The 143,481-nt window shown below is 51.5% G+C and overlaps 1 protein-coding gene across 1 annotated transcript; it reads right to left on the bottom strand.

Annotated features, from left to right (window-relative positions):
* Positions 1-10,507: 10,507 nt before the first annotated feature.
* On the bottom strand, positions 10,508-94,429 carry NKD1 (NKD inhibitor of WNT signaling pathway 1). Its single transcript, XM_057713573.1, has 10 exons — positions 94,191-94,429; positions 94,025-94,057; positions 93,213-93,346; positions 38,108-38,174; positions 23,226-23,332; positions 19,579-19,674; positions 14,655-14,802; positions 14,032-14,116; positions 12,569-12,696; positions 10,508-11,773 (listed from the first exon to the last, which is right to left on the bottom strand). Exons 1-10 carry the CDS (start codon positions 94,213-94,215, stop codon positions 11,178-11,180), a joined length of 1,419 nt encoding a protein of 472 aa, XP_057569556.1. The 5' UTR covers positions 94,216-94,429; the 3' UTR covers positions 10,508-11,177.
* Between the last annotated feature and the right edge of the window lie 49,052 nt (positions 94,430-143,481).

The raw sequence follows: 143,481 nt of genomic DNA on the forward strand, positions 1-143,481 counted from the left end.
CTTTACAAGCTCAAAAATTTGCATTTGTTTATGTTATAAAGATTAAAACCAGATGTAGTTTAAAAAAAAGACAGGCTTAGACGAATCACCTAGGGACAGAAAAGATATTGGGGTCAACCACAAGGACCAAAACACTCCCCCATCTTCCCTTCCAGACTGAATCTTCCACCATAGACGTGAAATACTGAAAAGACAGGGCTGGTTGACTCTGCGTGCCATTCATTCACTGATTTGTTCATTCAACAAGAGTATATTATTTACTACGTCCCTACCCTCGAGGAGCACACAGGCTACTTGCTGAGGGTAGAGGTTGGGGAGACAAGAAAGGCACAGAGGGCTGAGTGTGGTGGGGGCTGGGTGCCAGAGGCATAACCCAGGGATTCCCTGATTCAGCTGTTTCACCATCTGGAATCCCACCCCTCTACACCACCCCACCCCCATCATGCCTGCCCCATAGAGCTACTCTCCTCCAGGAAGACTTTCTTGATTTCTCCAGGCTTCCAGGCTCTATCCTGCCCTGAAGCCCCCTTGGACTTTGCATGGATCAGGCCTGGGCTGACACTGCTTTGATGGCTCTGAAGTGTCCTTGTGTCCGTTTGTCTCATCTTCCCCATTAAGAGTGAGGGCTCCCCAGGGCCAACCCACAGCCTAGGCCAACATACTTGGTCCCAGTCTCAGCTCCTCTACGTGCCTTGTGGCCTCCTCTTCCTCTCTTTATCTCCCCCATCAACTTCTTATTTCATAAAAATCAATTTCTGTCCTGTTTTTGCCATCTACATAAAAGACTGTGGCATCAATTAGCCTTCGTTCTCTCTCTCTCCATCTCTTTTTCTTCTTCCTCGTCTTTTTTGGAAACCTCTTTGTAGGGAAAATCTCATATTTCAGCAATTTGCATTATCCACACACTCAGCTTTGAAGTTCTAAGTTATGGTAAGAAAAGGACCCACTTATCTGCCCATAAAAAATGTTCAAAGCTTATAAATTCCCTGAAACAGATGTACATTATCATTGGATTTGCCTTTCTTTCTGCTAGAGCATGCCTAATAGAGTTTCGGCCGCCCCCTGGCCCCCTTCCCCCGCCCCTGTTAGCATCTTGTCTCCACAGAAGCCCGCTCCCCACTGGGCCAGACCGACTTCAAAGGTCCCAGGCTGTCTGTTAGAAGCAAAGCACAAAGTGGGAACATAGGGGCCTTTTAAATCCCCCACGTTTAAGTCAATATCGTGCCTCCCTTCTTCCCCCTCTTCTGGCAGAGGGACACAAGTCAGCCATTCCTTTCCTGCCTTCACGAGCGCCGGATCAGCGCTGACCAGAGAGAGGAAAGTGAGGCCTCCGTCTCTCTCTGTCTTTGCCCTCTTGTTCTCCCCAACTTTGCTCTTTGTTCCTTCTCGCACTTGTGATGTTGTTCGATGGCTGGGAAGGTAGTGTTGAACCCGGGTATAGACAAAAAAGTGGATCCCTAGCGCTGTTATAGGTGAGAAGGTCAGAAGCAGCTTGTAACCAACAGGCTGCCCTTGTGTCCCATGATGAGGGCTTCCCCTCCAGGCTACTGTTTCCAGTTCCTCCTCTACTAAGTGACCACATCCTGTGCCCCCCTGCCCACCCTCTATGGACCCTCCAACTTTTTGATGTTTTTTCAGGGTCATGAACAAACTCTCCACCATGGCCCCCCAGACCCTGCCCACCCTGGGTCACCCCCTTGCTGTCTGTGCTCAGCTGCTCTGGCCTCCATCCTTTTGTCCAATGTCCTACCCACTCTCCCACCTCAGGGCCTTTGCATGAGCTGTTTCCTCTAGCTTTTCACCTGGCTAATTCCTCCTCATCGTTGAGGTGTCCACTTAAATGTGGCTTCCTGGAGAGGCCCTCGACAAGCCCCAAACTCAATCAGGTCCCCTCTGTTATCCCCCACGTGTCTCCCCAGGAGTTATCACAGTTGATAACAACGTAATTGTGGTGTGACAGTTGTCTCCCTAGGAGACTGAAACCTCTGTGAAGGGAGGGAGGGAGGAGGCCTGTTTTATTTCGTGCTGAACATGGTCCTGACACGTAGCAGTTGATCCGTAAGTACTTGAGAATATGAATGGATAGAGGAATCTGGTGATGAACTTGAGACAGGCGTGGTCCAGGGGAAGGCCAGCTGGGCCCAAGAAGGACCTCTCTGAACAGTGAGGACCATGTTTGGGTCACCTTTTTCTCTGACAGTCTTGGTTTTGGCTACTCCCTGTCACCACAGGGTGGTCTGACCCCAGAGGCTGACCGGCAGTAACTAAATGACACAGCAAGACTGAGTGGGGTACTCAAACGCTAGATTCTTTCTCCACAACAAAAGAAGGAAGGAGGGAGGGAGACAGGCAGGAGGAAGGAATAAAAGGTCACATGGACCACACTAGAATATTCTGGTACTCTGGCTAGGAATTTCTGAACAAATCACAATCAGATGCTGCTTTTTGAGAATAGAGCCAGAGGAAATGGAGTCGAGTGACCTCTGTTAAGAGGGCCAAGTACCTCTCCATCAGAAGAGGATCTGGCCTGGGGACTGCGCTGCTCCAAGTCACCCAGAACCCGTGTCCCTGGTCTGTGCTGGGAGCCCAGCAGCTACGCCCAGGGATGCTCAGCTCCGTGCCACCCAGAACATGCCCCGCACATCCCCAGGCTTCAGTCTGTCCGAAGGCTGCTACCCCTCCCTGGAGGCAGAATCGGCACGTCCAGGAGCCTGAGCAGGACCCTCAGCTTGAGAGGGTGTGCCCAGCCCAGCTGTCCTTATGAACCCAATCAACAGAGATGTGTTGAGTGCCGAGAGCCGGCCATATGCAAGGTCTGGCTTGGGGCCGGGCGGGCAGGCCAGGAACGTGCTATCGTTCAGGCGCTCAGCAGATACTTAACAAGCACCTATCTTTGCTGGGCCTTTGGGATTACAAAATAATCTTTGGTGAACAAGATAGTGCTTTAGTGGAAACAGATGTTCACCAAATAATCAGAGGCACAAACAAGCTTATACGGTCGATCCTGATTATTCACAGATTCTTTATTTGTGCATTCGCCTCCTCACTAAAATTTATCTGTAACCTCAAAATCGATACGGCGCTTTCATGGTCACTTGCGGTCATGCGCAGAGCAGCGAAAAATGTGAGCCGCTGGACGTGCGTGTTCTCAGCCGATATCAAACAAGGCAACACTCTGCCTTTCCATTTCAGCTCTCATTTCCGCGGCGTATTCAGCGCCGCGCTTTTTGCAGTTTTGTGCTTTGTTAGCAGTGGCTGAAGGGCTGTCTAGTGTCCCTATGAGCAAGAAGGCTGTGATGTGCCTTACAGAGAAAATACGTGTGCTAGACAGGCTTCGTTCAGGCATGGGTTATGGTGGCTGGTGGCCACGATTTCCACGTGAACAAATTAACAATGTAGAACAAACCAGGTGTCTTTAAACAGAAACACACACAAAACGAGGTTATGTATGGATTGGTTGCCGGAAACCTTGCCATCAGAGGCTCACAGGAGCCTAACCCCATATTTCCCCTAAGACCAATGGCTAAATCAGTGCTGGCAAAAACTTTATAGAAAGTAAATACCGTGAGTAACAGGGCTCGGCTGTAATTACAAATGTGATCAAGTGCTGTGAATGAAGGGGACTGGCAGGGTACCCTGGAAGCACGGCAGCTTCTTGCTGCAGCTGGGGCCTCAGGCCAGCTCCCTGTCCTTCGCTTCACTCACATTTCCCTGGACGGGGCTGAGGTGATGGCAGAAGAGGGGTAGGGCGGGTCCTTGCTAATCTTTGTCAATACCCACGGGTTTCTGGCAAGAGAGGGTTGAGTGACGGACAGCTTGTCCCCACGGACAGGTGTCACGCTATGTTTAACCCCATCATACCTTAACCGTAACCTTGCTAAGTCATCTAGCTGAACGGTAACTCCGTTTCCTCCTTGGTTTCCTCACAAGGCTATTCTAAGGATGTCAGCATGTGTAGGCTGAGCATACAACGAACGCTCTGTAAGCGATAGATAGGGTGATTTCGACTCGCCTGCAGTCCTGGGGCTCAGGGCCTGGTCCCAGGGGTTGGGCCCAGATGCGGGCCCGTCGAGGACTGTTCCTGGGGCTCCCCCCTCCCCCCCCCCAGGGGGAAGGAGCTGCTGGGCGTGGCTTTGGAGTTGCCAGTCCCACCGCTGCCCCATCCTTTTAGGGTGCAGAGCTGCCCACCCAAGGCCCAGCTTGTCAGAGCCACAGTCAATCTCATTACGCACATTCGGGATTTAAGGCCTAGAGTGGGCTGGGGCTTGTCCAAGTTCACGCTGCAGGTCGGGTCTGGAAGGAATGGAGTGCACTCATCAAATATGGAAAGGAAAAGCAACAAAGCCGGTGGGCAGGTGGCACGCTGCAGCCACTGACCCGCAGGGGCTCTGCAGCTGGGGTGCGGGCGGGCAGCTTTCATCAGGCAGGACGGTACCTCCTTCCCCACAAGCCCTACGGGGTCCGATTCTCATAACAGTAGCTGCCACTTCCCGGAGGCCTACTCTGTGCCCAGCTCTGAGCTGAACGCTTCAGGCCCATCAGATCATTTAATCTGATCCTCACAACAGCCTAGTGAGCTGGCTCCTCTGATCAGCCCCATGTTGCAGAGAAGGAAACTGAGGCACAGAGAAGCTGGGTCATTTGTCCAAGGTGGCACAGCTAGGAAGTAGCAGGACCAGGACTCAATTCAGGTCTGCCTGAGTCCAATGTCCATGCTCTCAACCATGGGCTGTTCTGCCCATCTGAGCCGAGGCCCCAAGCCTGCATTCTGTGGTCTGGCTACTGGATCCGGTCACCTCCTCAAACTCCATCCACCACGCCAAAGTAGACCTGAGTAGGGGCTCGACAGGGCACCCGTAGGCTTGGTTCCCAAGCCCCGGTCTTTAGCACAGCAAAGCAGCACAGCTAGGTGGTTGCATGGAGCCCCCGTTCCCCAAGGCTGGCTTTGACCACCTGCACAAGTGTCTCCCCAGGGAGCAAGGGTCTCAGAGCAAAGCAGGAAGACTGGGAAGGGCCCACTGGCATTTTCCTAAAGAGCCAAGGGAGCAAGGAGAACACGTGGTCCCCACACCAGGGGTCACTGTGGACCCACCCTCATTGGAGAACAGGCCTTGAATCCCACTAAATCCAGCTCTTTGGTGCCTCTGATTTTATGAGGGGAGGGTTGTAGGTTATGGAGGGCCTGATGGCAGGGTAGCTAGGAAAAGAACTCAGCTCACACCCGGAGGGCTGTTACTAAAGTCTCCATCCCTGTTCTCTGGTGTGGTCATGGCCACTTTCTCCAACATCACCAGGCTCTTTGGAGGTTCCCATCGGGCAGGAACCTGGGGAGCTCTCTCTGCCTCCCTTATACCTCAGTGCACGTATTCCTTAAGCCCGGGCTGCTAGGCTCCCACCCTGCTTGTGCCAAGGCCCTAGGTTTCTCACACGGTGGTCTACGGGCTCAGCTGCAACATCATTTCCTGGGGTGGCAGCTTGTTAAAAGCACTGACTCCTGCTCCCACTACCAGCCCACATAATCTCGGTCTCTGGTGGTGGACCCGAGCCTCTGCATATAAAATGCTCCGTAGGAGATTCTTATGGCCCCTGATGTCAGGTATTGCCCTCAAAGGAGCCCTCTGAGGTCATCTGGGTTCTCAGCCCGGCCGCATGGGAGCTTGGGACATCTTGGTGCCCAGGGTAGGGAATCAGCACCATCAGAAATGGAGCCCGGGCAATGGTAGTTGTAAAATCTCCCCAGGTGATTCTGAAGCACTTATAGGATGAGAATGACTAGTCATGGGCATTCCATTCCGCTCACCCCCAGCCCCCACCCACAGGCTGCCCTATGCCAAAGTCAAGTCTGCAGGGTCTCCTGCTGAGGTAGAGACCCTCCTGTCTCTGCCAGGCTCCTGGACTGGATGCACCGCACTTCTACTTTATGGAGAGAAAGTGGAGGGGAGAGGAAAGCCCTGGGGCGTAGCCAGTGGGAGATGGGGAGTCTAGGCCAGCCTCTGCTATTTCCTCCCCTCCTGGGGTCGGTCACCGTCTGCTACTGGATGGGCCTCACTCCCATTCCTCCTTCACATGCTAAAGGAAGATGCTGGGTGCAGAAAGCCTTTGGCAGGAACATACATTAACCAGTAAAATTATTGAAGGGTGTGAGCCCCAGAGAAGAAGGGTCAGGTTCAGAGGTCAGCTGGCTTGGGAGAAGGTGACAGGACTAAGAACCAGACTAGAGCCCCAAACAAGAAGCATGACTGTAGGAAGTGATAAAGCTTTAATGATTGGCAAAGGGGGCTCTTGCACAGCGTTTAGGAGTCAATACACAGCGTTTAGGAGTCACTAAAGCACTTGACAGAACCACCTGCATTGGTTCTGCAAGACACAGCCATGCGCACATGGGGGGCAGGGGTGATGCTGGGGCTGCACCCAGGGGCCTTGGGCAGCCAAGGCAGGGGCTGGGAGGCTGGACACTGGGCTGAACTGGACAAGGGGCAAGGCTGCCTTGAGGTCTCTGGGGCCTGCACTCCCCGGTACGGACTGGTGAAGCCCTGCCTTCAGTGAGGAGGTGAGGGCGGTGCGGGTGGGGTGCCGCAGCCCGCAGGCACCTCGCTCAGCTCAGGGGTCCCCGTTCCTTCCCAGGAGTGCTGACAGGTCTCACAGAAGCCAGGTTGTGAGTGCAGGCAGCCTTCCCCTCCTCCTGCCACCTCCAAGGTTGCCTTCCCTCTGGCCCAGTAATGACTTGACATCTAAACACTGAGAAGAAAGTGGGGTGGGGGTGGGGGAGAGGAATAGAAACTCCTGTCGGCTGTTTCCTTTGCCAAAAAGTGTAATTGGCATGGCGGGCTGCGATGGGCACAGGCCCTGCCGGGCTCCCCGACCCCCGGCGCTCCCTGGGTGGTGAGAGCCTCAGCGCAGCTGGCTGCCTTAACCAGACAGCCTCAGTGCCCGTGCCAGACCCGCGGACCCAGGCGTCCTAGCGGCCAGCCAGTGCTCTGTGCATGTGTACGGAAGGCCGGCAGAGCCGCAAGTCAGGTCTCCAGATCCCAGGGGAGCCCCGGCACGCAGTGCTCAGGTCCTGGGCAAGCCCGAGCAGCTCCTCTGCAGTGGCTGTCAGATTTGCACACAAGACAAAACTCACCCCCCACCAGCCTGCAGGAAAATGTGCTCAAAACCTCACCAAGAGGCATGGCTGACCGTTTGTTCGTTCCTTTCTTTCCTTCTCTCCTTCCTTCCTTCCCTCCCTCCCTCCTTCCACCCTTCTTCCCTCTCCCCACCCCTTCCCTCTTTTCCTTTTCTCTCTCTTCTTCCTTCAACTTCCAATTACTTCGTACAACTTCTTTTAGAGCCCATTTACAATTGATCAACATTGAAATCGCACATGCTCTTGAACTCAGCTGTTCCACACCGGCACCCTGTTGCCAGCGCTCCGGCGGGTGGGCACCCAGATAAGCCGGGCGCAAGGATGTGCCGTGGCCTAGGAGGAGACGCACCTGCCCGCAGGAGGCGATGGGCAAGCCTGCAACTGCGCCTCGGACCAACACAGGGTCGAGCAGCTGCTAGGAGGGGGCAGAGCTCTGTGATGGACGCGGGAGCTCTCCAAATACATTAGGTCACAGAGAAAAAGGGCCTAAGTATGCATACTATGCTACTCCTTGGGTAAAAATAAAAGGGTGCGGTGGGAAGAGGATTAAGCAGTAACGGCAGTGTTTTCTTTCTTAAAAATAGATCTGAAATAAATATTGCAAAATGTCAGCATTTGTAAAACTGGGCTGGTGAGTTTCACAGTTCCTCTTACACAGTTTTCTATTTCAAACTTTGAAATATTTTTTAAAATAACAAAATCGGGGGTGGGGGAGAGGTGACTAGGCAGAGCATGGAGCATTTTCAGGGCCGTGAAAACTCTGGACGATAGTACAGTGATGAATACACATCATTATACATGTGTGCAAACCCAATGAATGTCCACCACCAAGAGTGAGCCCCAAGGTAAGCTGTGGCCTTTGGGGGATTATGATGTGTCCATACAGGGTGATCCTTGGTAAAGAATGTACTATCTGTTGAGTGATACTGATGACAGGGGAGGTGACGGATGCAGGGGCCAGAGGGTGTATGGGAAATCTCTGCACCTTCCTCTCAATTCTGTCGTCCATCTAAAACTGCTCTGAAAAAAAATAAAGCCTTTTTTAAAACAATGAACAGAATTTAAATGGGAAGATATCTCATATAAATGTATTTATTCTTATAAAAAATGGCAGTGACACTTTCACAGTGCTCCTGCAGGCCAGGCACTGTTGCAACTCACTGAACTCTCACAACCACCCTGTGGGGTAGGCTAGGTCTCTTACGATCCCCCTTTATAAAGGGGAAGCTGAGGTTTGAGAAGTGCACAGAGCTACTAAGGGTGGGAGTCGGGGTGTGAATGCAGGCAGCCGGACACCAGCATCTGTGCTCACACCACCTCACCACACCCAAAAGGCACCAGGAAGCTGGGGTCAGCGAAGTCAGAGGGATGTGTACGTCCTCCTGTACACCTTTGTGTACCACCTGAATATTCTACATGTGCATGTTACTATTTTTTTTAAGTTAGGTAAATTCCAGGTACCAAGAAATAACAGAACCCTGACAGGTGTGGGGCTGGGAGAGACAGCAGGGACCTCCTCTCAGAGGCTGAGGAAATGCTCCAAGGCCACCAGGCCACAGAGAGGCTCCCTGCGTGGACCCAATGCCTGGCTCGTTTCCATGGTTGCAGCAATTCTGGGCCTGGGGCGCCATGGCTCTTGTCCGCTCAGCACCCCTCCTCTTCCTTCTTCCAGCACAGACCCCACCCCCTCTCCATAGGTTGGACATGTGACTGTAGGTGGGCCACAGTGATTGGTCCAGGGATGGGTACTGGATCCAAGCCCAGCCAATCAGAATCCTTCCCTGGGCTTGTCCTGGTGGAAAATCCTTTTGCATGTGGTTGTGGGGCCCAGAGTGCCAGCAGCCCGCACACCTCGGCAAAGCATGTCGGGATAGAAGTATAAATCCAGAAAGGGAGCAACAAGAACCAGCGAGTCTCGGCTTCATTCACATCCTGTCATCTCAAAGCCAGGTCCCTCCCTGCCTTCCCGGGTTTGGTTACATTCCTGTCAGTTTGAGTTTGTTCCCGACTGACAGAAGCCCACAGCCCAAAACAAGGGGAGCCCAAATCCACTGGTTACAGGATCCTGGGAAAGACTAGACTCCCACCTCTGCCACCTGCTGTGTGGTCTCAAGAGAGTTACTCAACCTCTCTGAGCCTGTTGTCCTCCCTGAGCTTCCACTGGCTGCCTCAGGGCTGTCATAAGGATTAGCTGTACTAATCCAGTTCCAGGCACACCCGTAACTAATAAAATTAATCCAGCGACAACAACTCAGCATGCTATCTTCAAAAATAATTCCTTACCTACCACAGTCAACCAACACCACAGGCTCTGGAAAAGGGGGTGCCAGCTGGGAGATGAAGCAGCAGAAGGCAGGCAGCTGGGGCCACTTCTTCTTCCTGTGTCCCCTCAGATTCACCCTCCCCTCTCCTCTTCCCTGGAAGAATGCCCATGTGACCCCGATCAATATCTCCCTTGCTCCCGGTGGCTTCAGCCAAGGGGGCCTCAGCAGGATACAGGCGGGCAGGAGAGTGAGGTCAGGAAGTCATTTCCCTGGAGGGTCCCCACAGGCTGGCTGCAGCCTTCAAGTGAAGGTCACGGCTCCTTCCCCCACCCCTCCGTGTGCTGAGGATGACTCCCTCCCAACGCCCTCCCCTCCGGGGCTGGGAATGGCACCCACAGTGCCACTGCAGGATCTTTCACTCTTTCAGGAGGCTTTGCCCAGCCTTTGTAAATAGTCCCTTTATTCAACTCGCCCCATTACCCAATTAGAACGTCATCACTTTTTCACGGAGTCCCTGACTAGCTGGCAGGTGTCCTTTTCCCGGCCTCCCCGGGTCTCAATCAAACAAAACTGCTCTGCAGAGGGCACTGCTCCAGGGGCCCAACGCTGGCCACTGTCCCCCATTTCCCGCCACGTTTCTGTACTCCAACAGTCCTCTCCCAAATCTGCCAGATCCCAAACCTCGAGAAAGGATCCCTGATGAGAGGCAGGTGGCTGCTGGGATCTCATGAACAGTGGCCCCAACGGGAGGCATGCGGGGTCACATCTGGGCTCTGGATGTGTCTTGAGAAGCAAAGCACCAATTTCTGCACACCAGAAAAGGTACCTGAGAGCGTATATTTATAGAAAGATACATAGAAATGGACAGATGACATCTATCTACAGATACAGAAAGCTCTGTCAGAGAACCACATAGGTAGGTATATATTTGCCAATGGTAGGACACGAGGTTTCCACATTTTCTATCACAACCAACAACACACAATTGCCCGATCTTGGAAAACCACACTTGTTTATGCGGTTGGTTCCCTCTCCGGAGGTTTCCAAAACGAGAAGGCTGGTTTCAGGGGCAGTCTTTAAATACGTGTGTGTATCTTTCTAAAGAAGAGAGGAGGAGGAGAGAAAAAAGAGCAATGTATTTTCATGTTGCACATGGCAGAAATGATGGGGCTGGTTTGGGGCAGGGGCGTGATCCCACTGGAAAGGGCTGGAAGAGAACTCCAGAAAGGACAGCTAAGGTTTCTAGGTTGGGACGTAAAAACACAACAGCTGGGAAGGTCGCGCAGTCCGCTGAAATCCCTTGTAGCACATTACAATCAGTTAAGGGCAAAATAAAATCAGAATCATACTAAGAGGTAGCAGCTGTTTATCTTCTCAGAGATTTCGAGGATCTCTGGAAGCTGGGCCAGGTAAGGGTGTTCTCCTGGAAGAGACTGGGATGGGGCAGAGTTCTGGCCGAGGGCTCGCCCTGGGCTGGGAAGGGTGTAGGATGGCCTGCGTTGGCACCGCAGCTCCGGAGCCCCAGGGAGCCTCTGCCGCTACAGGCCACTTCCAAACCCAGAGTCGTTTCTTGGGTAAGTTACGCAGTCCCCACAACATATAAATAAAAGTTTAGTTCTGTGTTTCCATATATCTTCTACATGGAGGCTAGCTGAATATTAGTGGAGTAACAATAATTATTAATAAACAATAATCGTCATAATAACAATAATTAATAGAATAATAATGCCTTGGGGGCCGGGGGGAGGGGGGTCCTTCATATGGTGGGGGTGGGGCAGGCCGGGGCTCTATGTCTGGTAGAAGTGGTGGTAATGGTGGTGGTGCTCGTGGTGGTGGTGATGCTCGTGTCTCTGGACCGCCTGGCCGGCCTGGCTCTCGTACACCACCACGGCGGGCAGCTCCCTCACGTGGTCCCGCCCCACGACGGTGCCGCCCACGGCCAGCGGCGCCTGCAGGCCCCGGCACCCCTGCTGGCTCTCCTTGGCGCGGTGCTTGTGCTTCTTGTGCCCGAGGGGCGCCAGAGTGGGGAGGAGGGCCGGGCCGGCAGCCAGCTGGGCGGATGGGGACCCCGCAGGGACGGCGGGTCCCACGGGGGGGGGTTTGCTTCTTGCCCCTCTGGCCACGTGGCCCACACCCACGCTCTTGCCCTGGGCCCTGGGGGACCTCACAAAGTGCTTGCTCCCGTCCTGGGTGCCGCCCCGGAGCCGCTGCTGGACCTCCGAGACCTTGGCGAAAGGGGCGTCCAGAAAGTGGAAGGAGCCGGGGTCGGCGCCGGGGGGCCTTCGGTGTGGGACGTGGATGGCTTCTGGCTCGTGGGAGCGAGATCGAGTGGGGTTGGAGGCGCGGGGGGGCAGTTCTGACTTCTGGGCCACTGATGGGGAGCCTAGGAACCAATTCGACAGACGTTTGATGAGCACCTACTGTGTGCTGGTGTCGCAGGGTGCCCCAGGAACCACCCACGGCCCCGGTTCTCCCAGACTGATAGAGGCAGCTGTTCCTTATCAGAGCCGCCCCCTGCCCCACCCCCACCCTCCCCTTCCCTTCCTTGGAGGAAACTTTTTTGGAATGGAACTCTGCCATCTGCTAAGTGGGAAAAACTTTCTTTGTTAGGTCTTTAAAAATAATTAATTCTCCTTCTGAGAGCTTGGAAAGAGAGGAGACAGAGACACGGTTAACTGTCTAGGGTCACTGGAGCACGAAGGAAATCTACAAGCACGTTCTTTCACTTACAGAGGTGACCCAGAGAGGAATGAAACACAGGGGGAAGGGGAGAAGGGCGTTGAGGGGAGTGAAACTAAGTGGACTGTGTCTTCATCTATCTTAGCAAGCGCTAAGATATCAGGAGCTGAAAAAGACAGAGCAGTGTTTTGCTTAAAGAAGCCCAAGGTCCTCACTGGAAGAGAGGGGGTGGGTCGAGGGGCAGCACAGAACTGTTTTCATTGTATTATAAGCCCTCAGATAGCACTTGATCTTGTTCAACTTCGTGCATGTTTTACTTTAATAGTCTAAATGTTTTGAATGTCGTCTCCTCCAAGAAGACTCTGTAATCTGTCCGGTAAAAGCTATGCCTTCCCCCAGCCCAGGGGACCAGTGAACCCCCCGCCTAGCCCACTCGCCACCCAGCCACGCCCTCCCCTGGCCGCCCTGGCCGCCCTGGCCAGTAAAGGAGCTCCCTTACCAGGCCCAAACTGGGACGTGTAGTTTTCTATCCCGGCGAGATCTAAGTAGTGGTTTCTCCTCTCAATGTTCTCATCCACGCAATGGTGGTAGCAGCCGGACTGCTCCAGACGGCTGTCCCCCTGGAACCTGTCCGGGAAGGCAAGCGAGAGGGTGGGCCCTGGCCTCAAGGTGGGAGCGGTCCCGCGGGCTCCCAGGAAGCCACCAGGACAAGCCCTCCTGGACCCTCTGTTCATTTCCATCTGGGTTGGGAGCGGGGGGAGGGAGGGACCCCCTTGGCACTCTGTCCCTCCTTTTCCTCCCCTGCCGGGCCTCCCTGGGCCTGGATAGGGACTATACTTTGAACAGGCCCAAAGCAAAGGGGAGGGTAACTGGTCAAAACTTAAGGATGCTTCAGAGCCAGGCTTCGAACCACGTGTCCCCAGACGCCTGGCTCCCCAGGGGACAGGGAGACGAGACGCTGCCAAACCACCGGAGTCGAGGCCCGTAGACGCCATACCTGCCCAAAGCCCAGAATGGGCCTTCCCAGTGTGTGTGTAAGGCGAGGTACAGGGCGCAGGGGAGAGAGGTGACCTTTCTCCCACTGCAGGGTTCTGGGCTCCCCGCCCCTCCCCGTTAAGGGCCTCTGTGATCTGCCCACACTCCCGTGCCTCCTCCCTGCCCCCCCACATCTGTAGCCAGCCTGGGCGCCCCTGATTCCTAGCCCTCTCCCCACACCGTGCTGCTTGGACCACCTTTTCTCTTTCCCCTGTGCTAGTGCTTCTCAAATGGCAGTCACTTCCTCTCCATGTTCACAGTAGACACTGACACATCCTCACGCCTCCCACATTACTGTTACTTTATATTGCTGTTTACTCAGCACTTTTCTTTACCCAGTCTCTCTCTTTTCGTCCCTCCCTCTCTTCACGTCCCTCCCTCTCTTCACGTCCCTCCCTCTCTTCACGTCCTTCCTTGCAGTTACAGAAAAACAACAGGTGAAAGATAATTGCAGCCTTACAACTCCATATCCACAATTCTGAAATCCACAACGCCTGAAAACAAAGATTTTCCGTAACCCATTTGGCAGCCAAGCTTGCTCTAAACAGATGTGAAGGTAGCCGTACTCTTGATCTCACTTCACATGAATATTTATACGTGTCCCTGCAGAACTATCTAGGTACTAAGTCCTGGGGTGCCACTCAGATCCCAAATAGGACTACACTGGGAGCACCTTTCTAAAGTTCAACAAATGGCAAATTCCAAAACAAATCTGGCCCAGTGCATTTTGGATGAAGCAGTGTGGACCTACATTTAGCTATTTTGGAAAACTGAGTTTGATTTGTGAACCAGTCCTCTGAAATCACTGCCTCCCCAACCCCCCCAGGGAAGAATGTAGCCTGCAGCCTCCTGCTTGTAATCCCTTAGAGGCAGGTACACAGCTGGTGCTCACAAGCACTGGGCCGGCTCGACCCGTGTTCGCAGTACCTGAGGAGGGCCCGCTGCTTCTTCTCCCAGCTTCGCAGCTCCTCGGCGGGCTTGGTCTCCGTTCTGGGCCTGGCGCTCTGCAGATCTGAGTCCCGCCAGAAAAACATTTCAGTGAGCAACTTGTCCCTGTGCCCACCAGCTTCCCAGCCCTGCCCAGGCTGCTGGCACACAGCCCTTGAAAACTGGCCTGTGGCATCTTCGCGATGACTCTGTGGGATGGTTCTCCAAGCCAGCGCTAAATAGAGGGGTCTCACAGCTACCTGCCCCACCTAACTCCTCCCCCAGACTCACCTCCTTCCCAGACTCACCTCCTCCCCAGACTCCTTAGCTGCCTTCGAGGCCCCACCCATCCACACTCCCCACCACACACGCCTTCACCGCAGCTGCTTGCCACGCCCAGGCCCACCTCCAGCGCTTTGCTAAGGCAGGGCCTTCCACCTGGAATTCCTTCCCTATCCAAACCCTGCTTCTTCAAGGACCCGCTCAGATCCCACCTGTCCACAGAGCAGCTCGCAGGAAAGGCCCCAGGACTCCCTCCCACTCCTCCCAGGTGGGGCTCTGATCCTCCCTGAGAGCTGGGAGTCCACCGACCCCCCTGGCCGGCATGGCCCTCCAGCCCTCACCAGGGTGGTTGAGAAGGATGCCCTTCTTGCCCTGGCTCCCATCGGGGGCCACAGTGAGCTTCACCCGCAGTGTCTTGCTTGACGTCGGGGAGTGGTTGACAGAGGAATCGACCACCTCGTAGATAGTGTGCAGCAGACTGGTGATGTCCTGGACGGGGAGGGAAGCAGAGACCCACGTGCATTTAAGATACAGGAATCAGAGGGATGCTGAAATCCCTTCTCGGGAATCTGAAAGGCCAATACCTCCCTGGTTCCCCCAAAGCCCAGCCTTGAGGCAGAGGTTCACCTGGACGGAAAGCAAGAGTGAAGGAGAGAGAGGGTGAGTGACCTGAATGTGCAGGAAGGGCCATGGGCAGCAGGGCTCAGGGGCACCAGGGCCCTCAGAGGGACTGTGTGGAAGCCGCTTCAGAAAACTCCATCCCTCACGGGTGGAGAGTTGCCCTGGGAATGCTACGTCCCCCAGACTTCCAGGCTGTCCTGCAATCTTCAGCCATCTCCTAGGCACCAGAGAAAGCTCTTATGCTGGGCTCTGTCTAACAGGTAAACTTAGGCAGAGGTGACACCAAGCACTGCCATGGCCATGCAGGTAGGGGGATGGATGACCAGGATTGCTGGGGCCAACTGGGGTGCTGTCCCCACCCACAGGAGGTGGCAGCAACCCAGCTCAGCTGACTTGTCATGTGGCAATGCAGGCTGAGGGTCATCCCAGAGAAGGCAGAAATCCAAAATCTCTTGTTAAATCTTCAGCATCTTTCATAGTGATGATCAAAGGCAACTCATTTAATTTTTTTCAACTTATTCCCCAATGCCCCCAGCAACCCCCAGTTTATTGCTGTCTCTATGAATCTGACTACCTCTAGGTACCTCCTAGATAACCTCTAGAAATCATACAGTATCTGTCTTTTGTGACTGGCTTCTTTCACTTAGTGTAATGCCCTCAAGTTTCATCCCTGTTGTAGCATGCGTCAGAACTTCCTTCCTTTTTAAGGCTGAGTAATATTCCATTGTGTGGATATGCCACATTTTGCCTATCCATTCACCTATCAATGGACACTTGGGTTGCTTCCACCTCTTGGCTATTGTGAATGATGCTGCTGTGAACATCTAAGTATCTCTTAGAGAATCTGCTTTCACTTCCTTGGGGTATATACCCAGAAATGGAATTTCTGGGTCACATGGTAATTCTATATTCAATTTTTTGAGGAACCTCCATACTACTTTCTATAGTGGTTGAACCAATTTACAATCCCTTCAACAGTGCATAAGGGTTCCCTTTTCTCCACATCCTCACCAACACTTGTTTTTTTTGCCCTTTTGATAACAGCCATTCTGATAGGGTGAGGTACTATCTCATTGTGGTTTTGATCTGCATTTCCCTGATGATGAGTGACATTGAACATCTTTTCATGTGCTTACTGGCTATCTGTAGATCTTCTTTGAAGAAACGTCTAGTTAGTCTTTGCCCATTTTTTAATCGAGTTGTTTGTTCTGTTGTTGAGTTGTAGGAGCTCTTTATATATTCTGGATATTAATCCCTTCTCAGCCACTTGACTTGCAGATATTTTCTCCTATTCTGTAGGTTGCCTTTCACACTGCTGATTGTGTCCTTTGATGCACAGAAGTTTTTAATTTCAATGTAGTCCAATTCATCTATTTTTGCTTTTGCTGCCTGTGCTGGGCCAGAACATCTGGGGGCTAGACTGGGATGGTGGGGGCTGCCAGTGTGAAAGTTGGGCTCTGGCCACTCACTTGCTGGCTCGCTGGGGATCCCAGCTCTTTTGGCAAGGCCCACGGAGGGCGCCTCTTCCCCCTTCTCTTTCCCTTGAGCTGCTCTGAGCCACTGTGACTGCCCAGTCTCTCTCACCATCTTAGGTCCACCAACATCATCAACTAAGCATCACATAGCAGGCCTGGAGCCCTGGTGTGTGATCCCCAAGGGTCCTAGCTGATTCAGGGTCAAGGAACAAGTGTGCTTTGTCAATCCCAGCTGGAAAACCCCGTTGACTGCACAGGGTCCAGCACAGAGAGGAATAGGTGCCTGTAAATGTTGTACAAGTGAACACCTGAAGGATGAACAGGATCTTTCTTCTGAGTTGGGAAGCTGTAGGCTGTGGTTGCAGTGAAGTGGGAGCCCGTCTGCCCCAGCACACAGGCACATACGTGCTGACAGCCAGAGAGTGTGGAGGGGAACAGTATTTATAGCCAGATTTGAGGAGTGGCTTTGGGGCTAAAAATAGACCAGGGGAAACACCAGGCTGGGTCTTCCCTGGACTGGAAGTCAACCTCCTTGCTGCTTGGAGGGAGGAAGACATCAGGGAAGGCTCTCCCCGGGGCCGGGCTGGGGAACCCTCCTTGGAAATCCTCACTTCCTTAGGATTCCTCTTGTTAGCAAGAACGAAGAGTCAGAAAGCAGTGTCTGCCTGCGTGGTTTCTGTAAGGCCTCCGTGGTGGGGGGGCAAACCCTTTTACAGTCAGCTCCTGAGGCTCCCTTGGCCTCTTCTGAACTAGAAAGGAAGAGGACGACTACCAGGGGCTGAGTCTTCTTGGCCATGCATGTGTCAGAAGAGCGAAGAGGCCACCACACCCCTGAGGAGCCCAGCCTGGCAGCCCCCCTGAATTGCCACCCCAATTCAGTTCCCTTACCCAGGCCTCAAGCCTGCAATGTGCTCCCCTGTGAAGATGATGACTCCGTTCCCACACAGGCTGGGGAAGGGGTCGGGGTGCCAGGGGTGGGGGGTAACAGGGGCTCCTCACTCTGGAAAAACGATAGAGCCCCACATAAAACATCACAGCTGGAGGGCACTTAGGGGGTCTCACCTAAACCATCCCCCATCTCCCTGGGGACCCAAACCAGGAAGGGTCTCTGCTGCTTCCCAAACACCCAGGCCCCTCTGGGGACTTTGCCTCCCTAGAATCCATCCCCCCTTCCCCTGATAACAGCACTTTGATTTTATTTTGTAAGCCAAATCCACCTCCCCTTCCATTTTCCCCTCCCATGAGTTATGTGACTCGTGTCAAATAACTTTCCCCTGACTCCAGAATGAGCACATGGACCCAGAGTCGGCCATTAAAAAGCATCACAAACTTATGGCAAAAATGACTGGTTCAGGACCAGACATGTGACTCAATCAATGCCAGTGAGATTCAGTTCTGGAACTCCACTTGACATTCTGAATGTGGGGAGGGGGTGGGTTGCAGACAGCATAGGACATAGATTGAAACTATCAGTCATTATCTTGCTACTGCCAAGGGGAGAGCCTGCCTGATAATAAAGGAACACAGAGGAAAGAGAACCGTGAAGAACAGCTAGTCCTGAAGACACTGAGCTTCTGGATCCAGCCATGCCTGAAGTCAGTGCCCATGGACTGACATTTCAGTTACATGAGCCAGTATAGTCCTTTTTCTTTTCTTTCTTTTTTTTTCCTTCTTATGGTAGTTTGTGCTGGGATTCTGTCACTGATGCCCCCAAAGAGTCCTGAATGATTAAAATTCATTCACTCACAATTTCTTCCTCCAACCTGTTCTAACATCTCCTAAACTGCAGACTGAGGAAGAGGCCTTTTTTCACCCAGGTCTCCCCTCTGGCAGCTTTTCCTGCACTATCTACAGAGAAGAAAATACTGAGCCCTGAACCCAGACAGGCAGATAAGATAGCAAAGCTTCAATTCTCCCTGGGAACACCCTGAGGCCCTCACTTGCTGGGCGGGCAAGAGGTGGGCGTGGAGCCAGCCATGCTCATCTCAGACCTCTATGCAGATCTGTTACAGGTCGCACACCTGAACACCAGGGCCTCCTGGGGAGGGAGAAAGATGTCAGAGAGAAACAGGACAGAAAAGGCAGTAAGGGGGCAGGGGGATGATACCAAGGCCCAGGCAAAAGAGAAGCAGCAACAGTCAGCAATAATTCAGATCACATCACTCGCCAGCTGAAACCAGCCCTCCCCTGGCTTCCCATAACACCTGGAATGAAAGGCAGGTTGCTGGCTGGGGCCTCTGAAGCCCTGCATGGCCCGTCCTGCTGGCTCCTGGCTGCAGCCCTGTCTCTCCAGATAAGCAGCCACCATACCAGTCTCCTCTGGTCCCTTAAATACCCTGAGCGCTCTCACTCTCCCCAGCCCAGGGCCCTGCAACGGCTCTGCGCCCATGTCACCTCCTCCAGGAGGTTTCCCTGAACACTCCTGACCATCTCGGTCACACCACGCTGTTGATTTCCGTCACTGAACACGTCACAGCTTACAATGATCTCATGACTGTCTGGGCTCTGCCTCCCTCAGCAGACTGTCAGTGCTGCACGGCTGGAAACTGCGTCTGCGCTGTTCCCTACTGTGCAGCCAGCGCATAGGAGACGCACACAGTAGGGGCTCCATGTGCAGACCCAGGCATGGAGCAAGGCACGAGGAACCCAGGGAGGAAAGAGCTGTGGGGGAGGTTTGAGGGGAGAGAGACACAGGCTCGTGGGGGCAGGGTGAGGAGGAACAGGCTTGAAACAGAGCCGCCGGCGGGACCCTGCATGGGTGGAGGGAGGCACTGCCCGGCCTTGGTGTGCCCAGCCCACCCCAGCTCCTGGGCAGACTGGCCGAGGTGAGGAGTGGCCTGGGGTGATCTCAGAGCTCCGGGGCCAGAGAGAGAAGGAGGCAGGACAGGACCCAGCTGGGGCCCCGGTCCTCCTCTAGAGAGGCCTGGGCTCTGCGCCTGCCTCTTGTCGTTTCCCCAGGAGGAATGGTGCCTTGGCTGAGAGCAGCCTGGCGGCCCTTCCTCTCTGTCACCTCTCCCCACGCTAGGTCTCGGTAAGCTCCCAGCAGCCTCACTCCTGCCCTCCCCCCCTGCTCTTGGGAGAAGGAGATGGGGCGGCAGTGGCGGGCTCACGATGACCAGTCCTCTGCCCGAGGGCGCGGCCCGGCGGGAGGCCAGGCAGGTGCACTCACCTCGCGGGTGACCTTGCCGTTGTTGTCAAAGTCGTACAGGGTGAAGGTCCACTCCTGCCGGCTGTCCTCCTCCACAGACACGTCACACTGCAGCTCCTGGACGCAAACAGACAACACACAAATACGGCTGGTCACCCGGCGGCCGAACACCCAGAGGCCACGTCGTGGGGCTGCCACCTCCACACGGCCTCCCCAGACCCTGCGTGAAGAAAAGCGTGATGCCCAAGATGTGACGGCCCCAGGAGACAGACCAAGCCGGGCAGGGGAGCTCCAGCCTGGGGAGAGGTGCCTGAGAGTCTCTGGGTCTTCAAAGGCCAAGGAAACACGGGCGGGGGAGGGGGGGCGCTCTGGGGGGAGGCTTTGTGGCCTCAGGAAGAATGAGCTTGGACCCAGGGGTAGAAGCTGCTGGAAGACACGGGGGTAACTCAGGGATCTGTGATAAGACTCCCAGGGTGGCCACCTGACCTGGACGGCAGGACAGAAGGAGCATTAAGAGCTGGAGAGTCAGCCCAGGTGCCAGCCCGGGCTTGGCTCTCCATCGCTGCGTGAACTTGGGCATGGCCCTGCTCATCTCTGTGCCTCCGTTTCCCCTCATATGAATTATAGGAAACGACGGTATTGACCTCATAAGATTGTTGGGAATACTAACTGGCCTGTCCCACGTCCCCTCGCCTCCACCCCCACATCCCCCTGTGGCTGCGGTGGGCAGCTCCTGACCTCCCACCTCGAGCACCCGCTTCCCCGTCTGAGAGCAGCCTCAAGGAGTCAGGGATTGAATGTCCAGGGGCAATCTGAATAGGGAGGGGCCAAGTCGGGGGACACATCTGAGCACATTCGGAGTGGCTCTCCAAGGGGCCCCAGCGGACAGGCTGCCTGTGACCTGCTCATCGGCGCCCCTCCTTTCCCAGTCCCTGGGATCACCTCCCAAGTCCTGTCGCACGGTCTGCTTTGAGGGAACTGGAAACAAATGCATGAGCCACTTGGCACGGAGAAAACCCCAATTAATGGTGGTAGCTGCTATTGTCTTTGTTGGAATGATTAACATAGCGATGACGTCGTCATCATCGCTCCCACAACCCAAGGTGTCCAACCACAGGGAGTCGGAGCTGGCAAGCGGGGAGCTCCGTCACTGGCGGCCCATATGCAGGGGCTGGCAGGACACCAGACAGAGAGATCCAGAAAGGATGGCCGTTTGGGGAAAGAGAATCCACAAATGACCTTTAAGATCCGCAAGTTCTATGAAAACAAGCAAAGACACCCCCAGACCATCCTGTTCCACGCCTTGCCTCGGCCCACCTGTCCTTCTGCGTGAGGACAGGCTCAGCCCCACAGAGAGCCGGGAGTGAGCCCCAGCACGGCGCCCCTGCCCCTGGCTTCCGCAGCTCAGAGCCGGCTCCCTCCAGCAGTTCTCAGCAGCCCACGCTGAGTTCAAAGTCGGCCTTCCCTCTGTTGTGACATGCCCGTCTGATACCTGCCAAGTGCCCGCTCCGCTCTCCGAGGCACCGCGTCGTGCAGCACAGCACTCGCCCTGCACACACACCTGTACATGGGTGCACACTTGCGGGCACGCACACACACAGCATATACACACGCGCGCACACAACACGCACACACACCCCCACACGCACACCCACACCCGGACCCTCACATGTGCACACACACACACGCACGCACGTGAACACACACCCCCCACATGCACACGCATGCGCACACACATGCACACGCACACCCCCACACACATGCACACACACGCACGCGCACACATGTGCATACACGCACACACACGCGCACGGGCATACACACGCGCGCACACACACACACACACATACACACAGTGTTTACCTGACTCCCTCTCCCAGCCCCTCTGCTTGGCTTCAAAGACAGCTCAGGTTAGACGTTCAGAAGCACGGGCTAAGTAACTACCCCCACTTCCCGTGAGCCCTGTCACATGCGTCTTCTTGTCCCCCCACCCCCAGACCTCTCAAGTGAGCCCTCCTCGGGGACCACGGATGAGTCACAGGCATCAGCCAGCCCCACTCCGGAAGCCGACCCACTTGGACTTCCTGGGAAGAGGACCGGGTCTGGGCCTTCCCTCTGCCGCTGGGCTTGGTGCTGGCTTTGCCAAGCACCTGCAGAAGACACGCAGGGACCCGGGGTGGGGGCCCGGGGAAGAAGCTAGCAACCCCAGCTCCTCAACTAGACGCTGCCTGCCCCCCTCAGCTCCTGCATTCAGGGCCCTCAGCGACCTGCCTTCCCCTCTTTCCTGCCCCACCTCCCCCGCTCCCCGCACACCGCTGCCTGCCATTCCCACACAGCCCGCTGGCGCTGGCGAGCCTCCAGGCCTGTGCTCCTGCCCTTCCCTCCGCCCCCGAAGTGTCCTCCTGATCCCAAAGCCTACCCCGGGCATCACCTCTCCCTACTCCTGCTCCTGTGCCCAGAGGCTCAATGTAGACACTTGCATCCCCCAATCTCCGCCTGCAGACACTCCTCCTCCTCCGGGCACCACACAGAGTCTGGAACTGCCAAAAAAAACATGCCCATCGCTCTGCACCCCTCCGGCCTGACTTGGGTGACCTCCCTGACCCCCTCCACGCTCCCGGATCCCCATCAGATCACCGACGGTGCAGTTACTGGGCCTGGGTCACTCATCTGTCCCCCTCACCACACTGTGCTCTGTGAGGGCAGGAACCATGCCCGGTCCACTGCGGGGTTCCCTGGTACCAGCAGGTGTCAATCAACATTGGTTGGAAGGAAGAAGCAAAGTACTTATTCTGTATTGGACTCCCTTTTGAGCACATGGGATGCCTTAACTCATCATGCTTCCAGCATCCCAATAAGATAGATATCGTGACTGTTGCCATTTCACAGGGGAGGCGAGTGAGGCAACGGCAGAGCTGGAAACTGAACCCCCGTGTGCAGGCTCCAGAGCTGTGCCCTAGTGCTCTCATGCAGGAAACAGAAGAGGAGGGAGGGAGGGCAAAAGGAGGGCGGAGAGAAGCTGGTCAGCTCCCCGCAGGCAGGCCTGGGTCTCGCTCTCAGCACCTGGCCCTGTGCTTGGTACACGGAAGCTTAATATACGGTTTGGGGAGGCAGGACAAACTGTGCACTCTGGGAGGGCATGTCCCTTTCGGTGTTGACCACCTGAGTCCCAGACAGAGTCAGGGACATGCCCAAGGTCTCCTGGTCATCCACCCCACGTAAGAGCCCCCACGTGTTCCCCAGGACAGCTTCGGGAGCTGGAAGCAAAGATTTCTTTCACCAACGAGGAAACCGAGGCCCAGAAAGGAGGGAGGTCACCCAAGCAGTAACAGCATCACCAGGGCCAGGGTGCCATCTCCTCCTGTCCACTCTTCTGTCCTTACCCCAGGCCACCAGGCCACAGCCCGGGGCAACCTCTGGCTCCCGCTCCATGTTGGAGGCTAGGGGCCCGAGCTGAGAGGGGAGGGCAGCGGTGAGTCCCCATGGCCTCGGCATTGAACTGGGGCAGCCCCAGATGCGGCAGGAGGAACCCCTCCCAGAGGTTGGCTGTTCATGCACTAGGGGAGGTGCCATCACATCCGGACCGGCCTCAGCTTTCCCCTTCGAAAAGCAGCACTGAGAAGAGAAAACCCTTCTACCCAGGTCCAGCGCCAGGAAAGGAAACTTACTTCGAATTTCAGCTGCTTCTTGGAGCCCGGGCAGGATTCGCCTGTCTTCTCCATTCTCTTCTCATCTCCGCTGGCCAGCCCGTCCGTCTTCTCGGGAGGCAGGGCCACTGGGGGGAGGCAAGGGAGAAAGCGTGAGGAGGAGGGTCCCGAGCCTAGGCTGCGGGGCCACCACGCGCACGGTGGCTTTGTCCCGAGGATGTCCTCACCACGGCGCGGGGGCCCATCCTGCCCGGCCGGTTTGCTGCAGGCAAATCGCTCTGTCCTCTGTCCTCGTTAACGCCCACGGCTGTCCCGGGGGGACCCCCTCCCCAGGGTGCCTCCTCGCCGGCCGCTCAGGTCACCCCAGTGGGCCTCTCAGGCCTCTGTTCTCTGCAGCCCCGACAGGCAGCCTGAGGCCACCCAGGGCGATGTCGGGCAGGTGCGTGAGGGTAGAGAGGTGCTTTAGGAGCCCCCAGAGGGAGCCCTGGACCACGGCCACGCTCTGCAGTGTCTGCCTTCCATGAGGACACTGTGATGTTCTCAAAGATGCCACCTGCCTGGGCCCAGCACGTGGCACACCGGTGGGTGGTCAGGAACGGGGAGTTCACTGGGCAGGGGAAGGGCACGTGCGCGAGCACACAGACACACGCAGGCACGCGCACCACGGTGTCTGCAGGCGCCAGCTCACCCTGGGCCTCTCATTCGGCTTCTGCTCACCTGCAGGGTCCTCCCTCTGCCAAAGGTGCTGAGCAGAGGGTTCTACGGCCCTTGTGTGTCCTCCCAGGAGCAGTGGGAAGGTGGGCGTGAAAGCCTGAGGCTCGTGCACATCGTTTTCCCATGATCCCCCCCCAAGAGGAACCAGGAGGGCGGCACGGGGGAGCAGCCATCACCCCTGAGTGAGGACCCCGCCCACGAGGCCCCATCACATCTCAAACGTCCCACGAGACCCCTTCAGCCCCTTCTGTCTCTGTCTGATATAGGGGACTTGGGTTTGCTCAAGAATGTGCTTTCCAGAAGAGCCTCACGGCTCCTCTCTTTAGATTCCCTCCGCTGCCCTGGGGCAGTGATTCTGTCATCCTGTTTTATAGGGGAGCAAACGGAGCCTGGCTCCCACTCGAGGGACTGTCTGTCCCCTTATGCTTGAATGGGGGTGGCCCAGGAGGGCCATGGGAGCAGCTGACATGCCCGTGCAGTGGTCCCAACCATGGGTAGACTTTCTTGGGAAGTCAGGAGCCTGGAGAAAGGCGGCCACTGGGCCAGGAAACTAGGTGGGGGGCTTTGCCTCTCCCCCACCTTTGTCCCCCCACCACACTCACACACCCTCGCAGACCAGGACCCGGAGTGACTGCTGGGGAAGTGCCCCAGCTCTCCCGCTTCGCTCCGGCCCCGTGGGCCCAGCAGTTATCCAAAGCACTTCCCGTGGGGCCCTCACAGCTTGGTGGCCTCTGTGCGTGAAGATGAGGCAGTGACCTCACACAGCGCTGACTACACCGTTCATCAACTCACTCGGTCCTCACGGCAACCCTGTGAGGCAGTCACTCTTATCGGCTCCGCTTTCCAGATGGGAAAACTGAGGCACAGAGAGGCTAAGTGCTTTCCTAGTGAATGGCAGGGCCGGGGTTTGAACCCAAGCGGCCTGGCTCGTGCTCTCAACCACCCCGTGCCGTTCCTGGCTTGGATCAGGAGGTGTGGTGCCAGCACAGGGAGAGGTGAGTCTCTGCTTGGGTCCCGGTCCTCCCGACACTGTGTGTGGCCCTGGGCAGGTCACGTGACGTCTCTAGATGTCTCCGTTTCCCCAACTGTAAAATGGGGATGATCAGAGAATGCCTGTGGGGATTCGAGGAGCTATGACTGAAAGGGCTAAGAGCCCAGGGCTAGCACACAGGGTCCAGCCATTAGCACTAACAGCCTGGGGAAGGACGTCCCCGCACATTTAATCTTTTAGGGATCAGGAAGTGGGTACCTGAGGCTTTTGGATACAAACAGACACACAACAAAAGCATCCTATCAGCCCGGGTGGGGAGCAGGACAGGGAGGGGGGAGAAAAAGATACGGGTGCTCCAGTCACAGCCCAGACAGGCGGGGACAGGAAGGCCACGGCGGCCAATGACGGACCCGGCTGCCTCACCGCTCCCCTCTTGTCCGGGTCTGGGAGTCGCGGCAGCCATGCCCGGGTGTCCCCTTCCTTCTCTTCACACCCTGCGGGATGCAGGGATCCCCCAGCTCTCCATGCCCCCGCAGCAAAGCAGCAACTCCCTAGAGCTACTAGGGGCTCCGGCTAGAGACCCCGTCTCAGTCACGGACCCCAGCTCCTCCCTGGTGGTTTCACAGAATGAGGTCAGTGAGAATACACCGAAAAGATCTGGCTCCTCGGAGACCTCCAGGGTGGGGGCACTTGGCAACCTCCTCACTGGAGTGGTTGTCAGGGGAAGGTCACTGATGCTGGCCACTCCTGGGGTTGTAGATGAAACCAAGTCCAGCCCTCCCTGCTCCTCCAAAGCAAGCACCTCCAGGGCCAGGAGGCGTTCTGCTCTGGTGTGATGCCAAGCCCCAGGGAAGTCAGGTGGGAGATTGGCCAGTGACCCAAGGACAGCCAAGCATACAGCCTGAGCCACCGGACCCTTCCATCTCAAATCTATCGGTGCGCCGCTGGGCGAGAGCTGCCGCCATCTTGGGAAGAAGATAAAGAAAAAGAAGAACGAAAAACAAAGGCCAGCCCCATCTTCAAAGCTGCTGCCTCCCTCTGCAGAGGTCCTGGCTGGAGATGCAAGCCGGCCGGGCTTATCGAAACCAAACTTCAAGTTCAAAGGGAAGTTATCAGAAAACCACCTTCAGGTTCAATGTTGCCTTTCAAGTTCCACTTGATAAAAGCCAAAGAAAAGAAACCTCTGTCCCTGCTCTCTCCTTCTCCGGAGCACCCCTCCCCCTGACACCCAGACAGCCCGTCCTCCCTCAGGTCCTCCCCTCCTGCCTACCTTTCTCCTCTCCCCGGGGAGGAGGGGAACACCCCTCTCGATCCCTCATCCCCATCGTACGTCGACTCCAGAGACCAGGGCTTTGTCCTTTCTTCACCAGCGGGTCCCATCCTTCAGCGCACCCCAGCTCAGAAAACCACCTGGACACCCCCCGGGGCCCCTTCCCAGCATGGGGACAGACACAGGTGGGTAGCAGGACTGGGAGCCATCTGCCCTGGGGCCTGGGGGCCAGGGACAAGGACAGTCAGTGCCCCTTTGCCCCCAGCAAAGAAAGCCTTTGTCCCTTTCACTGTCCCCTGCCCAGTGGCCAGAAGAGGTGGCAGAAAATCAATCAGAAAGCCATGCAGACCCCAACGCCAGAGGCCCAGGCTGGGACTTGGGGGCCCTGCTTCTACCTCCACATACGAACCCTTTGAAACCACACGACATCAAACCGCCAGCCGCCCCAGCCACCCCTGTGCAGAACAAATTACCCTCCCCCACGCATCCATCCTCAGGCCCGTGGGCAGGTGGGAGAAGGGTGAATGGGGCACGCAGCAGGCTGCCCGGGTCCAATCGACTGAAGAAGAGAAGAACGGTACTTTTGTCAGGATGGGTTTTAGCACCAGAGCCTGAGCCCATTCCCTGTCTCCTACTCCTGTTCGGCCCAGCAGTCTTTTTCTTCCCAGAGGTGATCTTTCGTGGGGCATAGTTTCAGGGGGACTCTGATCACTCTTCAGTTGCAGCAGTAACAACACTGCTAATTTGAAAGCAGAAAAGAAAGCAGAGGAAGGGGCAGGAGAAAAAGGAAAGGAAGGGACAGAGTGAGGAGGAAGCAAAGCCTTTCACTTGCCTATGAAGTACCCTTGATGACCTACAGCAGGGGTTGGCAAACTGCAGCCTGTGAGCCAAAGCCAGCCCACTGCCTGTGTTTGTAAATAAAGTTTTACGGGGACACAGAGACGCTCACATCCATTGTCTGTGGCGAAGCAGAGTTGAGTAGCTGCAACAGACTCTAATGCCCACAAAGCCTAAAACATGTACTTCCCCGGCCCTTTACAGTAAAGCGTGTGGACTGCGCCTTAGGTAAGTGCAGCTCTGCACACCCATGAGGATACATCCTTGACAAGGCAGGGTGCAGGTTTTACCTGCTGCTCACCAGCTTGACTGGAAATCCTTGTGCAGTCCACAACCTGCCTAACCGTACACAGTAGCCATGGAAGAAAGAGAATGTCAACTCTGCTGTCTTAAAATCAAGTCTCAGCTCAAACAAGTCTGGGGCAGCATGTGGAGCTCCTTCTCTTTGGAAGCTGTTCCCTGTCCCTCCTCTCACCACGGCCACGGCCACGAGGAGCCAGCCGGCTGGCTGTGTTTACCAGATGATGTCTCTGTCCCACATTAGCTCCCAACCTGGCATCTCTCCACCCCCAGCAACTGCCAGATTAAATGCATTACTTGACCATCTTCACCCGGCTCCCTTTGATGTTCCCTTCTCAAGCTTCAAAATACCTTTTGGAGGGAGATCAGACAGCATTAAACAGAATTACTAATTAATTAAGCAAAGTTAAATTTTAAACACTGTTTGTTGTGTTAGCCAAAAGCCTGAACAGAACAGACTTTTTTCCTCCACTGAGATCAAAGACAGTCTCTTCCCTCTCCCCTCCCACAGTTTAAAACAAGGGGGGGAGGACGAGAGAGAGAAAGAAGAGAGTGCTTGAGTACCGGGAAGAGTAGGAAATACCTGAATGGGGGCAACCCTGATCATGGGTCCCCCACACCCACCCGTGGGCCCAGCGGGAGGCATCCGAGGCTTATTTGGGGCCTCACGCTGGGAGAGCCATGGTCACGTTCTCAGGACTGTTTAGCAGTGACCCAGGGAGCAGGATGGCATAGCCCACCCAGACTGCGCTGTTGACAGCTGGCGCCACCCAACCGTGAGAAGAAGAAGGGCTGTGACATGAAACAGACCCACCCTCCCGAGGCCCCACCCTCCTGAGCGGGATGAGCGCTCCAGGGCTCCTCCCCCAGGGCTTGGGGTCAGGGCCCTTTGGGGTCATTGGGAGACTGGGTCTGAGAAGCTGCCCGTGCACAGTACAACTCTAGGGGCTGCCATTCACATGCTGGACATCCTAGATTTGTGTATTGCTTATGACAGCTTTTGGACAGATGGCAGAAAGGTGTCTCGAGGAGGGGACCCTTTTTCCAATTTGCACAAATGCATTGGTTGCTAGCAGAAGGCTGTCTAAACCCATTCAGCCTGCAGTCCTATCTGGGATCTTCTGAAGGCTTCACGGGAGCCTGCCACCTCCACGCAGCCAGAATGCAAGTTTCGGAGAGACCTGGCCCGGCTGGCTACTGCCTCTGGGCTGCCCACAGTGCAGAGCACGTACCAGACACGCACAGAGCAGATATTCCGTCCCAGCGTGGTCCACTGCACCAAACCCCACAGGTGGGCGCAAGGCAACCTACATAACAAACAGCATGAATTCTGGCGTGATTGAGATTGGGAACTGGCATGGGAAAGGGAGTGGCTTAAAAGGGGTAGGTCTATTCCTGAATCCCAGATGTCGGCTAAAATTCAAGCCCTGGATGATATCAGCAAATGCCAGCTTATTTTAACACAATCCAGAAAGGCCTGGTTGATATTATACTTCGGAAGAAGAGTCAGATTTGAAATATGGCATGATTAAATCAGCCCCACCAAAGACTAGAAATTACTACAGCTGAAATGTGTGGCGAACACCTCTCTTAGCCTGGTTACCTGGCAAGTTCTTCTCAGCTGATACAGCGTAAGATTTAACACAAGCCAGAGCTTCCTGGCTGGAGTTCGGACACTGGCCTTAATGTATCCGCAGGTCTTTCTCAATGGTCCACATCCAGATGATCTGCCACAAATATTTTAGGCTCAGCGTGGCTTGCCAGGATGTTTCTGACTCCCCAACCCTCCAACAGCAGCTGTTAGAAGGAATGCAGATGAATTTTAATATTAGCCTATGCCAAATATAATTAGGAGGGTAAATCTGCTGCCAGTAAGAAGAGAAGATATCACATGTGCATTCCCGGCCAAATGGTTTCTTGTGTTATCTGCACGAGGCTCTCCTCGGGCTCCAGGGATGCACATGGCCGCGGGCTGTACGGGAATGCTGGGAAAGTTAGTGGGTACGCACGTTCCATTCAGTCCTCTTAATAACACCATGCAGGCTGTGTGACCCTTTGCATTTTACAAGAGGAAACGAAGCATACAAAGCAAACTTGATGGAGCCATTTCCCTGCTGCCGTCTCTCAGCCCCGCTGCTTTTCTCTGCCAAGAACACTCTTTCTGTCTCTGCAACTCCTGCTCACCGTTTGGGTCTTCACTCTGGACGTCCCCACCTCTGAGAAGCGCGCCTTCATGCCTCACACCTTCCGGGGCTAGGCTAGGTTTCCCTGCTCAGTGACCCCTGGTTACACAATTGCTCATTTAACTGAATCCTCCTCCTGCAGCTCCAATATACAGCACAGTGCCTGCCGCACTGTATAGAAGGGTATCATCACCAACAACAAAGTAAAGCAACAGTGAGTAGTAGCACAATCAGGATTTGGACGCAGAAGGTGTAGAAACAGAAGTAAACGCCCAGTTTCCTGCCTCCCCAGCCACGGGCCTCTCCACTCTGTGACACGACAATAGTCAACACCTGTTCCTGCCTGTCCCACAACCATTCTCCTCCTTCCGATAATAGCATCTGGGTTTTCTCTAGTGGGCCGCCCTCCCGCAGCTCCATCCACATGGTTTATTGGGGGCTGATGCCACTCCAAGCTTCCAGGAGGCAGCCAGCACCCAGACCTGACCAGCTTATTTCATCCAGATAGCCCTGTGTCCTAGCTCAGTGGCAAAAGACAGTTCAGGGAAGCTAACGAAGTCTAAGCTTCCTGGCCTCTCGCTTGCACAGGCCTCTTCCAAGCTGGCATGTGTTGACACAGTCGGTTGTTTTGTGACACTTTCAAAATTAGGCATTTTATCCTCCATTGGTTAAGAATGCTGTCTTCCCATTCTCACTTCCTGCACGTCCCCTTGTGTGACATGGTATTGGAGTGAACACAAGCATTTCTGGAATGGAGCTAAGGGGAGGGTGAGTTGGGGATACATTTATTTAGGTTTTGTGGGAAACATATTGTAAACAGAAATATATAAATACATGTATTTGTATATTACTGGTCCATAGTTATGAAAGAGAATCATGTATTCTTTTTCTTAAAGAAGACCCCCCCAAATTGGATAACCTTGGGTCCCACAAAATCTAGACCTACCTTGGCCAGTAAAGTAAGAATCAAACTTTTGCAAGAAATAATGGACTTGGGAGCTCTCTTTCATCTGCGATGGCTCAGCTCGTAGGATGTGAGCACCCAGAGCGGGGTAGGCATCTCGGCCACCTTAGTGGCAGACTAGCAGAGGGCAGAGGGAGACATGATGCAGGGAGAGAGGCAGGGTGAACGCACGTGTGTGTATATGTGTGTGTTCTGATGACATGGTTTGAGCTCCTGGATCCAACCAGCCCTTCTTAGGCAAGATCCACTCCAGGGTTTTTCAATTTCATGGGCTGGATCTTAAGCGAGTTTGGGCTGAGTATCCAAAAGAACCCAAAGAATCGTGACTTAACTATCCATCCCTTGGAGCCCTTGCTTTTCAGGAAAAACAAAACCACCACCAACATATAATTGACCCATTGCAGTACTCTCGAAGCTGGTTTCCGGCAGTTTCCACCAGCGGGTGTCTACCCCTTCCTGGGTCTTTTTCTCCTCACTCCTGCTTCCCCAGGTTACATTTTTCTGTAAGTAGATTTTATTTAAGGGCCAGTTGTGACTGAGGGGAAAGAAGAAAGGGAAAAAAAAAAAATCTTCCCAACAAATAGCATTCTGGCCTTTTTTTCTCATCAGAGCATAAGGTTGATGGCCACTCTGCTTTGAGGTTTGAATAGGATTGAGACGAAACATCTGTTGGGAAGGGAGGGGGAAACGCCGGGACAGGGAGAGGGAAAGGGAAAAAAGGCTTCTTTGGGCTAAAAATATCATGTCCCTTCCACTCTCCCCCCATCCCCGCCCAAGTTAAAACATGTGATGAAATTCAACTTTTAAAACCTAACCCCGAGCTACTTGAAACTATGAAAGCCTCCTCGGTATCTGACACAAGTCAGAATTTCCACTGTTCAAGCTGAGCTTTTATGAAGAACAGACTTGAGAGAAACTGCTGTCACGGCTGAAGCCCGGGCTTCTGGGGGGACTGCAGTAGAGCAGAGTCGGGGCGACTGACACTCGCCGGCAGGACAGGCTCTGAACTGAGGGAGAGCAGCCAGCGGGGTGTGGCCCGCCTGCCCCCTCCGTCTGGGGGTCCCCGCTGCTCCGCAGTGAACTCCCCTTCCTCCCAGACTTACAGGAACCACCGGCCAGCCCCGAAGATTGACGCGCCGCGCCCGGGGCTCCCGTGGAGCTGTCTGTGGCCACTTCCTGAGAAGTCCTCCCTCTTTCTGTCTTTCTGTCTCTCTCTCTCTGTCTCTGTCTCTCTCTCTCCCCCCCAACGGCTCCCTGAACTCTAGACTCGGTGTCTAACTATCTACTCAGCATCCCTACCTGCATGTCAAACAAGCATCTTGAAACCGACATATCCAAAAACAAAAGCCTTGACTGTCACCTGCCAAAACCTCCACCCCATAAGTGACACCACCATTTCCTTAGTTCCTGAAGCCCAAACTCTAAGGTGTACCCGGGATCCCTTTCCTTCCCTCACCCGCCTCCTCCCCCACCTCCCGTCTCCCAGCCCTCTCCCCTCCCCACCCCCCCCCAGACCCATCGGCTTCTCTCCAGCCCCTCAGCCCCAGGCTAGACCAAGGCCATCACCTCTCCCCTGCACTACTACAATCACCTCCTGTTTTCATTGCTTCCTTCCTTCCTTGGAGTGACCCATCCATCCCAGAAGCCACAATTATCTGGTAAAAATGGAAGTCAGAATCTGGCACTCTCCTCCCTCAAACTTCCCAGTTTCTCTTCAAAAGCAGTGTGAAACCCAAGCCTGTGGCTCCACCCTGGCCGACTGCCTCACCCTCATCCCTCAGGTCTCCTGCTGCCACATGGGCCTGCCTTCTGTGCTCCCCGAAACCCCACGGTCCCCCCGCCCCGGGGTTCCACTCGCTCCTCCCAGCCCCTCGCCCTTCATGTCTTTCCAGGGTGGCTCCGTCCTGGCACCTGCATCTCCGCTGAAAGGTCTCCTCCTCCGGGAGGCCTCTCACACACCACCCTCCCCTGGGTTTTACCTCTTCGCAGAGCACCACTCCCTGAATGTTGCGTGCTCACTCCCCGGATTATTTATCCACTACCTGCCTCCTTTTTTGCCAACAGCCCGACCTTGTCCGTGGCTGGAACCCAGGGCCCACCAGGGCCCCACACCTGCAGCAGGTACTCAGTAAATACTCGTTGAGGGACGAAGAGACGGCTCTCCGTCTGCTGTGTGACCTCAGACAGGCCATGTCCCCTCTCTGGGCCTCAGATCTCTTACTACAAATGAAGAGGACAGAAGGCCTCTCAAAGGCTTCTGCACCCTGTGAATGGTTGACCTCTTACACCTGGAGCCTGGGTGGGCTGGAGTGGCGCACCTGGGACCTGCCTGGGGGCCTGACTCCAATCACTTCGTGGTGTTGGCTTCATTCTTCTTGCGAGCACAGTTGGTCCCCGACTGACAATTTTTCAGCTTTACCGTGGTGCAAAAGTGATACACAGTCAGTAGAAACTGTACTTCGAACTTCAAATCCGGATCTTTTCCCGGGCTGGCGGTATGCTGCGGGACCCCTCTTGTGACGCTGGGCAGTAGCGGCGGGTCCCGGCTCCCAGCCAGCTGCACGATCGCGAAGGTAAACAACCGACACACCTGCAGCCAGCCCGTACCCAGACAGCCCTTCTGGCTCTCACTCCCAGTACAGTGTTCAGTAAATGACATGAGCTATTCAACACCATTATAAACAGGCTGTGTGTCAGATGATTTTGCCCAGGTGTAGGCTCACGTAAGGTGGGCGAAGCTAAGCTACGATGCTCGACGTTCGTAGGTTCGATGTGTGAGATGTATCTTCGACTAACGATATTTTCAACTTGCGATGGGTTTACTGGGGTGTAACCCTATCATAAGCCAAGGAAGATCTGTATTTATTGAGCACTTATGGCATGCCAGACTATGTCACGCACTGGGAGTGGAAGGAGACATTCAGAGATCCTAATAGGATTAAAGAAGCTTTGAAAATAGGCCTTTGATCTGGACGAGTAAATAATTACAAACACCAGTTGGCTCCTCTTCAGGAAAGAGGAACCCACAAAATGAGAGTCGGGACAGCTCACAGACGTTGGCATACTCTGAACCAGGGCTGTTCTCTGGGCTTATGGAAATAACGTCGCTGTCTTCACAGGAACTCGGAGGAGGAAAAACGACGACTGCACCCAACAAGAAAACGAAGCGCAGGGAAGTTAAGTGGCTCTCCCAAGGTCACATGATGAGCCGCGGTAAAGCCAGGCTGGATCTGAGGTCTGACTTCAGAATAAAGAGTAAAAGGTGCCCCTCAGGCACTCCGATGGGCTTGCAGGAAGGCCAAGTTCCGGCCGTGAAGACTGGGACAGGCCCTGAGCTCACAGGGGCTGCTCGGCCGGCCGGGTCTCAAGTCCTGACTCCACGCCCCTGCTCGTCAAGGCCAGCTCCTCCAGGCACCTCCACCCTTGGGCCAGGGAAGCAGAGACCCACGGACTCTGCCAGGCGAAACCCGGGCTGGGCCAGATGGAGGCCTGCCTGGCAGCAGCCCTGGGAGCCTGCAGGGAGGGCCTGGCCCCAGTGGGAGGGGCCGCCTGACTCAGGGGCATTTGGTCCTTAATGAAGGCAGGACCAGCGGGCTGGACTGGGTTCTACGGAGTCAGCTTGGAAGAGGCCAAGCTGACTGCACTCTGCCCGCTGTCACCTCCAAGCAAAGAGGTCGAAAGACAAGAAACAGCCACGATGCTGAGGGTCAGTGGTCAGAGGCCAAGGGTCAGAGATGGGAGTGAGGCACGGCGCTGGGCAGGGGTGAAGACAGCACTAGGTCGGCAAGAGAGGGGACCCAGAGAGAAGGGGCCTGTGACCATTCACAGGTCTTTTTCTCCTGACAGTCACAGAGCAGCAGCTCAGTCTGTGCTGGGCTGGGGCGACACCCCCAGACACAGCGCTTCCTGGAGGCCTCTCAGGGTGACACGTGTCTGCCAAAAGGGCCTGACACCGACGTCCACCTCGGGCCACCAGCCACAGGCTGCCACCGCCTGTCGTCCTGCCCAACTGGGGAGGTGAGGACATCAGGTGGGCACTGGAGTGAAGTGTGGGGTGACCCTCCCTGGTCCTCAGCGCCCTGATGGGTGAGCAGAAGAGGGTCCCTCTCCCCTCCCCCACCCCAGGCCGCAGGTCCCGCTTGCCACGCCCAGCCAGCTCTGGAGCGCAGGACTTTCCATGCTTACTTTGTTCTCTGCACAGTTCAAAAAGAGCTCCCAGCCCCAGCCCTCGCTCCAAGCCCAGCCTTAATCTCCCATCCCTCGAGCTCCCAGCTGGCCAGTTAAGGCAGTTAAGACGCTGGATTAGGGCCGGCTTTACATAACAACGCAGGAGCTAAAGCCATCCTCTCCTGGGATGGCTAAAAGACTTCTTTTTATCTTCACGCCTCAGATGGCCTTTTTTCTCCCTTAACAGCCCTCCAGCCGACCAAGAGGCAATGAACTTGGCCAACAGGAAGACAAAGAAGAGATTCAGGACTGAGCTTGCTCTCTCTTGGCCTGAGGCACAGAGGGATGCCCGCAGCCCCAGCTCCAGGCCAGGTGCACACTTCTCCATGGCCAGGACTTGGCAGCACCTACTCTCACCAGGCCTAGCCTCGGGGTGGCCTGCCATCCACAGCCATGTCCTCCTTCCTGTGTGTGTGCTGGGGGGCGGGGGGAGCACCTCGGACCTGGCAGCAAAGGTGGCCAGAGAACCACAGACAGTGACTGGGGCCAGCATCCCCTCCAAGGAGTCTCAGGGGCCACACAGGCAGGCCCGGAGCAGCCCTACCCTGCTGCTTTATTTACTTATTATTTTCACTTTTTAATTCTGCTATTAGTCTTTCATTTCAAAGGAATATATGATTACATTCTTCTTGTAAAACTTAAAACATTAATTACAGTTAATAATACTACAACCCTCTGACCATGCTTTCCAACTTTAGTCTCTTCCTCTCCTGTCCAGAAGGAACTACTGTTTCTGTCTGTCTAGGCCTCTAACTACACAATAATATATATACATACGTGGTATATATGTTTATATATACAAGGAAATACAGAGTATTGTCTGGTACCTTTTTTTTTACATAAAAGATAACATACTGTCTATAACATACTGCATCTTTCTGCAGCCTGGTCTGTCTTACATTTTGTGCTTCTCTGAAAACTTCTGGTTGAAGAAAGGGGCTGGAAACTTGACCACCAACAACACGGTCTAACCCTAGTTGGGAAACTGAGTCAGGGCAGTGGTGGCACTGATGTGCCTGGACACCATCCATGACTGGCAAGGCGCCCAGGCTGCCCTCAAAGCTCGACCTGCAGCTGGTGGGCTGCAGGGACAGACCAAGTGCCACCAGCCTCCATACCTTTCCCCGACAGGAGCTGGGACCCTCAGGCATCTCCAATGTCTCCCCCATCCATCAACCAATGTTTGTAAATGCCACCCCCATAGCAGTTCATCCTCCCTACAAGGTGCCCACATCCTCTGAGCGTCCACAGAGTCCACGTCCCCATGCATCATGTTACAGAAGGCGAGGGGGCCCTGAGAGGGAGAGGCCTAGCCAAGAGTCCCAGCAAGTACTGCGGGAGCTGGGAGGGGAGCCAGGTCTACGGGCTCCTTGGCCAAGTGCTCTTTTTACTTCATCACAACAGCGCTCATGCTCTGAGCACAGAGATCGAAAAAAAGCACAGAGAGGTGGATTCTGTGGGAAGGCCATTTCAATGTCTGCAGAGAAAGAGGCCTCAAGTGAAATCAACTACATGATTTCAGACTGAGCCTCAATGGCCAGAGAAGTACCTCATTTGGGGTAGTAACCAGGGACCCCATAAATGATGGTTAGACAGATGGTGAGATAGATGGATGATAACTGGAGGATGGTTAAATGGGTTAAGGAATGAGTGATGGATGATGAAGAGATGGGCAGAGGATGGATTATGGGTGGCTGGGTGATAGACAACGGCTGCTTGGCTGATGGATGGGTGACAACAGAGTGTGCAGATGAATGAATAGGCAGTGATGGGTGGGTGATGGGTGGAGCAACAGGTGGATGGAAGAGTGTTGGATGTGTGGGTCATGGATTATTGGGTAGGTGATGAGTGGGTGATGGGTAGATGAATGGATACATAGATGAGTGGACGGGGGGTACTTGGATGGATAGTCAATAGGTGGTGGATGGAATAGATGGAAGGATGAATGAACAAGAGGATGAACTTTTTAAGTTACCAGGTGAATGAGCAAATGAATAGATAAATGGAACGAGGGCTTAAGCCCATGCAATCACTGTCTGGGGTCACCGCAGCCCCCAGACCCTGCATCCTGCAGACCTTTACCTGACTCCCCACATCTACTCCAGCAGAAAGCTCCAGCATCTCTCCATGGAGCTGAGGATAAGAGCTAAGGCTCGGGGAAGCCCAGGGAACAATAAGAATCAAAGCCACTGAGTCTCTGAGTGTAGCCACCCGATCCATAGGCAAACATGTGCAAGGGAAACACCCCAGAGCCTGCACAGAGCTGTCTGTCCACGTGATTCCTCCCCCTTTTATTTGGGACCTGCTCGACTTTGAGCAAAGTCTGAGAGGTACCTGGGTCCCCAGCCCGCCTCCAACTCCTGGGCCACTGAATGAATCTCTCAACATAGCCCTTCTCAAAGTACAACGCACGTACACGTTATCTGGGGAGCCTGTTACAGGGCAGACTGGACTCAGCAGCCTGGGTGGAGCCAGGGATGCTACATTTAGCACAGCTCTCGGGCCCGATGTGGCCATGGTCCTCAGGTCTGGCCCAGGCTCCCCTCCAGAACCTCCTGGCACAGTCTACTCTCCTCTCAAGGCCCTACAGGACCTCCAAGGCCTAGATTCACTCCAGAGATCCCTCTCAGCTCTCCTGAGAGCTGCCTGCCCTGGTCCCAGCAGAGAGGGCTTTCCTGTCCTAAGGCTGCCCCAGTTTGGCGATTCTGTCCTCTGATTCTAAGTGAAAAAGGGAAATGCTATCCCTTTTGGCAAATGCTTTCAGATACCCTGCACCAACTCAGGGAATCAAGTAGAAGAAGGCTCTCGTTCCTATTCTACAAACATGGAAACTCGGGCTTCGAAAGGGGATGTGGCTTCCCAAAGACAAATTAGCATGGCGGTGGCCGGCCGGCCCTCGACTCGAGTGTCCTAATTCTTTCTATGATGCAGTGCTTCCCCCTGAAGGAAGAAAGGAGTGAGAGCTACAGAGGAGAGTGGCGAGGGGCTGGGGGTGTGTTCGTGTGTGCGCGCACAGCTGTGCTCCAGGCGAGGGACGTGAACGGAGAAACACAAGGGCTACTTCCCGCAGCGCTTACTACATGCCTAACCCTGCTTGAGGGGCCTATGAGTGGCCACTACGATCACCCCCAACGGGGAAACCGAGGTCAAACAACCTCTTCAAGACCCCACGGCTAACACAAAGCAGGGTGAGGATGTGCGCTTCGCTGGTCGGAATCCACTCCCGGTGTGGACCACTGAGGCCCTATACTTCCCTCTTTCTCCTCACCCCACCCATCCCACCATCACCAAGAGTCACAGTCCTGTCCTTCTCCACTTGGTCTGCAGATTTCCTGGAGAGGACACAAGGCATGAGGTGGACCAGATGGCCCTTCCCCACCTCACTGCCCTTGGGAAGAAAACAATGGGCTCCGGTACCTTCTAGCCGAAAGTCTTCCTCTTCCTCCTCGCTGAGCGTTTCTCTGAAAACGTCGCCCACAAGCTCCTAGAGGAAGACAAAGCAGGGATATTAAAGAAGTTTTGGGGTCAGGTAGGAACCTGGCATCGTTACGGTCAAGGTGGCATTGTGAATGTATGTGTGGCAGGTCGCAGAGAAGCAGGAACCCTGTTCTGATTCTTCTGATGGGAATTTAGGTCAGCAAGGTAGATCCTATCACACCTGGAAAGTTAATTATTGCACTACTTTTTAGGAAGTAAGTTTTTCTCAGCCTACAGCCCGCCACAAAACATTACACAGGACCACACTTCTCCTTCAGAGAGGGAGTGCCACCCTCCACCCTGGAAAAAGACAAAGATGAGATCAGAAAACATCCCTCCTCTGTCCCTCTGAGCCAACTTGATGGACTCGGGACCATAGCCACACCTGTGGGTCCCAAAAGATCACAGTTTGGATCCTTCCTCTACCAGAGGGTCCCAGGGGGGCTATCTCAGTGGGGTTATAAAGAAGGCCCAGTGTGCTGCAGGGCGGGTTCCCCGAATATAAACTCAACTCAGCATACACCCAAACTTCACATAAACCCTTAACATAAACCCAAATTCCTCAGCACAACATCTAGGAACCTACAGGCTCTGACTCCACTTGACCTTCAATCACGCCTCCCACATCTCCTCAACACACACACCTTCCAGCAACTGGCCTGATCCTTGCATTTGCCTCGCCTTGGTCCCCATGCATGAGTTAAAAATGCCCGGTATCTCACCCAATGTAGCAGAGCTGCTCCAATCAGCCTGCTCAGGCTGCCACCCATGTGTTGTCAGCTTGACAAAGGAAGTTTGGTCCACAAGATGGGACATTTCTGGGATGTCAATAAAGGTCCCATCTATCTGACCTCACCCCAGTAGGACGATGCTAGATACAGAGGAGACCAGGCTAGCGCTTGTCAAACCGTCTTCTGTGTTTGTTGGTATTCTGCCAAGAGGAGTAATGTGATCCAAAAAGATTGTTTTAAACAAAGTTAAACAAGACCCCTTACTGTAGGACTTACTATGGTAATGGATGCTGTGGATATCTAAGGAGTAGCTTATGCTGCTTCCCTCAAACCTATTTAGATCATGAAGTTCTGTTTTTCAAAAGCATCACATGGGATGTGTGTTCTGAGGAACCCACACTGGGAAATGCTCTTCTTTTGGGGGAGAGATGAGGTTTGGCGGGGGGAGGGTGTCACACCGCTTTATCTTTTTTAAGGCCCACAGTGATGCTATGGCCGTGCTTCTTGAACCATAAAAAGAAAAGCAATAAAAAAAGCCCAAACTCAGCAGCTCTCACCAACTTCTTAAAATATATATATATATTTCTTTAAGAGAAGAAATATATATATATATATAAAGAAAAAGAAAAAACACTCTATTCTTAAAAAATTAGAAGAAAAAAAATCCTGCACTGGAGATGCTTAAAAGAAAAACCAGAGCTGGCCTTGATTAACAAAAGAAAAACAATGCTTTGTATAGCTGATCTTATCAATTGGACACAGCTGGAGATGTCTTGCGCGCGCGTGTGTATATGTGTGTGTGCGTGTGTGTTTTAAAGATGAACAGCTAACGTTTTATGGATTAGAGGTGGTTTTCTCTGTTCTCTTTCTTCTTTCAAATCGTTCTGGGGCATTACACACTCTTTCTTAGAAGTTGTTCAAATGTGGTCATTCAGACTCCTGGTGTCCTATGGACTTCAAAACCAGGCTACTTTATTCCTCCAGTCAGGATGCCTTCTCTCTCCTCCTCCACCAATTATTATAATCACCGAACACTTCCTGGGCTTGTAAACTGGCTGTTTGTGTTAACAGAGTCGGAGTTGACAGGGGAACTGGGACACAGTGACAGGAAAGGGCCGCACTCAGCTGGCATCATTAGATGGCTGGGACGCCCTGGCAGCCAATTAAAGCCGATCTTTCATGCCGGAGGAAGACGGATGCTGCTTCCCCAGAAAGGCTGGCAGGCAGCGCCTCCTCACAGAAGCGGGAGACTGTCTTTAAGGGAAGTGACAGACCGCTCGTGCTGGGGCCTTGTGGAGGCTGGGAGCCAGCGCTGACCTCTGTGCCACCCTTACCGCTCCTGGCAAGGCCAGCGGGACCCATCAATGGAAACTTCTGGGCACTGGCATCTTTTGACTGGCACACTTGGAGGAGTTTAAAGACTCCAAACATCACCAGCAACAAAGCAGCCGTCTGGAAGCCCTATAACGATGCCTTGCAGTGTGTATAACGCACCCCCTGTCATCACTCTGACGACGGCGTCAATGCTCTCTGAGAAGAGCTGTCTGCTCAGAGGACCCAGCTCTCTGACATATTAAAGATATGTCTCTGCATATTAAAGCAGAGTTCTGGCAAGTTCTGGGGTCGGTCTCTTCCTGCTAAGCCTTACCCTGCTCTGTAAAACACATTGAAAGCTCTTCAGCACTGTGGTCTGCTGATACACAGTGCTGTGCCCAACCACGGCAAAAATTCAATTCCTCCACTGACCCAGATAGCCCGGGGCCTGAGGAGTGCCGTGTCTGTGGTCCTCAAGATTTGAATCACTGAGTCAGAGGCAACATAGAATATTGAGCCAGGCACAGGATCACATTTTGGGTCCATGGCCTCCCTCGTCCCGGGTGTGGGGCCAGCCACTGCCTTCTGGGAACCTCAGTCTACTTATCTGTAAAATGGGCACGGTGATAAACCACAACAATAACCAGACAGCTGACACTTACTGTGCATATCCTATGTGCCGGGCACCGTGCCAGGCACTTTATATTATCTCCCTTTATCATCGTAACAGCCCTGCTCTTTCCATCTCTCAAGGAACAGTTGCTCATAAAAATGACTTGCAAATTGTAAAGTGAGAGGTATAATTGCTATTTTTTTCCTACAAAGAAAGTGCCCCAACCCTCAAGGAATGAGACAGGAAAATAATGCCAGTGACAGTCACTCACATCACCAAGCACTCACGATGGATAAGGCACCGGTCGATTGGAATCTTCACCAGAACCTCCAGAGAATGGGGTTCCCAACAGCCCCGGGTTTAAAAGAGGAGGAGGCTCCAAGGGGCCCGGCAACCGGCTTGGGATCATCAGCAGAGCCCAGACTGGCGCCAGCTCCATCGGGTGCCTGGCCTGAGCGTGTGCAGTGGAATCGTGGGCATGGGGACAGAGGTGGCCAAGAATCCTGGCACTTGCCAGAGACCAAGAATTCCGCTTAAAGAAGTACAAGAAAACAGCAGCAGCTCCAGTGGGTCAAGGGCCAAGTACTCCCATCTGTCCTGCAGGACTCAAAGGCCCCAGGGCTCCTCCCCACTAGGTCTGGGACAGAGCCAAGCCTCAGCCAGGAGCCCCACGTGCAAGATTTGGGGCCAGGCCCTCAGGACCAGCCCGCAGGAGGGCACTTAGACCCCTCGACAGCCACGAGCTCCAGTGGGAGCCCCAGCACAGAGGGTGCAGGGCATGGAACTGGTGTTGCTCAGACCTTGGTTCAAATCCCAGCTCTGCGTCACACAAGCCTGTCATCTGGGTGAAGGAGCTTTATTTCCAGTGTCTCTCAGTCTCCCCATCTGTGCACAGGGATAAGAGCAGTCACACTGCCTCAGGCTGGGTGTGAGGCTCAAGTAAGCCACTGCATGGGAAGTACTACTCACTGCCAAATGGCTCCCAGAACATTGCTGGGCAAAGCTGAAAGTCTCACCAGACCCAAGGTGCCCCTGCAGACCCTGAGAAACATGCTCTTCTCCTGCCTGGTGCACATTTCTAGTGCTCTGCATTTAATTCCCATGGCAGTCCTTTGAGGTAGTACATTATCCCCACTTTACAGATAAGAAAACTGAGGCAAGAGAGGTTAAGTGACTTGCCCAAGGTCACACAGCTAGTAAGCGTCAGAGCCAGAATTGAAGGCATGTCGCCTGGCTCCAAAGCCCTTACTAAGTGTGGGGAGTGGTATACAGTGACCCCCCTTATTGTTCCCTTCGTCCACTCAGCCATCACTCTGGCCCCCTGTTCCCAGGCCCCCTCTCCTCTGGCCTCCAGGACAGACAGCCTCAGCTTCTGCTCCAAGTTCTGATCAAAGGCTTTCCTGGATCCCCAGGCCTCCTGCCCCGCCCAGCCTGGTGCCAGGCTGCCTCCCGCCCAGTGCCTGGGCTTGGTGGCCTCTCAGGCCACAGGATCCAGACCTGCCTTCCTCCCAAGTCCCAACACTGCCCCTCCTCTGCCCCACACTGGGCCCCAAGAAGAGAGGTCAGCTCCTCCGGGTGCCGAGTGTGCAGCCAGCACCAGCCAGAGTCCAGAATTGCAGGCACAACGCCTTATAAGGCCTCCGGGGACGGGAACCCACATCAAAGCGGGGCCTTGGGGAGCAGGCTGGAGTTCGGTTAGGATTTTTCCTCTTTGTCTTCGAGATTTCATACTCCTGAGCTTAATATCTTTCCCCACCGCCTGCCCCAGCAATTCTTTGTCAATCTTTCTGTTCTCTAAGAGCTAACAGATGTTGGTGCCACAGGGTTTCAGAGGAAACTCCTGGTGCCCACAGAACACGGCACAACGTACAGATTCCAAGAATGCACAGGGCTGGGACATGCCGGGGGAAGAGCAGGGTGGGAGGCGGGACCCAGCCACCCCGGAACCCTCAGATCCAAGTAGTCTGCCCTGGATCTGATCCAGGAAATTCCTGGCCAGCTCGCTCTTCCCAGCACACCGCACAGAGGCAGCGTCCCTGCACACAGGGCGTTCCTGGGGAGCCGGCGCCGCTGTGGGCAGGCCCCTCGGAGAGCGAGCTCTGGCCATCCGCCGCAGGATGCTCCATTCCCAGAACCCAGCCGGACCTGGGAGTCAGGCGCCTGCCCGCCCGCCCTCGGGGGCTGAGTGATAGCAGATGCTTTACTTAACCCCTCTGGGCCCCATTTTGCTCTTGTCAAATGGGGATTTCACTGTCAAAGAGGACTCAGTAAGAAAATGCACACAAAACACCCAGGACAGTGTCTGATGCAAAGGTGAGGACGCAAACACAAACTTCTCTCCTTCTGTAGTGCCCTATTCCCGCCACGTGCTTGGAATGTTCTCATATTTTATACAGGCAAAACCCTAATACCCAGTGACTCAATGCCTCAGTGTCCACCCTGGGACAAAATTCACGCTTGTGCACCAGGGAGGCATGTTCAAGTTCAGCAATGTTGAGGACAATGTTGTTCCTATTAACCCACAGTCAGAAACACGCTGAACGCCCATCAAAGGGAAGGCTGCTAGATCTATGCAGTGGAAAACCACGTAGTGACTCAAAAAGAGCCAGGCAGTCCTGTACGCACTGACACAGAGCCCATGCCACATGGAAGACACACAGGGTACGATGCTACTTGTACACCTAAGAAAACACCAAACACACACGTACCATGAGATCACCTACATCCTGATATCCCATGGTATCCATTATCCACGGTTACCCCCATGGAGGGGAGGGAGACGAGACGGAGGGAAGTAGGAGTCACCCTCTTCAACTTTATCAGAATTGTTCCATTTTTAAGATAAGTATATTCATGTGTCGCTTGGGTCATTAAAACCTACTTTAACAAAACGGCACACGATACCCCACTTGACAAAAGAGGGGCCTGAGGATCGGCCAGGAGATGAAGTGGCTGGCCCAAGGTCACTTAAGGAGAGAAAGTGGCAGGGCTGGGTTCGGGCCCCCAGGCCCTGGGCTCCTTGTCTCGAGAATGCGGCAGCAGGCCGCGATAATGCTCATGGTCCCCTCGAGGACAAACCTTCTGGGGCTCCAGCCCCCACCCAGCAGTGGGGCAGACCCCCTCTCTCGGGCTACACTCAGGAATCAAGAGTGAGAGGAAAACCAGGGCTGTCCACTTTCTGGGCTTCAATGTCCCCGACTCCAACATGAGCCTCTCACTTGTGGACCTTTGTTACTTCTGCCCCTGAGAGCTTTCTCCGGTCTCCCAAGTCTGCTCTACCCACAGGAGTGAGGGGGAAAGGATACAGGGTGCTGACAACAGCACTGCACGGGTGTGGGGGGAGCTATTCTGGGGACCCTGGCTCCAGTGTCAGGGGCTAGGGATTCCCTCCTTCCCAAGGATGGGAGGGAAACAGCCTCGCTCCTCCTGGACCTGATTTCAGCAGAACCCAGATCTCAAGGGGCAGCTTCTAAAGAGAAATGGTATCTCTTCTCAAATAAATGGAACAGAGCCCTCGGCCACTCCCCTGAGGACACTGTGGCCTCCCGTGGCCATAGGCCACCCGTGGGCACTATAGGTCCACCTGCCCAGCACCTGTCCTCTGGCAGCAACTAAGCTAAGAGGAGTCACCCCCCGGGATCCTTCTCATGGGAGCTGGCAGGAAAGACATCTTCTCTGGTGCCAAGGCTGCATCTAATCTCCTCTCCAACTGCTGGAAAAGGCCCACCCCAGGAGAGAGCTCCCACGGGGACAGAGAGAGGCCAATGCCAGGAGAGGGCGCTCGCTCACGGCCTCAGGTCCAGGCTTCTCTAATAAGTAGGCTCCCCAAGGACAGGGATCCGGGTCTGTTTTGCTCTAGGACAGTGCCTGATGCATAGTGGACAACTCAATAAATACCTGCTGGATGAATCCCGAGTCAGGCCCACCCTCACCGGCCTTTCCCAGGGACAGGACAGTCACAGAAGCCACTAAACTGCTCTCCTTGCTCACACCAATCCAGGTTACTTAAACTGGAAGCGCCGACCCCCAAAGCCCCCAGCACTCAGCCACGTCTCCTAAAACCTGAGCCCAAGATTCCCAGCCAAGCTTGGAAGCCAGAGGGAGGAAGCTGCCACCGCCTGCTTTGCTGCAGCACCTCTACAAGTGTCCCCGAGCCCGGCCCCACCGTGGGAGCCCAGCGAGCTGCGTGGAGGAGGGGAAGGCGGGCCCCGAGGGCTGCAGACCACAGAGCTGGCCTGCGTGTTCGGCCTACGAGGACCAGAACTGCAGGACTCCAGGGATGTGTGGCGGTAATTAAAATTCCTTAGATTTCTCCTGGCTGGTTTTAATCTGCTCGAGATGTAATCCCTGGGCCCATGTCCCAGGGACTCCAGGCTGAGCTTGCTTCCTGGACCTGAAAGACTGCTTCTCAGGAAGGTGGATGGTGCACAGGGAGTGGGATGGCAGGGAGGACCTCTGATCCTTGGGGCCTGACTCTAGAGCCACCATGTCCCCTTCCTCTGAGCCCCAGGTCCTAGACCCTACAGGGTACAAAGACAGGTTTGTCCCATCCTGGAGACACAGCCGGCCATAGGCAGCAAAGGGCCAGCAAAGCCCACTCCCTGAGCTGTCACCCCAGCAAGCCACCAGCATCCATGAGCCATCGTCCCAATATCCCCCGGAACTGGGTCCCACTGGGGCTACCATGAGTACTTAATACTTTTCTTTAAATTGGCTCCCTTTTTCTCTCTTTTTTTAAACCTAGTCTTGCCATAAGCAAGAAGATCGATAAAATCGTGGGTGTGATGTCCTAGCCCAAGTTGGGGTTTTTAAAAACACATCATGCATATTAAACAGAAACAGGACCATCACAATACAAGATGTCCACCACTGACCTCAAGTCCCACTCCCCACAGTAGAGTGTGCAGTGTGCTCCGGGAACCACAAGGCTTAAGGAGCCCCAACTCGAAGTGTCTGCCCGCCTCCACCCTGAGCGATCAGGCTGGTCCCGACAGATGAGAAGGAGTTGGGGGAGGAAGTGGGGAGGCACCGGGCTGTCTGTCGGGTGAGCAAGCACCTGGTGAGGTCGGATGAAAGAAGGTTCTCACGGCCCAGTGCCCAACAGATGCTCCTCCCTGCAAACCACAGGCCCTCCCTCTAGGACTCATGCTTTTGGAATGTGGTTTCTGGACACAGAGAAAATGGCTGATGCCAACAGAAAATGGCAAAGTTTAGCATGACCCAGAAGGCGCCCTAACCTCCAGCCTCTGGGATTTCAGAGCTCTTCGGAGGAGATGACCCCACCAAGGCAGACTGTCCAGGCTGGGTGGGGCAAGGGGCTTGCTGCTGGCGTGACTGGAATTTTCCTACAAGTCAGTGCTCAAAGGAGTTTCTACAGTGGAAACCAGGATCCGATGGGCTTGTTGGGGTGTGGGAGTAACTGAGGTCACGAATACAAAGGACCCAGTGATAATCAGAACCAGCGTTTCTTTGGTGAGGGCCCCGCACATGCCAGAGCTCTGCTCAGCACGTCAGGTGCACCGCTAAATGCTCCGAACAGCCCTACAAGCTGCATGCCGCTGTCACCCGACTTCAGCCATGAGGAAACGGAGGCTTAGAGAGGTTAAGTGACACACTGGATGGTCTGACGTTGACCCTGGCTCTTCCGCTTTATACTGTATGACCTTGTACAAATGAGCTCACCTGTCTGTACCTCGGTTCCCTCATCTGAACGTGGAAATGACGGCCCCCCGCCTGGTGGGGCAGCTGCAGAGGGGAGATGCGAGGCGGATGGAAGCGTGCAGCACGCCAGGCTGACGGCATGTCATCCACACAGCTGGTCCTTCTCTCTGGGCCCCCTCTTCCTGCCCTCCCATCCGCTCTTCCGTCCCCACTGCCTTCGGGATGCCGTACAGCTGATCAAAGCCGGTCCCAGCAGGGCCTCAACCACCCTACGAGGCCTCAGGCGGCATCCCCGGCAGGCTGCCTGCACTCAGCACCTCTCAGAGTCTCTGCCTCCTGCCTGGCCACTGGCCAGCCATGCCACCGCCAGCTGACCCTGCCACACGACTGGTCCGCCACACCACTGGTCATCATGCCACTGGCCTGCCACACTGCTGACCAGCCATGCCACTAGCCTGCCATGCTGCTGGCCTGCCACGCCCCACAGCCGAGGGCTGATAACGTGAGATGGCAAAGGGGCTGGGGTGTGCCTCTGATCACTGAGCAGCTGGGCCTGCCTCTGCCAGGAGCTCCTGGCCTTGGGACAGGCCCCAGGTCTGCTGCCAGGGGCCAGCACGTGTGCCCTGCCAAGCAGGGTGGCCATGAGCCAGGCTGCTTACGACAGACAGTGTTGTTGTCTGTGGACCAGAAAACGGGGCCCCCAGAGACCACGGGCCACCTCGCTGTGGACAACGTATGTGCACCCCTGCCTGGGGCGGAGGCCAGCCCAGTCAGGGACCCCGTGTGGCCAGGAGACCCAGGAAAGTGTGGTATTTCTCTCAGTCTTGAGAGTGAGAGGTTTAGGCTTCTTGCTTCTGCTAATGTAAATAAAAAGGTGGAATAAGTTCTTCTTGTTTTAAATATCCAAAGAGTCCTCATCACTTTTATGAGAGAAACAGAGAGCAATGGTCTGGGCCAGATTCTGGGGTCCTCCTGCTAAGCGCACACACACACACACACACACACACACTGCCCACCCCATCTGGCCCCGCAGTGCTTGCAGGAATGATCTTCCTGCCCCTCTGATCCTAGTTGACACCAGGCCTGCTTTCCTCTCTCCTGGTTCCCCCTTCCCCACCCCTCGGCCCCATAGCACAGCTTTGACGAGCTCTCACCAACACCCCCAGGGGCTGGACCGCCCGCCCCGGGGCCTCCACACCCTGCCTTTGCTGTTTCCTTCCCCTCGACGGCTGATGAAGTCTCGCCCCTGCCCTGCTCCGGTGTGACTGCGGACTCCCAATATCCCCACCCACTGAACGGGGGGGTCACGCAAGGAGTGGCCATGAAAAGACAGAAGAGTTAACGACACTGTCTGGGAGAGAGGGGACCCAGGGTCCAGGCAGCTGTCAGGTGTGAGCGCAGGTAAGGAAAAGCCTAGAGTCCGATCCCGCTGTGTTTGTCAAGAAAAGAGGCATATTCTCCGGAATGTTTCTGGAGGGACACACAATAGTAATAGCTGCTCTTGGGGAGCTGAGGAGTTGTCCCTCCAGCTGTCCAGCTCTCTAGATTGTTTGGATTTTATATTGTCTCTCTTCTTTCTCCTTCCTAAACCAAGAACATGCAATGTCTTTTTTGCTGCTTTTGGTTTGGGTGGTTGTGTGTGTGTGTGTGTGTGTGTGTGTGTGTGTGTGTGTGTTGGCCGCACTGCACAGTTTGTGGAATCTTAGTTCCCTGACCAGGTATCGAATCCAGGCCCTCGGCAGTGAAAGCCCAGAGTCCTAACCACTGGACAGCCAGGGAATTACCTACATGTAATGTTTTTATACTAAAAAGAAACTAAACTTTTGAAATTAAACCTGTTCCACGAAGAGTAAGGATGCGGCTCCCCTGCCTCCCCCACGGCAGCTCCATCCAGCCGCTGGGCGCCAGCATCTCAGCCCCCACGTGCCCCAGCCCTGCCCCCAATTTCTTCCCTGTGTCCAACTCAGGCAGCTCCCTCCTTCCTGTTGCTCAGGCCAGAAACCCGGGAGTCATCCTGCCATGTCTCTTCCAACCCTTCTGTTCAATCCACCGTACATCCTGTTGGCTCTGCCTTCAAAAGGTACCCTGACACCAGGTCCTCACCTCCTCCACATGCACCACGCGCTCCAGGCCACTGTCCTCCCTCACCAGGACGATGACAGTCATTTTCTACTCTCGGCACTCACCTCCCACCCCATTCCCCAGAGTCCTCCTAATGCCCCACAAAGCCCCACCCCATCTGTTGCATCACCTCCCGGCCCTCATCTGTTCCTTCTCCTGTCCCTCACTCTGCCCCAGCCACCCTGGCCCCCTTGCTGTCATTCAGCCGTGCTTGGCACCTCCCCAGGGCTTCTGTGCTTGTTGTTCCCTCTGCCTGGACTGCTTTCTCCAAATATCCCCTCCTCCCGCCCTGCCTTCAGGTTTCGGCCATCATCCCCTCATCACCCGGGTGAGGGCTTCCAAACCCACCTATTTAAAATTGCAGTGCCCTCTCCACTCTCTTCTGGCCTCAGTTTCCTCTGGGGCACTTACCACCATCTGACACACTTACCGGTGCCCGACAGAGGCGGCGCACAATGAATGCGTGTTGACCACTTGAAGGTGGCTCTCTATTTACCGACTCAGAAAGACATCCCCCGCGTTTTCTTGAAAGAGAAAAGCAGTTGCCAAAGAGCGGAGAGAATCTGATTGCATCTGCTGAAATTATCTGAGTGTACTTCCATGCAATGTAGTCAGAGAGGCCCATCGGGAGAGACCGGCCCCAGAACGTTCCCAGAGGTTTGTTCCTGGGCACTGGATTCAAGGTCTTCAATTGTTTGCCGTGAATGTGCGTGAGGACTTCTATGATCAGAAGCAACAGCAAAGCATTTGGAAGAAAGTACACGAAAGCAGACAAAAATGGGCCCCCGAGATGCTTCTAGAAGGACTGGCACACGGAAGCCTGCCAGCGGGGCCCCAGCAGGTGGTGAGGTTTGCAACTTTCCAGTGCAGTGGGTGGTTTTCTGGTCCCAGCTGGGAGGGAAGGTGGAGGCTCTGGGCTTCTCTGCACCCCAGACCCCACTGCTCCCTCCCAAAGCCATGCTGCGCTCACAGACCACAGAGAGATCATTGCCAGAAACCCGCCACTTCTCACTAACTTTGGCTGCGCACCCATAGGAAGCCAGGGCGCTCAAGACCCCTCTTTGTGGTCATGTAAGGCAGACAAGACTTTGATTCCAGAAATGGCATGAGGACAGTTGAGGGAGAGAGGGAGAAAATAGGTTTGGGGGATCAGGAAGGCACCCCCTGCTGGTCTGGTCAGTGGCCCATGTCTGAGACCCGTGTCGCCACAGAGTGGTCCTCTGGGAAGTCCATGGAGGTCTGGAAGATGCTCTGTGGCCAGCATCCAGGGTCTGAGGATGCTCTTGGGTCTGGGGGCAAGGAGGCATCCACGGCAGTGACTTCATCCATCACACCTGTACCTTGTTCCACCAAAGTCCTTGGGTCATCTGACTCACCCAACAACCCCAGGAGGTCAGCAAGGTCAGCTATCACCCCCTTTTACAGATGAAGAGACTGAGCCTCTAAAGGAGAGGCAAGAATGTAGAGAAGTTGGGAGGGTCCAGGGCCTTCTGGGAAGGAAGGCTCTCGGGACAGGACACCTGGTGTGTGTCTATGTGGCAACAGAAGACAGGCCTATAGCACGCACACGCAGCCTCCCAGACCACAGGCGTTGGGGCCAGACCGGAATCCTCATTCAGAAAGGTCCAAACCCCTCTAAGAATGTCCCCCCAGAAAAATGCCATATGGATAAAACTGCACATTGAACCTTTTGTAAACTTTAGATTAAGGACCTTCAGAGTACAGATGGAGAAAATGAGCCCTCAAAAAGTGACAGGCTTTGCCCAGAGTCACAAAGCCGAAAGGTGGCAGAGCCATGATCAGAATCCAGGCATCAGAAGTGGGCAGCAAAAAAGCCAGCAAAAGATCAGCCCCCACAGGGGCCAGAAATAAAGACCAGAGCCCCTCAACTACACCGGAGACCTGGGAGCCAGCGCTCCGACCAGTGTTTCCATGAGCCGGGTTCCGTGGTCCGTGCAGTTTGGGGAAGATCCCAGGTTCTGCTGGGGGACTTCTCAAGTTTTTATAGACCATAAATGCGAATAGCCTGTATATACCATGCAGGTGCCCATGACAAGCGGGGTTTCCCTGACTCCTCTAGATCCTTGGATGCAGGCTCAGCTATTACCGCATCTCCCCCGCCCCTCCCTTCAGTGTGCAGTCCCCACCATCAGCCCACACCTGTGAGGTTTCTTCAGCAAACAGCCTTAGGGCTTTGTCTGCAGGGTCAGAGAGCCCCAAACCCCCCACCCCACCTCCACCAGGTAGCCCTGGGCCAGTGACTGCCTGGAGCAGGAGAACGAAAGCCCAGCTTCCACGCCTCCAGTGGGGACGGACCCTGAGCCACAATTTACAATCCAGAGCTCCCCACAGGGTCAGGCGAAAACCAAGACTTTGCCTGAAATTTCACCTTGTCTGCCTTCTTCCCCTTCTCTGCCCTGCCTCCTCCCCTCCCGCACGGGTCCGTCCTGGGAGAGCATCCTCCACGATTCACTGGCACACAAACCACAGGCTCTGCTTCTGCGGTACCTGTGGACCTAAGCCATCTCTCCACTGAACTACCTGGGCAGTTGGAGGAATCCTGACACATCTGGCGAGTTCACAGGGAGCCGACAGGCCGAGGGACGGCAAGCTGGTTAGCCTCGGACAAAAGCATCACCCCATGGCAAGGCCAGCAAGGGGAAGGGCCAGGGGCCCAAGTGCCAGGACTCAGGCCTGAGTGGCAGGCCGGTGGGGACGGACGTTTTTTGGATATTTTCTCCCACCCACCACCTACGCCACCCCCACTTCAAGAATGCCTCCCCTCCTTTGAGGCCTAATTCAAGTACAGGAAGCCCTCCCTGAGCACCTCGTCCCCCAGGACTTCTCTCACTGACTATCCTAGCTCTCAGGGCTGCCTTCACAGACTGTGCCCCTCAGGGGGAATCCAAGGCTGAAGGAAAGCTCTTCATCCCTTCATCACCTCTGCAGCGGGCACCTGGGACTTGGACAACCACCCCCCTCCCCTCAGCACCCACTTCTCCTTCTTCTGGCAACACTTTGATTTTCCTTGGAGAGCCACCCCTCCGCAGGCTTGCCAGATTTCACAAATAAAAAACACCCAGGACGTTCAGTGAAATTTGAATCTCAGATTTAATTACTGTTTTGTATGAGTATATGCCATGCAGTATTTGGGATATACTTATATCTTTAAAAATGTGTTATTTATCTTAAATTCAAATTGAACTGGCACCCTATATTTTATCTGGAAAACCTACTCCTCCACCATTTTCATCCAGGAGGTGTGGACAGGGCTGATTTCACTCCCTAACCCGACAAAGATGGACACATGTCCCAGGCCGGATCAATGAGAACTCTGCACGTCCCTGGGCACAGGGATTGGCCAAGGCTGGCCACACGACCTAAGGCCAAAGAGATACAAGCCCAGAACATCTGCTCTCTTTCTGGTGACATTAATGAGATGTGAGGGTAGGGATCTGACACCGAGGAAAACATTTAACCTCCTCACAGACAGAGCCTATCTAAGAAAAAAGCCATCATGGAGGAAAAGAGAATCAGGAGGTGAAACAAAAGAAAATGTGTCCTGACAACATTGTCTGAGCACCTGGATCAAACTATGCCTGAAGCTAATGCTATCCCTAGACTTTGCAGTTATATGAACCACTAAATGTCCCCTTTTTGCTTATGCCAGTTTGAGCTTGTTTGCTGTCATGAATGAGTCTTGCTCAATTCAGCCTCCTCTCACCCCACCCACCGTTGGCACAAGGCTGGGCACAGAGCCCACGCTCAGAGCACATTTCAGTTGCACATGTCTGTAACTTTATACCTTACCGTGGGAGGTCGTGTGGGATTATGGGAAAGCCTGGCCTTTCAAGACAGGCAGGCTCACTTCCTGTCCCAGCTCTGTCCCATCCTCATTACAGGACTTCGCACAAATAACTCCAGTCCCATGAGCCTCAGTTTCCTCAACTATAAAACAAAGATACTAGTACCTACACCTGCCATGCCCATATAATTTCACTGCCCAAACCAGGACACTTTAGAGCGTGAAAGGGGGCAATTTTCAGAACCAGGCCAGGGATGTCCCTGGTGGTCCAATGGTTGAGACTTCGCCTTCCAGTGCAGGGGGTGCGGGTTCAATCCCTGGTCATGGAGCTGGGATCCCGCATGCCTCACAGCCAGAAGGCCAGGGCATTGAACAGAAGCAATGTTGTAACAGACTCAATAAAGACTTCAAAAAATGGTCCACATCCAAAAAAAAAAAAGAAAAGAAAAAGAACCAGGCCAGGACAATAGGATTGGCTGGAATTGTCTTGGGTAAAAGGGCCTGTGGTAGCCTGACCTACAACTGACCTTGTCCTTGCCCACCTCCACCTGACCCACAGTCAATGCCTTCCATCCTGCCCACCCTCCCCTCTGCCCAGGGCACTCCCCCCACTCCCTCTTTCTAGCTACTTCCGCCTCAGCTTTAACGTTCCCTCTTGGAGAAGCTGCCCTGAGACCCCCCAGACTCAGTATGGTCCCCCACTGTATCCCCCTGCCACCTGTGACGCCCTCGTCGTCGTCGTCGTCGTCCTTAGTGGTCTGTGTGACTACTACTTGAGGATGGCCAGTCTCCCTGTGCGGCTAAACTCATCGAGGACAGGGACTGCACATTTCTTCTTCATTACTGAAGGCCCTACAGACCTGGCACTGTGCCTGGAACACATAAGACAGCTGCCAAAGAAGTAAACAGCTAACCCTCCTTTTCCTCCTCTCTGCAAATCCCATATTTTCTCCATGTTGATAAAACCATCCTGGGTAAGATGTCAAGCAGGGCTGAACGGGGCTAGGATCACGGAGTGGGGAGGGTGGGGGGCAGGGGTACAGCCTGCCCCCATAGGCCAGGACATGCTGATAATGGTCTCAGAGCCAGTGACTCTAGGGACAGCAGCCCCAGGAGGCCCCACCCAGCTCAGCGGCCCCTAGGCGGTGGCGGCGGCAACTCACTGGCCCCGCGACAGCTTTCATTGATCTGGGGCCAGCGTGGACTGGACCTGGGCCGGCTGCCTATTCCACAATCCAGCCCTGGCTCCTGTTCAAAACACAGGCCCGGCATCTCCCCGCGGCCCCAGCCAGCGCTGTCCTTGGCAGCGGCAGCCCAGTCACTGCCCAGAACGCAAACTGGGCAGGTGCAAAGGGCCTCTCCAACCTGAGACCAAAGCCGTGACATCCCACACACAGCCCAGACTGTTCCACTCATGAGCAGACAGCGTCTCCTTGGGATGCTCGGCCCCCGCCCACACAGCCTTCCTGGCCTAGCCCGGGGGAGCCTCCCCACTTGATTCCTCCGTCCAGCCAGGCTCCCAGCCGGAGCTCAGCTACCTGGAGAACACTCTGTCACACTAGCTCCCTGGCTCACACCCCAGTCCAGATGGCACACCACTACTTGATGTGCACAGGCTCCCTCCCCTACTCTACAGCCCTCAATGGCTCCCTATTCTCCACCAACTCAAATCCCTCTGCAGTCTGGCCCTACCTTCCCAGTCCTGCTCACCGGGAGACAAGTGGTTATGGGGGCGGGGGAATACTAGCCTGGGAGCTGCACACCCTGCCTCAGTTTCCCCATCTGTATAAAGGGAGGAGGTAGGCCTCCAACAGTCCATGATTCCATGGGCTCATGATAGAGTCGAGCCAGCCAGTCCCTGACCTCCATCCTTCCTCTGCTCTTCAGGCCACCGTGAAGGGCTACTGCCCACTTGCAATGCCACTGGTCAGCTCTCAGGACCACCTTTCTCAGGAGCAAAAGTGCCTTGAGGAGAAGGAAGGAGACCTGTGGGAGTTGAATGCTTCCCTCAATCAGCTTCTGGGTCAGCCCAGCACAGAGCTCCCCCAGCCCCACATACCCTGCCCTAGGAGTGAGAAACCGACAGCTCACAGACTGACAAACAGCAAACACATGAAACACCCCAGGCAGGACCCCAGCAGCTCAGCCTATGTGCACCTCAAAAAATAATACTTATCAAGGTTAATCTCACAATAGGTTAAGTCCTAATGGCCATGAGCTCAGAGAGTGCCACAGGCGCCAGCAGCTTCGCCAAGTGGGGTGGGGCCCAGATGCTGCCCTGTCTTCCCCAGGTTTGGGCCTTGGCTCTGTCACCTACCAGCTGTGTGATGCTGGGCAACTTGTTAACTTCTCTGTGCCTCAGTTTCTGCCTTTGAATTATGGGGAAATAATAATACCTACTTCATGCAGTCATTGTGGTGATTAAATTAGCTAATATTTGTAAACAGTGCCTGGCTCAGCAGCAGCTCTATACAAAGGTTTGCCCAATAAATAAAACTAAAGATGAATATAAACTACATAAAGAGGTACTTGTCATAGAAAAGAAGGATGATTTCCCTCCCCACCAAAAAGGACCCCTGTGAATATCTTTGGCATTTGTTGGCGTTGACGTATAGGCAGGTATAAATGTCCGTGGATAATTTTGCTTCTTCATTGGGTGTATGCCAGCCATACATGAGGTATTGTTATGTTCTTGTATCATCTGTACAAGCACAGAAGGATCGATATGGGGAGATGAGGTCGGGCCCAACAGTCCTGGAAAAGGTTGGGTCGCTTCCAGAAACAGGAAGGCTGGACTGGCAGGAGAGATTACAAGGTCAAAAGAGGGATCCCAAGGGATCCCTCTGCCCAATCCCTTTCTAGGGGAACAGGAACTGCCCAGACAGCAGCCACCACCGCCCAGATGAACACTTGAGGTGGCCCCATCGATTACAGGACGGGACTAGCAAGGCACAGCCCTGCCTTGCCAGTGCGCCCGCGCCCGACGGGGCTGATATTTCACAACGGAGTGGGCTGAGTGCGCTGGCCACGTGGGGCTTCGGCCCCACAGCACCCGCTGGACATACCAGACTGCAGAAATGCAAAATCAGACAAAACCCCTGGCGTTTCTTATAGACGGCTTAGAGTGTGTTTGTGTTTTTAAATCCATTCAGCCACTCTGTGTCCTTCAAATGAGAGGTGTAATCCATTTACACTTAAAGTAACTACAGAAAGGGGAGGACGCAGTGTTGCCACTTTGTTCACTGTTTTGTGTCAGTCTCATAGTTCTTTCACCCATGTTTTCCCCTTTCTGTCCTTTTATCTGTTTTGTTGAATTTTGTATTGTTATGCTTTTAACTCCTTTCTCTTTTTCTTTTGTGCAGCTTCTCTGGGTATTTTCTTTGTGGTTACCGTGGGGCTTACACACGATAGCTCACAGTTATAACAGCCAATTTTAAGGTGCTGAAAACTTAGGTTCAAAACTCAAGCATACAAAAACTCAGCACTTCTCCCCCCGCCATCCTTTATGCTGCCGTTGTCATAATTTACGTCTATTTATATTGTGTATTAACATATTTTCTAGGGATAGGTATTTTTAATACTTTGTCTTAGAACTTTCGTACTGGAATTAAAAGTGACTGACCCACTGTTGTTACCGTTTTCTGTATTTGTCTATGTATTTACCTTTACCAACGAGTTTTATACGTTCTTAGGCTATCATGTCACTGTTGAAGGACTCCCTTTAGCATTTCTTGTAAGGCAGATCTACTGGCCTCCCTCAGCTATTGTCTAGAAAGGCCTTTCTCTCTCCATCATTTCTGATGAACGGTTTTGCCAGATTCTTGGCTGGCAGGTTTTTTTTCTTTCAGCACTTTAAATATATCAAGATCTCAGAGATATATGAGCATTCCCACGTTCACTGCAGGACTCTTCACACTAGCAAAGATGCAGAAACAACCTAAATTTCCTTCAGTAGATGACTGGATAAAGAGTATGTGGTATATACATACAATTGAATATTATTCAGCCCTTAAAAAGAAATTCTGCAACGTGGTGAACCATATAGATGATAACGTTATGCTAAGTGAGATAAGTCAGTCACAGAAGGACAAATACTGCATGCGTCCACTTCTATGAGGAAATTAAAATAAGCAAATTCATAGACTCAGAGAGTGGAATGAGTGTTGCCAGGGGCTGGGGAAGGGGGAAATGGGGAGTTGCTAATCAACAGACATACAGTTTCAGTAAGACAAGATGAATAAGCTCTAGAGATCGGCTGACAGCACTTACCGTAGTCAACAAAAATGTGTGACTGTACACTTGACAATTTGTTACGAGGGTAGGTCTCATGTTAAGTGTTCTTACCACAATAAAATAAAGTTTTTAAGCATAAATAAGTAAATAAATAAATAAGAAAATGAGGATAGCACAGGCTTTAAAAGCCCTATTAAGTCACAAGTAAAGTTTAACATTTAAAAAGGAAGTGAAGATTGATACATATATACAATAGAATATTACTCAGACATTAAACGGGAAGAAACTAGGTCATTTGTAGAGATGTGGATGGACCTAGAGACTCATACAGAGTGAAGTTAAGTCAGAAAGAGAAAAATGAATATCATATACTAATGCATATATGTGGACTCTAAAAAAAAATGGTATAGATGATCTTATTTCCAAAGCAGAAATAGAGACACAGAAGTAGAGAACAAACCTATGGATACCAAGGGGGCAGGGAGTGGGATGAACTGGGAGATGGGGATTGACAAATATACACTATTGATACCATGTATAAAATAGATAACTAATGAGAACTTACTGTATAGTACAGGGAACTCTACTCAGTGTTATGTGGTGACCTAAATGGGAAGGAAATCCAAAAAAGAAGGGATATATGTTTATGTATAGCTGATTCAGTTTGCTATACGGTAGAAACTAACACAACATTGTAAAGCAACTATACACCAATAGAAAAAAGTAAATAATAAATAAAATAAAATAAAATAAAGGAAGTCAAGAAAGTTGACTGGTTGGGGTGTATCTGGGTGATTGGTTCAAGGGAGCTCATTTCCATATTCTCTCTACTTTTGTGTATGATTGAAATTTTCTATAATGAGTACTTTTTAAGAGGTTGGGAAGAAGGGCAGCTTAGCCTGAAGACTAAGAGCATGACTTTGAATCCTCTTGGGAGAAGCAGCCAGGTCCAAGGCTCACCAGGCATCCCCTCGTCAACAGCCAAGATCCTGTGACGTCGGGTTCTAGAAGATGCTAGATGTACTGTAGGCACTGTGAGATCACAGCAAAACAGGAGCTAGATGTTGTGCAGCACTGACTGTGAGCCAGCCTCCATCCCAAGAGCTTTACGTTTATTAACTCATTTAAATGTCACAACAACCACAAGGTAGACATTGCTATTTCTCCCATTCTATAGGTGAGGAGACTGAGGCCCGAAGCAGTTAAGAAACGTGACCAAATGGCTAAGAAATGTCAGCCGTGGGATTCAAACCCAGGCCACGTGGTGCACGAGGCTGTGCTCTAACTACCACACTGAACTGCCCTTCCATGTCAGCCCAGAGCAGATGGTGGTCCAGCAGAGTCACATATAGAAACAATGAAACAACGGGTTAAAGCTGTGGCGTTACCATAGCTTTGGAATGGGTTGCATTTTAAGTGTAGCGAAAAGTTGATAACTGTGATATCCACTGTTAGGGTATTTGATCTGTCATTCTGAAGGCATACTTTCAGCCCCGCTTGTTTATGGGAATTCAACTTGAAATTAGCGTTTAAATGTTTAAGACATGTAAGTTGAATGAACTGAGCAGTAAAAGCACAAATAGGCATAGGTGCCCCTCTGCATGCAGGGAAGTCACCTGGACATTAGGGAATCCCAGCACCGGGGCCCTGACCCATCACCCACACTGGGCCTGCTTTACTCACTATGCACCTGAGTTGGCCACGCCTGCCCTGAGGAAATCTGCTCTATCAGACCCTCTGGGACTCCCTCTAAGGATGCAGCTTTGGACTTAGTCACATGATACACCCCAGGAGCAGAAGGATGTCCAGAAGCAAGTCACGCCTCAGAGATCCTCAGGTTCTTTCAGGTCCATCAAGAAATATGCAAACTGCAGGACAATGTTTCCATAAATCACTAGTTTAGACTCAAAAGCCAGGCGATTAAAGCTATCTTGATATTTGAGATAATACCTTTTCCCCCCTAAGTAATACAATGTTAGATTGCATTAATAGAAGTATTACATCTATATCATTGGAAGTGATGGGTCCACTATCACTAGAATAGGATACACCCTGCCTGGAGAATGAATTTCATATGTGAACAAATGGGTATGCGAGTCTTGCTATTCAAAGTGTGGCCTGTGGGGAAGTAGTCTCTATACAGTCTGGGAAGTTGTTAGACATGCAGTCTCAGGCCCCACCTCACCTACTAAATCAGAATCTGCATTTTTACATGATCCTTATGCAATTCATATGCACATTCAAAAAGTTCAAAAAGCCCTAGTCTAAGGATAACCAGAAAGATGACTGCATAATGAGAACATATTTATTTACTTAGCAGGTACCAAGCCCGGTTTGAAATACTTTACAGATATTAACTCATGTAATCCTCACAAGAATCTGAGGTAGGGACTACTGCGATTCCCATTTTACAGATAGAGAAACTAAGATTCAGAGAGGCTAAGGAACCTAGAGCACACAGCTTCAGAGTGATAGAGCTGATAGCACAGTGATCAAGAGGTGGAAACTCGAGCTGAAGATCCCAGATGACCTGCAGGAGCGGGTGGGAGAGGCTGGCTTCCTCCCTTCAGCAGAGGAAGACCAATTCTGGGTTTCTCTTGAAGGCAGAGCAGAATTCACGGCAGAAAGGACTCAAAAATTCTATCCCTCTAGGAGCTGGAGCCATCCAACAAAGAAAGAGGCCACTCAAGAGAGTGAGCTCCCCGTCACAGGGAGGTTTCAAGCAGAGGCTGGGTGGCCTTCTGCACAAAATGTCCTGGAGAGGATTCCTACCTCATGAAGGAGTCAAGTTTGATGGCTTGGACTTTCCTCTTTAATCCCAAGCCCAAGAAGATGTGTCCTACATCTGCTCAGAACTGGAAGGTGAGAATGCCCTCCTTCCCCACCAGGGGCTGCCTATGGATAATGATGATCCATGGGAGCCTAGGACGTCTCTGTGGCCTTATGAGTCCGAACAGATGACGGGGCCTATCCCAGACACATGGCACTGGTGGTCCTCAGAGAGCAGGTAGAGCTAACTGACCCCCGGCTGGGCGTGGGAGGGGAGGTGGGGAGACACCCCTCCCCTGCTCTGAAGCAAGGCAATACCTCTGTGGCTCAGTGATTCGCGCTTCACACAGGGAAAGAAGCCCCCATTCACTCACCCGTGGGCCAGGGCTTTGGCTAAGTGGACCCCACGCGCCAGCATCTTCCAGTAACAGCAATTTGGGCTTGGCTCACAGAACATGGTGAAAATGTTAAACCCTGATGGGAACTTATCTTCTAAGAATGTCAGACCATGGAAATCCCTCTGAGGGACAGACCTGACCCGGAGGCAGCACGGCCGAGGCTCAGAGCCTGACCGCTAGAGCTGAAGTCACAGCTCCCTGTGTGACCACTCTGTGCCTCAGATTCTTGTCTGGAACATGAGGACAGTAACAGCATCTGTCTCACGAAACACACTTAGAACAGTGCCAGGCACACAGTAAACACTGCACTGAAACACAAACACAAAAAGTGGACCAAAACATCCTTGTAATGCAAAGGAAGGGTGAGCTTTACTGGGTATGTTTGTGAACTAGTGCTCTCGATGAAATAATGATCAAAAACACTTGGCACATCTGGGCACACAGAAGACTCCGGATAAATGGTGGCTGTTATCACTGAAGATTCTGCTGCTGTCATTTTTATTACTAATTACCCGATTCTAAGGAGAGAAGAGGAAAAAATCAACACAGACCGCAATGTCCCGCCCAGGGGCTGGGTTACAGAGAAGAAGGGTGGGAGACTGACGGCTGTGGAGGGCAGTGCGGGGAGGAGGGGAAGGCCCTGCCTGGGTAAGAGCTGGGCGGCTGGATCTTGGAGGCAGCAAGCCCTCTGCAGAGCCAGCTCCTCAGGCCTTAGAAGTCAGGCCAGCTTTCAGTTCCTGGTATTCCGGTCCCAAGTCCCCAGTCGGGCCCACTGCCCAGGGCGCTCAGATTCTTCCAGGGCCTGGGATGTGCTTCCAAAGCGCCTCATCTCAGACTTAGGTCCAGAATTCCTTGGCTGGCAGGGACTTCGTCTCCACGAGGCTGACACAGCCCAGCTGCTGGGGCGCCTTCTGCTGCACTCCCACCAAGGTCCCGCCAGCCCCTGAGCGGACGAACTGGAACTGCCAGTGTCCCCAGGCCCCAGTTCAGCCACGTTTGGTACACACGCCAGTGAGGGGCTTTGGACACCCTCCCCGATCCCTCGGTGCCTTTGTAGTGGCAGACACCGCGTGGTCAAAATCAAAATCTAAAGACAGGTGTCCCCAGCCCAGAACAAAATCCCATAAAAGGCCAAGTTCTAAGGAAAAAGAAACAAAAAGAAACCCCTCTCTGTTCTCCAGGGCAGCACATCCCGAATCTAGCACTGTCCGTGAGTCTTCAAGGGAGCCAGAGAAACTGCCACCGCCTGGCCCCACCGCAGGTCTCTTCATCAGGAAACTTCATGCAGGCAGCCTGCGTGCACTCAGGCCCGTGTCTGGGACCTCAGTCTAGGTGTCTGGGACTTGTTAACCTCCTACAGATGACAGTTCAGAGCCCACAGGGGCACAGGCGCTGCAGGATGGGGGCTAGGGTGTCACGAGGCCCCTGCCACCCACAGTCAGGGATAGATGGGCTCAGCAGGGGCCACCCTAGATGGAACAAACCACTCCTTATTCATGGAGGCCAAAGATGAGAAACCAACCAGCCCTAGTCGCTACAATTACCATGCACCTGTGACCTAGGGTTACTTCTAAGTTGCCTGATAGGGCTTCCTAGGTGGCGCAGTGGTTGAGAATCCGCCTGCCAATGCAGGGGACACGGGTTCGATCCCTGCTCCAGGAAGATCCCACATGCTGTGGAGCAACTAAGCCCTTGCGCCACAACTATTGAGCCTGTGCTTTAGAGCCCGTGAGCCACAACTATTGAGTCTGTGTGCTGCAACTACTGAAGCCCACGCGCCTAGAGCCCGTGCTCCGCAACAAGAGAAGCCATGGCAATGAGGAGCCTGCGCACCACAACGAAGAGTAGCCCCACTCACCTCAACTAAGAAAAGAAAGCCCGCACACAGCAAAAAAGACCCAACACAGCCAATAAAATAAATAAATAAATAAATAATAATAAAAAAATAATAATGTTACCTGATAATTATAATAATTGCTGACATTCACTTTGTGCTTACTCCGTGTGCCAAGCATTGTGCTATGTGCTTTATACTTACCTTTTCTCCAAACCCTTGCAACATCCCTTCTGTTATTATGCCCATTTTATAGATGAAAAACTGAGACACTGGCTGAATAATGACATAAGTTACACATACATTTAGAAAGTGGCAACTCCAGGGCCTGCGTGCAGGGAAAAGACCCCTCAGCCCAGCTGTGGCAGGCTGATTGCATCAATGGTCCGATTTGTTCACACACAATACCCCCTCCACCCCACCCACACACACACCCCCACCCCGGCAGTGTCCTCCACACTGACTGTGGGTTTAGCCACGTGACTTGCTCTGGCCAAGGGAACTGTAGCAAACATGATGTAAGCAGAGACTTGATAAGGCACTTGGGGTTTCCACTTCCTTTCTTAGATACTGGTCACTATAACGAGAAATGTCTGGGCTTGCCTGCTGGGGGAATGTGACATGCACATGAAGGAGAGTCAAAGTGTCCCAGACAGTTCTTTTCTAGACCAGGCAGCTGCCACTCAACCAGCCAACTGTCCTCAGAAGCACATGTAAGCCCAACCCAGATCAGCCCAGCCCGGCCCAGATCGATAAGACTGCTCCAACCAATACACAGATGTGTGAGGAATAACTAATGGTTGTTTTAAGTCCCGGAGTCTTAGGGTGATTTGTTACACAGCAATAGCTCACTGTATATATACACTGTATATATTCACACATACATATTTACTCTTACTGCCTATTCTCTTTGACAAGGGGAAGAACTTCCTGAGATTAACAAAGTGAACAGTGATGCTATTGTGAATGAGAAACCCATTTAAATCAATGGGGCTGATGCTAAGAGAGGGATTGTCATTGAGTTTCTGTATTTATATAAGTCTTTGAATCCTAGAGCTCTTGACAATACCCATGAAGGGTTCAGCCACATCTGCAGCCATGACCCTTGTCACTCTGTCACACCTGTACACCATGTCCCCTAAGTAAAACCATTTATTGCCCTGCCCCTGTCCTCTTCCACACTCACGAGGCAATGCTCTACTACGTGCCAGGGGACACATCAGCTTTCTCCCATGCAAGCTGATGCTCAGCTACACCTCTGCATCGGTTCTCTGTTGTGTAACAGCCGCAAACTTAGTGGCTTAAAACTGTCAGTTTCTTATCTCTCATGATGCTGTGGGTTGACAGGGCTCAGCTGAGCGGCTCTGCTGGTCGCATCTGCACTGTGTCTCTCGTGTGGCTGCCAGCACACAGAGATCAATTGGGCTGGAGCACACAAAATGGTTCAGTCCATGTCTGGTCCCTTGACGGGCCTGGCTGCAGGGTTAGGCTCGGCTGAGACATGGGGCAAGCCGGGCTTCTCTCCATTCTGTCTCCGAGCCTCACTCTCTTCATGTGACCTCTGCATGTGGTTTCTCCAGCCAAGTTGCTGGACTTCTCACAGGTCCGCCCAGGGCTCTCTAAAGCACAAGAGCAGAAGCTGCCAGGCCTTCTTAGGTGTTCCTTCTAGTACCGTCTACTGGGTAAAGCAGTTACAGGGCCGAGCAGATTCAAGGTAGGGGAATAAAACTCCACTTCTCAATGGGCCGTGTGTGTTGCGGGGCGGGGGGGGGGGGGGGGGGCGGGTGACATAGAAGTTGCTGCCACTTTAATCCATCATGACCTCTGACACGCAGCCCACTCAGCCCAACACCCAGGTCAGCAGCAACCTATACCCTGAAGTGGAGCAGTCATACACCTTATACCTTCATCCACACTACGCTGCTGGCCTGGGATGGGTCCTCAGCACATGTACTGAATAAGCAATGAGCATTCCCACAAGAATCACGGATAAGTCTAGAAAGAACACCAAGGTGAAGGCAGAGGGCTTTGGACCCCAGCATCCCTGCAGGGACACAGGAAGCCCCTGAGGTCCTGTCCAGAACGAATGTATGAGATGACCTGTGAATAGAGCCGTTGCCATCCCTGCACACACACAGGGACGCGTGGAAGGTGCGAGGCCACCACGTTCTTTGCAAAGACCTCAGTGTGGAAATGGGCACCTGCACGACTTAGCCTCCCTCGGGCCCTGGGACAAAAAAAGAATCTCTTCTTGGCAAGAGCTCCAGGCAGAGGCCTGAGGGACTGCTGTAGGGAGAGCAGCCCCGGGAGAGCTCTTAATCGTTTAACTAAAATCACATTTGAGGCCTGATTAGCAGACAGCTCCAAATTCATGATCTGAGGCCCATCGGCTCAAATAGACTAATTAGTCAAGACATCCTTGGGCGGGCAACGCACTCTGGCCTTCTCAGAAATATCCGAGGGAACTCGGCATCAAGGCTGGCATCTGGTCCATGAGCTGCCTCACTATGGCTGGGCAAAGAGACAAACACGTTACTAGGAGAGAAAGACACCTTACAACACACAGAGCTCAGAGCTGTCAACTAGGTAATCTCCCTACTCCCACGATGCCACTCTCCCCAGAACCCACTCCTCCAGCCCCGTAGGCTCACAGCAACTGAGAGCTGTTGCAAAACTGCCCAACATCATCTTGGATCAGAAAAACAAGTCACCAGCTCCGTGGAAGCCCACAAAGTACCCAGAGCCACAGACCCACCACAGACAGCGGGTGCTGGCTGTTGAGTCAGCTCACTCAATCCAAGCTGCTTCTGAGCAAGTGGCTGGCGCCCCACACAGCAAGGTGGACTCAAAATCTCAGTGGGCAGCTTGGAAAACTGGTCCCCAAATTGAAGGAGCGCTGAGTAATACTAAAACCCTGTATTCGAGACTCACAGTGCACCTGAGCACAACAAAGGCTCTGAAAAGTCCTGCAGTAAAGAAACTTGTTGGTTGTTGTATCAATTGTTCCCCAAACTTATTTTAGCACAGGATCTTTTTTCCCTGAGAAACCCTAGTGGGATGCTATATTTGAGAAATACTGTCCTACAGGATGCACAGGGCATCAGCATAGGGCAGACGTCGTAGCCACAGCTGTATAGGAACTCAGGTATCCAAATAAGTGAAGTGGGCCGGGTTTAACATTTGCATAGGAAATAGACAGAAACTTTCATCTCCATGGAGACATAGGCTCTCTCTCATTTTTCTTCAAGAACTGTCTTGGTTCCTCTTTTCCCCCGTCTTGGATAGAAATTTGTTTTCAATGAGAGAAACAGAAATATTTACTGAAAAGAAACATATCTCTGTAGGAAAATATACGCAAGAGCAGTGATAAAGGGTAACAGAGAGAGAAACAGGAGTGGTGGGCGCTGCGGGGCTCTGGCATGCGCCCCTCAGAGCCCCAGCCACACTCAGCGCTAGCTGAACGTTGCCAGGCTAAGAAGTTGATGCCAGTGTCACCACATCACAGCGCTGTACACCTGCAGATCGTGTAATATTGTCCATCACTTATACTTCAGTTTTTAAAAGGTGGAAAATATAACAAGAAGTCAGAAATCTGGACTTCTAAGTAAAATCCCCCATTTTTAAATGTTGGTTCTATTTTTTTTTTTTTTTTCTAAATTGAGTTGTATTTGACTGGGTCAAATGCAACATTCTTTGGGGCTAGATTTGGGCCACCGATGTGCAATCTCTGCCAAAAGGAAGAGAGTAAAATACTCATTAACCTGGTGCTATCACCTGTTTCCCAAGCTTCTCTGGCCAGGGCACCCTTGGGAAGCAGAGCTGTGGGGTCTGTGTGTCCTTGCTCTCTTGGGTGCTATCCCTGCGTTCACCCAGTACGTGTACTGCATTCTCTGTGTGTACCTGCTTTTAGGCCAGACGCAGTGAAGGCCTCCCAAAGATGCAGGCTTTGCCTTTGCAAAGGCTCCCCCCGAGCCCTGGGCCCTCTCCTCTGCCTGGTCTCACTTTGGCACATGTGCCAAGGGGTGAGTTGTGAGCCCAGCACATGGTGGGAGCCCAGAGTGGCCAGGCCATCGAGGGGACCCTTTGTGACACCATAACGCTAAGGTTATTTCCAGAAATGGAATCTGTTTCAAATCAAGAATAAAAACAAAAAGCCCACCTGCAAAGACTTACAAAGGAAGGCTTAGATCAGAGGACAGACAGAAAACCTGGGTGTAGCAGGTCAGACTACAGGAGTATGTGTACAACCACAGGCTCTCTGGATCCTCAGAATGGCCTATATAATAACATGGCCAGGGGGTTCTTTGAATGCTTATTTATTTATTTCCATAGATGAGGCCCATGGCTGCAAAACAACTTTTCCCTAGGGACGTGGCAACCCTTGCATTCTCGATGGGAGGAGGTATCACGAAAGCAGACACAGCCAGTGCTGCAGCCAGTCTGGTTCCCAAGCTGCCCAGGGGTCCCAGGCCTGAAGGAGGCCTTCTGGGCATTTTCTGAACCGTGAGGGAAGGTATATTGGTCTCAAACACTTCTCAGAATCAGACGGACAACCACAGCAGTGTAACAAATGCACACAGAGTGGGCATCCAATTGAAACCTGAGTGTGAATCTCTTAGCAACACAGCCCCCAGGGGCAATACCACTGCACATGAGAAAAAAGGCAGAAACTTCTGGGGCATGGTGCTAGACACAGCCAGGTGAGGAAGTCAGTAGAAGAGGAGGCCTGGGACTTGCCTGGTGGCACAGTGGTTAAGAATCTGCCTGCCAGTGCAGGGCACACAGGTTCGATCCCTGGTCTGAAAAGATTCCACATGCCGCGGAGCAACTCAGGCCATGTGCCACAACGACTAAGCCTGTGCTCTAGAGCCCACGAGCCACAATTATTGAGGCTGTGAGCCACAACTACTAAAGTCCATGTGCCTAGAGCCCATGCTTCACAAGAGAAGCCACCCCAATGAGAAGCCTGTGCACCGCAATGAAGAGTAGCCCCCAATCTCTGCAACTAGAGAAAGCCCACACGCAGCAATGAAGACCCAACACAGCCAACAAATAAGTAAGTAAATAAATAAATAAATAAATAAGAAAAGGAGCCCCAGGCACCAACAGCCCCTGCAAAGCACATAGGACTCAAGCTGGGGTGGCAGCAGAGATGGACATCTGTGCCCAAAGATTCAACACTCCCCCTTCACAGTGTGGGGTTGTCACTGGCAGGTGGCTGCCCAGACAGGACTACATTTCCCAGCACTCCTTGCATCATGGGACCATGTGATGACATCTCAACCAGGGATCTTAAGTAGTGCGTAGTAGTTTTTTCCCTGTCACTAGCTGGAAGCAGAGGACTCAGAGAAGCAGATGAATGAGCCACAAGATGGAAGGAGCCTGGGCCACTAAATCACCACATGGATGACAGTCAACTTCCAACTAAGATACCTGTTTTTGACATGAGTGATAAATAAAATTCTTAAGTGTTAAGCCACTGTAACATCAAGGGTTTTTGCTACAACAACTAGGGTTACCCCATCTAAATCAGGAGAAGAAAGAAAGGAAAATGCCATGGATTAAGAGAAGAGATCCTTGCCAGGGTGAGCAGCTCAAGGCAAAAGCAATACAGAAAAAACTCACCTTGCTAAGTCAGATCAGCCACCACCTCCTACAGGCAGCCCTCCTGAAAGTCCCTTAACAGAGGTCAACTTTTAGACCCCTGGGTGCTTAATTATGCCTACTACTTTGATCAAGAATGCCTTATAAAAATTTGTTTCAGAAAAAAAACTAAATTTTGGCATGGCCACCACGGGTCATGCCCTAATTGAGAGCAGGGTTTCTCAACGGGGGACATTTGGCAATGTCTGGAGGCATTCTCGATGGTCACGAATTGGGTGGGTGTTGCTGTTTAGTTATTTTCCAAGTGTATTCTGTCCACCCACCCAATAACCTGCTGGAAGGGTACTCCTACCATCTCCATCGACACGTGAGGACCATGGGGTCAAGAGACCATGGGGTCCGTGACTGGTCCAAGGTCGGGCAGCTGGGAGAGGCAGAGCTGGGCTTTGATCTCAGCCCCTGGTCCTGCCAACAACCCCTCCTGTATTTCACACCTTTTCCCACAGATCGCTTTCTGCACCTCCCACCACACTGGGTACCTCCTAAAGGGGATGCGGAGGCCGACCCCCACGCAGCCTCGTGGTGCTCAGGGGGAGCCCTCAACACGCACTGCAGGGTCACGTGCAAACTCACAGCCCCTCTCGGGCCCAATCCTGCTGTCTCCTGAGGCTGCCGGGGAGGCTCACATCCCCATCTAGCTCTCTGACCCAGCTCTCGCAACAATCTTATCAGTCGTTAATTGCTGATATTTAAACCAGGCGTTCTTATCACGGGGGTCTGCATCTTCTCTGCTGCCTGGAGGAGGGGGGAGGGGGCGTGGCCAGATACCCTCCTGGGACCTGAAGTGGGGGGTGGGGAAAGCTGCTCCTCCCGGCTGCTCTGGGGCATGCCCAGCAGGACACACATCTGCCAGGCACTCTGGGGGCAGTGAGGGCAAATTATCACATAGCGCCAACTCTGAACAAAAGGCAGGAAGAAGCCAAGAAGCTAGTGACCAATCTCAGGAACTCAGAATCCTCTAGAAGCCAGAGGTGGGTTTGGTGGGAGCTCTGTAGCCAGGTGGAACCCACATGCCCCCGTACGGCAGGATGGCACTACGCAGGCCAGGTCATTCTTTGTCGTGGGGCTGTCCTGTGCACTGCAGGAGGTTTAGCAGTACCCCTGGCCTCGACGCACCAGATGCCAGTAGCAACACCCACCCAATCTGCGACCATCGAGAATGCCTCCAGATATTGCCAAAGGCCCCCTGATCCCGTTGAGAAACCCTGCTCTCAATTAGGGCATGACCCGTGGTGGCCATGCCAAAATTTAGGCCTGGTGCTTCCAGATCTTCCATCTTCTCATATCTGGACTTTTATGTGAAATGTCCCAATTTTTAAATTTTGGCAACTAATTAAAAAGAATCTGCTTACGCTGTGAGAGCCAAAAACCATGCGTGCAGGTCATCAGCAGAGCCTCTGTGAAGTCCAGAAGAAAAGGCAGAAAGGACATAACCCGCTTCCCGACACTGGAGGCCCTGAGCTCCCTACAAGCCAAGCCCAGATCCCACAGCCTGGAAGAGCCCTTGAGGCTCACACAACGGAGGTGGAGACGGACAAGGAATTCGAGTTATTTCTGGGGGAATAAGGTCACCATCTCACCCGCCTGGCAAACACCCTCTCCCAGGAACACAGGCTGACAAACCCATCCCCAGAAGAACAGATTCCCTTTGCAGGACTACTGAGAGAATTTGCTCACCCACGTCCCTACCCCCACTTAGCCCCCCTCCCCAAATACAAGTACCATCCTGCCAATGTTTCTAGAGCCCAGACCCTGTGTGGTTCTGGTCCATGGAGCAGATACTCGTGAACGACCTGCCCATAACAGCAACCAGCCTCTGGGCACTGGTGAATCTTTTAGTGCCAACATTCCCCCAGAGGACTGGGCTCTGTATCTCTTAGCCCCTAGTTAAAGAACTTGTTCTAAGCAAGTTTCCTTTACTTCGAGCGAAAATCTGGGTTACTAGGGGGAGGGCAGTGGAGAATCTAATAAATCTTAGAATATACTTTTTGGCTAAAAGAAAAAAAAAAAAAACCCTACTTACTGGTGTCATGAAACAACTTTCCAGCTCTCTCTGAAGAGAGCGGGTTCAGAAGTTACTATTGTATTCAAGCTGTATTAAATCAAGCTGTGAGCAGCACCGGGGTTATGCTTTTAAAGAATGCCCTGAGCCAATTCCGATGTTTAAAGGGAAAAGGAAAAGTTTCCAAGGCTTCCATAAATTCCGACAGGAGGAAGTTTCAAACTTGGGTGTTCACAGTCCATGGCCCCCACATGGAAACAGCTTGGTTTCATGTATTTGGTTTTCCTGTTCAAACTTGAGGGTCTTTTAACTTTTTATTTTTACAGGGCTCCAAAGAACAGGGAGAGGGAGCCATTAGCTCCCTGTGTGCCAAAGAAAACCCCGGAGCCTCCTTCGGAGGGCCTCTGCCTGAGGCGGCCGCGAGGCAGGGATGTGGGGAGGGGACCCCCTGGTCCTGGCACACCCTGGCCTGCTCCTCCTGGCCACTGGAGGCCAGGCCTGCGGGGCCAGCTGCTAATTAACTCCGACAAGATCAATGCAGGCCGGGGCGTGTGAGTGGAGACCAGGCAGGACAGTCACTTGGCCGCGGCTGGGCTTCGGCTGCCAGCGGCAGCAGGAGGGACAAATGGCACCTTTCCAAAAACAAGAGGAGGCCCGGCCAAGAGCCGAGGAATCCTAATTTTAGTCCCTGGGGGGAGACGGCTGTGTCTGCTCAGCCAGAGCACCAGTGAGGCCCAGCATCCCTCAGAAATGTCAACCAAACCAAACAGGCCCTCCCAGGACTCCTCCACCCCAAGCCCTGACTTCAAGGAGCTCACCCTCAGCCGGGAAGGCTGACTCACGCACGCCAGTTCCCAATCCCCAGCCCCAAGCTCCAAGCGCTGCCCACCCAGGAGGTGGTCAAGGTCAGCGTAGGATACCCATTTGACAGGCAGGAACACTGAGTCCCAAGAGAGGCAGTGGTGAGCCAGAATGAACACAGGCAGTCCTGAGTCTGGATCCAAAACGGAGTCCCAGCACACCCATGTGGCCTGGAAGAAGGCACCTTGTCACTCAGAACCTCAGTTTTACCATTTGTAAAATGGGAGTGAGAATGCTTCCCTCAAAAAGTTGTGATAAGGCACAGATAAAATTTGGAAAGGTATATGTATGTATGTGTTAGAAAACAGCGCTCCTGGGCTGCACCCCAGACATAGAGGATTGACGGCTGTCCTTCCCATGGCCAGATACCCCTTCCCCATCTGGGGTAACAGCACCCTGACATACTTTGGGCTGCTGCCTCCCCTCTCTCAGTCCCTGTGGCTGTGGGCCTGACCTGTTTCCAGAAGGGTTCTCAGACACCTACTGAATCAGGATCGCCAGGGGTTGAACCCAGAAGTTACTTATTTGTTTAATTTCCCCAGGGGTGCAAGAGGCAGTCTTAGGAACAGCTGCAAGAAAAACTCTAGCGGGCCCAGAGGCTGTGCTCATAGAGGGTGTTAATCCCCCCAGGAAGCTGCACACCTGCAAAGGGTCTCAGATTCCACAGGGCTGTCAGGATGGGACCCTCTCCCAGACCTGAGCCAAGATGAGCGTCCCCGAGGGGAGCTCCTGTGCGGCAGACACCAGGCAGAGCTCTAATCTGACCTGAGAAAGTCCTCGCTGGCTCTTCCCACCACGATCCACCTTCACCCCGCAGAACAGATCATGGGGAGGATGGATGTCCAGAATCTCCACACTGAGCCTCCCCTTGTCCCCTTAACCTTGGACCACAGCCCCTAGGACTGAGAGGGGAACGCAGGACATCCACCCTGCCACAGGGCCATTTCAGCGTAAGGAGGGCTGCTCTATAGCAACCCTACAGCTGCAGAAACTGATGAGTTGCCTGGTGACCAGAGTGCAGGGGGGCAGTGGTGGGACAGGGATAGGATGGTACTGAAGGATAGGGCTGGGGCTTTTCCAGAAAGGAGGTAAATAACAAACAGCTGTCCAGAGGGGAAAAAAAACATCCAGGAAGACTTTTTCTTCTTCTATCTCCTTCTCCCTCATAGGAAATCTGGACGGGAATAGTTAGTAGTTATAGTAAGAGCAGCTTTACTGAGCACCATCTATGCCAGACCACGGGGGTCCACGACCTTACTGAATTCATACACCAATCACAAAAGGCAGGGTCAACTGGTAGTCCCATTTTACAGGTGGGGACACTGAGGTCTCAGAAAGATTAGTAAAGTTGCCTAAGCTCACACAACTAGTAGGTAACAGGCCCCAGATCCAAACTCATCCAGTTCCAGAGTCCGCCCACCTACCCTCTTCTGCACGGGCACGTCAGCACCCCTTTTGTCTTCCACGTCCCCGTGCTCAGCTCAGACTGGCTTTGGGTGCAGCTCTGCCTGACCCAGAGGCACACTCAAGCCCCGACGCCACGCTGCCTCTGAGCTGGTTTAGAGGACCTGAGGCGGAGGTGAGCACCCAGGTTTAGGGATGGCCTGGATGTGCATAGAGGATTTCTTTGTTTCCCGGGGTCCCACAGAAGACCCCCTGAGCCCTGGCCCAGCTCGAGCACTAAGGAAAGGGGTGGAGCACATGACCCTGCAACACCCAACCTGCCCCAAGTAACACGTAGGGTGGAAGAAAAGCACTGGCTAATTGACAAAAGTTGTCCATCTGTTGGCTATTCAGTGGAGGGAGGGGAAGAAGAGTCAGGAATGACCTCCAGGTCCACAGATGAGGAGAGGGCCAGTCACTGGGCCAGCGAGGCCTGAGGGCCTCACAGTTCCCGAGGAGGAGGAAGAGGGTAGTTTCAGACAGCTTATGTCTGGATGTGTGAGCGACGTGGATACGAGGTATCGAGCAGTGGTACCCAGGTCTCCAGTCCACCTGAAACTCCCAAGGCCCCCACACAACCCCCAAAGCCGCCATGTACATACACCCTGGGGCCACCCAAGCTATGCGGCCAGCTGGTCATTCTCATCCTAGTTGCCTTGCCGACCGACCTCTCTCCATCACCTCCTCCCACAGAAGAGGGAATTTGGTTCAGTTATCGGAAGGCTGTCGTCTGCAGTTCCCAAGCCAGGGCCCATGTCACTGACAATTTTCAAGGCCTTGAAAGGGACCTTTAATCCAATTGTCTGTGTCAGGCAGTCAATGGGCGGCCCCTCCTTCCCCCTCCACCTTCCTCCCAGCTCTCTCTTTGAAGGCAGCCCCAGGGAAGAGCTGCCCAGCACAGCCGCGGCCCAGCCCTGACAGCTGCACACCCGCACGGCCGGGAGGGTCTGCTGGGAACCCAGAGGAGACCCCTGGTGACCACCCCTCAGTGTGAAACCCCTCCGTGCCTGGCGCAGTGCTGGTGTGGTTGGGGGTATGGGGCGTACCCCCAGCCATGTCTCTCACTCAGCACAAAGTGCTGCACAGATGTTAGGGTCCCCCAGCAACACATTTTCCAGATGGAAAAACAGGGGCCTAACAGACACTATGGTCACTCTGTAAATTCTGGAAGTGCAAGTCCTACTGCGTTCCGCCTCCAGAGGCCTCGCTTACTACATATCAATATGAAGGATGGTAATAACTGCCCTATTGATTGCCTGCTCTTTGTGCGTCAGGTCCTAAGTGTTTCATGGGCATTCTCAATGTATCCAATAGCTCTGGGGGGTACGTATTTCATTTCTCCTCCCATTTTACAGATGAGAAGACAGAGGCACAGGCAGGTTAAGGAACTTGCTCAAGATCAGACAGCAAATAAGTGGCAGGGCCAGCATTTTCATCAGGTCTGGCTGTCTCTGGGCACTTATTGTTTATTATCTGCCCCACCCCACACTCATCCTATTTACACTTTTTTTCCTAATCACCCCAACACGAAATTTGCATATCCCATAGGTAAACCATTTGTCTATTTGTATGTGTGTGGGGGGGGGGCAATATCATTGGGGGCAATAGCATCAACATGGAGAATGGTCTAGAACGCAAGCCATGTGGGTAATTTTAAATTTTCCAGTAGCCACATAAAAAAAAAAAAATGAGAAAGAGAAACAGGTGAAATTAATTTTGATAATGTTATTTAAACCAAAATATCAAAAATCTTGCCATTTCAAAATATCATCATTCTTTGTTATTAATGTAAAAACTATTAAAGAGAAATTCACATTCTCTAGTTTCACACCAAGACTTTGAAATCTGCTGGGTATTTACAACCCAGCCCAGCCCTATTTCAAATGCTCAATAGCCGTGTGAAGCTGGTGGCCACGCAGTGGACAGTGCCCCCTGTGCTCTAACCATTCAGCTAAAGCAATATTGTTTATCTTCCCCAAAGCCTTGAAAATGATGCCCTGAGAGCCTTTTCCCAACCAAGGAACCCTTTGGAGAGTCCCCGCCACTCCTTACCAGTGGGTCCCACTTACTGTGTTCTCAGGCCTACTACGGACCAGACACGAAGATGCTCTCAAAGAGATACGAAGATGATTAAGAACTGGCATTTGCCCTCAAGCAGGTGCGGGGGTGGGTAGTGAACCAGTTACCAAACCCTACTGCACACCAGGCCCTGAGCCTTCCCACCCATTATCTTTTCATCCTCCCATTCTGCCTAGAAGGTGTGGGAGTTCGATATTACCATCCCATTTTATGGATGAGGAAACTGAGACTGAGAGAACATGGATCTTGCCCAGGGCCCACCTACCTGACTTGGCCAACCCAGAGAAGAACACAGGCGATACCAGCGAAGCAACGTAAAGGCTTTTAGAAACAGGGAGGGCAGCCTTGAGGGAAGGCTTTGGAACGATGGAACCCACAAGAGAAGAAAGAAGGAAGCCAGGGTTCTGAGGATAAAGATGCACGTGCATCTGTAAAGGAGGAAGAAGCAATATGTGGATTCCTGGCAGGAGGCACAGCACAAGAGGACCCCTGAGAGGCAGGAATTCTGGGCGCTAAGATGCCTTAGCAAGTAGCCCCCAGGAGCCCATGTGCAGGGCATTGTATGAGAACAGGTCAAGTTCAATCTTCCAGTCATCACAAAGCACCCATTGCCCAACCCACGGGCCACAATGCCAGAGGAATCCAGCTTCCCAAAATATTTACCAGAAGGCTCTGGGCACCAGACTCCATCCTGTAAACTTGGGTACCATTCCAAAGCTGAAACGATAGATCTCCTGGAGAACAAGATAAACTCTCCCTCACATTCTAAATAACGACAGGGAGGTGAGGAAGAGAACGAAATAAATCAACCCTCTCCAAATGCCCAACTTAAAAGGGATTGTGCTCAGAAGTAAGAAGAGGGCAAGGATGCCGTCTCCTTATCAGGCACATGGCTGCTCCAGACACAAACAAAACTCTTGGCAGACATCCTTCTTCCACATCATGGGGGGAGGGGGAACAAAGTCTTATTCCGCAAAGATCAAACCCATCCTCCTTGAGTACGATCAAGCCAATATTGTTCTCCCCTAATTTCCAGGAGAGAACAGTCCCTTCCGTGAGCTGAAGTACAGGCTGCTGCTCAAGGAATGAGGCTCATAAATCTCCCATTTGCTGGAGTGACCCAGATTTCCAATCCCCCACCACGGTATCCGACCAGAAGTCTCATTTGGGACTCAGGAAATACGCCCACTGCACTCCAACGCACCAGCAAAGGAAGCCGCAGAATGAGCTGGCTCTGGAATGTGGAGGAGGAAGGCCCATCTCCCTGCCTCTGACAACCACCACTGGACATCACGGATTAAGTAAACGAGTAAGTGCTTGATATAGATGATCTCATTTAACGCTCAGACAAGCCCATGTGGTGGATAACTATGTTATCCCCGATTTACAAATGGAAATGGAGGCTCAGAGGGGTGAGGACCCAGAGGCACACAGCCAGTAAATGGTAGAGCCAGCTGACCCCAGGCTTGCTCTCCAGCTGGGGGCCTCCCACACTGGCATACAAGCCTGTTTCTTCCTTTCTCTGCCACGCACTCCCAGGTCAAAGCCCAGCTCTGACCACCTCCCTCCCCTGCTCTACAGCTCAGGCTCCCTTCTGCCCACATACAAACTCCAAATCCCCAGGGTGCACGCCCAGGACCCCCCCCCCCCCCCCCCCCCCGCCTCAGGCTCCCACACCATCTCATGTCACCCACTCCCAACTCCAGAAACGCAGCCCGGCCTCTCAAACGGCCCGTCCAAGAAGCGGGCCTCCTAGCATAATATTTTCCTCCCACAGAACGTGAGAATAAAGGGCTCTTTGCTTGTCTCCTGAAATAACTGGCTCTCACCATAAAGCAATCTTCTGCCCAGTAAAAATATTTCCGTAAAGCTTGGTAACTCTATCTGCGGCTCCTTTTCTGAAAGTCAAAAATCTTGGAGAGTGAAGCATGGTAGGGACAGACTTTATGACAAGCTCATGAAGTCATGTCTACCCAGCCAGTCCCTCCTTAACCCTGTGATTAATTTGCTGTTAACCACAGGGACGTTGTGTCTTAATACTCTCAAAGCAAAGCACAATACCCACCACCCAAGACCTGGTCCCGCCAGGTGGGCCCTGGAGCCACTCCCTAGCTGGGGCTCAGGGGCCAGAAAGGACTCTGCTGAGATCGGGAAACTCCTTCAAGCAGCCATCATGAACAGGTGAGCTGTTGCCTGTGGCCTGCCCATGGCCAGGCAGGAGGCACAGTTTATAAAATAAAGGAAGGGGTGTCCTAAGATCAGAATGTAAAAGCGCTCACAACTAACCCAAACTAACCCCAAGGCACCTGGACACACCACTGAAACCGCCTCAGCTTTAGTTTGCCCATCTGGAAATGGAAAAGTATCACTCTAGGAAACTCATGAGGGAACAAAGATGTTCTCTCTGAACTTCTTCAGCCAAGCCCCTTCCAGATGCTGTCTTGGACCCCAGAGAGATGGAGTGGGTTCCTTGGGAATCTCCGAGAACATATCAGCAGAGAGATGGAGTGGGTTCCCTGGGAATCTTCGAGAACATATCAGCAGCTCCAGAGGCCTTATCAGACTACTGAGTATGTTTACTGAGTGCTTACTGCATGCTAAGCCTTAAATCACAATATGCGTTATTTCATTTAATCCTTGAAACGACTCCAAGAGACAGATACTTTTTTTTACAGGTAAGGAAATTAAAGCCCAAACTGCATACAGCTCAGTACAAACCCAGATCCGAAGCCCAGGTCCAAAGCTCTGTGACCCCTGGAACAGAGAAGACCCACATAGGAAAAAAAAAAAAGTTAAATAATGAGGTTTTAAAAATATCCATACAAACTGAGGCAGAGGTCCTTAACCTGGGGGCCCTGAAATTGGGGGTAAAGGTGTAAGAACATTTATTTGAGGAGAAAGACACCATCCAACACAGCAGATTCCCAAAAGGGTCTTATTATCTGCCCTCTAAGGGTTAAGAATCACCTATGACCATCACGAAGAGGCCAGAAGCTTGAAAGGAAAGCTGTGACCCATGTGGGCTGCGTGGAGGAGGCAGCAAATCACCCAGGTTCTTCCAAGATCCAATGGTAAGGAGTGGTTCTCCCCGGAGAGTCAGTTAATTGTCAGCCTGCTTTGTCCCCACCCACGCTCGCCAGCTGCTGACTGGAGCTGTGGTCAGTGAGTCTTCCAACAGCAAACAGATGTTAGTTCTGTCCACCCAGTGTGCATTCTGTAGGCTTCTCCTCACAGGTGGTTTTTCTTTAGGGAACCACCCACTCCCTCCTTCCTAGGCCTTGAGGTTTGGGGGAAGGCTGATCTCAGTCCCCCCGCTCCCCGAAGGTGGCCACATGACCCAGAACCAGCAGAGGCAGAGGGTTTGGTTCTGGGATGGACATGTGACTCAAGTCAAAACAATGGGAGCCAGACTGAGCTCTGGCTGAAACTCTCTCCTCTAGTTGGAGATGGAAGCCCAGACCACTAGGAGCCAAACTGCCACTACCTGGGGAGAGTCTGCCCAAGAAGTAAGCCGACCTAAAAGAAACCAGAGCTGAGGACAGAGGCTGCCTCCCTGGAACAGGCATGGAGCTCTAGGACCTAGCTCTCTACCTGAATCCAACTCACCGTCCCAACTTCCCCGTTACACAGGCCAGTAACGTGCTTCTGTACGAAACAGCTGAGATGGGCTTAAAAACCAAAGGATCCTGACTCATCTACACAGAGAAAAGTCACTCTTACTTAACCACAAACCCCCCTGAAGCTGCCGCCCTCTTGGATTTTGAAGACCCTGGCCTGGGGGAGAAACTCTGGCTTTGCTAGAAAAGAAGTAGTACCACATCTAGAGATCACATCGGGGTGTGCAGTGTGTGTGACGGGGCAGGGGTGTGTGTGCAGAAGCACAGCTACAGAAATGCACCACATTGATCTAATAGTCTCCTTTAGACTATAGGCACAAGCCCATAAACAACCTAGATGCCCAACAGGAGGGAATCAGTGCAATGAAGTAAGGTCCGTCCCTACAATGGAAGGTTTGAGAGCCATGAAGAACAATAAGACTGAAAGCAATTAGATTACACGCACTGATATGGAATGATTTCCAAGATACACTGTTAAGTTTAAAAGGCAGGCAAGGTGCAGAATGAGGTTATAACACGCAACTTAGGTTAAAAGAAAATAAAGTCTCTATCATTTTCTTTTATGAATCCCCGCCTTAAATGAATTTTTCAATTGACCAACAAATACCAATGCTTCCCAGTCTTAGTGGCCAAGAGGACCTCTTACTGTCTGTGCAGGGATAAGGGTGCTCACAGAGCACAGCTAGAAGCGCTTCCAGGAACCAGAAAAAGCAGATGCCTCGGGAGAGGGGCTGGGAGGCCAGTGGTATTGGCAGAAGTGGGGAGGAGGCTTCCTTTTTATTATATACCCTTTAGTACTGTTCCGAATTTTTTTTCTTTTGTTTTTTACCATGTGCATGATTTCATTTCCCAACAGAAAACTGGTGAGGCCCCTTTCTGAAGAGTAAGGGAGATGTAAGCAGAGGCACACTTCAGAGGCCAAAAAGAGGTGGGGGTTTGGAGGGACAGGACTTCCAGAGGCTATGTGCCCTCTGGCCAAGCTGCTAGGGCCCTCTGAGCCTCAGCCACCAGGCAAATGTTCCTGTAGCACCTGCCACGTGCCAAGTGTGCAAAAGGCCCTGAGGACACACTGGTCAGACACACACAACCTACCCCATGGACTCTGCAGTCTGGCCTCAGTTTCCCCAGAGTATCAATACTGATCCTGGCCAGGTTTCTGCAAATATTAAATACCTGGCAAATCACTGTGAGGATGGCTTTGCAAACCATAAAGCTCAGGATGAATGCTGGCTCCTGCCCCTGGGGAAGAGCTGGCCCCACTCAGTGCTGAGCCCCAGCCCATGAACAGGTTCTGCCTTCCAGCTCTTCAGACCAGGGCCAAGGGGACAAGTCCTCACCCATGAATCCCAGAAGCACATGCCAAGCACGCCCTCCAAGGTTGAGAAGGCTAAGAAGGTCCCAATTTATGACACCAGGAGGAGGTGCCCCAATCCACCCACCTGGGAGGCCCACTGTTCTCCCTGTCACTGCCCACACGAGTGGCCAGCCTGGGCCTCCTCCCTCCAAGCTTGAGGGAAGCTATGCCTCCCAGGAGCAGGGTCTAGAGGCCCCAAGGAGGGTTCCACCAGGGCTTCCTGGGGGCGGAGCTCTCCTCCCATCATCACCTGCGGCAAACAGCCCCTTCCGCGCCCCCTCAGGATGGGGTGAGCCTGACGCAGGGCAGCCCTACATCTTCTCCACTGGTCCAGAGCTGTGCTACCCAGGCAGAAGCTGCTAGCCCCACGTGGGTATTTAAATTTACATTTAAATGAACTCAAATACAATGTACTTAAAATTCAGTTCCTCAGTCCCAGCAGCCACATTCCAAGAGCTCCACCGCCACAGGCGGTTAATGGCTCCCATATTGGGCAGTGCAAACATAGACCATTTCCATCATCATAGAAAGCTCTAGTTCCCCTTTAGATACCCTTTTAACATCTCCTTCCTTCCAGTTATAAAAGAAGCAGCCTGGCCGGTCTTAAAAAAGAGGCCAGGTATCAATAACTGTCAGCAAAGTTCTAGATCCACTTACAGGGTAGGGATCCACGGCCATGGGGAACTGCACAGGAGACAGAATCACTGACTGAGAGCGGGTCAAGGGTCAGGAACTGCGCTGCCTTCTCCACGGGACCACACACTTGATCCCCTCCCTGCTCCAGATGGAAAGCGTCATCCCTACCTCCACCCCACCCCACCCTGCTCCTTCCCCCCAACGCCTCTCCTACAGGGTCCAGGCACCCAGCACGGAGAGGCTCCGATTCAGGGGGCTGGGGCGGGCAGGGGGTGCAGCGCAGCCCTAGGTGTTTGCGTTTTAAACAGCACTCGGAACGTCAGATGTAGGTGGTCCTCGGGCCATACCCTGAAGCCATCCCAACCCCACATCCCCTTCCAGCTACCAGCTTCTCTCTCCACCCCTTCCAGAAAAGCTTGTCCCTAGAGCTGCCTACCCATGCTATTTTCTCATTTCTCGTTCTCTTTTACAACGTATTGGCTCTTTGAAAAATGCAAAGGTGTTACGTGCTCATTGAGGAAAAAAAAATGTCAAACAATGTAGAAATATATAATGTGAAAAGTGAAGTTCCTCTCTCCTCACCACCTCCCACCAGTCCACTCAGGGAAACAGACTTTGACAGTGTATTATTCCAGATCTTTCCATGTGCACCTGCAAATATATACAGCCATGGGCCTGAACAGACTTTTGTATAGTGCAAAAAACAGGGCCACATTATACTGACGTTTTGCTCTTGCTTCGCTCATTCGACAGTATCTCAGGGCCTCCTTCTTATCAGCCTGTGGCCGTCACTCAACCTGGTCTTACTGGTTGCAGAGAAATCCACAGGATGGCTACACCAGTGCTTATTAGCCTGTCTCCTGGTGATGGACATTTGAGGTGTTACAAATTTTTCTTCTTCCAAATAGTAGCCATGGGTGTTCTTGCAAGTATGTGCATCTGCTCCCGTGTTAACTGTTCCCCAGTCCCTTCAGGACCCATGCCAGTCTCACCTCTGCTGCCAAGCCATCACAACAGCTCCTGCCAAACCGGATTGTGACCACCAGGACCCGAAATCCAATGGACAACTTAGAGTCCTTTTCCTTACTCAGTCTCTCAGCAGTTTCCCTCCGGGAGACCACATCCTCTCTGGCAGACTACTTTGATGGCCCCCAATCAATCACACCTCCCAGCAGGTATGCCCCTGTGTAATCCCTTCCCCTAAACCTGAGCTGGACCGGTGACTTGCTTTAACAAAGAGAATGTGGCATTGCCAATTCCAGGCCTAAACCTAAAGAAAGCCTGGTATTTTTCACTTTTGCACTCTTGGGAAGCCAGCCACCATGTAAGAAGTCTGATTATCCGGAGACCACCATACTCTGAGCAAGCCCAAGCTAACCAGTGTTGAGGCCACCAGGAAGAGAACTGAGGCCCCAGACATATAAGCCAGGGAGATCTGTGGCAGGTGGGCCCCTCACTGTTTAAGCCAACCCAACTATTCCACATGGGGCTGGAGATAAATTGCCTCAGCCAAGCCCTGCTCAAATTGTACAGGCTTAAGCAGATCATAAAATGATCAAGACATTGAGTTTTGGAATAATTTGTTGCACAGAGGAAGATAACCTAGACATCTACCTTGTCTTTACTACATTTTGAGAGGAGGAAGCAAAGGCCAGGAGAGGTCACAGTAGATACCTAATAGCTAAGCTGGGGCCACCCCCAGGTTCAGGATTCCCAAAACAACATTCTGTCCAGAAGGATTCAGTTGCCAGGATGCAGCTGCTTCTTCTCACGCTCAGAGGCTGGTTTCTAAGGTGAGAGGACATGGGGGTCCCCAAGGGCCCTCTTCATGCCCTAAGCAAAGGGAGTGGGTGAACAAGACAGCAACCACGACAATCCTGGTAGAATTTGCTCTAACCAAAAAGTCAACAAATCAAAAGGCCCTGAAGCCAAGAAAGAAAACTGTGGCACAGAGAGATTAGGGAACTTGCCCAAGGTCACACAGCTAGTTAAGAAGCAGAGCTAGATCCTGAAACCAAGCATTCAGACTCAGAGGCTAGACCAGTGACCAAACACCAGTGTTTTCTGACACTTTGATACTGACCCACAGTAAGAATTGTTTTATAATGGGCCTCTGTATATATGGGTTTGGGTATAGATGTGCCTTTAGATATACACATATCTATCTATAAATAGATCTATTTATCTGTATGGATACCCATATCTATACGTCCATATCTATCTATCAGTCATCTATAAGCATGGCTATCCATGCCTATAAACTAAACAGAAAATTATACAAAGCAACATTTACTATTACAATATAGGATATTCTCTCAGATTTTTATTTTTGCCTATTTAATTTTTTTAATGCTGGTCACTACATGGATTTCATAAGCCACGATTGGGGTTATAACATACAGTTTAAGCAAAAAAACAAAAACCTCACCTAAAATGATTTAAGATAGCTCTAAAATAGGACTGATCTGAATTTGAATTTTGCTAGAGCAAGATGCCACTTCCAAGTCAAGTGACTTTAGGCAGGAAGGTAGATTTCTTTAAAGCCTCAGTTTCCTAAGCAGTAAAATGGGTATAATAATAGTACCTGTCTCATAATGATGCTGTGAGAACTGAATGGTAGGGACAGCCCTCAGCCCAGGGCCTGACATACAGCAGACACTTAAAGCTGCACCCATGGTTCAGCACAGGGCTCTGCATACAGAGGGCACTTAATAGCCACACTGAAGCTGCAGCCACAAGACACCGAGAAAGGCAGCACATACGTAAAGCTGACCAGGGCAGGGGCCTCCTTGGGATTTCTAGGGCAGGGGAGCAAGAAAAGTGCCCCCAGCGCCCACTGAAAAGGCAACCTCGTTTCTGGTTTGTAGTAGTTTTCCGACATCTTCTTTTTGCTTTTGAAGTCTACTTAGATCACCGGGGGAAAGAAGGATAAAACAAGATCATAGTCAAAAACTGCCCTGTCACAAGGGTCCCTCTGGAAGCCAGGCCTGGAGTGGCCTCAGCACCCTGAAGGAGCACTCCCAAACCTACTCAGTGGAGCCCCAGTCAGCCAAAGCCTCCACGAGAGGGGCCCACCAGCCTGCGCAGATTCTGGAGTTAGAGACACACCCTGGGCCTGAGCCCATTTGGGAGGTTCTGGTCTTCCCCAGCCTCACCTGTAGCCTGAGGGTGGCCAGGCCCATCCTGCTAACAGGGGCCTTTTATGCTCTACCCCACCCACTCCAGGGCCCCAGCTCTGTACTCAAACTCAAGGCCAGGGGCTTGGGCAGCGCACGGCCGACCAGCCAATCAGCTCCGGGTCACACTACTTCATGGGACCAGGAGGTTCTCCCCCACCTCCCACCCAGCCAGAAAGGAGAGAAGCTAGAGTGATCAGACATCAATAAAACATAAAACCATGGAAGATCTGCAGCAGGCAGACAAAGAATCAAAACAGGTTACAACATGTATAGCATCCCACCCCGCAGCCCTCAAGCTCTACCCACCCCCTGTGCTGGACCACATATTTCTGCCTGAACATCTCAGAGGCTGGATTCTGTCCTAAGCCAGACACCCAGAAGCGGACTGAAGACTCTCTACCAGCCAATCGTGCCTCCTGGCCTTTGCACTTCCCAAACCCTTTGTCTGAGATGCTTCCACTAAACCTTTCATCACCTAGCTATTTATTCTTTGGGCCTCAGCAACTTAACTCCCCAGTCCGGAGTGGAACCCTCCCCATTCTCTCTCACCATGCCCCGTTCTTTCCCTTCATCACAGTTAGCGCACATCAGGGTGAGCATCAGCTAACCACACCGGCAAGCTGCAAGGGGAGGGGTGACGGCTGCTTTCTTCTCCCTGATTGGCCAGAAAACGAACAACTCCGCGAGGTAGGAACTATGACTATCCATTCCACCAGATGGAGAGCTGAGGATCAGTGATGAGACTTCACGTGGCCCCAGGCCACTCGGCTGGGGAGAGGGGCAGCTGGAACTTGGACCCAGGAAGTCTGATTCTGAAAGCTCTAAACACCCTCCTACGTGCACACGCTGGGCCTCAGTATAAAGTGGCCCAAACCACACCTACACGGCACGTACCTCATCTGTCCTCCCACCCTGCTCCCCGCCAACTGAAACATACTATCCATGACTCCCCAGTGCCCAGCCTCAGCTTGGGCTGTACCCTCCGCCTTGGAGGCAGCCTGAATCTGCTCTCCCTGCCTGGGCTTAGGACTTAACTTGGTGAGCTGGTCTCCTCATCCGTACCCCGGGAAATAATACATGTAAAGAATGCATGCAAAGCATTAGGCATCTTTAATATTCACTTGCATATATTATGATCACTAACATATTCACACCCCACCAAAATCTCATAGGTCTAAATCACCAATCAAAAGCCAGGCCAAATCCAGCAGTCTGGGTCCACCCAAAAAAGTGTTTTTGAAAAATTTTATGTATTTGATGATAATTTTTTAAATTAGAAAAATGTCACATAAAAATCCAGATGGTTGGATTCTCTTAACGATCAGAAGATGTGGCAACATCACGGCCCCATTCTCACGTGGCCACAGTTGGCTGGGGCTGAGGGGGGCTGCTCCCTCGACACAGGACATGTGCTCCCTAGGGCACCCTAGTCCCCCCACCTGCCAGGTGTCTCCCACCCAGCCTGCTGCGTTCATGAATATGACTTCTCTGGTCCCTGGAGGTCCTTTAGATTCTGACCCCTGGTCTCAGTCTTACCATCCTTAGAGCCCTACTGACATGCCACCTCCTTCAAAAACACCTCCCCAAATCTCCATAACCCTGTGTCTCTTCCTGGCTTTACAGCTGTAAGAATGAACTTGTACTGAGCACTTACTACACTTACTATGCATCCGACATTACAACTGTTTTACAATTCTACAACTGTCCTGTGACACAGGTACGATTATCATCCCCGCTTTACAGATAAGGAAACACAAGCACAGAGTTGATTATTCTATTGCCATCCCCACCCCATTCATTCCCCCACGGTCTCTGTACCCCCAGGAAGCTGACACTGGGGCTTCCTGGCCTCTGGCTTCTGAATTCAGCCAATGGGAGGCCCCGGCAGGAACCAGGAGGATGCGAGGAGATGGAAGTTGGGATATTTCTTCTCCCCTCCCTCATTGCTTCTGTACCATTTCTCTGACTGTAGTTAATCCTCCATCTTTATAGCTTCTGCCTCGTCTCCACCCGTCTCCAGCTGCAGTTCCTACAGGAATCCAATCCAAAATATCCGACATTTCCTCCCCTGGCCCTTTCTGCCCTAGGGGTGCTAATAGCTTCCCACTGTTGCCAGGGACATTCAGTCCCTGGGTACCTCAACGCCCCATGAACATTCCCTAAACCCTGCCCATACCTCCAGAAGCTAGTTTCATTTAAACTCTCTGGAATGTATCTGTTTCCCACCAGACGCCTAGCTGACAGAGGTTCAACACTCTGCCCAAGGTCCCACTGTTAGAAAATGGTGCAATAGGATCTGAACCCAAGACATCAGGCTCCAAAGTCCTCACTCTTTAACCACCACCCTATACCGCCTGATGTCCTAATCTCCTTCTCCTGGTCCTTCACATGCCTATGGCCTCCTGGGTGACCCTCAAGAACCAAGCACTGTGCCTGGACCAATATAGACCTTCCAGAATCTCTTGCTGATCCCACAGAATACAGTTACTTGATTCCTCTTATCCTCCAAAGTATTTTTACAAGGGAGAGCCCATCCCCACATTCCTTCCTCCCCCAGATCACAGGGCTCACCTCTGGCTTGCTGGCCCCTCACACAGGGCCCCTCACACGCTTGTCTCCCCTCTGGACAAAGACCAAGCTCCATAACATGCTTGAGAAGGCCCCCAGGCCCAGGCTGTGACCTCTTTTCAGCCAACTGAACTTCAATCAGCATCTGAAATGAACCACCCTCTTCACTACAGGGCTTTCTCACATGTGGCCGTCTGTCCAGCAAACACTCATATGGCTGTTACGTGTCCTCTCCCCTTGCCTTGCTCACCACCACCCCTTTCCCCAGGCCTCTTTGGGCTTAAATCAGCTCCTCTGACACTACCTCTGACCCTGGACCAGTTGGCAGGGGACTCCCTGCTCTAGACTCTCAGAGCCCCCAAGGCAACCTCTTACATTCCCTGAACACTGTCTTCATTATTCAGGAGCTACCTTCCCAAACCATAAGCCAATCAAAACATGAATATCAACACAAAGTAAAATATTAGCAAATCAAATATAGCAATATTTTAAAGCAGCAGTCTATCAAGGAAAAGAAGGATTTAGTTTAGGAGTGCAAAGAAAGATGAACACTAGGAAATCTAGCTATATAAATCACACAGCATATTAGCAAAGAATCACCAGCTCCAACACCCCAACAGCATTTGATAAAATTCAATAATGATTCTTGGTTTTAAAAATCCTAGCAAGCCAGGAGATGAAGAAAGCTTTACTAACTAGATAAACAATGAACACCATGCTTAATTGTTATTAATCAGTTGAGGAGATTCTAACCAATGCAATAAGATAAGAAAAATAGATGAGAGGCAAAGATGAAAGTTTAGTTCCACTAAACACTTAAGTTCTGTGAGGCAGGAACTATGTTCTATTCCTCATGGTTTCTACAACATCCTAACCATACTCAAATATCTGTGAAATGAACAGCCACCCAGATTAGGTCTGATTCCTATTAAATGTTCTCACAGCACCCAGCACTTCTCCTCTGAGGCATAAATCACAACGTAAGCTGTGTAATTTATTTTCAAAAATACTTATCTTTTCCTACTAGAGTGTAAAGTCCATGAAAACAAGGACATGCTCTACTGACAGTGCAAATGTATACCTGGCCTCAAGTAAGTACTCAATTTCTATTGCACAAATGCATGAATGACTTGAATAGAATGCATTCAATACAGAGTTTCTAAATTATAATAAATGATTTTATCTCATTTCTCACCCGGAAGATCCGAGGCCCAGAGAAGGGAGGGATCCTTCAGCTGCTGCCACACCACTGTAAAGCCCACCCAGTACCCTGGGGTCCTCTGAAAGGTGTCAGCCACACACAGACTGCAGCCCACATGGCTCAACAAGAAGGGAAAGTGAAGCCCGGAGCAACTCCTCGGAGCCCTCTAAACAAACACACCTCAGTGGGCAGAGCCGCCTGGTGAGAGCTCCTACGTGCCACCCTTCTGGGGTAAAGGATGATTTCAGTGGAGGGAGCTGAGGCTTCCCTCGTGAAGCCCCATGACGGGTACCCACATGGATAAACAGCCCCCTCTCCTTTCCTGGGAAGTTATCAAAGAATTACTTATGTCTCTGGAAATGCTTGTTTGGAAAAGGTTCTCCACCCCACCTGGGCTTGGCAGGAGCAGCAGCATCACCAAGCCTGCCCTTCGGGGAGTGATCAGGCTTTTCCTCCAGCTCCTGAAGGAACTCGGCCATTCTTCACGCACAGAGTCTGAAGCCAGCCATAAAGAAGCAGGCAGCTTCCCAGGATAAACGGAGCACAGTGACATCAAAGACTGCCTTCCAGATTAAACAACTGAGGCCTTCAGCTCTCTCTGGCGTTTCTTCCAGGATATTCTGGGCTTCTGCCTCAGTTCTCCCTCGGACGGAATGGCAGATATTTTGTTTGTGAGAGTTTGAATTTTTTCCTTCCTCGGGGAGGTGGGGGAGGGAGGAGGCAAGAGGAAGGGAGGGGGAGAGAGAGTGAGAGGAAGAGAAAGAATGTCTGTGAGAGACAAGAGCCACAAAAAGAACATGTGTGAGTGGAAAAGAGAGCAGGAAGTCAGGGAGGCAGCCGGAAGTGCCTGCTTTGGAATCCAACGAGCGACCTAAAAATTCCAAAGCTGTGAACCTACAGCCAGTGAGTAAGGCTGCAAGAACCCCCCCCCCCCACCCCGAGCAAGGAGGACTGAGGGGTCCCTGACTCCCCAGTGCCTGCAGCTCTCTTCGTGGGCCCCCGCCTCTTGCCCGGAGGGTCACGCTGCATGCCCCTTCTTCAGAAGGCTCTGGTAAACTGAGGCAGGAGACGCTCTTCCCTAAGGCACAGGCTCACAGCAGTTCTGGGGCAGAATGGGCTCTCTCTGGGACTGGCTTGTCACTCACTGCCACTTGCCCCATGGCTCTCGCGGTGCCTCCCTCGGCCAATCCCGCCTCTCAGGCTGCCCCACCCCACCATGGCTGGGCTTCTGACCGTCCTCCCCCACAGGGCAGGAGGGGCCACCACTCCACCCAGACAGCCGGGGTAACGCCCCCAAGTCCCTGTGCACGACACTGCTTGTGAATCAGCTCTGCAGAACACACTGAGGCTGGGGCGGCAGGCTGGCTGCCCGCCTGGTTCCACCCCACCCACCTGTCCAGAGGGATGGGTGGCTCGCACGTGCTGCGAGAACTAACATGGGGGGGCTTTGCAGAAAACATGAGCACCAGAGAGTGCCAGGCCCCACAGGCTGCAGAGCCACTTGGAGCCCCCAGTCCCCTCCCAAGGGCCCAACCCAACCTACCACGCATGGACCACGGACCGTCGTGCTCCAGGCGCCTCCCCCAGCTCCCCCTCTGCACAAACCCATCCCTGCCTCCCACACTTTCTTCCTCCGTCTCAGCTTCTCCGAGTGGTAGGGTTAGGCATAGTCCCAGTGTGAACACGCTTATTCGTTGTCTCCTTTATTAGACTGGAAGCTATAGGAGGACAGGCACCACAGCTCTGTGATTTGCCGCTGTAGCCTCAATGCCCAGCACAGCTAGGGAATTCATAATTAATAACGATTCACATTGATCATGATTAATTAATAGCTGAGTGCCTGAAAGAAAAGGCCTAATTCCACTCTTCCATTTATTCCTGCTTCCAGCTCCACCGAACTAGGGAAGAGAATCTGGGGGAGGAAGAGGCAAGAATGGGACCTGATTTATCTCCATTCCTTCCTTCCTTCCTTCCTTCCTTCTTTCCTTCCTTCCTTCCCTCATTTAGCAAATATATCCTGAGAGCCCACCATACGCCCTCGGGCTGCCACAAGGAAGACGGATTCCTCGGAAGGTGATTCTTCCATGGCTGACAGCAGCCTTGCTGCTTTAAGCTCTCAGGGGGACCGTCTGGCCCCTGAGCCCAGCGCCCAAGCTCCCCAGCACGAGGGGGGTATGCCCTGTCCGTCTATCACCCACATCATTGCCGCCTCACTTCTGACACCCCCACTGGGTGAGGGGCTGGAGCTCTAGGAGCCTGTGGGACATGCTGAGGTTGTTTCAGCTTGGGCGTCCTCCTTGGTGGATGACAGCTGGTACAGTTTGTACCCTCTACATGCGCATGTAGAGAGTCTGTTCCTGAGGCCAAGGGAAGAGAACACGTGCAGCCTGACCCGAGGCACCAGTGCCCTTCTCAAAGAAGACAAGTTTCACGGGGAGGACAAGACACTCCTCAGAGTCTCTCCCAGAGACCCCATCACAGGGATGCATTAAAGCACCCAGAGTGCACCGTTGCCCAGCTCCCACCATCCTGAGGGACCCGGACTTACTGGAAACCAGAAGCGCCACCTGGCCCTCTGCCCCGCTCCAGCTTGCTGGGCTCTGCTCCCTGTTCCCCAGGGGCCCAGAAAGCTGCCCGGCAGGGCTATGAAGCGGGCCTGGGTGCCACGGGCAGAGAGCACCCTCCGTGGAGAACTCAAAGCCAGTGAGTGGAGGTCCAAACGCCTCCACTAGCCTCAAAGCAAATCATCTCTTAATTCCGAAACACCAAATATTTAATGTATGCTTTACCTCAAATGTCAAGTCCACCTCCCGGCACATAGCTTTGAAACCACGTAAGGAGGCCTAACACTTTCCATATGGTGAAGACATGGGGCCTTTTAATTGTGCCAACTGGTATCATTCAAGGGTAATTCCCCTGGAATCCGGCACTCAGGCAGCAGCTGGGCTGGCCTCCAATCTCATCACCCAGCCCCACACATCCCTGCGGGCTCCAACCCGGCCTCCCAATCTGCCCCAAATACCAAAATGCACTAGGTGCCCCCGAATCAAATTACCAAACCGCCTGGCAGCCACCTTTGCTCCAGAGGCAGGTTTGCCTGCACAGAAGCTCTTAGCCTGTTTCTTCAGGCGGCTCTGCTGTAAAAGAACAAAAGGGCCAAACTGGGGGGTGGGGGAGGGGATGGTCTTATATCCAGTTGTACACATTCATATAAACACACACACACACACACGCAGATTCTGCTTCTCCTATCAATATCTCTATGTCCATTATGGTACTCCAGCCATCTACTAAAGCTTGTTCATTTCACGCATTATATTTTCCAGAGCCAACACTTCCAATTGGTTTTCTTTTGTAACTGCCTGTTGCTGCTTCGTGTTTCTAATATCATCCTTTATCACTGAGATTATTATGCTTCTTTTAATTTCTAATTGTTTAGCACACTGTTGTCGTGTCACAAACTGTTCACGTGTCATTCATCTTCTGTAGTACTTGTACAGCTCACATCTCTCATTATTTTTCTCCTCTGAGCTCATATTCCCTTGAAGTTCATCATGTACCCACCGAAAGGGCAGAAGCCTTAGGCTGTGTCCCTCCAAGTGAGGCGACAGAGTATGGGGGAGGGGGAGCCTCTGCTTTCATAATCTGGGCCCCCATCTCCACCCCTCCCAGGGCTTCAGGAACTTCCCTGCCAGTTGCTTTCTCCCCAGGTTCTACTCTCAATGAAGAGTTATCTGCCAGAAGCCTGCCAGGGATGAGCATGGTATTACACCCATTTTGCAGAGGAGCTAATTAAGGTAGACAAAGGTAAAATGGCTTATACAAGGTGACAAGCTCTTGTGGCCAAGACCGACATCATTTATTTTTGTATCTGGGAGGGCAGGCATGGGTTAATTGCTGGTGAGGTCACCCTCTCATATCCCAGGATCTTGCATGAAACTCAGACCCACCTTAAACATTTATTAAGCTACTCAGACCCCCTCAGGGAGCAAGACGGCAAGCAGGGGCCCCTCGTGCTTCTGCCTGCCCCACAACCTGCCTCATCCCAAAGTATCCAGCAGCCAACCAGGGTGCCACCTCTTAGGAAGGAGTAAGTGTGACCCCCTCCAGGCAGATGCTCTGGTGCAGGACTTGACCACACATGGCTTCTGTTGTCCTAGAAAGTACTTCAGAAAGGGAGAAAACCAGAGTCCACACCAGCTGGCTGCCAACTTTACAGGGTTATGAGGAGGATTAAGGTACTGTAAGCAAAGTGCTTGACACACACAGGCGCTTAATAAATAGTAGTTATCATTGCAATAATAATAATGCTGGTTGGATGAGCCACGCATGTGTCCCCCACCGCTTTGGTGAAAGGCCGGGTGATACAGGGGAAACAGAGGCCATCCCCAGGCCGGGTCTGGGGCTGCTGGGGGGACCTCTGCCAGCCCTTGGAACTCAACACACTTTGGAGCCCACACCCTCCTACATCCTGATGAGATAATGGAGGAACCTGGAGCCACCCTTTCCGTGCCACTGGAAATCACGGAAATGAAACAGACTGAGGGTTGTCTACTGCTATCCTGTTCAGTATCTCAGCATTTCCCAAATTTGGGGCATTCCGTTCTCAGTCGCAGTTTTGACCAGTTGTACTTAATATTTTTCTCAGAATCGACTTTAGACTATCTCTTTCAACTTAGCTTCCTCCTAAGCAATAATATCCATGAAATCAAGGGTTTTTTGTCCCATTTATTTTTTTTTTCTGGTTAAAAAAAAAAATGTAACTATTAAGATAAAAACGATTCCCCCACATACCACCTGAAATCACCTCATAGGCCCCCACCGTGCAGTCCCACACCTTGGGCTCCCCCTGACTTCTCCCCAGGCCGTGCCCACGTCTGCAGGCTCAGGAGCCAGTCCAGAGGCGGTGGGAGCACAGGCACCCGGGTCCCAGTCACCAAGCACAACGCTCCAGGCAGCAGAGGCTCCCCCCTGAATACCCCTGGACGGCAGGGCCCACCCTCCACTCCCCAACATATGTCACACGGATGGCTCTGAGTCTCACATCTTCAAAAGTGCTTTGAACAAACACTAATGACCCTCAGCATTTCTCTGAGAGAGGGGCCTGGAAAGGAGGGGACAAGCACCATCCCATGCTGTCCTCAGCTGGGGAAAGAAACCAGGCAATAAAATTCCGTGACTTCACCAAAGCCACAGACTTAAGCTGGGGCCCCCTCCCCACCCCCCCTCATTTCCCCCAGTGGCAACTTTTACTGGCTCACATTCCTCTTGCTGGGAATACTACTATTTAATTAAAAACGACAGACTTTTGTTTTCCTCTCCTTCCTTCCTCCTCCCTCCCATCCTCCAGGACTGGATGCCAAGGAGACCCACCAAAAACATGCGGGTAACATTTGTTATGGCTTTGAAGATAAAAGTCAATTGAAGTAAGCCCTCGCTGTATTTCAAGTTTCCCCTAAAGCATGGAGCAAGCTGCCTGGCAGTTTAGGAAAGAAAAAAGAAGAAAAAAAAAAAGGGACTGCAAATAAATGTCATTCTGCAGGAATACTTTGTAAAAATAAACAGGCTGAAAAAACCCAAAACTTGATTAATGGAAATCCACTCCGTTGGCCTCTGTCTTAAGCTGCAAATGCATTTGTTCATATGGCTAAATCAGATCATTTTCATTGGGCTTTAAATAAATGAGGAGATCAGAAAGTAGAACTGGTGGGGGAAGAAAGGGAAGTTTGTAGTTCTGTTTTTAAAGGCCCCAACTGCGATGCCCCCGCCCACCAAGTTTTGGCCTTTCCTAAGGGAGAGCAGCTCTAATTCTAACCCAGCCAACAGATGAAGAGAAATGGAGAAGAGAAGGCCCCCAGCTCAGCAGTGGCAGTGGAGGAGGAGACAGGAGCTTCTTCCAGATGCAGGGCTTATTTCATACATGCGCAAGAGTTGACTTTATCCACAGGCTCACCTCCTGCAACCGACTGCACCCAGTTCAGGTCCCACCACCCAAATACACACACACACACACACAAGCACATACACACATAATCTGAAAACTCCACTGGCCCCTCCCCAGTGCTGGACAAGACCAAAGAACTAACCAGACCTGAGACTCAGTCTGTTCCCCTCTAAGTTAAAAAGAAAAAAAAAAAAAAAATTAAACGTCACATCAAAAAGTTGATTCATCCTTTGATCCTTGGCTTGCTCAAGTTCCACGCAGACCATCTGAAAGCCCTGTGCAGAGTTCTGGAGCCCATAGGACATCTGTGAACGCCAGTCCCAGGCCAGGAGCTGAGGCTGGACTCACTCACTTCCCTGTCACATCTACTGCTCCCCTAGGAACAACTCCAACCTCACGGACCCAATGGGTGAAGGCTGGGGGTGGGCCCGGGCTACAGCAGAATGAGGCCCTGACTCTCCTTGTGGGCCAAGCCAAGGGGTCTCCTGGATCTCAGTACCCCTCAAGTTCTGCCCCCCCAGATCATAGCCTGCTCTACTGGGGTTCCAGGGCAGATGGTACTGATAAATGTCACAGACGCTTGGAACACATTCGGAAGTCAGCACAGTCCTGTCTTCCACCCAGACACCCCCAGATGCCTTCCCTCTTCCCTAGCCCCAACTCCAAATCCACCTTTGAATGCTGGCCACAGAAACAAGGTAGAAGCTAGAGCAGGGCCCCAAATTCCTCCAGCACAGACAAGCTTCCCCATCAACTGGACCTGCACCGCCACATCACCTAGAACCTTTCCCCCCAGGCAGCCCTCTGTCCCCAACTGGACAGGAGGCTGTCGTGTCACCTGTGTCACCAATAAAGTTCCCCAAGGCAAGAGGTGTACAGGGTTATGTTGGCGGGGTAGGGGCAGCTAAGAAGGGATTTCTGGACTTAGAAGCTGTGCCAAGAGGCTGCTAAAAGTTGGCGTTAGGTGGGTATGGAGAACCATCTCTGAGGTCGAAAGGGAGGTAGGTGGGGACCGTACCCGCGTTCCTCTGCCAACGGTGCCCGCCGCCCGCAGCTGTCGGGGTCCGGAGCTGCCACCCGGGCAGCGCTGCCTCCCGATCCACTCCTCAATGCCTTTCCGAGCCCAGGCGGCGCTCACAGCGAAGCTGTCACCTGGGGCAGGGACGACACGAAGCCCCTGAGTCTGGCCCCTAGGCTGAAAGTTACCCGAGAGAGGAGGGAAAGAGTGGGCGAGGCAGAGGCAGCAGGGACCGAGAGGGTGCTGAGAGCCGCGCGCAACCCGAGATAGGGACGCAGGTAATCAGGATAAGGGGGTTCAGCGAAGCCCCAAGAGCAGGGACGCAGAGGGGAGCCAAGGGGGAAGCAGGACCCCAGGAGGACGCGTCTGGGGACCAGAAGAGCGAGCGCCAGAGGCCAGGGCTGCGGAGGGGAGGGATGAACACGGGACGAGGGGAAGGGGGGAACTGAGGGTCAGGAGAGGGGGCGCAGGAGCCAAGATCTCGGAAGAGCGGGCTGAGGGCCAGAAAGAGAAGGGGCAGGCTCTGGGAGAAGGGGCTTAGGAGTCTGAAAAGGGGGTGCAGTGAGCGCGGGGGTGGGGTACCGCAGGAGGAGGGACTGAGGGTCAGGAGAGAGAGCACAGGATAGCGGGGAGGGGTAGGTGGGACAGAGGAGGAGACACAAAGTCCGCTCCAAGGAGAGGGTCTGTGGGACCGGTGGCTGGAGGAGCGGCTGGGGGTGGCCCTGGTAATAAGATCCGCGGGCGAGGCCATTCCGCCGCCGTCCGCGGTGCTGCTCAGCCTATCCCCCGGTGCGTGCCCCGCGCGCCCTTACCTTCCGGGCTCTCCCTGCGCTTGCACACGGCGGCTGCAGGCACATCGCGCGCGGCGGCGGCGGCGGGAGCCGGAAAGAAAGAAGAGGCAGAGAGTTAGCAATCTCGAGGGCGAGCGCGGCGGGGGCCAGGGGGCCGGCGCGCGGGCGGGCGGGCGGGGACACTGACCCGGCTTGGAGTGAAGTTTCCCCATGCTGGGGGCGCGGCGGGCGGGGGCGTCCCTAAGCCATGCGCCCGGCCCTCGGGCCCCGCGGCTAGCCGCGCCTCGCCTCGCCTCGCTCTCCTCCTCCTGGAGCAGCCCCGGAGCAGAGCTGAGCCCGAGGCGGCGCCGGGACGCGCTCCTGCCGCCGTCGCCGCGGCCGCACTGAAGCCAGGGCGAGCCGAGCCCCCGGCCCGCCGCCGCGGCCCGCGCCTCCCCGCGCGCCCATTGGCCGGGCGCGGCGCATCAAAGGCGAGGCGGGAGGCGGAGGAGGCGGGCTGGGGGCGGGGCCGGAGGGCTGGGGGCGGGGCGTGGAGAGGCGCCGCGGGGCTGGACACAGCGCCCCCTCCAGGCTGCGGTCTCTGATCCGGGGCTGCGGACCCGGGGGGAGGGGAGGGGCGGGAGGAGCTCCAGCCAGTAGGAATATGGAGACAGACCGCCTCCTGGGTCCTGCCGGCTCTAGAATAAGCGCTCCCCTCGCTCACAGTGCTGTGCGTTCCCTCCGCTCTCATTTTTGCTGGAAGCGGACAGGAGGACTCAGCAGCTCCAATTTACAGGTGATGAAACTGAGGTCGGAGAGGAGATGCTGCCCGGAGCCCCTGCTGCTTTGCCCCTTTCCAGTCTTGCACGACTGGACTTTTGCAGAAAGTGTTCACTTATTAACCGCCCCGTGCCCACCCCCCTTCTCCCCTGACCCGCTAGGTTTTGATTTGGTTGTGCAGGAGAAACCCCCACTGCGCCTCCCGCCAGCTGTGGGCCCAGCCAGCTCCTGGCGGCTACAAGTGTCCGAAAGCCACGAGTTGCCAGCCAATCGCTCTGTCCCCTCATCCCGGGGCCAGTGGGTGCCCGCCGGGGGTCGGGGCGCTCTGCCAGCTGCGCGGCCCGGAAGGGGGTAACCGCTGGGTCTTTGATCTTCCTGGGTTTCCGCTCCCCGCTGCAGTTCGCCAGACCCAAGGGCTTGTTTGTTTTGTCTGGGGAGGTCTCTGCGGAGGGGAGGGCGACATCAAGGGGTTCCACTCCACCTTTGTGGTTCTCGGAGAGAACGCTGGCTCTGCTGGGGACGCTGTGGGCCTGTTAAGTTCTTCCTGGTATTCGGCAGCCTGGGCGTGGGAAAAGAAAACCCTGTGCTAGGAGTGAGGAGACAGGCTCTGCCCCTTGGACTGAATTCTCTGTGTGAGCCTCCGTTTTATGGTCTATAAAATGGAAGCTCATTTCTGCCCTTTTTGCCAACTCCTTAGAGGGGCACTGCCCAATAGAAAGATAACGTGAGCAACATATGTAAGTTCTGAATTTTCTAGTAACCACATTTTTTTTAAGTAAAAAGAAACAGATGAAACTAATTTTAATATATTTTACTTAATATATCAAAAATAGTTTAATTTCGAGACTTCCCTGGTGGTGCAGTGGTTAAGAATCTGCCTGCCAACACAGGGGACCTGGGTTCCAGCCCTGGTCCAGGAGGATCCCACATGCCAAGGAGCAACTAAGCCCATGAGCCACAACTACTGAGCCCACGTGCCACAACTACTGAAGCCCACGCCTAGAACCCGTGCTCCACCTCAAGAGAGGCCACCACAATGAGAAGTCTGTGCACCACAATGAAGAGTAGCCCCTGTTCGCCACAACTAGAGAAACCCAGAGCACAGCAAGGAAGACTCAATGCAGCCAACAAATGAATAAATTTATAAAAATATTTTAATTTCAACATATGATGAGATGTTGTATATTCTTTGTTTTGCACTTTTTAAAATCTGATGTGTATTTTACACTTAGAGCACATCTCAACCCAGACAAGCCACATTGCAAGTGATCAATGCCCATGGGTATTTGGACATCAAAACTCTGGAGGATCTACAGGTTTCAAAAGGATATTGGGAGTTGCATGATCCTCCGGTCATAAACCCTTCATCCAACAGTGTCTTACTTTCATCCTCCAAACTTTCTTTTTATACACCCTTTTGGGTAGAAATGAAGGCTAACCTTATAAGCAGGTACATTAATGCCCTTAGTAGGCTGGTTTCATTTGAGGAGTGCTGGGACCACCCAAAACATTATCACTGTCCATTTTATATTGCAGTTCTTTATCCAGTACCTACTATATGTCAGCCATTGCCCCAAGTCATGTATAGCTCTTATAACCACTGTCTGAGGCAGGCTTGTACTTATTCTCATAGGAGGGAATCTACGAGGCTCAGAGAGGTGAAGTCACTTGCCCAAGATCACACAGCTAGTCAGTGACCTGGTTAGGAACTGAACCTAAGCCTGTTGATTCCATTGCCCACGTTGTTTTTACTTCAGGGCTATCCCAACACTGTCCAAACTTAACATTCCACCATTAGAGAAAGACTCACCCATCAGGAATCAAATACTGATTCAGTGCCAGCTGTGTGACAAGCACTGTTTTAGGCACTTAAGATACATCAGTGAACAAAACAAACAATCCCTACTCTTATGGAGTTTGCGCTCTACTAGGAGGAAGACAGAGAAGAAAGAAACATAATGAATGGGCAAATAGTATTGTAAGTTAGAAGGCATCACCAGCTATAGCAGTGGTTCTCAACTGGGGGCAGTTTTGCACTTTGGGGGACATTTGGCAATATCTGAAGGTATCTAGCAAGTAGATGCTAAGGTTGCTGCTAAACATCCTACCATGCACAGGACAGCCACCCAAACAAAGAGTGATCCAGTCCCAAGTGTCAAGAGTGCCAAAGTGAGAACGCCTGAGCTGCAGGAAAATGGACAAGCAGAGCAGGATGACAGGGATCAGAAGTAGGAGGGAGGCGGGGGCTCTGTGGGTCTGAATTCCAGTGGGAGCTTTTCTACAGACCCCTGCAAAGGAAATGGAATTCGGATGCGGGGGGTGCTGTTTGTCTGTCTCACTCCCAGCCCCCACCGGTGCCAGGGTGCATCTAAATCAAAGCAAAACTCTGAGCAGTCTTTCTCACAGTGCTCAGAAAGTTGGTTACTTCCTTAAACTGGTCATGGCTTTCTTCTTGCATGAGAAAAAAGTATCCCCTCTTCCCCTTGGGAATTTCTTTTTACAGTTCAAAAAGAGATAAAAGCAAGAACTAAAACTCTGCAGTTACCAGTTCTGAGTCTTGGGGGACGTAATCCCAAATGTCCAGCCCAGACAAAAAGGCCCCCTCCACCTTCAGCCTGGCCCTTCCCAGCCCAGCAGGCGCCTGGGATTTCACTGCTATTGGAATCGTGACATCCCCACCCCCACCAACCTGGCCCTGGGGGGAGACACAGGAGAGATGAGCCTGGTGGTGAAACCTCAGCCTGTCTAGGGCTCTGAGGAGGGGCTCCCCAAGGGCCACCAGCCCACCACCCACCTGGGGTGGCTATTCGGCCTTTGCCGGCTTCCGGCCCCACGACTCACTGTCTTTTTATGCGTTTTAATAATTTATCTGGCCCGCTTCTTGGGCTGTATACTTACAGTGACACATCTTTTTCTTTGAAGATTTCCCATCCTTTGGGGGAGGAGAATGGGGAAGGAAGGCAAAGAAGAGATAAGAGAGAGAGATTATAACAGAAACGGGTTTCATGGGGCTTGAGATTTAGCAAGGCTGGTTTAGGTGAAATCTGTTAGATGTGGAGCTGGGAGATTTAAAAACACACACACACACACACATCATCCTGGTTGGCTGCCCCCCACTTGTCCCCAAGTTAATCCATCTGCTCTGGCCCTCTTCAGATGCCACTTCCTAGAGGAAGCCCTCCTTGACCTTCCTATCTGAAGAACCCTGACCACTCTGAAGAGCCAAGTTCCCCTCCCCTCTCCCTCCACTTGGCACTCCTTATTTTGTAAGGATGGCGCTACATTTCCCTCCTAGAGTCTGGGGTCCTCGAGTTGGGGTCTTGTCGGACTCGTATCTCTAGATACAGTACCGAGCACGCCCGCAGGAGGTGTTCTATACGAGACGAGAGGAACCGGCCCAGTTCCATCTCTACCCTGTCATAGGCTGTGGTCAATAAGACAGTGGGAGTGTTTCCGGGAATAGAATGTGGGATACACTGAGGAAAAAATGAATGCCTAAATCTTGCTGGTTTCCCCCTAGGTCCCTGCAGTTGCTTCATTCCACACTTCCCGGGTGAGTTTTGGTGTTGCTAAGTGCCAAACCTGGTTTGGGTGAGAAGAGGAGAGTTAACCTATCCTGCATGAAAAAGGCACAGGAACTTTGAAGATGGCAGCCAGGAAAGGGAAGGAAAGAGCATCGAGCACAGCAGTATGAGAAGAGAGTGACGCCTACAAGGGCCTATGAAGGGGCGATCCGGTGAGGTGGGGGCAGTCAATTCATTGTCAGGACAGCGAAGTCTAAACTGTGACTGGCAGGGGTCACTTGCTCTGCTTTGTTCTGCAATAGTCCTTCATCTCTCCAAATCTTGGCGAAATCTTAACCACGTCTCTGGAATGGTGGCACGGGACAGAATGAAGGACCCAAAAAGACAGCCCAACATAGGTCACTCATAGAGCAACAGGCCACAGACAGTCTTCCAGTGGAGGTGCTCATCATGGGAGCAAGAGGCAGCCAGAAGGAGCACCAGCCCCAGCATCAGGCCCTGCAGATGAAGGGAGGGGAGGCTGGGCTTCCCCCAGGACGAGGGGTAGGGTCCTCAGTCCACTCTATTCAGGTGTCAGAGGAAAAGCACCCCAAAGACAGCCACGTGGGCCTAAAGGTTGGTGAAACGGAATTGAATTTTTGTGTCGCCAGCACCTCCCAGGTCAAGAGTGTTTCAGCAAGTTCAGAATGCAGGCTTCCCAGGTGACCTTGGAGGAGGGAGAGAGCCAGCCTAGCCTCATCCTGCCCCTGCTCTCCTCTGATCCCTGCCTCTCTGCTCCTCTCTAGGCTCCTCTGAGAAGCCCTTCCAGTCAGCGCCACTCTGTCTACTTCCAGACTTCTTACACAAAAGGGAGAAAGAAACTCCCATCTTTTTAAGACTTTGTTTTCCAGTTACAGGCTGAGCCTAATCACCACACTCAGTCTTCTCATCCGTAAAAGAGAAGGAAGGGTCCAACAGATCAGTATTTCCCAAAACAGGTTCCACTGAACACCAGAATTGTGAGATGCTCTGATTACGTGAAAGGAAGGGTTCTGTGGGAAACTTTGGGCAGCCCTGGCCTAGCAAAGAGAGACAAGTTCCTTTTCTGCAGAATCCATCAGAACCTTTCGTGAGTGGCCAAGCTTTGTGATTCTCGAAGAGGAGGGCATCCTGAGGATGGTTTTTCAAACTCACTGGACTGGGGAATCCTTCATAGGAGGTGCAAGTGAAAAAACAAATGTTCATAGAACATGCTTTGGAAAATGCTGGCCTAGGTGGCTTCAAAGGTTCCTTCTAATCTGAAATTCCAAATACTAAATCCAGGGATCTAGTCTAGGAGGTGGCAGGAAGGAAATTTCAATGGGAGCAAAGCCAGTGTGGGGAGGTTCCCTGAAGGGGTACACCCGTGAGTTTATGGTGTGCACTTAACGTGTCTCAGAACGTACATGCCCACCTCTAGGCCTCTGAGCAATCAGACACCTACCACGCATGAGGCTTCACATGGGGCTTCTTAAGGCCAAAGCTCAAGCCAAGAAGGAAAAGCATCACTGTTGCAAAGCTCGTGGTCAGCCTGCCTGCCTCACCTGCCTTCCCTTCACGTTTAGCCTCCCCTCCCCGCTCCTCCTCCTCCCTGGTCTCCACCTCCACCACCACCCTCCACCATTACCACCTTCTCCCTCCATCCCACAGAGCACAGCTGCAGGGTGGCCCTGCTGCCCTGTTGGTATCACGTGACCTCTTCGCTCCTCGGCCACAGCTGATTGGATGCCTGACCCATGAGCATGACCAATCAGGATCTCTTTGCAGAGTTTAAATAGCAAGGCCCAGGGCCTGGGGTCTGCTTGCTGGTGGTCTCTGAAGCTGAAGGGCTCCATAATCCCAGAAGCTGGATCAGCTGCTTGGGGGTCCACGTGGGCTGATGAACAAGCAGAAAGAAGCAGGAGTAGGAGCAGTCAGAGAGAGGCAGAGACAATAAACCAGGTGGAGAGAGATGCACAGACGGTCTTGGTCCCTGATACTACCTGTTCCCAGCTCCTAGCCTTGTTCGTTCTTCCTGTATGTTCTGTTCTCACTTTGGGTCCCTGGGAGACCCTTGGTGTCCCCATCTTAGGCTGGGGTCAAAGAGCCTAGATGAGGGTTCCCTGGAATTTAATGTGCATATGAAACCCTTAGGATCATGTTAAAATGCAGTCTGGGGTGGGACGTGAGAATCTGCATTTCCAACAAGCTCCCCTGTAAGACTGATGCTGCTGGTCTGTAGACTGTATTTGAGGCTCTAGAAAGTGAAGGCTTCTCAGCAGCTGCCAGGGTTGTAGAACTCGCCTCTTCACTGAGTAAGTAGCAGTCCTGGGCAGGAGAAGGAGGGCTGGAAGTCGGGGAGGAGGCACCTGAGAAATAAAGATGTTCTTTTTTGTTAATTGTCCTTCAACAAAGATTTCTTGAGGGCTGAATTTATACCAGGCTGTTATGTTAACAAAATGGACAAAAATAAGTCAGTGAAATATATGTGTCTATGGGAAACATCAAGTAGCAAAGAGGGAGAAGAAGTACCAGGGGAGGTGTTGCAATTTTAGGTAGAGGAGTCAGAGGGTAGCCTTTGAGCAAAGACATGAAAATGAGGAAGGGAGCCCCCAGGGGATGCCAGGGGAAAGCAGGTCCAGGCAGGGGGAAGGGCAAGTGCAAAGGTCCTGAGGTGGAGACATGCTGGGAATGTCTGGGGAACAAGGAGACCAGTGGCTCTGAAGCAGAGAAAGTTGCAGGGAGGGGAAGACGAGGTTGGGAAGTGACAAGGCTAGATTATGAGAACCCTGTGGGCCTTGGCAAGGGCTTCAGCTTTACTGGAGGGAGTTAGGAACCATGAGAGAATTGTGCCTGGGGGTGACGGGGCTGCTGAGTTGAGAGCAGAGTGTGGATGCGGGGATGGTGGCAGGAGACCAGGCAGAGGCAAGGAGACCAGCCAAGAGGAGATGGCAGCAGCCCTGGTGAGACCTGATAGGGGCTTAGACCGGAGTGATGGCAGTGGAGGAGGTGAGAGGTCGGAGGCTGAAAGTATTTGGAAGCTAGCGGCGACAAGATTAGCTAATACACTGGACGTGGTGTGGGAGAGAAAGAGCAGAGTTAAGGAAGATGCCAAAATCATTGGCCTGAGCCCCCGGGAGGAGGGAGCTGCCATTAACTGAGATGATGAAGCCTGCGGGGGAGCTGTCTGCAGAGCAGGGAGGCTCAGGGCTCAGTTTGAACACGTAATTTTGAGAGGCCTTTTGGGTACCCGAGCAGCCATATCAAGCAGGCAGTTGGATCCATGCGCCTGGAGTTCAGAAGCTGCAGGCCGAAGAGCTACACCTGGATGTCATAAACCTCGAGAGGGAATTTAAAGCCTGACATTGGATGAGATCCCCCGGGGAGTGAGTGCAGACAGAGAACAGAAGAGGGCCAAGGAGGGAGCAAGTTTAGGGGTTGGCAAGTATCTGCCCATCTCCTCGGAATCTCAGCAGCTCCATGACCTCTTGACCTCCATCTAGTTTACGTGGGCTCCCCTCCTAGAGAACCCCCTGTTCCGTAAATCCTTCTCATACCTGCTCTCCGAATCCCTGTAACCTCCCCCTCACCCCTTCCCCAATAGCAGGCAAGATTCTTGGCTCAGCATCTCAAGTCTCAAAGCAGTTCTTTGTTCAAACCAGCCCTAGAGATAAACGAGACAATGTGTGTGAAGCGTTCCGGGCGTCCAGCTCTCTCTGATGAGGTGGTTACAGCAGAGCACCCCACCCTCCCCAAGTCAGCCGTGTCCGTGCCAGCCTCACACCACCCTGTGCCTGGCACACAGTAGGGGCTTTAGAAATGTTTGCCGTAGGCAGGAATGACGGAGCAGATGGGCCTATCAGACCAGAGGTGACACTGTCTCTCCCACGGCATCTCCCGGAGTTCTTCAAACCCCCTCCCATGTCATACTTGTTTCTTCTGACTCAGTGCCCAAGAGACGGTACTGCCACCCTATTACTCCAAGCAGCTTTTGCCCACATCACACCAACCCCCAACCAAGGCAGGAAGGCAGACAGAGGGGCTCAGACACCCAGCCACCATCATCCCATCCCTCTGAAAGCATGGGGACAAGCGTTTTCTTCTCTGCAGAATGGAGAAATCTCCATTTGTATCTTCCAACAGAGAGCTGGGGTACATCCTCCACCTGGCGCCTCTTTTAACATCATCGTCTGTGGACTTCTCTGGGTGACAAGTATCTTTGTACTGAGCCCCCCTCCCCAGCCCCTCCCTCTCTGCCTGGGTTCTGACTCTTTCTCACAGGCTTCCGTCTGCACAAAGGGACCATTGAGAGGCAGGCAGTGGGATGCCGCCTTTGATCTGGGGTTCTAATAACGTGTGTATGTTTGCGTCCCAAAACAATGCAGCAGCCTCGCTGGATGGATGGAGGCGGGGGGAGGAAGAGAAAGCTGGCAGGATGGTTACAGTGGAGGCTTGGCTGTGAGCATCAGCACGTTGGCCGGCACATTTGGATAGCACCTCTGCTGAGTCTGTCTGGTGAGGTACACTCGTTACACAGACAAAGGCCCTGGCACCACCATGATTTGCCAAATCCAGACCTGAGAGGTCACCGGGACTGCCCAGGAGCTCCACAGAGCCGGCGGCCGTGGGTTCACCAGGGAAAGGGCAGGAAACACAAAGGAGGAGTTTGGACAACTAGAGCTCATGGCATCTGCCCAGTCTAAAGGGACAGCTGCACCTCAATGCCAGCTACTGCCCAAGGGCCCAGAGTTGCTGGATCTTTTGATTTTTCAGGAGTAGCTGGAAATCCAGGTTTCTAGGTGAAATCTCCAAATTTTAAAATATTGGCAGCTAATTGAAAATTTTTTAAGCCATGGTGTAGGCCAAATGCAACATGGGTTCCTGCTGGGATCCAGCCCCTGGGCACCAATTTCACCCTCTGCTTAGGTAAACTCATCGAGAGAAAATGTACATTGGAGACAGGCAAGGCGGGGCAAAAGCAATAATTCAGACCAGACCCAGGCTCTATCCAAAAGGGGGAAAGAGGGGAGAGGATGGCAGAGTGGTGCCTCCTGCCCCAGTGTCCCCCAAACCCCCTCCCTGCCATCAGTGTTTTTCCTCCAATCTCTCAGCAAATGGGTACCAAGTCCCTCCAATGTGCCAGGACTGGGCTGGGCACAGGGGATGCAGGAATGAACCAGAAAGGACTCCCTCAAGTCCAAGCAAGCAGACCGAAGTGTGACAAGCTAGGCTGTGCTGAGGGCTCATTATTGCCAGGCTCTGTGTGAAGGGTTGTATGCATTTTATTACCTCACAGAATCCCTACAGCCCCTGGGGAGAAGGGACTATGGTTACCATCCTCATTTTATAGATGAGGAAATGAGCTCAAGAAGAATAACAGAACTTCTCAACAAAGTGGCAGAGACTAGATTCCCCACTGCCTGCCAGCTGACCCCTTGCATGTGGCCACTACCCTTCACTGTCTCATAGGCTACAAGATGGGTACCCCAGGTTTATGCCACTTAACTCTTGGTATTGTGCAGTATGTAACCTGTGCAACTGTACATGCCAACCCTGCAGTAGAACAGACAAATTACAGTGAATTAAATGTTCATCAAGGTTTATAATAAAGCCCAAGAATATTGAAGCTGGGACCTCCCCCAAGAGCCTTCTTACCAGCACAAATCTTGCTTCTGGAGAAGAAAAATTTCCATCTTTGTCCAGACCTTCCACCTTCCACGAGTACCTGAGAGAAGCAAAGCAGAACACTGGCACTTCCTGGCTCCAATCTTTGCCCTCAGTTTTCTCATCTGTAAATGGGGATTATAGCTAAGAAATAAATCTAACATCCCTGAAACAACTGGAGAGGGATTCTAGGCTGAACAAGGTAGCTCTGCCTTCCTCACCTGCCAGATGGGTGGCCTTGACCCACTACTTACCCTCATGTCCTCCATCTATAAGACGGCAGACAGCACCTGGCTCAGGGTGGGCTCTCAGTAAGCGTCATCCACAGTTCACACTGCCTAACTGTAGCCGTCATCATCATCTCCGTGACCTCCACCATCGGAACCAGGCTCCGGAGGCGCCGTGCCCCCTCTCCTGCATAAAGCCTCCCGTGGTTCCCGCTCCCATCAGGCATCAGGCCAACTCCTTCCTAGAACTCAGTGGGCTGCACAGTACAGCTGACCTTTCGTGTTTGCAACATAGGAGCAACGTGACGAAGCTCCCAGGCAGTGTGAAGTGGGATGGGGCCTGCCCTGCCTGCTATCTTCCATCCTGGGGTGCTGGTCCCCTGAGCAGGGGGGCTGGGGCAAGGGCTGAGGCTCCTCCATCCACTGCCTTGGATCTCTCCAGGGAGGAGGGCTGCTCACAACTCATTATCCAAGGTTGGAAGGTCAGGCCCTTAGAGAACGGCACTGGCCTCAGAAAGACAAGGGAAGAGGAGGGAAGGGCTGAGAATAGGAGCCGGGAGGCCCTCCCCTTCTGCTCCCTGTTCCTCCCTTAAACCCTTAACCTCCCTCTTTGTAGGAGGATGCTCTCGGGGGTCCAAATGGTTCAGGGAACATACAGAGGACTAGTAAACCTTTAAAAAGCTCATCAGGCTCACAAAAATCCTGGAGAATGGGAACTAAAGAGCAATAAGATATCTTGAAAGGGATTTGAACAGAGGAGCGCTGCAGTCCCTCTCAAACCCAGTGCTCCCTTTATACAAGTCAGCGTTTTGATGCACATGTAACATTCTGGATATCTTTAACTTCAGATGAAAATCACTCAGATGTCAAAAAATTTGAAATGCCAATAAAACTGCCAGGTTTTCTGTTCCTTAAAAATGAGAAAACCATAATTCAAAAAGATACATACACTCCAATGTTCATTGCAGCACTATTTACAATAGCCAGGATATGGAAGCAACCTAAATGTCCATCAACAGATGAATGGATAAAAAAGATGTGGTACATATATACAATGGAATATTACTCAGCTGTAAAAAGCAATGAAACTGGGACATTTGTAGAGACATGGATGGACTTAGAGACTGTCATGCAGAGTGAAGTGAGTCAGAAAGAGAAAAACAAATATCGTATATTAACACATATATGTGGACTATAGAAAAATGGTACAAAACAACCGGTTTGCAAGGCAGAAATAGAGACCCAGATGTAGAGAACAAACATGGATACCAAGTGGGGAAAGCGGGGAGGGTTGGTGGGAAATGAATTGGGAGATTGGGATACCAAATTGTACACTCTAAATATATGCTGTTTATTGTCTGTTAACTGTATCTCAATAAAAATTCTTAAAAAGAAAAATGAGCAATCTGTGTCAGCATGTAGGAAGTGAGCGTGGGGATGCCCACTCTCCCCCTCATCTCCCCAGGCCTCCTTGGGCTCCAGCCTCTGGCCAGCTCCTCCGACACCCAGGTGGCCCCCTGACTCCAACCTCTCGCTGCTGCTCCACTCACTGCTCTCCCCACTCCAACCTCCTGCTCATCCTTCAGCCGCGGCATGGATGTCACCTCTTCCTCTACAAACCAGCTGTCCTTCTCCTGTTTTAGCCCCCAGCTGGAGCCCTGCGGAGTTCTTTTCTTCAACCCAAGTGGCTTAGTAACACAGTTACTCATCCCCAGCTCTCACAGCCCCCAGATGGAATTCTGGGGCCGGCTGTTAACATACTAATCAGAAAGGAAGAGCCGAGGCTGGGGCTCGAAGGATGAGCAAGAATGGGTGTCCATCCCACTTTGAAGCGGCTACCCTCTGAAGATCAGTCCCAAGCCAGCCCCTGGCCAGAGGACCAATTCCATGTGGCCCGTGGAACCCCTGTGGTGACAGACTGTCTGTGCTGACCACCCCATCCACCACACACTGGATGCTAAGTTCAAGGTGATGTATTGTGGGGCTGTCAGCAGGCTGCCCTCTGCCTAGCACAGGACAGGCACCAAGCTGGGTGCTCTAGGCAATGCTGAGACAAACCCAGCCTTGGAGAAGAGCATACGATAGCAGTGATGGAGGTGAACCATGAGCTAAGGTGTGGGAAGGCTTAGCACAGAGCCTGGCAGATAGCTGACACACAGTAAAAGGGATCTCATCATCGTTGTTATTATAAGAGCACCAAAAAATAATGTTTTCTTTAGGACTTTTTGATTGTAAGTGACAGTGACAGAAACCCACTGAAACTAGTCTGAGCAAAAAGGAAATCTGTGGCTCACATAACCCAGGTAGTGGGAGGACAGCTCATGGGCAGCTTCAATTTATAACATAACAACCTTTGTGTTAAGAGTGAAAAGAGAATTATTCTCCCCCAGCTCAGATGAGAAAAATCCTGGGGAAGGACTCTGATTGGTCTAGTTTGGGTCATGTGCGCATTCCTGGACCAATCACTAGAGGAGTTTGGTGGGTCCAGCTTGAGTCAAATGCCCAACCTCGTGGCCAGATGGATTTGATTGGCAGCTCCATTTCAATGACAATATTGGATGAGAAGGAGCAAGTCCTCTAAAGGAAGGGGGAAAAGGGGACATTATCTTACCTGAGGAAAGCAGAATGTCCTCAGAACTCCACCCTTCCAACACATGAACTCAAGGCCTGTCAAAGAGGTATTAGCCTCACTTTATGGATGGAGAAGGTGAATCTCAAATCTGTGAAATAACTTGCCCAAGGTCACATGATCTACAAGTGGTGACCCTGGGACTCAGCCTAGGAGTGTCTGACTCCATAGTTTTCCTCACATCTAATCCCTTTCTTTCTTTAGGAAGAAGAAAAAGACTGACCACACACAGGCACTTACGTTTCCCAAACTTAGCCAGCTACCTGTCTGGGCTTGTCCAGCTGCGTCCAGAACCAAGCCTGGTCTTTGGAAATGTCTTTAAATGGGTGAACATGACCTCTTGAAGTTGACCTCTGGGAAAGCAAAAGGAAAGACAGTAGAGACACAGGAATGAGAGACTGAACAATTTGAGGAGCAAGGTAGCAGCTGTCCTTGGCCTTGAGATACAGGTGGCTTGGAGATCAGAATCCTCAGGTCTAAGGGAAACCTAGCTTGGTGAGGGAACCAGAGGGGAAAAAACACTTTAGTGAAAAAAGAATAGAAAAATATATATCACACCTGACCCAGGGCTACCCTCCAAGGCCTGGTCTTGATGTTGAGAAAGATGAAGATGATTTTTGGATTCTCTCCTGTTGAGTAGAACCATGAGACCTCCCTCTCCAGATGGTCATGGGCCTCCAAAGATGGAGGAAAACCATAAAGGGGGCATTGACATTAAGACATCACCTGGATCAACTGACACCACTTGGAGGAGGCCGGGTGACGCCCTTGAGGGTGAATACTTCAGTCTCTGATGATATAGGTAAGAAATTTACTTTTCAGAATAAGCAGAGGCCAGTCTCTTTCCCTCTTCCTGAGCTGCTCACACTACATCCTAGACTGGCTTCTACAACCCTCTTCTCCTCGGAACGTCTAGTATCTTTCCTTTCCTATCTCCTTGCTATCCAAATTTACCTGTCCTGTGGCCTTCATCTAGGGCTGTACAAGGATCCCAGCTAATCTGACTATCTGATGCCTCTGGAATGATTGCAGGTGTCCTGGGTAAAGGTGCCAATCACCTTTCCTTCCTAGGGAATAGACTTAATACATGACAGAGGGGTTATTCCCCAGGCTGACCCTGGGGTTTGAAGTGGCCACCCCAACAAATCCTCATTGCCAGGCTTTCTGGGCATCCCAAGTCTTCCTTCCATGACCAATAAGGTACCAGGTCCTGTCCATTCTTCTGGAATCTCCCTTAGATCTGCATTCCCTCCCTCCACACCGCCAATGTCCAGGTGTGATTGATTAAAGACAGCCACACATGATTTGTCACTCTCCCTTTGGAGCAGAGGTATTTATTTTCTCCCTTGAGTCTGGGCTAGCCCTATGACTGCTGAACCAACAGAGTGTGGAAGAAGTGAGCCTGTGCAAGTGCTGGGCCTAGACTTTAAGAGGACAGGCAGCTTTTGTTTTCTCCCACTTGGAATGCCCACTTCTGGAACATTCCCTCTCAGAACCCAGCTGCAATGCTGGAAGCCCAAGCCGCATGGAGCGGTTATGTATCTGTGCAAGTCAGCAGCACAAGCTCGGCTTTGAGAGGACAGCAAGCAACAACTGCCAGCCATGGGAGTGTGCCATCTTGGATGTCTAGCGTGAAAGAGTCCCTGGGTAACAGCAGTCCCAGTTGACATCACATGGAGCAGAACTACCCCACTGAGCCCATCAACTCTCAAAATCACGAGATAATAAAATGGTTGTTTTAAGTCACTGAGTTTTCTGGTGGTTTGTTTCACAGCAATAAATACCTGAACACCAGAATCAGAATTTCATCTCTCCTGTTGCAACCATTTGCTAACTAACCGATCTTCCAGCCTCCACACCCACCTATTTCCTAGGGTTATTTTCCAGGCCCAGGACTGAGTATGTATGTCATTCTTCTGCTCAAAAGCCTTCAATGTCTTCTCACTGGCCATAACAATAGTACTTACCCCATGGGAGTACACATCAGAATTACCAGGGCAGCTTTATCAAAATACAGGTATTTCATTCAAAGACTTGGAATCAGGGTATCAGATGGTGACAAAACACCCCTGGTGTGGCAGATTAAAGTATTTGTCCATGATTCTTCCTTGTCTACCTTTACCATGAGTCCTGATGAACAGAAGGAACACTTTCCCACCAGTGGACTTGGCTGTGTAATTTATTTCACTCAATTGAATATGGGCAAAAGCAACACTGTGCCAGTTCCAAGACAAGACCTTGAGAGGCATTGCATATTTCCACTCCTCCCTCTTGCACTCCTGTCATTCACCATGAAACTGTGCCCCAGAGAGCCACTACCCTTTCAGTCTGAGTTCCGAAATGAGAGACATGAACCTAACCCCAAGCCTGGACCCAAGCTCAGCCAATTGTAGTCAAGTTCATCAGAGTCACCCAAGCTGATTTGCAGACTTGTAGTGAGAAAAATTTGTTGTTATATGCCTTAGGGGTCACTTGTTACACAGCATTATTGTAGTAATAGCTAACTAATACATCAGGTGAATCTGAACCACATCCCTGATAAAGAACCACTGGCCCAAAGGATAATATCACAAATGTTTAGCCTGGCATTCAAGACCTTCCTCAGTCTGGCTCCCAATTATCTCTCTGGCCTCATCTCCCAGCTTTCTCTTCTGAACCAGTCAGGATTCTGGGTGCTGAAACAGAACCCAACCCTGATGAACACTAACAGAAAAGGGACTCAGAGGTAGCTGTAAAATCAGACTGAGTAAATGGGCAGAAAGCAAGAAATGTCAGGCATTTGGGCCAAGGCCAGAAGAGGCATAGTCAAAAAGAGAGCACCACTGGTCACCTGGACTCTGGGCATTGAATCTTTAAGCCACTGCTTGCAGAGAGGGAATCTTTGGCTCTCCTGCTTCTTTGGAGAGGGAAGCACCCCACTGGTGTAGCCACACCCTAGCTGCTACTGGAGAAAGAACAGGTGGGACTCCTAAAGAGGACAGGGTCAGATTCTAGGCAGCCAAAATCCCCACAAACACCCCCTGAACCTCCACACTCCCTATGAAAAAGAAATGAGTTCACATTTGCAAAACTCTTGAATTTTCCAGCACATAGGAAGTGTCATATGAAAGTTTCTCAAATAAATATTGGAATATATAACTTCTAGGCCATGCGCTAAATAAGGCCTTTTTGATTTTAATTTCCCTCCCTCTCTATTCTCTTAGCTTGGGTTCCCAGAAGCAGATTTCAAAAGAAGAAAATGTGTAAGGGGTTGGGTAGGTAGGAAGGGAAGGTATCAGTTAGGGCACAGATACCCAGTCAAGCATGTGTTATCAAGCAAAGTCCTCCAGAGGATAATTTGGGCACACTCTCGCAGAGGAGATCTGTAGTCATACGAGCTGCGTGAGTAGGGTAGTGATACCTGCACACTGATGGACATGGGTTGAGGTCTCCAGTTGCCTCTGGGTCAGAGCTCGTGCACTCTGGCTCCAGGACTCTGCTCTTGGAGCTGCTGATTTGCAAACACTTCCTAACAGGAGGCTCCATGTGCTCAGCTCAATAGCCGGGAGGACTCATTTGAAATCCCAGCCTGAGGAATGAGGGATTTTGATGTATTGTACAATGGCATGTCACCAGCAAGCCCTGGGTTGGGCCGGGCTGCACACATATACTAACCAAAGCTCCAGTGGTATTTCTGCTACTCACATTTTGAGGGTTTAGATGCAGGCTGGGCTTTCACAGTTGGCCAAGGCTCCTTTGGTCAGACGTTCTCCCGGTACTTCCTCAGCACTCACCGGGCACCAGGCAGCGGCCTCAGCGTCCAGGAAGCCCTCAGGCCTCACAAGTTCACAGATGACCCCAGGTCCCGCTTAGCATCAGAAGAGAAGGGCAGATCAAGTGGGCTGGGGTGCTGAGGAAAGAGATGCTACTTCCCACCTGGAGCTTAGGGGAGGCCTAGGGGAAGAGTGGCTTTTGAGCTAGCCATGAAAGGATCTGAACTTACTGAACTGGGAAATTACCCTCTGGAGGATTTTGCTTGCTATCATGTCCTTGAATGCTCACTCTACCTCAAGGTCTCTCCTTTAACCACCTCAACCACACTGCAAGAAATCTTTATCCCCATTTTAAAGATGAAGAGACCGAGTCTCAGAGAAGTTAAGTAACTTGCCCAAGGTTATACAGTTAATAAGTGTTGAGCAAGGTTTTCTAACTGCTGTATGTATTGCCTTCCATTAGAAAGATGCCATCAGTAGGGTCTAGACACATACCTATAAGTTAAACTTGAGAAAAACAGCCATAACCAATCCATTAAACAAACATGGATGTCTGGGCACATCTATGGGAAATGGAAGGTGTGATAGTGACTGCTTTTGTCTGTCAGATATAGCTCCCCTCTTCACCCCATCTTTCTCTGGTATAAGGTAAGGGTGGGCATACAATCAGAATTCCTTCCTGGCCCTTGAACTCAGGGGTGGAAGGTGGCTGTAGTAGAAACATAAGGTGACAGACACTCTTGTTGCTGACATCCTCTGAGATAGAACTTCCAGATCCAGCTGTTCAGCCCCATCTACAACCCACTGAGCTACCGCAGGATTACTCCAATAGAAGTCCCCAAAGGCTCAGGTTAAAAGGCTCAGGTTACTCAGAACCCATTGCTCCAGTTTGTCAACAAAACACCTCAAGTGTCATAGAAGTTGGTACCAGGAGCCATGTGTTGAAAGTGACCTAATTTAATTTCCATTAAAATATGGACTTGGTGAATATATGAGCCAATAAATGCCCCTTCATTATGTAAGCAAGTGGGAGTGAAATTTTTGCACATGCAGCCAAACAGATTTTTAGTGACGTGTGAAATATATGGGAAAACCCCTTCTGTGGATGACCTTTCTTAAGCTACGTTTCTCTGCTTGTTCTTCTTTTTGACTGTGTGCTGCAGGTTTGCTTCATTCCTTTCCTATTTCAGGTATGTCAGTGCTTTGCAAGCTGACATGGGCTGAGAAATCAAGTGGTCAGCTCAGGTTGGGGTCACCTGATGTGTCCAGGAAGGAGCAGAGAGAGCTGAGTGGCTTCACAGGAAGGCCAAGAGCCAAGGGAGGGGGGTGTTTGGGGGCGGGGAGCTCTTGGTTCTAGGGACACCCTTGACTTGCTGTGTGTCATTGGGCAAGAGTCTTCCCCCTCTGGGGTTCAGCTTGCTTTTATAGCATCGGGGGTATCTCTGAGGTCCCTTCTAAACCTAACAGCTTCAGATGTTTGCGGTAAACATGAATGCACCTGGCCTAGATCACATGAAGAGCCTAACAAGATGAGGAGAGGTAGCAATGCCAGGGTGCTGAGTCTACACAGGCCTCTCTGGGTTTTCACCTAAGAATCTTTTTGCAACTGAGAGCCTACACATGCCACATTCTTGCTCTTTCCACATTTTTCTCTCCTGGTCCTACACCATTCCCACTGTAGCAGAAAGAGCTATCTATGCCCCAGTATCCACCCTCCCTTACTCGCTTTAGGAAGAGAACGGCCTCACAGCTACAGACTTTCATTCTCCTGCCTTCCTTGCAGCTAAGCATGGCCCCGCATGAGCAGCACGTGAGCACTGGGGATGTGTCTTTGCCCTTCACCCTGTGCTTCCCTCTTTTTGCAGGCCGGAGCATAGACACCAGGGTAGAGCTCCGACTTCAATCATGGGGAGGGGCGGAGGTCAAGATGGAAGTCGCTTAGGCCCTGACCCGCTTCATGGAGTCCAATTGCCCTCCACTCCCAGACCACCTCCTAACTTGAGTTTTACCTGAGAGAAATAACCTTCTACCTAGTTTAAGTTGCCGTACTTGGGGGGACTGTTCTTACAGTCACTTCACCCTGTGCCCTGACTGACACCTCCTTCTCCAGTTCATACCAAATCCTCAGAGGCTTTGCCAGCCGGGGCCGAGGAGCTAATCTTCACCAAGAAGAAAGGAAAAGATGGAGAGAACTGGGGGCAGGGGAGAGGGAAGTCTAGCGTTTATCTGATATCCACTCTGGTCCAGGCATCCATTATCTTGAAAGCTTGAATTGTATCATTGGCAACAAATACTGTCCATTTTTTCCCTTGAAGTGACAGGCACGCTTATTCCTTTTGGGGAAAATGTCTCCAATACGCAAGTCTGAATAACCATAATTTCTCTCTTAGTCTTTTTTTTTTCTGAAGTAAAAACAGTATTCAGTTAGGTCAGCTCACAATTCAAACAATTGCCCAAGGATTTCTTTTTAAGACATCTATTATACTTCAGCAGGAGAAATGCTTCATGCATTTGGTAGCAGAACCAACAGAACATAAACATGGCTTGTATTCCAGGGTCAAGAAATTAACAAATTTTCTTGCTTTGAGAACATTCTTACATGATGACTGTCTCATTTTTCTGTTTGTTTGTTTGTTTGTTTTACCATAAGTGCATCACAGCCTGATTTGTGCTCCAGCACCAGCCAGTTTACCCACCAACGCTCTTGCACCATCAGTGCAAATGTCCACCCAGTGAAAAGTGCAAATAATATCTCCGTATGATTATGAAAATAGTTCTGACCTTGTGGACCCCCTGACAGGGACCCAGGCATTCTCAGACCACACTTTGCTGTGCACCACCTTTCGCTATTCTGCCTTTTTCCATAAGCGTACAAATGTGCACACGTGCACACACACAGCTTCTATCATTTGATTTTTAAAAGGGCACTTGAATATCAAAGAGAAGAAGGACGTCATCTGAGAAGAAAGGATAGCTCATTAAACTCCATGCATTTAGATTTATGAACAACTCACTGCATTGTCCTTACTTTGCTGGTTTTGCCAAGGCCAGGGGGCAGATGTTGGCGTAGAAGACTGGTGTTTGGAAACCGCCTCCAGCCTGACACACCCCTTCTCATACAGATCAGGGAAATTATGCCCCGAAGGGCTGAGCGCTAGCAGGGGCACAGCTAAACATGGTTCAACAGGGCTGGACCCTGGGATGGCCTCCAGACAGGCACCAGCTGGCAGGAGGACCCCGGGGTAAGCTTTAACACCCACCCCGCCCCTCCCAGGAGATCTGGGAGCAGAACAGCCCCCTGGAAGCCCCCAGTGAGGCATGCGTGGAAGTGGGTTGTGTCTGAAGTGGGTAAAAATCTCACTCCCATCACGAGCATCCTAAAGAATCAGTTTGATTTATTAACTAGCTGACACTGTTTGGCCCCAGCCCAGCTCTCTTTCCCCCTCAATCCAGCATCCACTGTCTGGGGTCACTTTGTAGGAGCCATATGGACTCATATACCTACTCATGTACACGGCACATATATATCTGTCACATACCCCCAGATCACACTCACATACTCCCCCCCGCCACCTCCTCTACCCCTAATCACGTTACTTACATCCTCTCTCCCCATCAGGCCCACAGCCCTCTCCTCACTAGCCCACCACTTACCCCCTGGGAACACACGGAAAGACCATGGCCTGGGGGTCAAGGCAGCCACCCCAGGCAGGTCCCTTCCCCTCCCCAGGCCTCGGCTCCCCAGCCGTAAGGAGGGAGAGGAGGATTGGAGAAGATGCTCCATCTCTAGAGACCCTGCCAGTTCCAATACCCCACGGGTCTGCGATGGAAGAAGAGCATTTTGAAGGCCACCCCAGCAGCCCAGGTGGGATAAGGAGAAGGAGGCCTCTGGGAGGGGAGGGGGTGTCGACCGGGAGGTGGGCAGCTGGGACCCCCCAGGATCGAGGCTCTGGGATTGGCTATGAGGGTAAGGGGGAGCATTTGCAGGTGGGCCTGAGGGACGGAGTGGGGAGAGCATAACAATGTGGGGTGTGGGGGTACAGTTTAGGGGGTGCTACGGTCTCATCGGTGGGTGGTGAAATTGGACTGCCCCTCAAAAGTCCCCACAGTGGCACACAGAGTGGCTTATGTCTTTCTCTGTGCACAAATCTTTCCCTCAGCCATGCCAAACCAGGGACAAATATCCATCTCTTTTTCAAAGCGTTGGCTGCTGTGGGAGGTGGTGATGGTGAACTGTACATGTCAACTTGGCCGGGGTCCAGGGTGCACAGATATTTGGTCCAGCAGTAGCCTGGGTGTGTCTGTGAGGAACTTTCTGGATGAGATTAGCATTTGAATTGGGGGACTGAGTAAAGCAGGTTGCCCTCCCAAATGTGGGTGGGAGTGCCAGATGGAATTTACCAGCAGAGGAGCCTTGAGCACCCAGAATCCTGGAAAGGGCAGGGACCCTCTTCAGCGTGCTTTGAGTCCGCTCGGATTTACACTCAGCAATGCGGCTGGCGTGTGAGTGGGCAGAGGTGTGACTTTGTGAACCTAACTCAGAAGTTTGGTGGATTTTAAAAGTCTGTGACCAATGAGAAGAAAAACACACGTGTATCTCTGAAGCTGCCTCCAGAGTGGCCTCCTGGATTTGCTTGTGCTTGCTCAGAGACAAGCTGGCTTGACCTCCCAGGCTCAGAAATCTGCTCTGACTCAAGAGCTAAATCAGAGTCACAACCCCGGAACCCCCCTCCCTGGATCTCACCACCAGGAGGATGGGAGACGGCTGCCTCCTTGGGGAGTTAAACTCTTAAAGAATTGCTTTTCATGTCACAGAGGAGACAGGAACGAGGCTAATATCCCCATTACATCTCCTCACTGGTGATGCAATGAATGTCAAGTCATACCAAATTAGTTGAAGCTAATAATTAGAAACAGAAAAAATAAAATAAAAGCTAAAGGAATTTCGTGTCAAGGAAAGGATTCCCTTCTATTTTATATACTGTAGATAAATCCAGACTGTCCTTGGGCATTTTCCCCAGAAGTAGGACCCCCTTTCAGGGAGGGCGGGGGAGAGGGATGGAGCAGGGAGAGGTATACTGCATGGCTTGGGTGCCAAGAAGGAGGAAGACACCATCACCCCAGAAAGTTCCTGCCCAGGTGTCCCTGCCCACATGGAAGGGAGAAGCATGGTCTAGGAAAGAAGCCCCCCAGGCTTCCTCAGGTGAATGGAATCACCAATTTACAAGGGGAAGAAAACAAGACCAAAAAATCAGACCAGGTAACCAGACGTGAGGTGGTAATGATGACAAGACAGTGGAGTAACATCATAGACTTTGAGGGCCCAGCTTTTTCAGTTCAAATACCTGCTAATCTGCCTGCTAAATGTCCAAGTTACTTCAAGTCCACCCCCTGGCTCAGCTTCCTCATTTGTGAAATGAAGATGATACTCACTGTGACCACCTGGTCAGGATGTGCAAGGATTCGATGGGTTCATATACTTAGAGTCCCAGAATAGTGTCTACTAAATAAATACCTATTGCAGGCTGTCACCTGCAGTGTCGTATCCTCTTGTAGTAACATAAGGACTTCAGAGGCCAGGAGGACCCACATTCCTAGCTCAGTCATCTTGCTTGGGGAATACCGTTCAACCCCTCTGAGCCTCAGTTCTCTCATTTGAGAACCAAAACGACTGCTTTGCAGCATTATCATGATGAAAAATGGAATGATGAGAACAGGCAATCCTTAGACTGTAAATGGCATCCCTAGGATTGTGCAGTGCACAATCTGAGCAACCGTCTGCAGCAGTTCTGATAATCAACATAAAGCAGTTGGCACATTGGAGACACCACCCCTGTACCTCCGTCTGTGTGAGTTTACCTGCCAAATCGTCTACCTGAACGCAAATCTTTCCTGTGCACCTTCCTCCGTAATGAGTACGGTGGATGCCAACACTGAGGAAGAACAGCCATCTCCAATTTGTGAGGCTTCCTGCCCTCAAGGAACAAATGCTTCTAGCAGGAAAGAGCCCAAGGCCTGCTGTAATGCAGAACCAAATGCCACAGGTCTGGCTCCAGAGAGGGAAGCAATCCACGGCAGGTGAGGGGACAAGCCTGGGACAGTAGTGGCATCTTCCCCGCAGGAAGGTCATCAGGGAAGGTCTGGACTCCCACGCTTTGAAGGAAGGAGGGCAGTCCCTTGGGTGGAATGAGGAGGGCCGTGCTTCAGAAAATGGGCTCTTCAGGGTGCCCTTCTGTGTGCACACAGGAGTACCCACCGCACCCTGAGTGGGGGTGAGGCGGAGGCCTGGGAGAGGCTCTGGGGACTGGCCCCTTGTCCTGTCCTGTACCCGTCAGTTAATCCACTTCAAATGGGACAGCTCAGGGAGAATCCCGAGTGACACCATTGTTCTATGACCCTTCATTACCGCCACTTAGATCTTTTATTTTATTACAAACATTCTTTAGCCAGTCCCGGGCTGATCTCCTAATTGGAGCTGCTGCCTCCACCCCCGCCCAGATCAAAGCTGCCCTGTTTGTTTGTGGAGGATGGAGGATGAACCGTCTTGCCGGCCTTTGAACATGAAGGCCCCTTTGTCTTCCAGCTGAAGTCATCCCTGACACCAGGCGGGGAGGGGGTTGTGGGGGGCGGTGGGGGGGTGATGCCGTAGCTGGCCAGAGGCTTGGACCAGAGCTGGAGTGGGGGACAGCCTTCAGAATAAGACCCCAAACCTCCCTGCCTGCCTCAGAGGAGTCCCCTGGAGAGGTCTTATTTGACCCCCATGGTGATGTTTTACTGAAATATTTAAGTCAAATGTCTTTAAAATTTTAATATAGCAGGTATTTAAATATTTCCTAGAGAAATAGAGTATTTCCTTTCTAGTTTTTCTTTAAAAATCAGAATACCTGGCAATACTGGGCCTCTCTACTGAGGGAGTGAGCTAACCAGCCTTCTGAAGTTTTTCTCCTCATCCAAGTGTCATCCATGGGGCATTTTGCGTACATTTTTTTTTAACTGTTGCTATAAACCATTGTTCCCCCTGAAGTTCCTGCTTCTATTTCCCTGGGCCCACCAGAACCTCAGCCTTTTCCTTGGAGATGATAAGGAGTAGTGGGGGAATGGTTGTACCCATTTTACAGATGGGAAAACTGAGGCCAGTGACATTCAAATAACGGGCCTGAGGTCACACAGAGGTTAATGATAGACTTGAGAAGTAGGAATTACAAGACAAAGGGAATCAACACTTACTGTCCTCTCTCATTTTCATATTATGGTCAAAATAGCTATTTTAGAAGAGAAAAGCACAATGAAAGTGCCTTCCTGTAATGTAGGGAAGCTTGAGGTTAACACTTCGGGTCTATTATTGTGCAAGGAGCTAAGGAGACATCATCTACTCTTCACAACAATCCTTAGAGCTGGGTTTTAGTTTCTATACTTCACAATTGAGAAAAGCAAGTCTTTGGAGTCTCAAGGACTTGCCCAAGATTACCCAGCAGGGCCAAGGGTTAGACCCAGTCTGCCTGTCTGGGTGGTTCTGTTCTGAGTTCATCATGAACTGGGTGGTTACCTCTCAAACCCTCCTGTTCTCCTACACGACCTGGGGGCCGCCTACTCAGAGGACACCCCTTCCGCCCAGGACTAGACCTCCCTAGCCCCAAGGCACCCGCGGCTTGCTTATATCCCCCCACTATACCCTCCCTTGAAACAGCCAACGGGACCAGAAGTGGACACCTGATCCAAGCTGGGCCAATCAGATTCTTCCTCGTGGGGAGTGGAGATCGGAGTCCAGTTGTGTAAAGCTATGCTGAGGTGACCAAAACTGTACCACAGGCAAGCAGGAGGATGAAGCATCTCAAAGGAAAGAAGGATGAAGCTGAAGTGCAGAGAGAAGCAGACGCTGAGGCCAGATGGCCCCAGAGAGCGGAGGGCGAAGCCTCAACTCTCCACATCCAGGTCTTGCAGCCTCACCCCCAGCCCCTGTGCTTTGACATCACCCTGCATCCCTCCAGTGGAGCACCATTTTATATTTAATATGATGTGAGAGATTCTCTGTCCTTACAGCCGTATAATACCCCAAGTAAACAGAGTAAAACAGAGCTGGGTTTTAATCCTGCCTTTCCCCTGGCCGTGTCCTTTTAGACAAGTTATTAAGCTTAGTTTCTCCTATTTATCAAGTGGAAGAAATAAATTCCTACCTCATGGGGCTTTTGGGAGATTCAAAATAAATAACATAATTGGAGATCCTTGTATGTAGGACCCTATGAAGCAAAGCCCCAGCACCTGGCCAGAGCTTTTATCATTATTGTTATATTACATTAGAAAGCCTTAGTGACAGGGAGAACAAGCAGTAATTTCAACCAACTCTTGACTATTCCACTTTGCAGAGTATCCACAAATTAATTTTTATCATCCGCTGATGTCTTTCCACCATCAGTTTCTGCATATGCTCAGGAAAGATGGAATTATTTATCAGAGGCAAAACCCTACAATCATGGAGACGTGGGTGCTTACAACTAAATCATCTAGAGCAGGTGTGAATTTTACTCCATGATCTTCGATGTGTAAAAAAAAAGTTCTTATTTTATTTTTCTAAAAAAAATTAAACATGATTCCGAGCACCCTCCCCACAGCCTGACTAGGAATGTGTCCTTGGTCACTGTTCATCAGTCCCCATCCCAAGGCAGAGCTGGACAACACCAGAGGGCCCCTCAGAGGCTGCAGCTCGGATGCCTCCAGCCACACCTGGGCATGGCATCTTTGCTAAGGCCTGGGGTCTCGGTCCAGCAGCTCTAGGTGTGGCCATTTCCTCGGAGGGGCTACCACACCCCTGTTCCCAGGTTCTGTCCCATAACTTTAAGGATCTGAGAATTCCACACAGCCCTTTCCTCCCTCAGGGGATTTAATTTTCCTCTTAACACCTCCTCTCCCCAAATCAACCTCCCCCACTCAGAGTCACTCTCCTCCAGCTCCTTCACTCTGGAATGATCTAGAACAATGGTTCTCAAAGGGTGGTCCTAGGCCAGCAGCATCTGCATCACTTGGGAATCTGATAGAAATGCAAATTCTCGGGCCCCTCCAAGTCCTGCTGAATCAGACTCTCTGGGAGTGAAGCTCAGCAATTTGTGTTTAACAAGCCTTCCAAGTGATGCTAATGGATGCTAAAGTCTGAGGACCACTGGTCCAGTATAATCATTGCAGTGAATTTATAAGTTTAAAACCAAAACCCAGGAAAGCAGGATTGTCTTGAGACAACTTCAGGCTCTAGTCTCAACTGCATAGCATCCTCCCACTTGGTGAACAAACAATAAACACCTGAGTCCTGGGCTATGGCGGGACAAAAGACTGGGCTAGCATGTATGGAAGTGTGGGTTGGGCACTGCACAACTCTAGAGGATGCCATGCACATAAACTACCACCTGAATGGCAAAACATGGTGCCCAAGCGGGGAACATCAGGAAACCAGAGGGCATGAGGAGGGGTCTTGTGGTCTTCTGAATAAGTGAGTTTTGGGGATTCTGTCCCAGGCAAGGAGTGATTGGGAAGATGGGAAGAAAAACAGTGCCAAACCTGAACTCAGCCCTAGGGGGCGCTGTCTATGTGGACAACACATCACAGGTCAAATAGAACGGGTTATTCAGAGGGTCTCAAACTCAGATACTTAGAGGAATCAGGCTGGCAAGTAAAGAGGCAGGAGACTGAAGGATGCAGCCCATGTAAAGATGCAGGAACTACCCAGCCTCAGCCACTGCTGCCACGTGGAATACCAGGCTCGACCTTACCAGAGCTTCCAATTTTTTTTTTTAAATCAGAAATCCAATTTTTACATGAAATTTTTTGAAATCTTTTTAAATATTTTAAACAGATTTTGATTTTTAAAAACACTTCATTTTGTATCCAAATATATACATTACTTGCAAAATCTATTTAAAAACAAATTCAACAAAAGATTTGAACGCTTCACCAAAGAAGATTTACAGATGGTAAATAAGCATGTGAAAAGATGTTCCACATCATTAGTCATCATTTTAATTTGCATTAAAGCCGCCATAAGATAACACCACGCACCCACTAGAATGGCTAAATAAAAAAAAACGACAATACCAAGTGCTGACAAATATGTGGAGCAACTAGAAATCTTAACACTGCTGTTGGGGATGCAAAGTGGTACCACTACACTGGAAACAATTTGGCAGTTTCTTGTAAAGTTGAATATATGCAACCCAGCCATCCCACTCCCAGGTATTGCCCAAGAGAAATAAAAGTTCATGTTCACACAAAACTCTGAAAGTGTAGTTTATAACAGCTTTATTTGTAATCGCCAAAACTGGAAACAATCCAAATGTTCCCTCAACTGGGTAATGGATAAACAAATTGTGGTATATCCATGTCACAGAATACTAGACCGTCATAAAAGGAATGACCCACCTACACGTGCAATAAAATTGCTGAATCTCATATGCATTCTGCCAAGTGAAAGTGTTCTGACTCAACATGTTCTAAGTGTAGGATTCCATTTCCATGACATTTTGGAAAAGGCAAAACTGTATAGGGACAGAACACAGATCCGTGGTTGCCAGGGGTTGGGGGTGGGGGCAGGGATAGACTAAAAGAGGCATGCGGGGGGACTTTGGGGTGTGATGGAGATGATCTATGTGTTGCTTATGACAGTGGTTTGTCAAAATGCACAGAACTATGTACTAAAAAGAGTGAATTTTACTATATGTAAATTATACAATAAAATTATACCTTATAAAACAATACACCTTAATAAAACATGGAAAATAAAATTAAAATCACTCTCTGGGCCAAACAAAGCAGCACCACAAGTCATATCCAGCCCATGGCTTGTCCTGGGCATCACGGAGAACAAAAGGGGAACCATGGAAGACTCGGCCCCTGCCTTCAAGGAGCAGAGTGACAGAGACGCAAGACTTTAAACCAGGCTCCCCAAGGACAGCCCTTTTCTCTGCTTTTCACTTAGGGTTACATGTAAGATGTCAAAAAAGACTTTCTTCCTTACCTAAAATTTTTTGGAAACTATCGGTGTCCTGAAAACAGAGGTGGACCTAAGTGTGAAGACCCCAGTGTGAACCCACCTCTGCCTCTCATCCCTTGCATGACCTTGGATCCTTCCTGGGCCTTCATGTCCATTTCTCTCAAATGGGAAACGGACCCCCACACCTTGCTCCCTGTCCCCCAGGGGCCCCACGAGACCCAGTGAGACAGGAATATGGAAGGGCTCTGGCTCTGGGAGGGACGAGACAGGCAAGAGTGTGGGGAGAAAATCATGGGGTGGGGGAGACACGGGATGCCCATCCTTGGAAGTAACCAGAGAAATGCCCGTTAAAACAACAAGGAAGTACTGTTTTTCATCCATCCGGTTGGCAAAGGTGAAAATAATACTGAGCTTTGGCTGTGGCAGCCGTGGGGATGTGAACCAGCCCGGGTGCCTTATGTTCTGTCCTCAACCCAGCTGCACATTGGAATCTCCTGGGCAGCTGCCAATCATCCTGAAGCCCAAGTGAGACCCAACCAATTAATCTCAGGGGTGGCACCAGAATCAGAATTTTTAAAATAATTTTTAAATAGGTGCTTTAAAAATGAAACAAACTCCCACTACTGGACATATACCCAGAGAAAACCATAATCCAAAGAGAAACATGTACCATAATATTCATGGCAGCATTATTTACAATAGCCAGGACATGGAAGCAACCTAAATGCCCATCAACAGGTGAATGGATAAAGAAGATGTGGCACATATATACAATGGAGTATTAGCCGTGAAAAGGAATGAAATGGAGCTATATGCAATGAGGTGGATAGACCTAGAGACATACAGAGTGAAGTAAGCCAGAAAGAGAAAAGCAAATACCATATGCTAACTCATACATACGGAATCTAAAAAGAAAAAAAAGGTACTGATGAACCCAGTGACAGGGCAAGAATAAGCATGCTGATGCAGAGAATGGACTGGAGGACACGGTGTTGGGGGCGGAGTGGGGCAAAGGGGAAGCTGGGACGACGTGAGAGAGTAGCATAGACATATATACACTACCAACTGTAAAATAGATAGCTAGTGGGAAGTTGCTGTATAACAAAGGGGGATCAACTGGACGATGGGTGATGCCTTAGAGGGCCAGGACAGGGACGGGGGGAGGGAGTCGTGGGAGAGAGGGGATTTGCGGGTATATGTATAAATACAGCTGATTCACTTTGGTGTACCTCAAAAGCTGGTACAAGAGTGTAAAGCAATTACATTCCAATAAAGAGCTAAAAAAAATAAAGTTATGTGAATGTGGAAAAATAAAGTAAAATAAAATACAAAAAAAAGAAATGTGTGTGTGTGTCATATATAATATATATGTGTATATATATATTTACTTATGTATTTATTTAAGGGAGACATGTTTGATCGCTTGTTACTAGAATTCCCTCCTCCTCCTCAAGGCAGAGGTCTAAGGTAATGGATTTTAGAGGGAATCTGGACTTCATCCTCAGGACGAAACTTGACCAGTCTAAATCCATCGTGGCAATTCTGTTTTTCTCACCAACAACTGGTGTTGAACCAGCCTAGTGTCAGTTCTGGCCAGTAAAGAGGTAAGGGGTGGGCTGGGAGTGCTTCTAGCAGAGGGTCTACATCCCTCAAGGAGAGATGCAGGGGAGAGAGCTGACCATCTCCCGCCCCCTGGATGATGACACAGGAGCACATAATGTTTAGCAGTGCTGTGGCCATCTTGAAGCCAAGAGGATGGCCATGCCAAGAGGTCGTGCAGATGCTGAGAGTGGTGGAGGAAACAAAGGAACAGGAACGAGTGCCCAAGACACTACAGACCAACACGGAGCCACCCTGTCATTGGGCCTCTCTTATGTGAGATAACAAGTGGCCTGATGGTCAAAGCCTCTACTCGTTGGGTTCTCTGTTCCCTAAAACTGACAGTATGTCCAAGATCCACCTCTTGAGTGTGGTCCAGGAGAGCAGAGTAGCCACTCTGGGTGCCTGGCTGAGTAGGAGTTCCCAGGCCTTTATGGAAGTGGCCTGGCCTGACAATTTCCAAGGATTCAGGGCCACTGGTTGCTTGAACCTCCATGGTCTGGCTCAGTGGGAACCTGTACCTTAGGGGCATGGGCAAGCATGTGGAGTCAGGGTCTTCTGGGAGCGGGCAGGGGAGGGAAGCCCCAGAGCTCCCTGAGGTCTCAATTTCTTGAGGGTGGAGCAAAAAAAGCTTTAAATGTCCTCCAGCCTCACAGACCTGGCAGGGAGGTAGGAACACCAGAGGGGTGATTTCAAGGCCCAGATTCTGTAAGGAAACTGAGAGCCACCCAGTTTGAGGGCAAAGCTGCTGTGAAAACAGCAGTAAAGATGCTTCAGCAATGGCATCTTCTCTCTTCTAGGAATCAGGCCTCCGGATTCCCTTCTACCTGGGACCCCACAAAGCTGGTGGCAGCAAAATGCCTGCTCAGCCCCCAGGCCAGAGGGCACGCAGGCCCTGCCCAGTCAAGGTGAGAAACAGGACAGTCCTGGAGGACTCAGGCTAGATAGATGCAAAACATCCAAAGGAAAGTGATTCTGGCAAATCTGACCTCAGTTTCCTCATCTGTAAAATGGGGATACAAAACATGAACATCACAGGGCTTTTGTGAGGCTTAAGTGACTCTAACAAGGCAGGCACAGGGTTAGTGCACAGAGATGCTGATTTCCTTGCAGAGACTCCCCCCACTCTCAGCAGCCATTAACCCAGGTGACAAGTCACCTTGGTCCCTGGGAAGTTGCACTGCTTCTCACCCTAGCTGCTCAGCCCCGCCCAGGACTGGAAGAAAGGCTTCTGTCCCGGCCACATGTTTTGAAAGGACAACCACAAAGACTGGAGGTGAGGATGGAGGTGAGAAAGGCCAGTCCTCCACTGAGGCTAGGGGAAGAACAAGTGTCCCCAGGAAGCTGAACGGAGGAGCCGGGAGGAGGAGAGAGTGGGTGTGAGGGGCCGTGAAGGACAAGCAGGGACGTGGAGACTAGGTCCTCTTGCACACCTTAGCCTTGCGTCCTGCATCGGCTTCTTGGGGGACTGTAATTATCTCCATTTTGCAGACGGAGAAGCTGAGGCCCCATGGGTCACACACACACCTCATAAGCCAGCGAACTCAGAGTCAAACCCAGATCCCCAGACTCTCCCAGCTTAACACCCCAGGTCTGCCACCGACTCATTAAGGGAGATGAGGAGAGCCGTCGCTCCTCTCTGGGGCTCAGTTTCCCCATGCTGTTGACCCCTGCAAGGCCTCCCAGGTCCTAAAGTCCCGGGTCCCAGAACAACGTGGGATGCCAGCACCAGCTGCCCCTCCACTCCGGGACCAGCCGCTTCCGCAGGACAACCCCCAGCCATGCTTTGGCGCTGACCCCCCGCCTGCCCTGCCCCGGGGCAGACAGCGGCCGGGACCCCCGCCCTGGGAGTTACCCCAGCTCTGAGCACTCAGCTTTCTGGAAGAATGACCCCATTCTTCTGGCTCATTGCTGCCCCAGCTACCCCAGGCCACTTCCTCCTGCCTGTCCCTGCGGACAATGCCCTGGACCCCCTGCTCGCAGCCCAGCCCTCCCCCACACCACAGCGCACACTCACGCCCCCAGCCCTCTGGCACCAGGCATCTGCTGCCCTTCTGGAATCTGTGTCAGGCCGAGCAGGGGCGGGCAGGCCTCCAGCCCCAGAGGCCCAGGGCCCCTGAGTGCCCTCTGGACCCCCCAGGGTCTGCCCAGGTTGCTTGGGAAACCATTTCAGGTCATTTGAGACGATTAGGAGTCTTAGCTCTCTTTTGAGCTAAACAACGTGAAGAAACAAACCCCTGTCTGTCAAAGTCCTTCAAGCAGTGTCCTCCTGGGGGCCGGGAGTGGAGACACACCTCGCGGAGCTTGCTCTTCTCTGCTGCTTCCTTATTCAGCTCCGCAAATATCTACCAGGAGAGCTCCCTGCTGCGCTGGCATCAGTGTCCCAGGAGGTCGGTGGGGGACGGGTGGGTGAGCAGAAGAGACAGGGGAGCCCCCATAAGGAGCAGACAATCTCTGCACCAGGGTCCTCCCAGAGCAAAGGTGTCTGCTACCTGCCTTGCGCGACCATCCACAGAACCGCCAATTGTGCCCTCCGTTTCCAAGTGGCCCTGAGGATGGAAAGGAAAGACTCACACCCCTGGCCATATTCTCACGTGGGGGGTGTGAGGGGAGAGTCGTCCTCATCACCCTTCCCTGGATGTTCCAGTTTAGTGCCATGAGCAATTATTGCTCATAAAATTGGAGAGCAAAGCTTTACGGGCTTGCGTTTTTTTTAATACAGAGATGATTTATCAGAGGTGGCTGTAAAAGTCATTCTGCTCCTTGCAAAATTCAGACAATAGTAAAACACAGCAAAGAAAGTGAAAAATCACTCATAATCACTGGTTGAGTTGGAAAAATCTGGTCCTTCTTTTTCTGAGCCACGGTGATGTTGAGGTGTCGGGCAATCAGAGTGGCTGGGGCTCAGCGATGAAGTCCCTCCCGTAGTGGGGCTCTGGGTGCACCCACAGGCCCGGGCCTGGGCCAGTGGGGGCTGTGAGCCTTGGCTTCCCTAAGCCTGTGCTCCTTGGAACCACATGGCAGGGGAGGTAGGGAGCTCCCCACCAGGAAAGGAGTTCAGCAAACGCTGGTCTGTGTTTTCTCAGTGTGCTGGGAGGCAGATGTTTCCAGACGTTGCCTATCAGGCAACGGTCAAATCTCCCCCAAACTTGCCTTATCAACTCGATATTGCCAGTTTTTAAATTTAAATCTTATGCCAAGCAAGTACATTGAAAAAAGAAATTGGCGATTATTTATTATCACCAGGATTTCAGAAAAGAAGAGGCATTTAAACACCAAAAATAGGAAGGACAGACTCTCGGAATAAAAAGCTTTATGAAGAACTCAGTATACTGCCCCACTTGCCTTATTCCACTGTAGGGGATTCAGACTCTAGATGAAGGCCTGCAGCTGAGAGCCAGGCTGGGAGACATGGGTTTTATCGTCTCTCTGGACCTCAGCTTTCTCATTTGACTGGCATTCTTCTCTCTCAAAGATTCTGAGTCCCCTTAACCCCCCCGCCCCCCCCATCATTTCTCTCTCTCTCTTTTTTTTTTTTTTTTTTTGGTGACAAACAGCTTTGTCCCAATGGCCCCCTTCTAACATCTCACACACAGCAGGTTGTTTGAAAGTGCCAACACCTAGACAGACCAGCAGAGTGACAGCCTGGGAGCGGCAGAAGGGCGATGCGGCCTGGAGGGGAGAAGGGGCAGGGAGGCAGTGCCACAGAGGCATCTGACCTAAGTAGGGAGGCGGCAGGGAGTAAGAGAGAAGGTGAGAGCAAGGTCAAGGTGGAACCGCCGGGGCTGTGGGTCTCTGTGGTGTTCTAGAGAGGGGCGTGAGGTGTAGAGGGAGCCATGAGAACATTTCCAGAGGTGGCGTCGTTTTCTAGATGGTCTTTCTGAGCATAAAAGCCGTATTCTGACAGTCAGTGGGGCTAGTTCACAGCAGGAGTCCCCCCAGGAACCCCAGATGGAGGGATGAAGGGAGAGAGCAGACCCTCCAGCGTGCCCTGCCCTCCCCAACAGTGCTGCCTCTTCCAGAACCCCCTGGGACATGTGCTCTGAGAGTCCCCAGCTGAGGGCTGTTCTCTAGGGCTGGGATCTTGTCAGGGGAGCACAACAGGAAGAAGGGAGGCTCTAGCATCTGCTTGTCCAACCTCCAGCACCCTCCTCCTCTCCTTCAGCATCTTAGCACCCTCTCCCCAGGATCTCCTCCTCTGAAAGCTCCAGCCGCACAAATAAGGGGGAGCAATGGGTGAGTTGAGTTTGAATCATCTCGTTCAATCATTCCTCACTGCAGAGGGAAAACTGAGGCCAGAGGCATGAAGCCATCCCATGTCAACCAGTGAGTGGTGAGCTGAAACAATAACAATAATTCTATCAATAATAATAATGATGATAATAATAAATGTTTGTTGAATTCCGGTCTCTTAAGTCCCTCTCCAAGATTTAAGCCAGAGGAGTGGATGTTGAAGTGGATGGGTTTTCAGACCCTGTGGCCTAAGGTGGCAAAGCACCTGGGGGTTGAGGAGCCTTCCGGGTGCCTCCCAGGTCATCCCACGGGGACCATCACAGACACTCGAAGCCTGCTGGGAGCCGACAGTCTGCGTGTCCCCTGATGTGGACGTTTTTAAGCAGTTAGATTTTCTCTTCTTCCCAGCCCTTCAACCCCACCCCCACCCCTCCCAGCAAATGGATAACAGGAAACAGCCAAAGCTTCTTAACTTTTCTTTAATCTTCCCCTCTCTGGCAAACTGAAAAATCAAACGATAATTGTCTGGGTGATCTCATTATTGTCAACAAAATCCAAGCCTTGAAGTCCGAATCCACTGAAACGCTGACACATTAAACACAAAAGGAAACTGAGCTTGCATGTTGTTCAATAAATAAACAAGGCTGGCGGGAGCCCGGCGCAGGCCTGGCACTCGGAGGGGCCAGGCTGGCGGAAATATGGGCAGGCAAGGCGACCGTGGGACCTGCAAACCATGGCTTCTGGGAAAGACTAGGTCCAGGGGGTCGACGTCCCATCCTTCCCGTTTGTATCAGTCTGATCCCTGCAGGAAACAGATGGCATCTTCCAAATGGAAAATGAGGGGAGTTTATCACGGGGCTATTTACAGGAGAAGGGGAACCAGAAAGATCCCAGAGACAGCGAGCACCAGTGGGGAGTGGGTACCACCACTGGGCCTGAAGAACAAGGGGATGATGGAGCAGGTGCCAGAACCCACAGAGGGTGGCATCTGGAGAGGCCACCGGGTAGGCGCTGTGGCCAGGCGGGAAAGAAGCAGGGAATGAACAGCATGAGTGCTCACTCCTCCCGCCTTCTCATCCCCTAATGGTGCCTCCCATTGGCCAAATCCAAGCAAAAGCCAGAGGGAGGAGCCAATGGAGAGATGAAGCTGCCTGGAGCACAGAGAGGGCTCTGGAGGGGCATAGGGGCATGCCATCCACTGCGGGACACCCCTGCAGCGTGCCACACTGGGACCACCTCAGCTCACACACGCCCAGGGCCGGGAAGCTCCCCCCACCTCCACCTACAAGCAGCCCATTCACGTGTGAACATTCCAAATCTCAGCTCCTGGCAAAACCAAGTTCTGGGATTGGAGAGCAGGTCACATACAGAATAGGGAGCATAAGCCTGGGGAGAGCCTGAGCAGAGCTGGTGGGGAGACCTCCTTCACAGGTGCATCGGTTGGTCAACACAGAAACAAAGGGATCCCCCATTTGATCATCTTCTCTTTATGCCTCTTGGCCTTGATTTTTCTTCCGTCTTATCAGAATCCTAACAAATGCCGTGACAACCTATTACCCATCACTCTTATAGAAAATGGGGTACTTTAGCGGACAGAAGTGACTGGCAGTGTCTTTATCCCTGTTCCCTTCCTATCCGTAATGTCGTGGGCTTGCAGGGACAGACCAGGTAGGAGGAGGGGTCTGGGTGAGTGCTGCCTGCACACAGGGCTTGCTGGGAGCTGCTGTGGACATGGGGCCCTCACACCTCCCTTTCTCTCTGGCCCTGAAGCAGCTGGGAGCGGCCTGGGGAAGGAAAGGCATCGGGAGACCTGCCTCCCCTGCTTCCTGGTTCTGTGGCCCTGAACAGACCCTTCCCCGCTCCGGGGCTCAGTTTCCCCAACTAACAAGGAAGAGAGATGTTGATTCTGATCTTGGCCAACCCAAGACCTCTGCTTGGAGAAGAGCCCCCTCCCTCACTCTACACAATCCCTCCCTGCTTCCCCAACGCCGTTCTATCCAAAAGGGGCAACTGGCTGCTTCTACACTGCAGAAAAGTTAACTCTTATTCTTTATTTGTGAGAAGTCCCCGTGTGCACTCTGGATTTTTGCTAAGAGCCTCTCGGGTGCTGTCACCTTTGGTATTTTGCCAAAAACTTCCTCTGTTTTGCTGTTCAGCCATAGCATGAGCAGATGGAACGAGGGAGGACCCCAGTGTTCCTGTCCCACTCCTCAAGCCAGAGACCATCCCAGGCCACCCTCATCCCTGCCTCCTCCTCATGCTGTTGCTGCCTGGCTCTCTGAGCCTCGGTTTCCTCAGCTATAAAACCGTGGCACTAATTATAACTACATGAGTGACAGCACATATACCATTTGGCTTGCTGCCTGGCACATGGGATATCCCTTTCTTTCAGCCTCATGTTCTGCCCTCCTTCAGGCTTAGTGCAAGTGGATTTCCTCTGCAAAACCAACTGGTTCCACTACCTGCCTGTTCAATCACTGAGCAGGTCCCCAGCATTTTATTTTCCAGCTTCCTTCTCCTTATACATAAGGAGGAAAAACCTGCCCCAGGAGACTATGGAAATGAGGCTGAAAAAGCCTCCTACAAAATGCAAAGAGCTGCATGCTTCTGAGGAATTAAGAAAATATGTTTATCTTTTCATCTAACTCTGCCTTGTCACCTTGAACAAGTTCTAAACTCTTTGAGGGTAGAAAATAAAGGCAGGACACTAATGTTTATTGAACACTGTGGGAGATATTACAAATGCTCCCTGATGTCTGGTTTGCTTTTCTTCCTGGACATACAGAAAACTATATATCTCAGCACTATGATGGATGGGTTTATCCTCCTCCTGCCTTTCTTCATCTAGATTTAAACAAATTGGAATCAGGCTTCCTAGCCCTTGATACTCAATAGAAAAACAAAAACAAAACAAAACAAAAAAGAAAACTATATATCTCAGCACGCTTGTTGTTAGATGGAGACATGTGACTAGTTCCAGTGAATTAAAATGGAAATCAAAAGTGTTCTGCCCTGTTCTTCAGTTAATCTCTTCTTCTGCTATAGTGAACATGGGGGATTCTTGTGGAAATGGCAGAACCAGAACTTGATCTTCTGGATCATGTGTCACACGTAAGGGAATGCTGCCCTGGGGAGTGGCCTGGACCAACAGCACACTTTATAAGAGTGAAAAATAAACTTCTGCTGTGTTAAGCCACTGAGCTTTGGGGGATGTTTGTTATTGCAGTATAACCTTGCCTGGATTGACTGATATAAGCACTGTCATGTACCAGTATTTTCATACACATATGATCTCACTTGAGCCTCATCACAACTCTTGAAATAGGTATTATTATTATTTCCATTTTCCAGATGAAGAAGCAGACTGAGACATGTTAGGTAATTGGCCCAAAGTCAGCAAGAAGTAGACCCAGGGTTAGAGCCAGGTTTATTTGCTTCCCAAGCTCTGGGTCTTAACAAGTAAGTAGATTCCACTCCCCAGAAAGGCAAAATTTGGGAGGCAGGCATGTAAATGGCCAACTCAATGGAGAAATGCCTCCAGTCAATTTGGGGTCTTTGTTGAGTAAATCGTAATCCTTCATGTGGCCTTCCAGAGTCTGGGAAAAAAATGTTCCCAGCTAAAAGTAGCTACACCAGAGGGTCCCAGCCAAAGTCCAACTCTAGGCTGGCAGACTTCTCAAATGGCTTGGAATTCCTGCTGGCCAGGGTTCCACCGGCATGGAAGTGTTTATACTTGCCTCAAATTAGTTCTCCCATGCCTTCCAGAACCCAGCCCATATTTGGGATGGAAAAGGGAAAATGATTCCCAGTGGGGATTCAAAAGCTTCAGAAAAATTCCACAGGGGCCACAGCCTCTCTCCACATGGACCAGGTCTCTGATCAGTCACATCTCCTGGTCCCTCACACCTGGACCCTGTGCCCAGCAGGGCAGAAGGACATGAATCCCCTCACACACTAAATCAGAAGGAAGGCATTTCTGGAAGGACCCTTATGAGGGCCAGTACACCTTACCTCCACAGCCAAATGAAGAGCAAGAAAGCAGAAAAGACATAATTTTTGTTTCTCATCTGTTGAAAGTGGGCTTTTCTTTCTCCCTTCAAGAAGGTGCCATGTGATTGGATTGCCTTCAGCTGTGAGGAGCAGAAGCTGCAAATAAAAGCATCTTTGCAGAAAGAAAAACTCCCAGAAGACCGTGTGGTGTGTATCCTTTTTATAATGTTCAAAAGCAGGCAAAACAAAGCAATATGTTGTTTGGATGTACCTTTATATGTGACAAAACTACACACACACACACACACGAATAATAAATGTAGAATTCAGGGCAGTGCCCATCTGGAGTGGGGGGCAGGGAAGGGATGGGATGGTCAGGGGGCCCGTGGAGGAGTAACAATGATTGGTAATACTCTAGTTCTTCAGTTTTGAGTTGAGTGATGGGTCCACAGGTGTTCATTATTTTAATAAATATACCAGCAGCATGTCATGAACCAAGGCTAATGATTAATCCAATTCTGCCTACCTATTAACGTAGATCTATCTTTAAAGATCTAAATACCAGTCAACACTTACATGTCATTTCCTGAATGCCAGGCACTTTTGTAAGCCCTTCAGGTATACAAACGCATTTACACCTCACAGCAGCATTATGGGGTGGGTCTCATTTTATGTTCATTTTACAGATGAGGAAACTGAGACAAGAGAGGTTAAACAGCCTGCCCAGGGTCACGCAGCAAGTAAGTGGTAGGTAGTCAGGCTTCAGAGACCTTGGTCTTGGCTGCTGCACCAGTAAGGATGCAATTACCTCATAGAACTATAAGCTCACAGCCAGAGCTGTGGTGGGGGTTAGTTCTGAGGATCAGCAACATCATCAAAGATGCCGTCCTCACCACGTCCACCATGTCTCCCCACCCCCACAGACGGGCAGCATTGTACTTGCAACATTTTCAGGAAATCACACGCAGTTCAGCAATTCCTTTTCCAAAGCTAACCTTTGAGACTTCCCCTAGGGGCCACCGACCAAGCTGAGTCCCATGCCCAGAACCAAACCAAGCATCGGCCACCATAATGAGTTTAGAACATTCACGAGTCACCCCCTGAGACTGCAAGGGTAGGCGGGAACAGCTGATGAGAGGGTAGAGGGCAACCAAGAGTGTTTGCCTCCGCCACTGTTTGGGGTTCCCCTGCAAGGGCTCTGAGAGGAAAAGATGAATGAGTCTACTTGGACTGTGACTTCCTGGACAGAAACCTTGTCTACGTCATCCTGCTCTCCCTGTCCTGCTGCCTGGTCAAGGCCCATCAAACAGCAGGCACCCAGCTGTATCAGATGGGTCAGTCCTGGAGCCTGCTGAGGGAAGAGGGGACAGACTGCCCCTGGATACCGGGGAGGCCAATGTCTGTCCCATCATGCCTCTGACCAGAGATGATTGGTCAAGAGTTGATCACCTGACCTAAGGGAAGTTATGTCATAGGTTAGCCAACAGCCTATGATATAGCTGGATGCAAAGATCTCCCCAATAGGAACGGGGGTGGTTTTGTGGATGTCTTACCCCAGATTCCCCAGAAAGCAGATCCTGGGTCAAACTTTCCTTCCACTGCTCCTTTGGTAGATATAATCCCAGGGAAGCAAGAAGGAGGGGAAAGGGAAGTGAGGCAGGAAAGAAGGGCATAGTGGCTTCCCCCTTCAGAAGTGAAGAACTTCTTCCCCTAGCTCCAGGGAGTACTGTTGGAAGAAAGCCCCCAGCTGCCAGCCCTCTTCGGAGCTTTCACTGAAGTCGCCTGGCCCCAGGTCACACCCACTTCCTGGAGCAGACCATTAAATAGCTGATAAGCACAGGGACGTAAAAGCCTGGACCTCTCAGGACTTCCCTGGTGGTCCAGTAGTTAAGACTCCAATCTCCCAATGCAGGGGGCCTGGTTTCGCTCCCTGGTCAGGCAACTAGAGCCTGCATGCCTCAACTAAAAGATCCTGCATGCCACAACTAAAGATCCCACATGCCACAACTAAGACCCAGCACAGCCAAATAAATAAATAATTTCTTTTAAAAAAAAAGAGCTCAGCCTCTCACCCCCACTCAGGACACCTCTGAAGGCCATGCCAGCTTCCAGACTCCCATCAAGGAAACTACATCACAACTCACATCTCCCTCTGCCCAGCGCTGCTTCCATCGGACCCATCCACCAGCAATGACCCCAGGAGCACCCCTGATAAACCCCCTGCGTGCTAAGCCCCATCTCAGGCACTGCTTCCCAGGGAACCCAGAGGGACAGGGGAAAAGCACAATTCAATGGAAATATGACCTAGCTGGCTTCAGCACCCCACGAAAATCCAGTGGGTAACCAGCTCTGCGTGATGGGACCAGCCCCCCTGCCGCCCCCCAGAGGGCACAGGGAAGTGCTACATCCCGGAAGAGTCTGGCAGAGGGAGGACAGGTGAGAAACTTCATCTCCTGACTCTCGCTTATCCAGGTTTTCCTCACAGGGGGGTCACTCTTCTTCCATGCGTCATTCAGCCCCTCCAGACAGCCGCTGGTGAAGCCAGTGCCTCCCTGGGCCCCGTCGCATTCATCCCAAAGGCTTCTGCCACCTGGGCAGGTACAGCGGCAGCCATGCCAAAGCCAGAGCTTTGCCCCAAGAGGGGCTGAGGTGGCCAGCAGTGCTAAGAGATGAGGTGACAAAGATGGCAGACAGGGCTTTCTGACGGCAGAAACAGCACTCACCATTGCTGGGGCCACTCTGGCTGGGGACAGAGCGAGGGGCGGAGGGCTGAGAGCAGATGGGGCCGCATGGATCTGGGGTGAGGGTCAGGTACACTGAGCCAACCTGATTCTCCTCTCTGGGCTGGGAAACACGAGGGGACTGGTACGGAGAGGCTGCGACAGAGGAGCCACAGGGGCCACGAGAGAGTGGAGGATGCAAGTCGGCAGAAGTTAGGAAAAAGCTGACGTGAGGCAGACAGAAACTTGGTGCACAGTGAGCACTCAACTGGCAACAGGAGAGTGGTCTTCTGGATGTTTCCTCTGAGCTGAGGACTCTGCACTCCATGCTGACAGCCCTCTGGGGACAGCTGCCGGGCTCCCTGAGCACTCGGCGTAGCAGTGACGGTCCCTACCCTTAGAGTCTCGGACCATTTTATCGAGGTGACCTGAGGGGCTCTATTCCTGTGGCAGGAACAGCCTTTTGCAAGGAGCAGGGATGCTCCTGAGACTCCACCCCCGCTTCTAGATAAGTCCGGTGAGAGCCGGGCCTCAGGTGAGCTTGGACATTTGGGGAAGGAGACGTGCTCTTGTGAGTGTGTGTTAGCTCTTCTTCCAGGTGCTGCTCCCTCTATCTGATGATACACGAGGAGGCCCTGGAGCAAGCAGGGCTGGCGTGGGGGGCGGGGGGCTGACACCGCTGCAAGCCCAAGGTTGACGCCAACACCATGGAGGGACGAATGAAGAGACGCTCAGACAGAGAGAAACCAGGTCCAGTATGTTGTCTCAGCCTTGATCCTTCGCATCTGAATTTCTTCTTCCATCAAAAATTACCCTTCCTAACCCTTTGCACTGTTGGCAGGGATGTAAATTGGTTCAGCCACTACAGAAAACAGTACAGAGGTTCCTCAAGAGATTAAAAACAGAACTTCCATAAAATAGAACTACTATATACACTCTTCTGGGTATATATCCAGAGGGAATGAGATCATTCTTGAAGAATGTTATCACAATAACCAAGACATGGAAACAGCCTAAGTGTCCATCAATGGATGAATGGATAAAGAAAATGTGCTACATATATACAATGTAACACTACTCAGCCTTAAAAAAGAAGGAAATCCTGCCTTTTGTGACAATATGGATGAACCTAGAGGACATTTTGCTAAGTGAAATAAGCTAGACAGAGAAAGACAAATACTGTACAATCTCACTTATATCCAGAATCTCAAAAACAAAAAAAATAGAAACAGTCAAATTCAGAAACAGAAAGTATAATAGTGGCTAGGGATGGGGGAAATGTGGAGAGATTGGAGAAAGGGTACAAATTTTCAGTTATAAGATGAATATGTTCTGAAAATCTAACACAGCATGGTGATTATGGCTGACAATACTGTATTATATACTTGAAATTTGTTAAATCTTAAACATTCTCACACACACACACAAAAGGTAACCATGTGAGGTGATATATGGGTTAAGTAACTTGATTGTGGGACTCTTCACGATGTACACATACATCAAATCATCACGTTGCACATTTTAAATACATTACCATTTTATTTTTAATTTTACCTCAATAAACCTGGAAAAGAAAATTGCTGTTCCTTAGTACCAACCTTTCAGGGCCCTACTAGGAGATTAAAACCAAGCTAGAGGACTTCCTAGGTGGCACAGTGGTTAAGAAGAATCTGCCTGCCAATGCAGGGGACATGGGTTCGAGCCCTGCTCCAGGAAGATCGCACATGCTGCTGAGCAACTAAGCCCGTGTACTGCAACTATTGAGCCTGCGCTTTAGAACCCGTGAGCCACAGCTCTTGAGCCCATGTGCCGCAACTACTGAAGCCCACACGCCTAGAGCCTGTGCTCTACAACAAGATAAGCCACTGCTATGAGGAGCCCGTGCACCACAACGAAGAGTATCCCCAGCTCGCCGCAACTAGAGAAAGCCTTTGCGCAGCAACGGAGACCCAACACAGCCAATAAATAAATAATCAAATTTATTAAAAAAAAAAAAAACCAAGGTAGAAACACAATCTGATTTAAAAATGGGCAAAGAACTTGAAAAGGCATTTCTCCAGAGAAGATATATGCACGGCCGATAAGCACATGAAAAAAGCTCAACATCACTAATTGTTAGGGAAATGTAATTCAAAACCACAGTGACATACCACTTAACATCCATTAGGATGGCTATTGTCAAAAAACAAAAAAGAAAAATGTGATGAGGACGTGGCAAAATTGGAAACCTTGTACATTGCCACTGGCGACATAAAACGGAGCAGTTGCTGTGGAAGATGGTATGCCGAGTCCTCAAAAATTAAACGTAGAATTACCACGTGATCCAGCAATTCCACTTCTCAGTATATATATTCACAAAAGAGGTGAATGCAGGGACTCAAACAGATATTTGTATACCCATGTTCCCAGCAGCCTTATTTACAATAGCCAAAATGTGGAAGTGACCCAAGTATCCTTCAATAGATGAATGGATAAACAAAATATCGTAAATACAGCAGAATATTATTCAGCCTTTAAAATTAAATACTGAAATTTAAAAAAAATATATTAAATATTATTCAGGCTTTTTTTTTCTAAAAAGAAAGATTCTGACAGATGCTACAACACAGATAGACCTCAAAAACATTATGCTACGTGAAATAAACTAGTCACAAAAAGATAAATACTATATGATTCCACTTATACGAGGTGCCTAAAACAGGCAAACTCATAGAGACAGAAAGTAGAATGGTGGATCCCAGGGGCCGGGGGCACATGAAAATCTAGAGTTATTATTTGAAGTGTACAGAGTTGAAGTTGGGTAAGATGAAAAAGTCCTGGAGGTGCATGGTTGCACAATAATGGGACCACATTTAATATCACAGAACTATACACTTAAAGTGGTTGAAATGGTAAATTTTATATTATGAGTATTTCATCACAATAAAAAAAAACTAGATTATTTGGTCAAGTGTGAGAGCTTCTAGGAACCCATAAGACCACTGGGACCTTCATTCATTGTGTAGATGAAGTTCAATGGAGAAAGAGGCTTGTTCTAGGTACAGAGTGGTGACAGCAAAGGCAGGAGAAGAACTTAGGTATCCAGACACTCAGCTCTGGCTTTTCAGCTCAAGCACTCCGTACTCTGTAACCAGTATCCCAGATTGATGTCTCCACACAAGACCCAGTTCTTCCAACGTTCTCGGAATCTACCACCAAGACCACTGACCCATATCCCCTCAAGGAAAGGGACTAGGGGACTCAGAGCTCTGGGGGCCAGGCAATGCGCCAGAGACCTAGCCCAAGCTTTATCAGAAGATTCCTTAAGGTGATAAACCTTGGAAATTCCCATTTTTCAATCATGACCATCCATCCCTCACGGTAACTTGAAGGTAGTTCATTGAGGAGCTTTACAGATTTCGTCTCTGTCAGTAAACCTGTTTTGACTTTGTCTTCTCAATCCAGCCAAAACCCACCAAGATGGCCTGTTTTCAGGGCCCATCTCAGAGTACTCCTCTTCTGTCTAGACAGGGATGGCAGACACTTGGCACATTCACCACCACAGTCCCACCAGTGCCCATGACAGACATCATTAATCGATCAAGTGCCTGTTCCCCACTGAACAAGAAGACCTCAGGATCATATCATCACAGCCTCCAGCTGTCCAATCATTCAGCATTGGCGCTCAAGGTGCAATCTCTTTGCCAGCTGTCATCCATACTAATCAAACAAACTCTGGGATCTTGAGAAAATTGCTTCTCTTTTGGCCTCAATTTCTTCACCTATTACATGAAATGATTTTTGTTTCCCTGCCAGCTTGGTGATCCAATGAATTCTATAATAGCAGCCTGGAAAATTCTACACTGTGGATAGTAGAGGGACATTCAGTTGGTTTCAAAAGAAATTCTATGGACTTTTTTCACATATTTTTTTGGCAGTAGATCTGCCCTCCTTGTTTTATTTGTTCAGGGAGGGTCATGAAGCCAGACATCAGGAGCTGACTGTGCTCCTGGCCAGCCCTCTGAGAGCCATTTCCCACTTCCTGGAGGGCCCCAGAGCCAAGAGAGTCCTAACACTTCCTTTCAAGGTGGGACACTTCTGCCCCGCCACCACCTACCAGCAGGAGACAGCCAGGATTGACATTTCTACCCCTCATGTTGCCTCCCACTTGTCCTCTCCCTTGTTCCAGGAGGGCCGCTATGTCCCTCCGACGGGGCCTAGACAGCCTTCTCATTTCCCTGCCAGCCAGCCAGGCTGCCCTCTCCACCCAGCTCTCGGTCAGCCAGACGGGGATGCATCAGAGAGAGGGGAAAGGACAGGGCCGCCCTCTTGCCACCAAGCACCATAAAAGAGAGCATTAAATCTTGGCCTCCACCAGGGAACTGCCTTAATTAGGGTGGCGCCGAGCAGGACGCCGTAATTAACTGTGTGTCTGTGTTTCCATCCCAAACACCCATTTCCAGAGCTTTGTGATCCAGTCTTCTAAGAGAAGCTCGGCCAGAAACTTGGCACCAGCAACCTCAGAGGGGAGGGATGGCTGGTTTTCCCCTGTTCTTTCCTTTCATTGCCCTGCTCAGGGTGAGTCTCTGGAGGTGGGAGCCATGGGTCCTTCCTAAAAAAAGGTGTTAATTGTGGGTTCAGAGCTACTGGCCCTGCCTGGTCCCCAAAACCGGAGAAACCTAAAGGTCTGATGTCAGTGTGGGCGATGCATGTTAGTTTTGCTTGGATAACATCCATTATTCCAGTAACTTTGATTTTCTTTAGGGAACCAGCCTTAGCCACCTGTAGCTTTAGGGATGAGCCCAGGGATCTGGGCTGGCCAATCAGAGCATTCATCCCCTGGCCAGTGATTGGTTCTGAGTTGGTCCTGTGACCCATGCTGGACCAATAAGAGTCTATTGCAGGGCCCTGGATGCAATCATTCAGAAGTGCGTATTTGCTTTCCATTGGGATTGCCCAACTAGTAAGATGTCATCCTGGAGCCAGTGAGGACCATGTGTGCCACCTCACAAAAGTCTGCCTGAAAATAAGGCCAAATGGAAGAAAGTGTGGAAAAAAGATGGAGAGTGCCGAGAGAGAGAGAGAGAGACATGATGGCATCTGTTAAGCAGTTGAATCAGCCATACCTGAAGCAAAAATACTCCCATAGACTTAATTACATGAGAGACAATAAATTCCCCATTTTTGTTTATGTCGATTTGAACTGTTTGTCACCTGCAACTTGAAGAGATTTGGCTAAAACAGAGGTCACTATATGGATTCCATGAAATGCAATTCACACACACTCATGATGTGCCAGGCAGCACGGCAAAAGCAAGGGTGGACAAGGACAGCACCCAGCCTCATTGAGTTTCTGGCCTCATGGGGAAGGGTAAACTGGACTTTCTGTTCTAGGGCGCCACCATGTTGAAAGGCTGTCTTCCTTCTACACCGCCTGAATCATTGCCTCCAGAGGAGACTGTCCTCGCTTTATTGGATAGCTGCAGTTGTGCCTACCCAGAAAGCACATTGCTCTTCATCTTAGTTCCTTTTTCCTGAGTGACTTGTGTGAATCACTTTTGTGAACCAGCCCTTTGTTCCAGGAGTGACCTCATGACCAGACCTGAGTTCTCAAGAGAGTATGGCCCCAGCCATAGTGATTGATGTAGGAATGAACCCATAAACCAAGGTAAACCAATGAGCATCAATCCTGGAGCTTTTGCTGAAATTACTGGGGGAAAGATACTATGTCTCTTGGGGTTGCTAAGTAGGATTTGGACTTGATGCTGCCAGTGAGGTGCACTCTCTGAGACTGAAGTCAAAAGAGAAGAAACTGGGCCCAATATAAAGAGAATGAGAGAGCCTCTGTCCTGATAACAAATATAGTTTGAGCACCTGGAACTAGCTGTGCCTGAAACCCACCTTCTGGATGGTTCCATTTGAATAGGGGTTCTGCAGCTATAAACCTAAAGAAACTTGATGAATGCCTTTAGGATTGAAGGCTCCTTACAATCAAACCCCAGCCCACATGTTCATTCTTGTCTCTAATAATAGGCCTCATATACCAAGCAATTGAGTGCCACCATGCACCCAGCTCTCTGTAGAGCATTGTGCTCCACAGAGAAACTCTTTTCTCCCCCAGTTGCCAGTGAAAATGCTGCCCATTTTTAAAGGCCCAACTCAAATGGCCTCCTCCTGCAGGAGGCCCTTGGAGGGCTCCCCCTCTTCTGCATTATTCAGCAGCTCTGGTCACTGAACCCATGGAGGCACATGCCCTGGTTCCCCCCTCCCTTGCTGGCCAATGAACTCCAAGAGGGCTTGGGATAGGATGTCTTCCCCATGACCATATGAGCCCGTATCCAGGCCTGAAACCAAATCCATTGCCAAATTTTTCAGTCACAGATGCCAATTAATTGCATTTTTTCTTTAAATAAGATTGAGTTGGGTTTCTGACTCTTACAACTGAAGAGTTGTAATGGTGGCTATGTTTTTCCCTGATTACAAAAGTAATACATGCTCATTGAAGATCAGCAGAAAATATCGATAAACACACAAAGGAAAATAAAAACGACTCGTACTCCCAACACCCAGAAACCATTTTAAATATAATGGAGTAAATGTCCCTTTAGACTGGTTTCTATACATATATACGTACATATTTATTTAGATGAGATCATACTTGAATACAGGTAGGTGTTTTTTATTCTTTGTTGAAGTAGAATCATATATACAGAAAAGAGCACGAATCACAAGGATACAGCCTGATAAATTTCACAAAGGGAACACATCTGGCACCAGCATCCAGATCAAGAAACAGTGTCGGGCTTCCCTCGTGGCACAGTGGTTAAAAATCTGTCTGCCAGTGCAGGGGACAAGGGTTCAATCCCTGGTCCAGGAAGATCGCCACGAGCAACTAAGCCGTGTGCCACAGCTACTGAGCCTGTGCCCTAGAACCTGTGAGCCACAACTCTTGAGCCCACGTGCCGCAACTTCTGAAGCCCATGTGCCTAGAGCCCGTGCTACACAACAAGAGAAGCCACCGCAATGAGAAACCCACGCACCGCAATAAAGAGTAGCCCCTGCTCTCCGCAACTGCAGAAAGCCCGCATGCAGCAACGAAGACCCAATACAGCCAATAAATAAAAAAATAATAAAATAAATAAATTACTTTTTAAAAAAAGAAAGAAACAGTGTCCGTCAAGGACCTTCAGATCTTTTCTGGTTCATTCTGCAATCGCAGAGAGCATTGCCCTCACGGAATTGGCCTCCTTAATTCTTAATGAGTAATTAATTTGTTTCAAATTTTTTTGCTGTTGAAAACAAATCCACAGGGACCATCCCCTATACACACATCATTCTGCAAGTGGGAGCTTATGTTCTTGGACAAATTCCTAGTAAGAGGTAACATTTCTCAAGCCCTTCCTGCCAGGCATTGCATTAGATGCTTTTTACGGATTAGCTCACTTGAACCTCTCAACAATTAACTGAAATAGGGACTTTTATTGTCCCCATTTTACAGAAGTGGGACTGCAGAGTCAAAGGGCAGGCCCATTTTCCATCTTGATTCACATTTTCTAGCTGCCCTCCATCCAACTATACCAATTAATTCTCCCTCCGACAGCGCAAAAGTTCAATTTTCCTTCCACACTTGCCAAAGCTGGATACTATCAATTATTTGAATTGCCAGTCTTGGCCACACTGATATGTGAAAAATCACAGCTTACTATAGATACTTGTTCATTTCTTTCACTTTTTAGTAAGATTGAACTGCTTGTTTCATATTAATTAGCCATCTGTATTTCTTTTCTAAGTTGCCTGTTCATGACTTTTGCCTATTTTTCTGCTGAGGATACTGGATTTACTTTTGCATATCAGAGGTATTCATCGTTTACCTTTCAGATATATTGCAGACAGCACTATTTACAATAGCCAGGACATGCAAGCAACCTAAATGCCCATCAACAGATGAATGGATAAAGAAGATGTGGCCCATATATACAACGGAATATTACTCAGCCATAAAAAGGAATGAAATTGAGTTATTTGTAATGAGGTGGATGAACCTAGAGTCTGTCACACAGAGTTAAGTAAGCCAGAAAGAGTAAAGCAAATACTGCATGCTAATGCGTATCTGTGGAATCTAAAAAAACGGTACTGATGAACGCAGTGGCAGGACCAGAATAAAGACGCAGACGTAGAGAACAAACTTGAGGACGTGGGAGGAAGGAGAAGCTGGGACAAACTGAGGGATTACCATTAACATATATACACTCCAGTGTAAAATAGATAGCTAGTGGGAAGCTACTGCACAACACAGGGAGATCAACTCGATGATTGGTGATGACCTAGAGGGGTAGGATAGGGAGGGTGGGAGGGAGGCTCAACAGGGAGGGGATATTGGGACATACGTATAAATACAGCTGATTCACTCTGTTGTACAGCAGAAACTGGCACAACAGTGTAAAGCGATTATACTCCAATAAAGAGCTGGAAAAAAGGAAGAACAGATGTATTGCAGATATTTTCCAACTTTACTTTTTTTCCATTCCAAAGATGATTTTTGTGGCATAAAAGAGTTCATGCAGTTTGGGGATTTGAGGCATTTGTATGATCAATCACTTTTCTTTATGATTTCCCATTTGTAAAATGGGGAGGGATAGACCAAATCTGTGATGTTTAAAATGTGATCCACGTGACTCGGGAGTCCTGCGACTCCTCACAGTCCCCTTGGGGAGGTAGGATGTGGGAAGAGGTCTAAGCTGTCTCTTTCCCGGGTTCCTGGTTCCACTCATGGTTCAACTAAATAACTTGGGTATTGGTTGAGGTACCAAACATCCAGACTGATCTCTCCATCAGCACTTGGGGCCTTAGGAATGGGAACCCCCTCCTCTCTCACAATCTCTTGGGTTTTCTCCGTCACCCCTGCCCTCCATGTCCTAATCTGAGCTGGTCCATGATGGGTCAGTCACCATCCTGCCCACCACACCCTGTCTAGTCCCTGCCCTAGCCAGGAGCCCCAGCCACTTTTCTTGAATACCCTCTCTCTCTTCTAGCATCACTCATACAAAACTCTATGTGGACATCAGCCTTGATTGGTTTTAGGATGCTGGAGGAGGTTATATCACAGTACCGCCCAGCAAACAACCCCAAACAAGGCATTCCTATACTTAGAAGTCCTTCACCTGCCATTGTCCCTGCAACCTCCTGTCTTCCACCTGGCCTGGGTCCTTTCTCACACACTGGACACTTATCTTCTTTTTCTGGAGTCCTTCCCCTAGGACTCTCCCTAGAAACTTTATTTTCACTGGTTTATTTGGAAAAGCATATTTGGCCCTTCTTCCACTGTTTGCCTGGGGACTACTTGTGCATGTGTGTGTGGACGCCATTGAACTAGATCCCTGGTTTTCAAAGTATGATCCAGGGACCCCAGGAATCCCCAAGATCCTTTCAG

The sequence above is a fragment of the Hippopotamus amphibius genome, chromosome 16 (assembly GCF_030028045.1).
Source record: "Hippopotamus amphibius kiboko isolate mHipAmp2 chromosome 16, mHipAmp2.hap2, whole genome shotgun sequence".
NCBI lineage: Eukaryota > Metazoa > Chordata > Mammalia > Artiodactyla > Hippopotamidae > Hippopotamus > Hippopotamus amphibius.

What these genes read in the sequence shown, in the direction of transcription:
- NKD1 (XM_057713573.1), bottom strand. Translation starts at nt 94,215, where the DNA reads ATGGGGAAACTTCACTCCAAGCCGG. An exon ending in GCGCAGGGAGAGCCCGGAAG is followed by an intron (nt 93,347 to 94,024) that starts GTAAGGGCGCGC and finishes TCCCTGCCCCAG; the next exon opens with GTGACAGCTTCGCTGTGAGC. An exon ending in ACGGCAAGGTCACCCGCGAG is followed by an intron (nt 14,803 to 19,578) that starts GTGAGTGCACCT and finishes CTCCCCGTCCAG; the next exon opens with GACATCACCAGTCTGCTGCA.